Below are 144,179 nucleotides of genomic sequence, written 5' to 3'. Positions count from 1 at the left end.
TGCTATCATGCTCCATTCATTACTGGGGTTCACCTCCCAGTGCATCATGGAGACTGTCGCATGGTGCAGGCTGTTAGGTGATAATTGACTTCAGTTCGTTATCATTTGTATTTTTACTGCTGCTAATTATCACCTTCCTGGGCTGTGGAATCATCACCGATTGCTGCCAAATAATTGCCAAGAGCAGTTCTAAAGGAAAGGGTGGCAGGTTTAATCTCATGCATAATGATTAAGACCCCAATCCAATGCCGGCATCTCCACATAATGATTAAGTGCAAGCAGCTTCCACACTATCATCAACCTCTTGGTTCTTAGGATAGCACTGAGTTGTACCAAAATTATACCTTCATATAAAAGCAAAATACTATGGATGCCGGAAATCATAGAATCATAGAACCCTACAGTGCAGAAAAAGGCCCTTTGGCCCATTGAGTCTGCACTGACCACAATCCCACCCAGGCCCTACCCTCATATCCCTATGTATTTTACCCACTAATCCCTCTAACCTATGCATCTCAGGACACTAAGTGGCAATTTTTAGCATGGCCAATCAACCTAACCCGCACATCTTTGGACTGTGGGAGGAAACCGGAGCACCCGGAGGAAACCCACACAGACACGAGGAGAATGTGCAAACTCCATACAGACAGTGACCCGAGCTGGGAATTGAACCCAGGACCCTGGAGTTGTGAAGCAGCAGTGCTAACCAGTGTGCTGAAATCTGAAATAAAAAGGGAAAAAATGCCGGAAGTACTCAGCAGGTCAGGCAGCATCTGTGGAGAGAGAAATTGAATTTACACGGAATTTTACTGTTCTGATTCTAAGGGTGGAATTTTCCTGACCCACCAGCTATGGGAATTGTAGCGGGCAGGACATGGGCCTTGCAAAAGTCCATTGACCTCGGGTGGGATTTTCCGGTCTTGGGGTGAATGTGGCTGGAAAATCCCACCCTGATGGTCCCGCCAGTGGGAAAGTGAATTGGCAGTGCTGCTCAGAAGCCATCCAGCTTATTCAAATGGGCTAGCCTGGCCCCCCCATGCAAAATATGTGAATCCTCCAACTCCAGCAGAAGTTGCTGGAGCCGTGAATCAGCAACAAGCAGGAACAGTTTCAAAATGCTCTCTGCACACCCAACAGTCACATCACCAGGCAGGAGGGCAGAAAGACCAGCCCCGTGCTCCCCTGTTGTGGACGTGGATACGATGTTGGATGCCATTGAGGAGAGGAGGGCCACCCTGTTCCCCAGGGTAGGCAGGAGACTACTTGCATATGTTGGGGCAGAAGTCTGGGAGGTAGTGGCTGAGACGCAGTGGAAGAAAATGAACAACCTCCTCAAGGCTGCAAGGATGAGTACCCACTTGTCCTCCCTGGCATCATTACCAACCCCAACACAGCCACATTACAATCAACACTTCCAACCATAAACACCACCCCCACTCCCTCCTGGCCTACCAGCATCTCCCTCAAAACCCCCCCTTTTCCCCACCCCCAATGATCCCCATCATTATCACCCCCTTCTCCTTACACCATCAAGACTGTTAATCCAGAAACTCAGCTAATGTTCTGGGGACCCGGGTTCGAATCCTGCCACAGTAGACGGTGGAATTTAAATTCAATCAAAAAATCTGGAATTAAGAACCTACTGATGATCATGAAACTATTGTTAATTGTCAGGAAAATCCATCTGGTTCACTGATGTCCCTTAGGGAAGGAAATCTACTGTCCTTACCTGGTCTGGCCTACCTGTGACTCCAGAACCACAGCAATGTGGTTGACTCTCAACTGCCCTCCAAGGGCAACTAGGGATGGGCAATAAATGCTGGCCAGCCAGCGACACCCATATCCCACAAATTAATAAAAATAATAGTAAAAAAATCCCTTTCAGGATCACCATCTGATGTGACTGAGCCATCTGGGGTCACTCCCCTTTGTCCAAACCCTCAGAACACCCCAGACTGCAGCAGCAAATGTGACCCTGAATTCTCAGCACTGCACCATCCAATAGCATGGATACACTCACCTCAGGGGGGAAATGTTAGCGAGCAGGCTTCTGGCACCCTTCCCGGTGAGTAGCCCACAGCTGCTGCTGCACATTGGGTGGAGGTAGGAACTTCCAGGTGAGCTAACAGTTAGAGGCAAGATGGCTGACCCCCAGGAACCATCTGCCCCAAAGGTAGATATCAAATCTCTGGGGAAACTCATCCCTGCACTGTTACAAAAGGAGAAGAAAGACCATGCTTCTCAGAAAGGCTTCTCCAGAACTTTCCTGCAACTGCAAAGCCACCGGGAGGAGTCCAGCAGCCTTCTTTCACAGGGGCTGATGCCTACAATGCGCGCAACCCAGGCCAACACAGCAAGGGTGGTGGCCGTAGTGGAGAGCCTGGGGCAGGAGGCCCAGTCAGTGACCGATGACATCCAAGGCCTGGCTCACTCTGGGCTGCCCATTGTTGGGGTCCAAGACAGCATGTCCAGCATTCTCATGGGCATGTCAAAAGGCCAGGTGGACATTGCAGCAGTGATCCAGAGTTTGGCCCAGTCACACTGGACCATAGCTGAGGGCATCACCCACATTTCTTAGGTCTTTCAGAACTGGCATTGCCAGATGGTACTGAGGCATATGGGTATAACTCCAGCTGAATTTCCATCCCATTGATTGACCTGGGGGCCACTGATCCCAAGGCAGGAGGAAGCACTGGAGCACAGCCAAGAGCTTTCCACCTGCAAGCTCCTGGCCATCTGCAACCCTTCTAAATTCACCCTTTTGACACCAAGTGTATACAGGGATTCAGGAAGAACATGGTGATATGGCATCACCAGTGATAACTGGCTATGGGCCTGGTCACCCCAGGTTCAGGACCACCAGCCAAGGGCATCACAGACCACAGGGCATGGAATGCAACAGGCTGCCTCCTCTTCCAATGTGCACTCTGGGGGAACACCTAGAAAGAGTGGGAGGCCTCAAAAAGTTAAGAAGTTGCAAGAGCACTGAGTTGGCATGGGTGCAAAACAGAGAGGGGTTAGTCATGCAGAAGGGGGCACTGAACGTACACTTTCATCATTGTTCACCTTCAGCCCGAATACCTTTCATCTTGTGCCCTTGTCAGTGGGGAATGGCTGGATGGTGTGAGGGGGATGACAGCTCTTCTATCTCCAGCTCAGAACTCTTCGTCTCACAGGCCCTACAGATTTACCCTCAAGCAGACGGCTATGTGAGCCACAGTGAGACATGCCCGCTCCACTCACACTGAAGAAAATCCTCTCCCTTGCTGAACAACACCCGCCCCAACCCCCACCCAGACTAGCTGTGGGCCAGATGGAAGTGCCTCCATCGCATACTTAGGAAGAAGCAGGGACGTCAATGGAATGTCTTGAGGTAGTCGGGGGTCAGATGTTTTGTTAGCGAGAGGATTACCACAGCTTTCTTCACAACAAGTCATCATCAGCCTCCTGCCTTGCAATCAGGCTCACTGACAGTGCCAACCCAGACCCTGGTGTGAGGTTATATTGACCTATTAGAGAGCATGGGAAGTATACAAAGGTGGGGAGACAAGGATGGAGGACAAGAGATGGGGGGATGAGGTTGGAGGTCAAAGGTTTGGTGTTTCAGAGGAAGAGAAGGAGTGTAGAATCTATGACAGGCCTTAGGATAAGTGGGGTGGTGGGGATTGAACTGCCCGAGATGGCTCCCTTCAGGTAACGAATCTGGAGGCATTGAGAACCTCCCTGGTCCTCCAGCAATGCAGCACCATGGCTGCTGCCTGTCCACTGTCCTCCAGGTCCCCTTCAGGCTCCTTCTTGGCATCCTTCTGGTCCTCCTCCTCCTCATCCTCCTCCTACTCAGAGACAGCCTGTTCCTCCATCTTCATCATGTTGCCACCAACACCCCTCCCCACCCCCTCGGGCCAAATCATGGAGTACACAGCAAGCGACCTCAATCTTCGCGACCATCTCTGGGGGTACATTACAGATCCCCACTAGAGTGGACCAGGCATCTGAACTGTACCTTTAGAAGGCAAATGCCCCACTCGATAACATTGCTGGAGGCTGAGTGAGCTTCAGTGAAATGGGTCTCCACCTTGGTCTGGAGCCTCTGCACAGATACCATTCGCTATGACCTCAGTGGATAACCCTTGCCCCCTCCACTGACCAAACCCTCAGCCGGGAGTGACCTTTGAAGATGCCGGGTACCTCTGAGTTTACCAGGATGTTGATATCTTACACGCTCCCAGGGAGGTGTGCATAGATATGGATGACATCAGCTGGTGCTTTTATCAACTCTGGAGTATTATGGTGCTAATGAATACACATCAACCTTTCACAGCATTATAATACTGAAAAGTTATAAAGCACCAGACTGTGAAATCTGTACTGATTGAATAATGAAGCAATGCTGTTCGATCCTAAAGTTGAGGATGCAGTATAAACCTATTAGTTTAGATTATATTTGTTCATCAGCTTTAACTGCAACACGTCAAAACAAACAAAGCTTTTGTTAATAAAAGCACTTTAATTACATAATTATACACACTTTGTATGTACTGTGGATCTAAGTAGCAGAAATATTATAGCCTTACTTCCATATCACATCACTGTCAGACATTTGTTAGGTTGCAGTTTGACATAGCTGGAATAACCCATCTGGTTGGTTGGCTACTCGAAGTAATTTACATTAAATTCCCATTTTGCAGTAAGTTATACATTTGACTACCTCAATGTAGGATAATTTTGAGAAGTTGTTTGAAGTTATATTAGACCTGATCAAATATATCTGAGCAATATCGAATGGAGCAGAGAAACACACTGAAGGCTTCTTGGAGTCAATTTAAAGTTTATTTATTAGTGTCACAAGTAGGCTGGCATTCACACTGCAACAAAGTTACTGTGAAAATCCCCTAGTCGCCACACTCCAGCGCCTGTTCGGGCACAGTGAGGGAGATGTGTGCCCCTTATTCTGCGAATGTGCTCTCTGGTCCCACACTCTCCCATGAGTGGAAACATTCATCCTGTCTAACACCCTAATGTTTCAATCATATCACCTCTCACTGTTCTGGACTCCAATGAGTACAGACCCAACCTGTGTAATCTTTACTCAAATGGCACCTAATGCCATTTGGTGCCATATGCCATATGCACCTAATGGCATTAGGTGCCATATGAGTAAATGGCACCTCATATGTGGCACCTAACCACATATGAGTGGTTAGGTGCACTTAACCACTCATGGTTAGGTGCACCTAACCAGCACATCATTTGGACTGTGGGAGGAAACTGGAGCACCCGGAGGAAACCCACGCAGACACAGGGAGAAGGTTCTGACTCCACACAGACAATGACCCAATCTGGGAATCGAACCTGGATCCTTGGCACTGTGAGGCAGAAATGCTAATCATTGTGCTGCCTTGCTGCCCACGTGAAGGTGAAGAAGTTGTTGCTTTAGTTGTGACTCTCATTTTATGTTTAAGCGCATTCAGCTCTGTAAGCAGAGCTCATAAAACCCAGAAAGCTAGCGTACATGTGGAGATGGTAATAGGAAGTAAATGGAATGCTGGCTTTTATTTCAAGGGGTTTGGTTTATAAAAGTAAAGAAGTGTTGGTGCAAGTGTACATGATACTAGTGAGGCCACATTTAAAATACAGTGTACAGTTTTGGTCCCCTTATTAAAGAAAGATATATTATCACTGGAGGCGATACAGAGAAGGTTTACTGGGATGATCTCAGGTGTGGATTGCCATAAGAGTAAAGATTACACGGGTTGGGTCTGCACTCATTGGAGTCCAGAACAGTGAGAGGTGATACGATTGAAACATTAGGGTGTTAGACAGGGTAAATGTTTCCATTCATGGGAGAGTGTGGAACCAGAGGGCACAGTCGCAGAATAGGGGGGTGTTCATTTGAGACGGACATGAGGTAGAATTTCTTCTCTCAAAGAGTTTGGAATTCTTTACCCAGGAAGTTGTGGAGGGTGAGTCCTTGAACATTTTCAGGACTGAGAACGATAGTCTTTTAATCAGTGGAGGAATTCAGGGTTACGGAGATCAGGCAGGAAAGTGGACTGACTGAGTGTTAGATCTCCTATGATCTTATTAAATGGCAGAGCAAGTTCGAAGAGCTGAATGGCCTACCCCTGTTCCTATTTCTTATGGCCTGATGGTCTCAAATTATTAGATAATTTATAATGACTACAATTTGAAAACAATAGCTGAGAATCTAATGACAGTAGAGAACCTAAATAAACCAACCAATACATATAAACATTAATGTGTTTTATGTCTATACGTAATGCTCGTGTCAATTTTCTCTGTGAGAAATTCATTCACATTTAAATGGTATTGGCTTGTCAATTTGCCATACTGTAATTATACTGACTTGCAAATGGCAGTGTTTCAATTTTAATTTCGAGCATTTCCCAACTTTGCACCTGTTCTACAATTAGCTGCATGTATATGCTTTCCATATGACCATACATTTTGTCAAAATAATAAATAAAATTGAAGACAGAATGCATCACCTTATAATGGGGATTTAATACACTGCAAGTGCTATTATTACCAACCCCTTAGCCTCCTTTGTCCTGAGGCGACACTTGGTCTTCGCTCACCTTGTACAATGGGAGATATAACCCAGTGCTTGTACCGAATCATTCTCAGGGTGGCACGGTGGCACAGTGGTTAGCACTGCTGTCTCACAGCATGAGCGTCCTGGTTCGATTCCTGGCATGGATCACTGTGTGTGCAAAGTCTGCATGCTCTTCCCATGTGTCCATGGGTTTCCTTTGGGTGCTCTGGTTTCCTCCCACACTCTGAAAGACGTGCTGGTTAGGTGCATTGGCCATGCTAAATTCTCCCTCAGTGTACCCGAACAGACGCCAGAGTGTGGCAACTAGGGGATTTTCACAGGAACTTCATTGCTGTCTACTTGTGATGAATAAATGAACTTTAGCTTTGAATTTGACTGTACAATAGGCCCTGATTGCAATGCTTACACTAATTATGAATGTTAACACTGTGATTGTTCTGCTGACAATTTGACAAATGTAGATCTTTTTTTCTCAGATTTAAAATGGAAAATGAAAATAATGGAATACCAACCCTGCTTTCCCTAATACACATTGTAACTTATACATTCTGACTTGTTTCCTCGACTGTAAGCAGAGAATATAAACACAAAACTATTTGACACAGGATTTGGATCAGGAGCAGCCATTGTTTGGGTATTACTTGGGATCCACAAAATCCAAATCCCGGAATTCCCTCCCTAGCGGCGCTGCGGGAGTACCTCCACCACATGGGGCAGTTCAGGAAGGCAGCTCACCACCACCTTCTCTTAGGGATGGGAAATAAACACTAGCCTATTCTCTGAAGCCCGCATCCCTTGAATGAATGAAAAACAACATAATGGCATTCATAATGGCGGGCACATTTCTGGGGTGAGATAGGCCAAATGTCATTTGGTGAAGGTATCAGCATGGGTTCAGTAAACAGCTTCACAATAAGAGTCACAACACCAGGTTAAAGTCCAACAGGTTTATTTCGTATCATGAGCTTTCGGAGCGCGGCTCCTTCATCATCTGCAATTCTGATTTGAAGTCAAATGTATCTTTTTGGATTTCAATGTTTCAGCTGATATCTGCTTGTAACCTCACAGAACTGAGCATGAGTTCAACAGCAAGAAGGACCTCTCCCCTTTCCTCGACACATCCCACCACATCCCCTCAGCCATTGCTATTTACAGTATCATTATTCTCTTACAGGTCAGATATTGGCTGAGTTCTTTTAAAAGCTATTAAAGTTTATTGATTAGTATCACAAGCATGCTTACATTAGCACTGCAATGAAGTTACTGTGAAAATCCCTGAGTGGCCACACTCCAGCACCTGTTCAGACGCGCTGAGGGAGAATTTAGCGTGACCAATGCACCTAACCAGCACGCCTTTTGGACTGTGGGAGGAAACCAGAGCATCTGGAAGAAACCCACACAGATCTGGGGACAATGTGCACACTCTGCACAGATAGTAGCCCAAGCCGGAAATCGAACCTGGGTCCCTGGCACTGTGAGGCAGCAGTGCTAATCATTGTGCCATCATGGCTGTTGTTTTAATTCCGGAAGTGCTTAGCGGTTTCTATAGTGTTTTCAAGTTGCCCTGTAACAAGTGGTGCGCCAGGTCTTCATGCTCTGTTTGTTGATTTCAAGGTTTCTGCATGAATTAGTTATTCCTAACCACCAGAATACATTCTGCCTCCAAGTCTTAGGGAATGAAATGGGGGGTTTGTAGATCAGGACAAGGTGCTTGAAGAGGGAGGAGCAGGAGGGGGTGAAGAAGGTTCATAGTGGGAGAACATAGTCTCCCAAGGTGTCCATGAACAATTTTCTTTCCTTCAGCTCAGTGAGGAACAATGGGTGGAACACTGCAGCCTCGCTGCCTCAACCCAACCACACCCCGTGATGGGTTTTCCTGTGATGGAGGCGGCTCACCCTCAGCTTCCGGCAGGATCTTCCAGTCCCGCTGAAGTTGATGGAGGGAATGTCTTCAGAGGGACTGGAAGTTCCCACCGGCAGGCAGGGCTGGACAATTCTGTGCGTTGAGGGGCATGTCTGTGCATCAGTAAGGCTGTCCTTACAGAAATCTGCCACCTGCTGCAGCCTTAGAACAGCCACAGAAATGCATTGTGAATTGCTGTGAGAGTGACCATAAAACAAGCTTTCATGGGTTACATTATTTTTTTGTTTCCATTTGATTTATTATTGTCACACGTATTGGGATGCAATGAAAAGTATTGCTTCTTGCGCGCTATACAGACAAAGCATACCATTCATAGAGTACATAAGGGAGAAGGAAAGGAGAGAGTGCTGAATGAAGTGTTGCAGTGATAGCTAGGGTGCAAAGAAAGATCAGCTTAATGCAAAGTAGTCCATTCAAAAGGCTGATGGTGGCAGGGAAGAAGCTGGTCTTGAATCAATTGGCACGTGACCTCAGACTCTTGTATCTTTCTCCTGACAGAGGAAGGCGGAAGAGGGAAGGTCTGGGAATTGGTGCCAAAGAATATTTTTCGAAATTGAATAGCAGTAATTTTCAAAGAATAATATTTTCAAGGTAAATTATTTTAAATAAAATGCATTTAATGTAAAATAATGCAATGTAAAATCCTTTAATGTATTCCATTTTTCTCTCTCTAAAGGTAAGATTAGCTTAATAAGGATTCTATATACTACTTAGAGTTTTCCTCGTGACTCACTGAGCAACGATAGGACTGTAAAAATAAGCTGTACAAACAAAAAGGTTTTGTCTTTGATTTGAGCCTCGTGGGGTTGGAGAAGAAATAAGGGTGCTACAAGCGACCTCAGTGATCGTGCCTGGGGAAAGGGAAAATAATTCAGCTTTCCTGCTCCCGATTGCTAAAAGTGTGCATGTCTGACTGTCAGGTGTGAATAGGTTTAGCCGCAATGTGATTTTACTCTTATTAAACAGTCTGATAAAATTGTCAGGTTTATCACCAGAAGTGTGCATAAGGTGCTGAAGCCCATGGAGCTATGGGAGTCTTCCAAAGATTCTGTGTTCCTAGCTGAGAGCTTTCCTTGAAGGGTGTGGAATGGAACACGTTATCATGATTCTCCGACCCGCATTTTCTTTCTGAATATACCCTGTTTAATAGAGTTAAAGCCAATGGTGACTTAAATCCTTCACTCATGCTGCCTTCAAGATCCTGCAGCGGGGGTCAACTTTGGCTGGACGGGAAGATTGTGCCGTCGGGAAGGATTGGAGAATCCTACCCAATGTACGGGACGTAAGTTAGGATGTGCTCTTTTTAGCTCTGAAGGAGAATCATAAAGATTCCAAACGTTGAGTAGAATCTGACAGTCTCTCCCGCCAGCAGGATTTTCCAGTACTGCTAAATTCAATGTACTTGTAACGGTGCATCGTATTTTCCAAACCCACCCTCACTGTGATGTAAAATTTTATGTGCAATGTCCACAAATGCTGCCAGATCTGCTGTGTTTTTCCAGCATTTCCTGCTCTCTAAATGGCTGTTTACACCAATATGGTGTTACCATCACTGACTCCCCCACTGTCAATATCCTTGGGGTTACCATTGATCAGAAACTCACCACATAAACACTGTGGATACAAGAGCAGGTCAGAGGCTAGGAGTACTGCAACAAGTAACTCATTTCTTGACTCCCCAAATCTTGTCCACCATCTACAAGGCACAAGTCAGGAGTGTGATGGAATTCTCCTCACTTGTCTGGATGGATGCAGCTCCAACAACACTCAAGAAGCTTGACACCATCCAGAACAAAGCAGCCCGCTTGATTGACACCACATCCACAAACATCCACTTCCTCCATCACCGACGCTCAGTGACAGTAGTGGGTACTATCTACAAGATGCACTGCAGCAGTTCACCACAGATCCTTTGATAGCACCTTCCAAACCCACGACCACTTCTATCTCGAAAGATACACGCAGCAGATATATGGGAACACCACCACCCATAAGCTCCCCTCCAAGTCACTCACCATCCTGTCTTAGAAATATATCACCGTTCTTTCACAGTCGCTAGGTCAAAGTCTTGGAATTCCCACCCTAACGGCACTGGGGGGTCAACCCACAGAACATGGACTGCAGTGATTCAAGAAGGCAGCTCACCATCGCCTCCTCAAGGGCAGCTAGGAATGGGCAATAAATGCTGACCAGCCAGCAATGCCCATGTCCCACGAATGAATAAAATAAACTTATGAGTCACGATGCTTGTTCGAAGAGCTGATGCAGACACAAATGGGCTGAATGGCCTCTATCTGCACCACAACAATTCTGTGATTCTGTGACTTAAAGGTGCAAAACCTGCTGGGACACATGGAAAAGAGTGGCTGAGCGGGATTTACTGGATTGATCTTTGAAATGCGAGTTCAATGGCTTTGCAGTCTTCCTCGGCACCACACTATTCAAAGGTTCCAGAATGTGGGCCATAAACAACCATTTACGTTAACTGGGCACGTCCCCTTAAGTATGAGCTGTGAGTCACAGGTTCGAGATCCTCCATTAGGCTAGCTGTCAGTGCGAGGTTGAAGCTACCCTGGGACCTTCGCCCTGTGCTAATCATTGGAGTTAGGCAGCCCTACCCAATTAGAAGTGGGCCATGTTCATGTTAGCAGTCGGGCAGTCCCAATTTAGAAATTGTCAGGAGCACAAAATTAAAGCTGGGCTGTTAAATAAAAAATGTCAATAACATTCGACATGCCTGCTTTCTATTTTGATTGCAAACCGTGGTTATTTTAATCTCACTGCTATTGTTTTTGATGGGAGTGTGGTGGGAGGGGGGTGGGGGAGCAGGGATGGTAACGGGGTCTGCCAGTGATCCATTATTGTCAGAGGTCTTGACAGCTTAATGGCGATTACAGTTGTGCGGCATTCTCCTGTCATGTTGTCACTGAAGAATTGGTACCAATGGGCTTGCAATTATAGCGAAGCGTGGACTTCTGAAAATTAATCGCACACTTCAGAGCTCACATGCGTTTCTATTACATTTTCTTTAAACTTATGTCTTCTTAATTCAAAAAGTCTCTTGTACTATTTTGTCTGTAGCATGTAAGGTTTTATTACCTGTCATAGAATAAAGTGAAAACATTTTTTGTGTCACATTGAATCTGAGCGCCATATCGAGCACTTCCATTAACTGTCATGGAATTAAATTACATTTTTTTTCTGTGTGTCACTTTGGGTCTGTCTTACAGTGAGCATTGTTGACTGTTGCAATGGGAAGCTGACATGATCAGTGACCTTTCATCAGAGGTATTGCGTAGATGTCCTGGGGAGGAGCGTATGTGTGAAGTGTACGACTCAGTGGTGGTAATGAATGAAAAAGATGCTGAGTTATGATGTGGATCATTTACGGCGTGGGCTCTTTAGATTCTTAACTTCATTCTGAACAAAAAAAAACATTCTCAATTGTGGGCACATTCTCAATTGTTTCCGAGAATCACACCATTCTGCTGAATAAATTGATGAGGGAATTAACTGAACAAACTACTTAAAAAAAAAGCTAAATAACCCAATGAAAATAATTGTTTTAAAAATGTGCTTTATTGGCTGGTTAAAGCACATTGGGACATTTTGAAAGGCATTGTATCAATACAAGTTATTTTTTAATAACTTTTTTATGACCTCAGAAATATGGAGACCCCTTTACTATTGATTCCCATAACTGTTATTTACAATGGACGCTGATTATTACAATCACATTTTCCTACTGAACAATTGTCCTGTACAATAGGTTATCTGTTTCTCTCATTATTTTGTAACATCAGTGTTACGATCTCCACTTTCTTCGACAATCTTTCCTTGTGTAAATAGCTTGATGATAGCTTCTGTAAATAAACTAGATCTCATAGAGATGGAAACCTGAATCTTTTGGTTGTAGCATAGTCCACACCAGTAAATTGCTTGAGGGTGCATTATTGTTAAATTCCCATAGAGACTGTTGTTTTAAAGAGATCTCACAATAAAATTTCTCATTTTAAGACTTTTACTGCAACAAGAAACCTAAAATCAACACCAACAAAACATTAATTAGTAGGCAACCAACACATTAAACCATAGAAAAGGTTCTTTTGCCCGTTAAGTAATTAACACCACTGAACCCCACCCCCTGCCACTTTAATATGCTATGCTACACTCTCAGCAGCAGTGTGGCCTTGTAGATAAAGTCCCAAAATCCTCCCAGCTCTTCAGCATGTCCTCCTCTCGCCACACAGGATTAGTTTTCCAGTATTCCTTTGAAAGTCCCTTTACTCAATCTCCTGATTATCATCCAAGTGACTTGCAGCAGCAAGACAGCCTCTGGCGACTCCTCATCTTTCAAGCCTCTACCTTTCTAGTCTCTTAAATTGGGAAATCCATTGCCTCCAGAATTCTACTAGGTGCAAAATAGTTTATTCCCACTGTTAGGCACAGCAGCAGCTGTTTTCAGCCTTTCTCTCTAAGTCTGAGAGTTTGTGCCCAGAAAGCTGCCCACCTTTTATGCCAATTTGTTGAAAACTAGCACTTGAGCTTCTATGGTTTTCAGCTTCAGCCTCAGTCTCATTCCCCATGACAACCAAATCACATGGGACTGTTTTCTGACAGAGTTCAGTATGCTTTCACCATCCTCCATTTCTGGACATTCAGTTTTACCTTGAATTAAAGGAGACAGTTTAAAACATAGCCACCTTATAAAGTCTTGCATTCATAACAATATATAACTTACCCATTATTTCTCCTGTCAGTTCAGAGGGAGAAAAAGTTCATGCTTACCAAAAGTCTTTCTTCAGGATAAATTACTGTCCAGATTTTTTTGTTCGTGAAGGAAATGATTCGCAGAAGCAAAAGCATAAGCAAGTAACTCTGCGGTGCAGTTCATTTCTTACATCAAACACAACTGTGTTTGTCAACCCAATCCCTTTCAGCAAGCTCTTAGAGATCTGGCTGGAATTCTCTGATGTGGAGATGCTGGCGTTGGACTGGGGTAGACACAGTAAGAAGTCTGTAGTCCTTTCAGTATCTTGTCTGCTTTCTTGCATCTTTGTAGAAACTTGATATCTGTGTCGATATACACGATCTTCTTGGAGATCCTCTCCAGTTTGTGTTGTCGATGGTAGCCATGATTCTCTGGCCACACGCGCCTGTCATCACTGTCAGCGAGGATGGAGAATTTGGTGCTCAACCAAATATCCATTCATTGCAGCGAGATGGGAGAATTCCCGTAGCGAGTAAGGTTCGAGAATCCAGCCCTTCATGTTAATTGACTCAGGAATTGGCTACTGTAGCTCTGGTAGAAGATTGGGAGAAAATTTAATGTCTGGACAAGAACGCACCACTCACCAAGTTCTACTCATCTTGTACGATTTACAACAACGAGAAACAGAAACTGATGAGTATTAGAAGATTTCTTGAAAGAAGTTCCCCTATTTAATTTTGAATAATTTCTTTGAAGGTTGACTGCAAAGCAAAATCTCACAATGATGTCAATTCTGAACCATACGTGACGTATGTGACTGTTCAGGAAATTTGAGAATGAGTGGCCCCATGCTTCCACATGGTAATTCACAGATACAGGTTCACAGATTGTATAGCATGCCAGTGATACATAATCCAAAAGTATGAACGTCCACCCACCATAGAATGATGAGGTAATCTGATTAATTCACTTGCTGCATGATACAGAACTGTGAAACATCAAGAGTTCACTTTTAGAAGACTAGTTTCATACTGCACATCAGATTGAAACAAAATCCCTAACTGGGACACTGTTCAAATATAAGTTTTAATTTTATTATTTTTCACTCATCGATTTCTGAGCCATGATAAAAGAATTATCCTTAAACTGCTACTTCAGTTTTTAATGTTGCGCTGGGAAATCATTTCAGAACTATGTGGCACAGTGGCACATTGGTTCGCACTGCTGCCTCACAGTGCCAGGTAGCTGGGTTTGATTCTGGCCTGTCTGTATGGAGTTTGCATGTTCTCCCTGTCTCTGCATGGGTTTCGTCTGGGTGCTCTGGTTTCTTTCCCCAGTCCAAATATGTGCAGGTTAGGTGGATTGGCCATGTTAAATCGCTCCTTAGTGTCAGGGGGAGTAGCTAGGGTAAATATGTGGGATTATGGGGACAGGCCCTGGGGTCGGATTGTTGTTAGTGCAGACTCGATGGGCCTAATGGCCTCCTTCTACACTGTAGGGATTCCTTGATTCTATGGTCACGATCAGGTCACTGTGCATATCCTTGTGGTTGTTTGGAGACCCAGTGATTGGAAGCAGAGAAAATATATTGGGCAGAATCCTCTGACCTCACCTGCGGCTGCGATTCTCCAGTCTCGCTGCTGTGAATGGAATGCAAATTTTCCATTCTCGCTGGCAGTGGTCGTGTGGTGTATAATATTGGAGAATTCCGGCCAATATCTTTAAAAAGATCAACTTAATGGCTGTCCTTCAGCTAATATCAAAACATCCCCTGGGCCATTCACATTCTCAGTAAGAGATAGTGACTCCCAGCATCTTTAGTCATTAGTAAGATACATGCAGATAATAAGATGAGAAGGGGACATATTTTGGTGAAGGGACAGATCTTTAAGATATAAGGAAACGCCACTGGTTAAAATTATTTTGTGGCAAGGATATAACATATCAAAAAGCCACGATTGGTTTTAATTATCATCTTTCATTACAAAGGCCAGTTTTCTGTGCATAAATATTCCATGTTTATGTGTGGATTAAAGTTTTATCCAGAACGTTCAAACATAGCTGAGTCATCCCAGTGACCTGGAGGAATAAGCTTGGACGTTGTTCATATTTTTTCCCTCTGGGGTAACTGGCGACCACCCCATTGTATTTTGCTCAGTAGCTTTCCTTGTGGGCAGTTCTGTGTTGTATAACAATCCAAACAATGCTTGCTGGAAATAAATAATTGAGTTCAGTTCAGTTGCCAGAATCCTATAGTTCCGTCTGGATAGAAATCCAGAAAGAAAAATGAGGCAACTATCGGAAACTGAAGGAGCTTATTCAGTCAAAAGAGAAAGAAACACCCCTTTACTGTACAATACACAACATGTATTTTGTATTTATTTATTTTTCACAATGTCAGTGATTTGTACAACTTGTGCTTGCCCCATTATGTAGCAGCCGCAAGAGGTTTCTTGCTATTGTTCAAAAGCTTCAAGTTCTAATTACAACAATTCGATGACAGAACCTGCCTGTCAACTTTTAGTACCAGTTCACAACTCACAAGGGAACCTTGCTAGGCACATTGTGAAGTGCATGGTAAATGTAGTTGTTCTGTTTGGCTTTGCCACCAAAATCATAGAAGTCTGAGAGCAGAGGAAAAGGCCAAGGTACGTAGAATCATAGGAAAATAGGAATAGGAATAGGCCATTCAGCTCATCGATTCTGTATTCAGCTAGGTTAATTTCTACCTTGCACATGCTCAGTGATTAATCCATTGCCCTCTGGGATGGTAGCAGAGGCCAAAAACCTTTAAAATATATTTGGATGACCACTTGAAATATCATAACTTCCAAGGATATTTTCAAGGGCAGCACAATAGCACTGTTGCTTCACAGCTCCAGGGACATGGGTTCGATTCCTGGTTTGGGTCACTGTCTGTGTGGAGTACGCACTTTCTCCTCGTGACTGTGTGGGTTTCCTCCGGGTGCTCTGGTTTCCTCCCACAGTCCAAAGATGTGCGGGTTAGGTTGATTGGCCATGCTAAAATTGCCCCTTAGTGTCCTGAGATTCATAGGTTAGAGGGATTAGCGGGTAATATGTAGGGATATGGGGGTAGGGCCTGGTGGGATTGTGCTCAGTGCAGACTCGATGGGCCAAATGGCTTCTTTCTGTACTTTTACTTTGATTCTACGATTCTATATGGGACAATTGCAGGAAAATGGATTAGCATCCCTTTAATGGTAGTTATTCTCGGTGCAGACCCGATGGACTGAAGGGCCCTTTCTGTGCTGTATGACACTATAACTTAGAGATAGAGAATTCCAAAGATTCACCATCCATTGAGTGAAGGGATTTCTCCTCATCTCAGTCTTAAATGGTTTACCCTTTATTATGAGAGTATATGCCCCGGTCTAGATACGCCGTATGTTAATAGGAGGGAGGTGGTGCCCATCTGTCCGCTCTCCAGCCCTGAACTGAGCAACACTCTGCACCGACCGGAGTCGCATATCCCAGGCCAACCAATGATCCGTGGTGCTAGCTTGGCTCGAGGGATGACTTTCAATAAATTGCAGTGAGATAGCTACTCTGCTATATACGATTCTGAGCCAGAATCCAGATACACCAGCCAGAGAAACGTAGGGTGCGATCTTACCAGCCAGTCATGCCACGCTCCCACTGCAACAAAGTCGGAGAATCTCCATTCACTGCGGTGGAATGGGAATGGCCATAACTTCCCAGCGATATTGTTTACAACCATCCTGTCCTGCCCTGTAAGAATTTTATCAGTCTTCAATAAGATCACCTTTCATTCTTTGAAAATTCTATAGAATACAGGCCCGCCTTCCTCAATCTCTCCTCAGAAGATAAACATCCCATGGGTTAGTCTGGTGAACCTCTGTTGTGCTCTCTTTATCCTTCCTTCAATAATGGGACCATAACTGTACACAATACTCCAGGTGGGACCTCACCAAGGTTCGATACAATTGCAGCAAGATGTCCTCATTTCTGTGTTCCAATATCCTCACAATGAAGGGCAACATATGATTTGCCTACCTTAATGATTGTTGCCCCTGCATTCAGTCTTCAATGAACAAGGATACCTAGGTCCTTTTGGACACCAGAACTTCCCAATCTTGCACCGTTTAAGAAATAGTCTGGCTTTCTGCTCTTTCTATCAAAATGGATAACTTCACAGTTTACTCACGTTATATTCTATCTGTCTTGTTTGAGTCCATTCACTTAACCTGTCCAAATCTGTGTGAAAAAATGCCTGTGTGGAGCCTCCTCGCAATTCCCTCACAACTTGCATTCCCAACTTATTTTGTCATCAGCAAATTTAGAAACATTTGATCCCCAGATCCAAATAATTTATATAGATTGTGAACAGCTACGGCCCAAGCACTAATCAACTAGCAAGACTTTACCATCCTGAAAATGACCTGTTTATTCCCAATCTCAGTTCTACATCTGTTAATCAATGCTCAATCCATACCAATATGTTTCCCCTAATTCCATCTGCTCTATTTCCTGTTTACTAATCTCCTGTGTGGGTCCCTATCAAAAGCCTTCTGACAATCCAAATGAACCACATCCAGTGGTCCTCCTTTTATGTATGTTACAAGTAACATCCTCCAAAAACTGCATCCGGTTTATCAAACATGACTTCACTTTCATAAATCCATGTTGAATCTATCCAATTTTACTGTTATTTTAGTGTCCAGTTATAACGTCCTTTATGTGGGTGCTGACCTTTTCCTGACTACTAACATCAAATTTACATGTCTGGAGTTCTTCATCCTCCCTCTTCCTCCTTTCTTAAACAGTGGGGTTTACATTTACCACTTTTCAATCTCCAAGAGCCTTTCAAGAATTTATGGAATTTTGAAAGATGCGTCCACCATCTCTATGGCGACTTCCTTCAAGACTCTGGGGTGTAACTTATCTGGTCCAGGGAATTTATCAACTTTTAATCCCATTAATTTTTCAAGTACTATCCATTTGCTAATATTAATTTCTTTCAGGACCTCAGTTTCACAAGTCCCATGGTTGCCCAGTACTTTTGGGGTATATTCTGTATCTTCTTCTGTGAGGACTGACACAAAGATTAGTTTCCTTGTTCTCCATCATAAATTCTCCTGTTTCCGCTTGTAAAGGGCTCACATTTGTCTGAGCTAATCATCCCCATTTCACATAATTAAAGAAACTTTTAGGCCGGAGTTCTCCCATCCCGCTCGCCACTGGAATTCTAGTGGGTGGGGAGGTGGGGAGGTGGTGGGGTTGAGGGGGGGGGGTGGCGGTGGAAACCATGTAAAGGTCCATTGAAGTTGGGCGGGAATCTTTGGTTTTCAAGCAAACACAGCTGGAGAACCCTGCCCTTACAGTCTGTTTTTTGTTTGTCATGAGCTTCCATTCATACTCTTTTTCCCTGTGTTTATCAGTTTCTTGGTCCTCCTCTGCTGAATTCTAAATTGCTCCCAATCCTCCAGTTTACCACTTTCTCCTGCAACCTTATAAACCATTCCCTTTCATCTATTGCAATCTTTAACTTATTTTTTTGCCACAGTTGAGTCACCTTTCCCAATGGGTGTTTGTGACTTAGAGGGATGCATATCGCTTGTGCACCATGTAGTATTTCTTTAAATACCAGCCATTGCCTGTTCAGCATCAAAATTCTTCATATATTTCCTAATCCACCATAACTAGCTCATTCCTTACATCCTCATGATTTCCCTCATTCAGAGTGAAGGCCTTAATTTTACAATGAACTATCTCACATTCAAACATAATGTGATGTCATATCGTATCAGGGTCACTATTACCCAATGGCTCCTCAACAACAAGGTTATTAATTAACCCTGTCTCATTACATAATACTAAATCTAAAATACCCAGTCTATTGTTGGTTCTTCTACATATTGCTCCAGAAACCTATCTCGTACACGCTAGAGGAATTCATTCTCCTCACCATTAGTGCTAATTATGTTTCCCCGGTCTATATGTAAATTCAAGTTGCCCATTATTACTCTATCATCCACATTACATGCATCTCTAGCTCCTGATTTATACTGTGTCCAACATTACCACTATAGTTTGGTTCCCTATCAACAACTCCCACCAATTCCACCCCTCGTTGTTCCTTAGCTCCACTCAAACTGATTCTATGGACAGGATTTTACTGCCTCGCTTGTCCCAAAACCATAAAATTCTGCCTGAGGTCAATGGATTTTTCCATTGTCTGCCCCTCACTCACTCTGATTCTCATTATCTGCCCCTCCAACCTGAGCACACTCTTGAATTTCCATTCCCCGGCTAATCTAGTTTAAACCCTCTGTTGCCTATCATTTGCCAACTCAAGTGAAATAAATCTTTGTAATTCGCATGGAGTCTATACATGCAGTGGAAGTCGCACAGTCTGAAAATCTGTGGCATCTAGTAGAAGGAACTGGTAGCTAGAGTTAGTAAGAAGTCTCATAACACCAGGTTAAAGTCCAACAAGTTTATTTGGTAGTAAACACCACAAGCTTTCGGGGTTCTGCCCCTTCATCAGGTGAGTGGAGAGTTCTGTTCACAAACAGAGTTCTGAACATATAAAGGCACACATAGTTTACAGAATACTGATTAGAATGCAAGTCTTTACAGCTAGTCAAGTAATCGAATCTTAAAGATGCAGACAATGTGAGTGGAGATAGCATTAAGCATAGGTTAAAGAAATGTGTATTGTCTCCATGATCATGTCTTGGGTTCATGTCACACTATCTATAACCCCCATGACTTGCCTGGGCTTGCTACATCTCACTTACTGTCCTGTCTGGAGACAATACACATCTCTTTAACCTATGTTTAATGGTATCTCCACTCACCTTATAGAGGCATAGAGTCATAAAGGTTTACAGCATGGAAACAGGCTCTTTGGCCAACTTGTCCATTCCACCCTTTTTTTTTAAATCCCTAAGCTAATCCCAATTGCCTGCATTTGGCCCATATCCCTCTATACCCATCTTGCCATGTAACTATCTAAATGCTTTTTAAAAGCCACAATTGTACCTGCCTCTACTGCTACCTCTGGCAGCTCATTACAGACACACCAACCTCTGTGTGAAACAATTGCCCCTCTGGACACTTTTGTATCTCTCCCCTCTCACCTTAAACCTGTGCCCTCTAGTTTTAGACTCCCCTACCTTTGGGAAAAGATATTGACTATCTAGCTGATCTATGCCTCTCATTATCTTATAGACCTCCATAAGATCACCCCTCAGCCTCTTACACTCCAGAGAAAAAATTCCAGCCTCTCTTTATAACTCAATCCATCAAGTCCCAGTGGCATCCCAGTAAATCTTTTCTGCACTCTTATCCATGCTCTTCATGATTCATAAACATCTGTAAGGTGTTTACATTTTCCTATGCTCCAGGAAAGAAAAGTCCCAGCCTCTCCTTATAATTCAAACTCTCCAGTTCTGGTAGCATCCTTGTAAATCTTTTTTTCCCCAGTGGAAACAATCTCAGCCTGTCTAACCTTCCCTCATTACAGAACCAGCTCACTCCAGGTATCAATCTATTGAAGCTTCTCTGAACCACCTCCCACATATTTACATCCAACACATTGATCTATGCCGATCCTTCTTTGTTCAAAATGTTCTTTACTGTGGGAAAATGGTCATCAATTTGCTAGTTTCAGGCGAGAGCTTCCCATCGCACAGATCACCATTGGAACGGATGTGCTGTGTAAAAAGAATTATGTTGCATTTCCCATTCGGTGACACTCAGTTTTTTACACCTGGAAATCAAGGCTTGCTGATGGGGAAGTCCAGGCTTAGCAGATTGACAAAATGAAATCATTCTCAGGGAAGCTGTCAGCCTTGAGTGCCCCCAGTTCATAGAACACTAAACAGATGCAGAGTTTTATGGATGGGACCTGTGTAAGAGGATTAGAGTTCAAAGAGGAAGCATTTTTCATCCGGAAGGCATCTTATTCAAACCTATCTTAAACCTTGCTCGTATTTTACATGTTCTTCCTCTGCATGGCAGATGAGGTGAAGGAAAGAGGACAGGCTTCTTTCATCCTATTGTGGAGGGAATCAAGGCCAGTGTCAGCAGAACTCAGAGCAGAGACTGTGTGAAGAAGTGGCAGGCACGGGGGAAGTGGAGAGCTGAATGGTTACTGTGAGACGGAAGGGTATAATTATCTTTCTATTTAAAGACAGAATACTTTATTAACCTGAGGTTTCTGGAGGATGGGAGGTCCAGGTCATTGAGTCTCAGGTGGATGTGTAAGGTCCCAGGTCACTTTCCAAAAATGCATCGGAGTTTGAGGAATTCTCCCTGGCGTCCCGGCAATGGTCATCCTTCAGCAAACACATAAAAGAGATTATCTAGCCAATGTCACATTACTGATTTGTGGGATCTTGCTGTGTGAAACCTACCTGCTGCAACTGAAAAGTAATTTATTGGTTGCAAAATATTTGGGGAGTTCCCGAGGTCATAAAAAGCAACATATTTCTTCCTTCTGTACAATGGATGTTAACCTAGATTATTCTCAATAGACTGACCAGTTCTACTATATTTATTTATCCTTTAGATTGCACAGAGGAATTCATCATAATGTATTGTTCTTTCTAATCTCCTTACTGTAGGTGGAAAAGGAAGTGTTGTAGCGTTTGAGGGAGTCTTTCTTTGTTACACTATGATATTCCTTTCAAATTCCAACTTGATTGTTATATTGAGACTTTGATTTTCAGATTCTGGGGTATGTTTGTGTGTTATACTTCCAATCATAGAATCCCTGCATTGGAGAAGGAGGCTATTTGACCCATCGAGCCTGCACTGACAATAATCCCACTCAAACCCTATCACGAAACTCCATGCATTTACCTTGCTAATTCCCCTGACAATAAGGGGCAACTTAATCAACCTAACCCACACATTTTTGGAGTGTGGGATGAAACTGAGGCACCTGGAGGAAACCCACACAGACACGTGAGGAACATGCAGACTCTGCACAGATAGTGACCCCAGGTCCCTGAGCTGTGAGGCAGCGCTGCTAACCACTATGCCACTGTGCCATGACATGGTCTAGAATATACAATTAGCCAATGAGTGAACATTTCCAAATGCTAAAGGTAATGTCAATAAAATGAATGTATTGAAATATACTCCCAAACTAACTATTATTCTTGCTGGACCCTGTATCATTGTCAACCTCAGGGTTTGAGGGGGCTGGATGTACCCTGCTGGGCACAACAACCAACTACAATGCCTTTGTACTGTTAAGGTTCCAAAATACCCTATGAAGCCAGACTAAACCCCACAATTTTCCTATCTTGGCATCAATGTGAGGAAGGTATACTTTGTTCCAAGATTGATTCCACTGACAAATTAGGGACCTGTTATCAAAACAAGCTTTATTCATAACACAGTTTAAATATACTCCAGCAAAATGAAATACCATTTATTTTAACAGTTGAACAATAGTTTAAAAAATGAAATGAAACAACTCCAATTTCTAACTTATCACTTTTTCAGTTCCAAATGAGCAACAGTTCTCTTAGACTCAAATGCTACTTCAAATATAGTTAGCAAACTTGCTATAAGTTAGGTTAACACCTTTGAAGCTTTCAGAGGCTGCCATGACGTGGACTATGCTGCTTCTAGGAGACGCTGCCACATAACCTGTGTGACATGTATACTGGGTCCCTTGGATCCAGGGGAGCACCGCCAATCCCTCAGAAAAGAAGGGTACCCTCCTCTCACTAGACCCATGATTTGGGAGGAGGGATTAGTTGTCTTCCTCTGGACAAAGGGGCCCAGCATGTCATGTCCCCACTTGTGGGTAGCACATGTCACATAGGTTATGTGATAGGGTCTTCTTAGAGCAGCATAGCCCAGGTACAGTGACTGGTGATATTGATTCACCACAAGTAACAGTTCAGTACCAAGTGACGGTGTGATACCTATCGTTCTCAGGGGTGTCCTGATCTCCACCAGCAACCATAGCTTGTGCTGATGCTCTGTTGAATTCCATGGTTTGGTCTCCCTGCCTTGAGGGTTCTCACGCAGGACAGCTTCGATCTGGTTGCCCTATCTTTCCTGGCAGTCATGACTCTCTCTTCCCTTGCAATGAGGAAAGGCAGGGCGGAAGGATTATTGAGAATGGAGGGAAGATGTGTGAAAGATGTGACCGTGCAGAATAGGAGTGAGAGATTGCGACTACTATGGTCTGTCGATGGGGACTTGAGGACCAGTCTGGGAGAAAGGAATGCGCGAGTCATCAAGGCTGCCAACCAGGTGGGATATTGAAGCTGGCTAGCTGCCCAAAAACGCAGTACAATTTTGTCTTTTAAAAAGCGTTTAGACAGTTACATGCGTAAGATTGGTATAGAGGGATGTGGGCCAAATAAGGGCAATTGCGGCTAGCTTAGGGGCTTAAAAAAAAGGCGGCAGGGACAGATTGGGCTGGAGGGCCTGTTTCCATGCTGTAAACCTTTGATTCTAACTCCAACTGTTTTCTCCCCTTTCCTGTTCACACAGATTCACTCCACACAACAGTTATTATAGGTGTTGCCAGGGTCCCTTCAAAAAAACTTCCTTCATTTGATATCCTGCATGCATTGTCTATTTGGTCGGGGGGGTTGGGGGGGGCATGGCGGAGGGGGAAAAGGTGGTTTGTAAGTGGACTGTTCATTGGTTTACCCCAGGTAAGGGCAACCATGAAACTGGCACGTTGAAGAGCTGAATTCTAAATGCCAATATAGGATAGCATGGTGACACAGTGGCACTGCTGCCTCACAGCGCCAGGGACTCGGGTTCGATTCCCGACTTGAGTCACTGTTGGTGTGGAGTCTGCACATTCTCCTCGTGTCTGCATAGGTTCCCTCCGGGTGCTCAGGTTTCCTTGCACAGTCTGAAAGACGTGCTGGTTAGGTGCATTGGCCATGCTAAATTCTCCCTCAGTGTAACCGAACTCACGCCAGAGTGTGGCAACTAGGGGATTTTCACAGTAACTTCATTGCGGTGTTAATGTCAGCCTACTTGTGACATTAATAAATAATCTTTAAAACTTTAAAAAATATGCATCCCTCTGTGTCTCCAGGGATTAAGGCTGTAAGATTCAACCCTGTTTTGGGGCCAAGGGTCCTGCCAAAGCACACCTTGGGAATAATCGAACATCCTGGAGGTGTCCCCCTTATTGTTACTTGTCCAAAATCCCAGATTTTCCCTCGGGCAGCTTCAGTGCCACTCACACGACAGCGGGTTCAGGAGGAGAGCTCAGCGCCACCTTCCCGAGGGCAGCTAGGGAGGGGTGATACATGCTGGGTCTTGCCAACATCGCCCACATCCCTGTAACTAATAAAGAAAATTGATTGAGTTAAATTTAACACCCGAAAGGACACGGAGTACAAGTTTCACAGAGCATTTATTTAATAATCATATCCTTTCAAATAAAGTTCAGTTTTGGTACATTTCTGTGGAGGTGGAGGAGGTTGCTATGGATATGAGGAGATCTTAACTGAAGCTGAGTAATTAAGATGATTAAAAGTACGAAATCTTTGCATAAAATGCAATAACCTTGAAGTGTCTGTGTGCGTGTGTGCATGTGTGTGTGTGTGTGTATGTGGGGGGGGGGGTGGTGGGTGGGGGGAAGGCTGTGTGTTGCTGACACTTGGTGGAGGTCATTGGTATTACATCCATTGAATTTAAACAAGAAAACAGCTTTAGATTGCCACCTTGAGGGAATCTATTGCAATAGTTTCTGACAGTTGAAACTGAAAGAAGTTGGGGAGAATTGAGCAGCTGAGTGCAATTTATTCAATGCACATTATTAATTGTTGAGTTTTGATCTCCTCCAGTGGAAAGGGGTTGAAAGACTTACTCCAATCCCATGGTCCTGGGATGGCGGGAGGAGAGTTTGACTCGGTTAGAAACATAGAAACATAGAAGATAGGAGCAGGAGGAGGCCATTCGGCCCTCCAAGCCTGCTTCACCATTCATTACGGCCATGGCTCATCACCCAACCTAATAGCCTATTCCTACTTTTTCCCCATAACCTTTGATCCCATTCGCTCTAAGTGCTATATCCAGCTGCCTCTTGAATACATTCAATGTTTTGGCATCAACTACTTCCTGTGCTAATGAACTCCACAGAGTCACCACTCTTTGGGAGAAGAAATGTCTCCTCACCTCCCTCCTAAATGGTCTACACTGAATCCTCAGACTGTGACCCCTGGTTCTGGACTCCCCCTGCATCTACTTTGTCTAGTCCTTTAGAATTTTAAGTCTCTATGAGATCCCCCCCTCATTCCTCTGAACTCTAGCAAAAACAATCCTAACCTCGTTAATCTCTCCTCAAACATCAGTCCCGCCATCCCTGGAATCAGCTTGGGAAACCTTCGCTGCACTCCCTTGAGAGTAAGAACATCCTTCCTCAGAAAAGGAGATCAAAACTGCACACAATATTTAACATTTAAGAAAAACTTGGACAGGATCATGGATGAGAGGGGTGTGGAGGGATATGGTCCAATTCCAGGTCAGTGGGACTAGGCAAAAAAATGGTTCAGTGCAGACAAGAAGGGCCAAAAGGCCTGTTTCTGAGCTGTAATTTTCTATGGTTCTACAATACTCTAGATGTGGCCTCGCCAAGACCCTGTATAATTGCAACAACACATCCCTGCTCCTGCACTCAAAACCTCTCGTAATGAAGGCCAACTTGCCATTTGCCTTCTTTACGCCTACTGCACCCACATGCTTACCTTCAGTGACTGGTACACAAGGACACCCAGGTCCCTCGACACACTCCCCTCTCCCCATTTCTCAATTTACAGCCATTGTTACGATTGTATTTACTGGAGTTCTGAAGAATGAGGGGGCGGGGATCTTGCGGAAACCTATAAAATTCTAACAAGACTAGACAGAGTAGGTGCAAGAAGATGTTCCCGATAGTGGGATTGTCCTGCTTGGTGGAACAGGAGTGTTGCAATAAATTAAAGTACTGCCAATATGCTGCACAAAATTAATAAGGGACACCTACAGCACTCCACCCATTGCATGCTGGAGGATTCAATAAGTTAAGATCACAGGTTTAGAATGAAACACAGAGTTCACACAACTGGATCATTGCAACAACCTGTGAGAAATCTCATCACATGTGGGGAATATGAGAATGCGTTTAGATAAGGATCTCTATTCTAAGTCGAATGCAGCAAAGTCAAGCAACACCCTAAAATCAAAGCAAAATGCTGATTTGATTTGATTTATTCTTGTCACGTGTATTGGTGCACAGTGAAAAGTATTGTTTCTAGAGCGCTATACAGACAAAGCATACCGTTCAAAGAGAAAGAAAGAAGACAGTGTAGAATGTAGTGTTACAGTCTTAGTTAGGGTGTAGAGAAAGATCAACTTAATGCAAGGTGGGTCCATTCAGAAGAATCTGGAATAAAAACAAAAAAATGCCAGAAAAGCTTAGCAGGCCCAGTGACAGCTACAGGGAGAAAATCAGAAGTTAATGGGGTGGGACTTTCCGGCCGTGCTCTCCCCAAAGCCAGAAATCTGTGCCCGAGGTCAACGAACCTTTGCATGGTCCACCCCACCCCGCTTTGATTCCCATTACGGGCGGGGCTGGAAAATTCTGCCCAGCATTTCAAATCTGTGCGACCTCTGCAGACGGATGATTCGGGCTGTTTTTCTCTTTCCGTAGACGCTGCCAGACCGGCTGAGTTCTTCCAGCAATTTCGTTCTTTCGCTTCAAGCGATTCCCAACTCTTCGAATCCACAATGAGGACTGGTCAGGGTTTGTGTGTGTGTGTGTGTGTGTATATGTGTGTGTGGGTGTGGGTGTGTGTGTGTGTGATGTGTGTGTATGTGTGTGTGGGTGTGTGTGTGTGATGTGTGCGTGTGTGTGTGGATCTGGGCATTGGGCTGTAACAGGGTCAGCTATTAGTCGCTGTGATGATTGAATGGTGCCACAGCAGTGACTCTCTGAGTCCTCTCTGACGTGGTGTTTACCGCTTGATGTCACTTGTTAAAAGTGGATTGGCATTTAACATTACAGGTGGGATTTTCCAGCCTCGCTCGCCGTAAAACTGGAAAATCCCGCCTGAGGTCAATGGACGTTTGCATGTACCGTCCCCCTCCTGCCCGCTATGATTCCCACGGTGGGTGCACCACAAATACTTCCCCCCCCACTCCTGTACATTTTCAAAATAAATCTATTTGATAATTGAAACATGCCAAAACCTTGCTGTCATTTACGGGGGATTTTATTGGGATTTTATTCCCGTTAACAGTGCACCCCTGCCACGGGTTTCCTGGTGGCAAAGGATACGTTCAATGGGAAAACCTGTTGCCAACAGTGGGACTATAGAATCCCACCACCAGTGACCAGCACGCTTCCACCGGCCATAGTGAAACACATACTGCGGAAAGGAGGGAATATCCCACCCATTAAGTATGTTACATTGGATAGGTATGTTTGATATTAGCTAGGATAATGTGATATATGTATATAATGTATGTTTGGGTTTTGGGATGTGTACTGCCCCTTTAAGAGTGCAAGTCAGGTGACCCCTGGGGGTTTAGCTCCTCCCAGTGTAGAACCTGGTTAAGCAGTCTTACATCTGACTATGAAACAGTGCGTACCCGTACTGGAACTCCCCAGTGTACACGTTACCAAGCCTACTTTGTGATTCTTCATGCTCCAAGCATTAAAATGTGCATACATAATTTTGATTTTTGCTATTTTTTTTAAAAAAGAGGCCATTCAGCCCATCGAGACTGCACTGACAACAGTCCCACCCAGGCCCGATCTCTGTAACTCCACGTATTTACCCTACCATATTCTCTGATGCAAAGGGTCAATTGAGCATGGCCAATGAATCTAACTCGCACATCTTTGGAGTGCCTCACAGGAGCCAGAGACCTGGGTTCAATTCTGGCCTCGGGTGACTGTCTGTGCAGAGCCTGCATGTTCCCCCTGTGTCTGCATTTCCTCTGGGTGCTCCTGTTTCCTCCCACACTCCGAAGATATGCGGGTTAGGTTGATCGACCATGATAAATTGACCCTTCGTGTCAGTGGGGTGAGCAGGGGTAGTAAATAGGGTTACAGGAATATGGCCAGAGTGGGATTGTTGTCAGTGCAGACTTGATGGGCCAAATGGCCTCCATCTGCACTGTAGGGATTCTATGATGATTCTATTTCATGTTGAAAACAGATGGTTGTATTTGCATTTGGTCTTACATTCTGGCGATAAATGTGTTTGATAATTGATTGAGCACGTTAAACGTGGATTGCTATGTTTGTGTTTTGTTAAAGGTGGATTGATGTTTTATGTTACATGTTAAAGATAGCTAAATACATTCCCTTTGAAAGACTGATCCTGCTGCACTATTAATCATGTACAAAACGTCCAGTGTATAGAGTTCACTTGCTTTGTCAAACTTCCCGCAACACATTTTCTTGTCACACTTTGTTAATTTGACAGGGCAGAATTTGACATATTCAGTCACCATAAATCAGTTGCTCTGACATTGTTACAGGGCATTCCCCCCAACCCTTCCCTACTGAGATGAAATGGTGGATTTTATGCAACACTACGAGTAACATTACTGGATAGTTTTCAGTTATGAATCATAAATTGTCACGTTCATTGCAGTGTAATTCAGCCAGGATTTGTCCCTCTGTTTCCAATTGGGCAGCACTCAAATGATTGAGTTTACATTCCCGTGTAACGTTGTCTCATTATGCACAGGGATTCTTAGGCAGTGAGGCATTCACGTCCGTGAACTTGACCTTTAGTGTCTCTGACTATGTGTTGAGATTATTGCTCCATAGTAGCATAATGAGAGTTCTTTTGTATGGGTTTCCTTGCTGACAGTGGTCACTGGGTTCTTAACTGAGAGCTGATTGTTCGTTTGTTCCACACATCCTTAAAACCCCAATTTCAGCTGCTCTCATCCCAAAAGTGTTCCACATTTGCCGTAGCAGCTGGAAAAAGATCTCACACAGGAAAGAATTTTTTTTTAAAATCTGGTCAGCATGGATGAGTTGGGCTGAAGGGCCTGCTTCTGTGCTGTATATCTCCATAACTCGAAGAGGGGAGTGAGGCTAATGGGTGCAGATCTTAACTTGTCGTTGCTGGCACTGCAGCTAAAAGAATTCCAACGCCAATATTGAGTAGCAGTTCACGTTCCGTACTGCAGCTACAAATATAGGCAAAATTAAAAGTAAAAGATAAACTTTATTGATTAGTCACAAGTAAGGCTTACATTAACATTGCAATGAAGTTACTGTGAAATTCCCCTAGAGGTTGTGAGAAATTAAGATTGCTTTGACAATGCAAAGACAATTTCAATAAATTCTCCTTAACTTCACCACCCCCCCACTCACATTCTTCTTAACTTCACCTCCCCCACACCATCCCCTCCAGGACAGCACAGTGGCACAGTGATTGGCACTGCTCTTCACAGCTCCAAGGACCTGGGTTCAATTCCCAGCTTGGGTCACTGTCTGTGTTCAGTTTGCACATTCTCCTCATGTCTGCATGGGTTTCCTCCAGGTGCTCCAGTTTCCTCCCACAGTCCAAAGATGTGTGGGTTGGGTTGATTGGCCGTGCTAAAAATTGCCTCTTAGAGTCCTGAGATGCATAGGTTAGAGGGATTAGCGGGTTAATATGTAGGGATATGGTGCTGGGGTCTGGGTGGGCTTGTGGTCGGTGCAGACTCAATGGGCCAAATGGCCTTTTTCTGCACTGTAGGGTTTCTATGACTCCCACCGAACCCCCGACAGAAAATTTAAAATCAGACCACGGGTTATATTTGGATGTGAGTTATACTTTTTCATCTGCTGCTGTTGTTAAAGTCACACAAATCATTCCTCAGAATATTCCCCACAAAGGACTCAAATGTGACAACTCATTGAGGAAGATGAATTGATTCCAGCAAGTTTTGGATAACAACGTGAATATTTTAAAGTGTCAGTACAGCAGGTCAGTTGCAGGATGGGTTACAACCGAGATCAGTACTGAATGAACTGTTTCTCCACAGACCCCGGTTGAGTCAGCTGGTTTGATGTTCATTCTCCATTCACATGGGCCAAAAATATGGATCTTGTCTGGACTGCAATAATATTTTTGTTATGTCTGAAAAAATAGGGGGAGGGTGAAGAAAATTATGATTAATCATCTTAGATCATGCCGAGTAGATTTTTTTTTGATAAGGAAATAAAACATACACTCTGTTCAAACAGGCATGCCAAAATTCTGCTTCAGTCTTCATCGTTAAAGAGACTGCGATTTTCTACAAACTAAGAAGTACAAACTCACCATTTTGGCCGGAATTCTCAGCTCCCACCGGCAGCGCACCCCCACCCGTGGGTGTTCCACCGGTATGGGGTGATGGCAATGGGAATTCCCATTGATAGCAGCGGGATCAGAGAATCCTGTCGCTAGCGAACATCGTGCCACCTCCTGCCAGTGGGAAACACACAGCTAGGAGGCAGGACAATCTCACCCATTATATCCCAAAAAAGCTTAACACCGCAAAGAACTTACTGTGAAAATCCCCTAGTCGCCACACTCCGGCGCCTGTCTGGGTACACTAAGGGAGAATTTAGCATGGCTAATGCATCTAACCAGCACGTCTTTCTGACTTTGGGAGGAAACCAGAGCGCATGGGGGGCACCCATGTAGACAAGGGGAGAACGCACATATAGTGACCCAGGCTGGGAATTGAACACAGACCCCTGGTGTTGTGAGATAGCAATGCTAACCATTGTGCCAGCATGTCTAACAGGAAAACAGGAATCATAACTATGTAATTATTACATTAAAGGGAATATTAGGCTGCCTCCATAAGTTTTGCTGTGGATGTGTGATAATCTGACTGTTATGAAGAGGAGACATACCCCCTCACAAGGCTGGCCCCTTTCCCATTAGGTGAACATGTAGAGAACAAGGAGGAGAAACCTGGACATCTGTTGCTGCAGCCAGGAGGGAATAATCGCAGAGTAGCAGATGTCAACACCAGATTGGGGAATGGAGCTCAATTTTAGATAATTACAAAAGAGAGAGAGGGAGAAAAGACATCATAAAAACACATCTATCAAATAAAACATTTCCCAAGCCCAACTTTGACAGTTGATGTACTTCCAATAATGCTGATTCCGATTGTAGGGTGATACTTTGTATGAAAGTTTTCAATGGCTTTCTTTATGGGTGATGGGAGATTTAAATTCTTTGATAGTGATAATATTGCGATTGAATGAACGATTGAAGTCCCAGAACTTGTGATAGTGATGCCGACTCGGTGTCACACCAAATTGGGCACATAAAATACTCACAACAAAAATCTACACCTAAGATTTCAGGTTCTATTATTCACCAACTTCGCAAACATCCACTTGCACTCATCGCATAGCTAACAGTACACGCTTCTACGTACTCACAGAGAGAAGTGTTTTTTGACGTAAAGCAATGGCCTGTTTCAATAAAATTGTTTCTTGTTAGTGAAATTGAACATACACCACATTACTCATTTGCCTGAGAGGCAGAATGTTGTTTTGGCTTGATGGCAGCATCCTGTTAGTGGTGGGCACTAGTCGTGTTGCTACTACACAGTAGCAATGTGAAGCAGCTATACTCACATTTTTGAGATACCTTGCCCTTCCAGGGTAACCTGAGGTAGACTGGGTAATTATCAGGGTCAGAAGTGATAGTCTTTGTGAGTTTGTGAGATATATATTTTTCAGCAATACTTTAAACTGTCGCCCCGCCATGCCTCTTTGAGAGAATTCTCCAATTAGTCCTACTCACCATCCCTTTTTTTTCAAAGTCCAGCGATGTTTTCCTTTTCAATAATATATTCTTTTGAAAGTTACTATTGAATCTGCTTCCAAATGCTATATTACAGATCATAGTCTGCCACTATGTAAAATGATTCTCCTTATCTCGGACATTACATAGAGGACAGCACAATGGTTAGCACTGCTGTCTCACAGCGCCAGGAACCTGGGTTCGATCCCTGGCTTGGGTCATTGTCTTTGTGGAGTCTGCATGTTCTCCGGATGCTCTGGTTTCCTCCCACATTCTGAAAGACGTGCTGGTTAGGTGTGTTGGCCATGCTAAATTACCCCTCGGTGTACTCAAACAGGTGCCAGCGTGCAGCAACTAGGGGATTTTCACAGTAACTTCATTGTAGTGTTTAATGTAAGCCTACTCATGACTCTAATAAATAAACTTAAACTGTTTTGTCAAAGCCCTGGAAGTGGCTCATTAATAGGTCACTTTCTTGGTAAGTGGACAGTAATGGACTTATGTTTTCAGGCCATTTTTAAAACAAATTTATCATCATCAGTGAATAAAAATTGTGCTCCAAAAAAATATTGCAGCAATGCATAAATACCCAATTTTATGAATGGACAACGCATCACCAGCAGTGTACCCGTGATACTCTGAAATGCACAGTGAATGACACTCATTCATTCGCAAAATCATTCCTGCATTACCTTTTTATTAAATATGGAAAGGTGTATCTCTACAGCACTTTCTGTTATCGTTTTGCATTGTGAATCCCCATGCCCACATTTAGAATGTTAATTTCCCATGTCTATAAGTTACACCCTCTATCATTAGTGGCTCTAAATGCTTCAGTTTAGCATCTCCTATTTCTAATTCCACTTGTTTGCTTCTCATTTCATGTAAGTTTTGATATTTAAATCAGCAAGTTAAATACAAATCATGTGTGATTTTTAAAATGGGGACTGAATTGCATCTGCAAAACTCTGGCCCAAATGACCCCGGTCTTCCAACCCTGCTTCACCTGTAGGCTACACATGGCAGTGAATCCATCTGCACATCACCATAGAAGATTAATTAGTAAGTATTAAAAGATTAAAAAGATGTATATATATTTTCATATTCATTCATGGGGCATGGGCGTCACTGTCTGGCCAGCATTTATTGCCCATTCCTAGTTGCTCTTGTTCAGAAGGCAGTTGAGTGTCAACAACATTGCTGTGGCTCTGGAGTCACATGTAGGTCAGACCAGGTAAGGACGGCAGTTTTCCATCCCTAAAGAACTTTAGTGAACCAAATGGGGTTTTAATGACAACGATTTCATGTTTGCCAGTAGATTCTAAATTCCAGATTTTTTTCATTGAATTCAAATTCGAACAAATTGCAGGATTTGAACCCCAGTCCCCAGAACAATTGTTGAGTTTCTGGATTAATAGTCCAGCGATAATGCCACTAAGCCAGCGCCCCTCTGTCAACCACATTGCTGTGGCCCTGGAATTACCTGTAGGCCAGACCAGGTAAGGATGGCAGATTTCCTTCCCTAAAGGACATTAGTGAACTAGATGGGTTTTTCTGACAATTGACATTGCTTTCATGGTCATCAGTAGATTCTTAATTCCAGATAGTTTTTATTAAGCTCAAATTCCACCATCGGCTGTGGCGGGATTCCAACCTGGATCACCAGAACATTAGTTGAGTTTCTGGGTTTCTTGTCTAGTGATAATACACAATAAAGATCTGTGAATACTGTAACAGAGAAAAATACTGCATCCCTTTAAAAGATCCATGCTATCTTAAACTTCACTTTCAGATATATGCTTTTGTAGGGCAGCAGACTGGGAGAGTCAATCGGAGGCTGTTCCGCAGGCCCCCCACTGGGCTCCATGGTCTCCGTGAGTCTCCAGCAGCTGGATTTCCAACATTGTTAGCTCTGTGCCAGAAATCGGTGTGGAGCTGCATAGGTTATTTATCCCCCCCTGTCACCAATGGTTCACTCTAGCGGGGTTTACTATAGCTCCCCACTTGTGAGGAAGTGGCAGCCTGACCTCACTGGAGTGAAGGGAGGAATTGAGGCCCACCTAGAGGGTTGGGCGTAATGGGGAGTGCCCCCTGGGCATTGCCCACCTTGGCAGTGCTAACCTGATCCCTGGCACTGCCTAAGGGGCAAAGTGGCGATGCCCAAAAGGAGCAAAATGGCAATGCCCAAGGGGCAAAGCGGCACAACCCATCAGGCATTGGGGGTGGGGGGGAGGTGTGTGTCAAGACTGTTGGGGGGGGGAGTGGGGGTGGCGGGGTCAGGGCTACCATCGCAGGAGTGGGGGAGGGTAAGGGAGATCAGGACTGCCGGGCGGCGTCAGGGCTGCCTGTGGGGAGGGGGTGGATTGGGAGATCGGGGTTGCCAGGGTGGGGTGGAGGGTATCGAGGCAGGCTGGGAGCGGGTGGGGGGTGTCGACCTGGACATGTTCACAGAGCCAGCAATCAGGCCATGGGGGGCTCGGAGGGGTAGCGATGCAGGACTGGCCAATGACTGGGAGACCTGTGCCAACAGATCAGTGCATTTTGGGAGAATCGCCCACCCCCCCAACCCCCCCATTGATTTTAAATGGAAAAGCATCATCCGTGCTTATAAGCTGAAACTATTTGCCAGGTGTTCATCTGAATACGTATTAACCAGTACCAAGACTAGAACATAAAGGCTGGAATTCTCCAGCAGTTCACGCCTCGCCACCACCATTGCCAGCGAGGACAGAGAATTTGGCACTCAGCCAAATCCCCATTCTCTGCAGCGGGACTGGAAAATCCCACCTATGTAAACGGCTGAAAAATTCCAGCCCAATTCAAAACAACCGAAATACAACTACTCAGAAAAGAAAGAATCACTGCAAAAATTATTCTGTTTTGGCCAGATTCTGAATGTGTAGTTTTGTCAATGCGATGAATTACACCATATTCAAATTCTGGAGAGAAATCAGCCCTTTACATTGCAAGTGGTACCACTTCTAAGCAGGTAAAATCGCCAGCTCCAACACACCCCTCCCCAATGAGATCAACGCATTCTACACCTGTTTTGAGCAAGAGATCAGCAAGAGAACACCCTCTACGCCGGTAGTTTTGAACAAACCTGTATCCGAGGTCACCAGTGCATATGTCAGAGCAGCTTTCTCAAAAGTCAACCCACAGAAGGTGACTGGGCTGGGATGGGGTACTCAATGTGCACTCGGATCCTGGCAGGGTATTTGCAGACATCTTCAACCTCTCTTTACATCAATCTGAGGTCCCTCCCTGCTTCAAGAAGATGACAATCATCCCGTACCAAAGAAAAGCCAGGCAGATTGCCTTAATGACTATTGGCTGATGGCTCTGACATCCATCATTATGAAGTGCTTCAAAAGGTTAGTCATGGCACGAATCAATTCCAACCTTCCAGATTGCCTAGATATACAATAGTTCACCTACTGCTGCAACAGATCCACAGCTGATCCATCTCCCTGATCCTGCACTCAACCCTGGAACACCCAGATAACAAAGATACCTATGTCAGACTCCTATTTATTGAGTACAGCTCAGCCTTCGACACATTATTCCTACCAAACTCATCTCCAAACTCCGTGGGCTGGGGCTCGGCTCCTCCCTCTGCTACTGGATCTTAGACTTCCTAACCCACAAACAGCAAATCACTGAGGATAGGCAACAACATCTCATTCACGATTATCCTCAACACTGGTGCCCCAAAAGGCTGTGTCCTCAGCCCTTTAATATACCCTTTGTACATCTATGACTGTGTGGCCAAATTCCCCTCCAACGCAATTTTCAAGTTTGCTGACAACATCACCGTAGTGGGTTGGATCTCAAACAATGACGAGACACAGTATAGAAAAGAGATAGAGAATCTGGTGAACTGGTGCGACGACAATAATCTCTCCCTCAAAGTCAACAAGATGAAGTAGATAGTCATCAATTTCAGGAAACATAGTGGAAGCCATGCCCTGTCTACATCAATGGGGACAAAGTTTTCAGATCACCAACAACCTGTCCTAGCTCCCCCCATGCCAACAGTATAGACAAAAAAGCCCATCAAGCCTCTATTTTCTCAGAGGATTAAGGAAGTTTGGCATGTTAGCTTTGACTCTTACCAATTTTTACAGATGCACCACAGAAAACATTCTTTCTGGTTGTATCACAGCTTGGTATGACTCCTGCTCTGCTCAAGACCTCAGTAAACTACAAAAGGTCATAAATGTAGAAAAAGTCATGAGTGTAGCCCAATCCATCATGCAAATCTCCCATCCATTGACACTGTCTGCACTTCCCACTGCCTCAAAAAAACAGCCAGCATAATCAAGGACCCCACCTGCCCCGGACATTCTCTCTTCCCCTTCTTCCATCGGGAGAAAGATACAAAAGTCTGAGGTCACGTCCCAACCGACTCAAGAACAGCTTCTTCCCTGCTGCCATCAGGCTTTTGAAAGGACCTACCTCATACTAAGTTGATTTTTCTCTACATCCTTGCTTTGACTGGAACACTACATTCTGCACTCTCACCTTTTCTTCTCTATGAACGGTATGTTTTGTCTGTATAGCGCGCAAGAAACAATACTCTTCACTGTATACTAAAACATGTGACCATAATAAATCAAATCAAATTCTGCCAGCATTAGACCTTGGTGTAAAAAAAGAATGCTTACTCTGGAATGATGTGTACTGGATATGGGATTTTCCTGATTTTGGGTCCTGGGCAGAGAGGAATAGGATAATTTAAAGCTGGACTGATTGCTCCCCCAAGTTGGTCCCAGCCAGGGTGGGGAAAGGAAGGGATGAGGAGTGGAGTAGGCCAGGCTTCCCAATAATCTCTGGTCCAAGAGCAGGGAAGCAGTGTGCCACAACACAGAGAGCGGTGCCTGATGAAAATTTAAGTTTCTAAGGAAGGACCTGGTTTTTGGGTCCTGTCAGGTTTTGGGATGCCAGATAAGGTGTCTGCAACTTTTATATGTGGACATGAATGGTGCAGTGCCTATATAAACCCAATGATTGACAGAACATATCAAATATCATCCCTTCAGATTGTTCTGACTGTAATCAACCAGTGAAGTGGCTGACCTGACATGATCGAATTGAATGATGGAACAGGCTCGATGGGCTGAATGGCCTTCTCCTGCCCCATCTTCCTAAAAGCCTGGAGGACAATAGTTCCCCGGTGCAGTCTGCATGGCAACACCTCAACCAATCAGAGACAAGCATGTCAGATTTGTCAGTTTTATCTAGAGAGCAGCATTGTAAAAAGATAGCTGCTTTTGTTTTGAAGTTCTCACCTTATCTACCTATTTTTACTGAGTTCTGCACGCTTCCAAAATCTTTGAGGGAAAATCCTGGGAAACAATTCTCACACAGCAGTTCCAATTTGGGGAAGTTCTGCTGGCGGAGGAAAGGAAGGGATAGGAAAAGGAAGGAAAGATACTGTCTGTGTGGAGTTTGCACATACTCCCTGTGTCTGCGTGGGTTTCCTCTGGATGCTCCGGTTTCCTCCCACAGTCCAAAGATTTGCAGGTTAGGTGGATTAGCCATGTTAAATTACCCCTTAGAGTTCCAGGATGTGTGGGTTAGGGAGATTAGTGGGGTAAATATGTGGGGTTACAGGGATAGAGCCTGGGTGGGATACTCTGTTGGAGAGTCGGTGCGGATTCGATGGGCCAAATGGTCTCTTTCTGCACTGTAGGGATTCCATGAGGAGGCGAAGGGGAACCAGCAAAAAAATGTTTCTAGCCTTAGAGAAATAAATCACATTTAGTTTATGCTTCTTCAGTTTCCCTCCAAAGGTATTTATTTGTTTTAGGAAACGGTTCCTCAGGTTTCATCTTCCATGTTATTTGTGAACACTGGCAACCTATTCAGTCACAGGGGGCATCACAGCCCAGTCAAACCTATTCACACTCGACATCCAATTCTCATTCACTTTGCAGCAGGGTCACTGGATCATCCACAGTGGGAGTCCTGGCTGATTCCGAGCTGGGCCTGAGATTGGCTGTCCCACAGAATACTTGGGTGAAATGTGGCTTTCCCTTTGATGCTAACCAGTCTCTCAGAAAAGGCTTGTTTACAGAAGACGCTTAAAGTTCCATAGTTAAAACAGAGTTTTCTGCTTGCTGTTTTTTCATAGAATCCTGCAGAGACCATTCAGCCCATTGAGTCTGCACTGACTCTCTGATAGACCATCTTACCCAGGCCCTATTCTCATAACCTTACATACTTACCCCTAAACTACACATCTTGGGACACTAGCATCACCAATCAACCTAAGCCACACATCTTTGCAGCGTGGGGAGAAACTGGAGCACCTGGAGGAAACCCGCGCAGGCATAGGGTGAACATTCAGACTCTGCACAGACAATGACCCAAGTCAGGAATTGAACCAGGTCCTTGGCACTGTGAGGCAGCAGTGCTAACCACTGTACCACCATGCCTTCCTCCTCCACATCTTGAGACACTAAGAGGTAATTTAGCACGGGACCAATCCACCTAACCAGCCCACGCAGAGTTTTTAGACCTCCTGGGAGATGTGACAATGTCCTGTGTGTGATTTGCCTGTCCTTTCTACAGCGCTGGCTATAAAGTGTCAAGTTCTGAGCAGAGCTGATCTTTAAAGGGAGGGGGCAGCACAGAGCTTTCAATGCGAGAGCAGGAAGTTTAGGGGAGATCCCACTCGCTGCTGCTGCTGTTGCTACACAGTTACAAGTATCGGGAAGATGGGCTATTTCTAGGTGAACTTCTCTCGACATCATCATTCGCATCACTCGTGGATCTGCTGAACTCTTGATCGCAAGCCAGACTTTCAGCGGGGAGAAACAAAGAGATTATAGAGACAGAGAGAAAAAAAAGTTGTGTGACTTAGAGGAGGGAAAAAAGAGTTGCGAATAAAAGTGGAGCTGGTGTTTACATGGGTTTCTTGCTGGGGACTCAGGCTCTCCTGCGACTGGATAAAAGTGCAGTGAACTGGGAGCCAAGTGACCTGAACTTGATCAATGCATCGCCATCCAAACTCGATAGCTGTGTGGCTGCAGTTGGAATTATGTGTCCTTATTATCTTGTTCACCAAAGGCAAGTGCTCTGACTGTCTATAACATTGAAGTGTCTAATCTCTCCTGCCGAACAAACTTCAGCAAACAACCTTTCTCTAATTTAAAGTTGTAAAAAAAATGCATTTGTTCATTGAATGTTCATAGAATTTCATAACATTTTGTCAGCTTAAAGTTTGAATAATTCAATTTCTTCTGGGTTTGCACTTTTAATTTTTGTCTCGTATCGGACTTTCTTTAACTGAAATGAGAATGTATAGCAGAATACAGAGGTTCCGTTGCTTGAACGAATATTTGTCCACACTGTAAAGTGTAACTTGACAGTACACATCTGAACTGCCGGTGGCTGCATCAGACTTGCGGTGTTAGCTCCCTGTTCAGTGATTAGGGAGTGCAGGATGGGATGAATTGTGACAGGGACTCGCTGTGGAAACTCACTAATGAATGTTGAGTGAGTTTTCTGAAGTGTGGAACTAAAAAAAACCGACCACGATTAGATTATTGACCAGGAAGAGTTTGAACTCCACTAATTGCATGAGAATATTTGCCAAAGGTTCTTGGGGGGCAAATTAGAACAAAAGGACCCTTTTCAAACTACAGGCACAATTCCCTCCCCAACCCCCCAACCTCTTTTTTTTACTTGACGTGTTTTTATTTCTTCAACTTTTCCCCTCTCAAACTAGGAAACTGAAATCCAACTCTTTATAAATTTCATTCTTCAGTTTATTAACTGCGACTGCTTCTCCAAGGAAATCTGGAAAGGTTCTAATTTGTTACAGATGAAAGCCTCACTAATTCAAACTCTTTCCAATGACCCGCGTTAAGCCAGGCAGGCTGGCAATGATCTGATGAAAGGGGTTGTCCCGGGGTCAGTCATTGTTATAAACAAGTTTACAAAGCGTGCGGACAAAATTGGGTCAAAAACACGAACTATTAATGTTTCCTATTTCAGCTACTTATTCATCCTGTCCTCCTACTCCTTATCATCATTAATAGCTGCTCAGAAACTGCACGCTGTGATATTTGCACACTAATGTTGAACACATTTATGTGAAATTACCTGCAGCAGATTAATGAAAACATGCTTACTTTTAAACAGCTTTGTTACGCTATGGCATGGTGACACAGTGGTTAACGCTGCTGCCTCACAGTACCAAGGACCTGGGTTTGATTCCTGGCTCAGGTCGTTGAACTGTGTGGAGTTTGTGTCTAAGTGGGTTTTGTCCGGATGCCCCAGTTTCCTCCCACAATCCAAAAACATGCGGGTTAGGTTGATTGATCATGTTCAATTGTCCTTTAGTGTCAGGGGGACTAGTATGGTAAATATGTGGGTTAAGGAGGTACGGCCTGGGTGGGATTGTGGTTGGTGCAGACTCGATGGGCCGAATGGCCTCCTCCTGCACTGTAGGGATTCTATGAAAATAATAACTCTGTAGGAACAAGTTAACACTTTGAGATTCGTAGTGCTCACTACAACATCTCCATTAATTCTGAAGCAATTTGGCTCCTCATTGGCACTTGCTGTACCCCCCTCTCTTCCTCAAACTCAACTTTCAGACCAAACGTTTGGACCCCCCCTCCTCCCCGATCTTTACCCCACATCTCCTTCCTTGACTTGACACTTTTTAGTTTCTCATTGTACTCCTGTGAGTTGCTGTGCGTCATTTTTCTATAAAGGCAAAATTTAAGTGCATGCTAAAAACATTTCCTACACCTATGGTGTTGTATATTTGAAAATACATTGTTAGATCATAGGCACAGACACTTGTGGTGAGGGCAGGTTGGAACAAGAAGACAGATTCCCATTTTATTTGGGATAATGCATGTTCCCAATCTCTCCCCACTCTGAGGACTATAAATTCCCCATTGCCTTTTCCAATTTGTTCGTGGTGCCTTTGAACAAAACAATTTGAAAAGCTATATTTCATTTCAATTTATTTAAAAGCTGTACCTTTAGCCATGATGTCTAACTTTCCTTGTGAGTTGGTACAATACAGACTAATAATAAAGTTTCAAGTTACCCATTTGCAGAGCTGCGCAGTCCTTAAGTAATTATAAGTTTTTGTATCTAGTCTACTGATGATTTATCAAATGTTCCCTCTGTGAAACATGCAGGGTAAAGATATATAATCAAAAAGTTTCAGTAAATGAGATCCTTAACCTCCAATGAACTCAGAGACTGTGGAAAATTGATTGCAACATCGAGTTTGAGAGCATGTGATTTGATGCTGATGAGAATAAGAAAGTTTGTTTTCCTAAATAACTTGCATCATCTGGGGAAAATAAAATGAAACAACAATTCCAAGAGGTAGCTCAGTGATTTGCCTCCCAACCAGAAAGCTGCTGATCTTGACTCCCAAAGCTGTGGGGACTTCTCTGCGCTTGTGTGGTCTGGAAGTAACAAAAATAGGCTTTCCTCTCACTGACCATCTTTGTCCAGTTTCTGGAATTCACGCGCAACATCTGGCTGCATCGGGCAGCGCACAAGTTGAGAGCCCGCTTTACGGGATCAGAACAGTGAAAGGGGCTCTCACTTTTTGCAGCACAGTCAACCACGAGTTTGTGACTATGTTTTAATTTAAGCTGTGAAGTTGCACGGCAGGCAACAAGTGGGGTGCATTTCCAATGCTCTGTATTGTTTCACCAGGATCTAATGCAGAGCAAAAATGGCTCTGTCCGCTCATCTCCATTCTTATCACAAGACTGTTCACACACACGAGCTTCGCCCACTCTTTTATTTTCACACACAATTGCCCATTTCCAAGGTCCCAACAGTTAAAGTGTTCTACCCAGCATCTAATCTCTTTGACCTGCATTGATCCATATGACTTTTGCACCAGTTCTTAACTATTTTCTTCAAGAAGTTTCATAACTGCTGGAGCAGCATTCCAAAAGCTCATGATTCCAAATAAACCTGTTGGACCTTAACCTGGTGTTGTGAAACTTCTTACTGTGCCCACCCCAGTCCAACACCAGCATCTCCACATCATATTTTCTTCAATGTTTCAAAGGTACTAAACAATTTTTACTGCTTTTTTTTAGTCTTTATTCCAATTCAATCCAATTAAGTCCAATTCAGAGTCTCAATAAGTTGGGACATTCCCGATCCAAGCTGACAAGACAGGGCTCTCACCTCCTGCCTTGGGTTTGATCTACATGATCCCAGCTGATTGGAGTGGGCATAGCTCCTCCTCCAAACTTGATCTTATTTGCATCTTAGGCCGAGATGCCATTTAAAAAAAATTGCTTCAAATGAAGCTAAAATATAACCTAATGACTTCAACCAAGCACAGCATGTAGATAGATACTACACTTGATCTCAGCCAAAAGGCCGAGAAGGCTAATGGTATGGTCTACACACACACCCTGAAATTTAATGATTGAGTTATGCCCATATTGATATACTTCGTTATGAATCAAAGAGTTTTACAGCAGAGCAAGAGGCCATTTGGCCCATCGCGTCTGTGTTGTCCATCAAGTACCTATCAAACCTATAGCGTGCCAAATGCTCATTTTCTGAAATGCTTCTTAAATGTTGTGAGGGTTTCTGTCTCTGGCACCCTTTCAGGCAGTGAGTTTCAGATACCCACCACCCTCTGGGTGAAAGAGGTTTCTGTCAAATCCCTTCTAAATCTCCTGCCCCTGATCTTAAATCTATGCGCCCTGCTTATTTATCCCTCTACCAAGGGAAAATGTTTCTTCCTAGCTATCCTATCCTATCTGTGCCCTTCATAATATTGTATACTTCAATCATGTCCCCCCTCTGCTCTAAGCAAAACAACTCTGCCTCTCCTCGTAGCTGAAATTCTCCAGCCCAGGCAGCATCCTGGTGAATCTCCGCACCCTTTCTAGTGCATCACACCCTTCCTATAGTGTGGTGACCAGAGCTGTACACAGTACTCTGGCTGTGGCTTACTGAACATTTTACACAGCTCCATCCCAACTTCCCTGCTCTTATATTCTATGCTTCAACTAATAGAGGGAAGTATCCCGTATGTCTTCTTAACCACCTTATCTACCTGCCTTTAGGGATCTTTAGATCTTCAACCCAAGGTCCCTCTGGTCCTCTGTACTTCACAGCATCCAAAGTATCCAGGAGAAGAAAAGGATAAAACTGGAAGTAAAGGTCATATAAATGAAGTTGAGGCTCGGTGTGTGAGCGTGGCAGGTCATTGCCCAGTGGGTAATTAGGCCAGGGAATTGTACTCTTTATTTCCCCTCGCAGTGACTGAGCAGCTGTTCAACACGACCATTGAATGGAAGATCCAGCGTTTCTCCTTGGAGAGGGAGAACCAAAATAGCTGATCAACTTCCCACCCACAGATTGGAGAATGGTGTTGGCACACATCTGTGAGGTGATCATTGATCTGATTTATTTTTGTCACATGTATGGGGACACATTGAAAAGTATTTATTTCCTGTGCCCTATACAGGCAAAGCATACCATTCATAGGGTACATGGGGAGCAGGAAAGGAGAGGGTGCTGAATACACTGTTGTAGTTACAGATAGGGCACAGAGAAAGGTCTGCTTAATATATGATAGAACTACTCAACTACCTGATGGCAGCAGGGAAGAAGCTGTTTGTGAGTCGGTTGATACGTGTTCTCTGACTTTTGTATCTTTTTCCTGTTGGAATAAGGTGGAAAAGAGTCTGTCTGGGGTGCATGGGGTCCTTGATTATGCTGGCTGTTTTCCCGAGGCAGCAGGAAATATAGACGGAGTCAATGGATAAGAGGTTGGTTTGTGTGATGGACTGGGCTTCATTCACAACCCTTGGTCAGAGCAAGACCCACACCAAGCTGTGATACATTCAGAAAGGGTGCTTTTTGTGGTGCTTCTGTAGGAGTTGGTGAGAGTCATAGTGGACATGCTGATTTCCCTTAGCCTTCTGAGAAACTAGAGGCATTGGTGGGCTTTCTTAACTATAGTGTCGGTGTGGAAGGCTAAGGACAGATTGTTGGTGATCTGAACACCTAGAAACTTGAAAACTCTTCTGCCCTTTTCCGAACACAAAGATGGCAGCCAGAATTTTCAGTTTTTCTCCTTGCCAGCTCAAGATCTCCTGGACATTCAGTTTAATAGGTTGATGGAATTGGAATATGCCAGGCCTATGTCTGAAACAAGAAAGGACATGAGGGCAAAATGACAAAAAACCAGTTAAAATATTAATGGAAGTCAAGGTAATGCACCTTTTTGTTCCACTCAAGGGACTAATTATTGTTCACTCAGAGGTGGTTATCTGTATTTTGCCCAGTTGCCTTAGTCATGAGTCACTGGATAGTGATGCACAGCCACTATTGGTAAAATAGGACTAAAAATAACTAGGGGAAAAAGAAATAGGAAAACATTAACCAGAAAGAACATGGATGCCGTCCAGTTATTGTGGTGTAATCATTTTAGAAACTTCTGCGGAGCAAATAAAGGACCATTTTACTCATCAGTTCCATGAAAACATGGCTGATTCTCCTGCCATTGACTTCATTAACCCTTCGCTCCCCTCTCCCCTCTCACTCCCATTGACTTCATTAACCCCTCACTCCTCTCTCCACTACCACCACAGGATCTTCTTTTGTAAAGAACAGTAAGGGGCCTGAGCAACTTGGCATCCCTAAAATAAGCACAAATCCAGCAAAGCTTTAGAAGAGAAAGGTCCAATGATTGAAATAAATCTGTCATGGGGCTCAGCAGTATAAATAGGCAGATTACAGGTTGGCCCAGTCACCCCAGTGTATCTCGTCTCTTGGGACCGTACCAGTTTCACGCCACTCCAGGGCCAGGGGTAAATCTGGGAGGAGGTGGGGAAGGTGGAAGAGGTGGGATATATTGGTGGGCTCTCAGTGTCCTGATTCGATGTGGAGCCAGAAGGAGAACTCCTATGCAAGCCCGATACTGCAGTTTGTTTATTTTACTCATATTGACTACACTTTGTATTACTTTACTGCCTACAATCGTGGAATTCTGTGCCCATCGAGATTAAATATTTCACCGACTGGGAAACAAAAGCATTTTCATTACTTACATTAGTTGACACGAAGCACTTCCAAGTCAGGCATAGCGTGGGTCAGATATAAAGTTAAGCTGGCTGCCAATCACTGGGCTCTATGACAGCCTCTGAAGGTGCTTTCATTTACACTGAGCTCTGAGTCACAATCCAGATGTTCTCTGGGCCAACCGGACAGTTTTGGCAGTGAAGCTTATGCGATTGTGTAGAATATTCAACATGAGTAGACACTCCTGTTCTGCCCGCCATGGGAATCGGAGCATGGATCGATCCGTTGACCTCGGGTGGGATTTTCCGGTTTCGGAGTGAGTGTGGGCAGAAAATCCCGCCCAATGTAATTATTTTGCAACAAAGATATTGGTGTTCTTTCTTCGAATCTTTCCCAGCAGCAGATTGTATCAAAATGTACAGTTCGGTGGGCCTGGTGTCTGCTATCAATCGATGAGGCTGAAGTGAGGTGACTACTTGTCCCCAGTATACCCTACACTTTGGTTTCTTTTGATCCTATAAATATCTAATTCTATCTTTTACTCTCATTCTATGCTTTTAAAACTCTCTCATAATGTTACGCTATATTCTGCACCCTCCCCTTCTCCTCATGTACTCTATGAACGGTTTTTGTCTGTATATTGCGCAACGAACAATACATTTCACTGTATCCCAATACACGTGACAATAATAAATCAGATCAAATCAAATCCAAATCAATTCCCTATACACAGGTATTGGAACATTGCTGTTTGCTGAAGGAACTTTGTGTGACCCTAACCCAAATCAGAATGGAGAAACAGGTCAATGGTTTCACTGCACTGGGTTCCCTGCAACACAGGGGAAGACGGACCAAGAGTTGTCTGGATTCCATTCCAGTTTGCTCTTGGCAACCTCATAGCCTCTTTATTGCCAAGTTACTAGATTGAGCAGATAATTTGGAAAGCTCCCTTGTTCAGATGCCAGGAGAATCTGTAAAAATTGCTGACGTGGAGCCCACCATGACCTGGACTGAGACAACTCAAATTCATTTTACACAGGACCGTTATGGTCATCCGGAAGATGAGACTTTTACCCATCTGGGGAGGAATTGGGTCCTAGAGGCAATGATTACACTATAATTACACTATACCACCCAGTGCCCTTTGGAAACATGTTTGGAAAGCTATTCCAACAGATTTTACAGGCTAACATCAGAATTTTTAGTATATCATTGCTGAGTCGACTCAATGGGCCGAATGGTCTAATTCTGCTCCTATATCTTATGAACTTATGAACTTTAGGTGATTGGGATAGAGGTGTGCACATTTTTTTTGAAGGATTATACCAAATTATTATTCTAGCAATTAAAAAGTCCTTTGGAGTTGCTAAATTAGTCGTGTTTAGCCAATGCATAAATGAGCCTTAATTCACATGGATTAAATGCTTCCTTTAACATAATTGCCCATCCAATAAACAAAAGGGTTAAAGATACATTTGTTCTGCTATTTGTTCTGCTGTTGCCAGCAGTTTTCTGATTGAGTGGGTTCTGAATAACTGGTTCAAATGAGTGTAAATAACTCCATCATGACATGGCTGGCAGGGTCAATTATTGGGCAAAATGCATGTCCTGACATTCTCCTGCACACCTACTTGTGTGGCAGCATTTGGCCTGAGTTCTCCGACCTCACCAGTGGCTGGGATTCTCCAGTCCTGCTGCTGGGGACGGAGACTTGGCTGAGCGCCAAATTCTCCATTCGTGCTGGCAACAGCAATGGGGGAGGTGAGACCGGAGAATACCAGCCCTTGTTTCCACTGTGATTGAAGAACTGTTTTCCGACGCCACTTTGAATAACTGAGCTCCCATTTTAAAGGTTCCGTTCTCTTGTTCTGCATTCCCACATCAGAAGAAAGAGTGAGTCTTGTGCAATAACAAATTAAGAAAAACCGTAACCTGATCGCTCCTTAATAATTTATACTAAAGGAAAGAGAAGGCAAGTCCACAAAATCTGTTTCATAATTTAACTTTTTTAGCTCTGATATCATAAAGTCATAGTGCAGAAGGAAGTTATTCACTGTAGCTTAATTGCAGTGTTAATGTAAGTCTACTTGTGACTAATAAATAAACTTTAAAAAGTTTTTACACAGCACATTGAGTGTGCACTGACTCTCAAACTGAGCATCTTACCCAGATCTATCCCCAAAATCCCACATATTTACACCACTAATCCCCCTAATTTATATATTTTGGGACACTAAGGGGCAATTTAGCATGGTCAATCCACCTGACCTTTGGTAGAAAACTGAAGCACCCGGGGGAAACCCATGCAGACACGGGGAGAATGTACAAACTCTACACAGCTAATTACCCAAGACCGGAATTGAACCTGGGTCCTTGGTGCTGTAAAGCAACAGTGCTAATCACTGTACCACTGTGCTACCCTTTCACTGTGGTGATTCTGCAGTGAACCCATCTAAGGCCAATATATCCTTCTAAGGCACAGGAACCAAATGTGGCGTACCACAGATACTTTGGCTGGGATCTTCGCAGGCAAAACCTTTTCTTGGTTGAATGATTCATTTCCAGCTGCTGTGTTTACCAACCAAGGCAGGAGGGAACCTTGTTCAATGTTTTATCAGAACAGCGAGAGATAGCCCAGCCGCAGCTGAAGTCAACACAAAAATCTTGTGGAATTTTGGAGGATTCCTGCTGCTGTCACTTTCAGTTTCTGAAATAGACATGTAACAAGAAGCAGGAAATAACATTCCTGGGGCTTCTTTTCAATATCAAAGTGGTTTTCCTCCGAGATACAGTTAAGAGAAATTACTCGACAGGAACATCACTTCGCAGGAAGTTGGATAGTTTTTACAGTGACTTCTCCTCCACATCTTGTGGTCCCTTCATTATACTCGCTAATGAAGAGAGGCTGTGCGAGGAGTGCACTAATGATTAGAATGAAGTCATGCTGTGGGATATTGGGAACAGATGCATCAATGTATTCGTTCAAAATTCCACTATTTTAACAAAGGCATTTTCGAACCAGTTAACACTTCTATTAGGGAAGGTTGGGCAGAATTTTGTAGCAACTGTTTAACCCATTGGGCACCATTCTTCCCATAGCGACCCCGACATGGGCGACGCAGTTTCAGAAGATGGCTCACCACCACCTTCTCAGAGGTAATTAGGAGTGGGCAATTGGGCGGCACAGTGCATATTGGCTAACACTGCTGCCTCAGTGTGCCAGGGACCCTGGTTCAATTCAAGCCTTGGGTGATTATGTGAAGTTTGTACATTCACCCCGTGTCTGGGTGGGTTTCCTCCAGGTGCTTCAGTTTCCTCCCACGATGTGAAAGTTATATGGATTGGCCCTGCTAATTTGCCCCTTAGTGTCCCAAGATGTGTGGGTTAGGGGGATTAAATATGTGGGGTTATGGGGATAGGGCGGGGGTGGGCCTGGCTAAGATGCTCTGTTGGAGAGACTGTGCAGACTTGATGGGCCGAATGGCCTCTTTCTGCACTGTAGGGTTTCTATGACAATAAATGCTGGCCCATGAAAATATTCATATTCTATGAATAAGTTAAAAAAAGCTGATATCACTCAACTCAATTTCAACCAGAAAGTATGTAGAAAGTCAACAATAAATAGATATTTCACGCACAAATACCTCAGTGGACTTAGAAAGGAGGGACAGAAAGTTAAAGAGGTACATGCATTAATAGCACAATGTCAACTCCCATGGACTCATATTGTTGTCTGTGGTTTAGATCTCTGGAAGGAGTAAAAACATTTTGCTACCTTTAGGAGAGAGGGAGGAAAGTTGAGAGATAAAATAAATGTAATTTATAGGCTGCTTTCGATATTTATTTCATTCAGTTGATGTCAAAACATTGAATGCATTCAAGAGGCGGCTGGATATAGCACGTGGGATCAATGGTTATGGGGAGAAAGCAGGATTAGGTGATGTCCACCAACATTCCTGAGAAAATGCCATTCTAATCCCTCATTTCCAGTTCAGAAGTCACAGGGAATCTTTCTTCCCCTCATCTCTTCCCCCGTGTTTTATCACAACAGAAAAATCAAACGGAAGGAAGCTAGCGGAAGTATATTGGCTGGGCAGACTCAAACAATGTGAAAGGTTCTTCTTGTCTGATGTCTGTTATACAGTTCATTGGCAAAATGGAAATGATCCAGTTCAAAATGAGAAAGGCTTTTTCAAAATGGAACTTGCTCGGGTAGCCCTAAGATGAGTAGTTACTATTTACAAAATCTGTTTCTCCAGTCACGTCTTTTAAAGAATCCATGCAAAATATCAGCAAAGCTTTATTACGTGTGACAGCAACTTTATTTTTTTGATTTGTCCTCGCAGCATGGGTAACACTGGCAAACCAGTACCTATTGTCATTACTCTTAGGAATCAACAGCCCAACTGCATGATATTAGGATATCAGACCAGAAACCTCAAGGCATAATACAAAGATGGACTAGACCCCAACAAATGTTCTATTTTGGCATTAATATGAAGATAAGATGTTTCACTCCAGGTGTACTGACAAACTAGGGAACTTTTATCAAAACAAATTTTATTTAAGTTTAACTATAACAAATGAATTAGCTTAACTTTTAACAATTAAACAATACTTAAACATGTCAAGATACACTTCTTATTTTCTAATCTATCACTTTTAGTTCCAATATTTCTTTTATAGACTTAAATACCGCTTTAAAATTAGTTAGCAAAACAAAGGCATACTTGCTTGTGATTTAGGTTAGCAGTAATGGAACTTTCAGAAGGCCTCTAGAGAGGAGGAGGCACTTATTTTTTCTTCCAGCCAAGGCAGCAACTGCTCTTGATTAAAAAATGAAAATAGATCTGTTCTTTTCCGCAAGCTTAGCTCTTCCCATTAACCCCATAACTCTACATCCCTAGTCTAAAATCCCAGGAGAACTTAAATAAATAATAGGTCCATTAACTCTGCAAAGTAACACATTCCTAGCTAAAATCAGTTATTATCCTGCTTTCTTAGCATCTGCTGCATGTTTTCTCAGACAAATCGACTCTTGTGACAAAACACTACCTCTTAAAACAACCTCACCTGAACAAAAAATATAGCAAAAGAGCACAGTATCATCACAGTGGAGCTGGAGTAATGTAGGAGTGCATCAGTTAAGAGCTTGGATATGTTGCCTCTCATGCAGAGATGTGTTGTTGCAATTATACAGAACCTTGGTGAGGTCACACCTCGAATACTGTGTGCAGTTTTGGTTTCCTTTTCTGAGGGAGGATGTTCTTGCTCTTGAGGGAGTGCAGCAAAAGTTTACCACGCTGATTCCGGGGATGGCGGGACTGATGCATGAAGAGAGATTGACTAGGTTAGAATTGTTTTTGCTGGAGTTCAGACAAATGAGGGGGAAATCTCATAGAGGCTCATAAAATTCTCACAGGACTAGACAGTGTAAATGCTGGGAGGATGTTCCCGATGGTACGGGTGTCCAGAACCAGGGGTCACATTCTGAGGGTACAGAGTAGACCATTTAGGATGGAGATGAGGAAACATTTCTTCATGCAAAGAGTGGTGAGCCGGTGGAACTCATTACCACAGGAAGTAGTTGATGCCAAAACATTGAATATATTCAAGAGGCAGATGGATATAGTGTTTGGGGCGAATGGGATCAAAGGTTATGGGGAGAAAGCAGGATTAAGCTATTGAGTTAACGATCAGCCATGATCGTAATGAATGGCGGAGCAGGCTCAAAGGGCTGAATGGTCTCCTGCTACTCCTGCCTTCTATGTTTCTATGTTGCAGCATGCCGCTAATATTGTACAACTAACAGACTAGGCACTTGGACTAGGCACTGGAAGCCTCTGACACCCTTATGTAATTCAATGTTATGGTGCAAAGAGATTGCAGCAGAATAGGAGAAGGAAGGAGCTGCTCCTTCCACTGTGGAAGGAACTATCCAGCTCTTCCAAATAAAGGGATTTTGGAATATTATGAGGAATGACCTGACTACAAGAATAAAATCAATTCTGCACTATTCACATGAGAGATTAAATATAGGTTAAAGTATCTAAAATTACATCTTTCTGGCTATATATCTGCACATCATTTTAAAACAGCGTTTCAGTTCTCCAATTGTGAGAAATGCCACAAATCATTACAATCTGTCTTGACTTAATGGTGATACTTTCACCTTCCATCAGGAAATTGTGCATTCACACCCAACTCCAGGGATTTGACCACATAGTCTAGGCTGGCTGTTCAGTGCAGTGCTGAAAGGGTATTGCATTGGTGAAGATTCTGTCTTCAGGAGAGTTGTTAAACTGATGACCTAAAGACCTGCAAATTGGTTGTAATCACAATCTGGGTGTTCTGGACAATGTCCGTTCCTTTAAGTAACACCACAATAGCAGATTATTCAGTCAGTTATCTTTTTACTGTTTTGGGGAAGCTTGGAGTATGCCAATGTTCCAGTGTTAATAATTTGACAGTAATTCGATAGCTGTGCAGGAGCTTGGATTAGGCAGAAGCTGTGAAGGGTGCAATATTAAATGCAGCTTCTTTTGTTTATCCTTTGATACCAAATCAAGTTCATATCTGTCACGTTTCACACTTGGAAGTGACAGAAGATGTTAGAGAAGGAAAATCACTTCAACAAAAGAGAACAAAATGGAGACAGAAATGTTGGGAGAAACTCAGCAGATCGGGCAGCATCTGTGGAGAGAGAAAAACAGAGTTAATGTTTCGAGTCCAATATGATTCTTGTTTGGGTTCTGATTTTCTCCTGGCTGTCAAACTCCAAACTTTGGATAGACTCATCCTAGTTTATAGAGGACAGTCACTCTAGTTATTAAAAAAAAGAAAAAAAGAAAATGTAAATTGGAGTTTAGCTAGCTTCTTGTTTAATACGTAAGATGAAAATGTCAAATGAAGTTACTGTGAAAATTCCCTAGTCGCCACACTCCAGCACCTGTTCGGCTACACCGAGGGAGAATTTAGCATGGCCAATTCACCTAACCAGCACGTCTTTCGGACTGTGAGAGGAAACTGGAGCGTCCAGAGAAAACCCGTGCAGACACGGGGAGAATGTGCTGACTCACACAGACAGTGACCCAAGCTGGGAATCAAACCCGGGTCCCTAAAGCTTTCAGGCAGTAGTGCTAATTACTGTGCTATCATGCCACCTATGGTAAATTGCCTCTAGTCCCTGACTCGCGGACATAACCTGAAGGTAAATTTGCCACCATCTGCTCAGGCAATTGCCTGGGAAAACCCTTTCTTTAATTGGGACTCTGTGGTGTAGGGCACAACAGTTCTGGCAGGTGGCTGTACATGGCCCATCCATGGTGATTTGGAAGTATTAGAATATAAGCATTTATTTTGGTATTATTGAGGCTGAGGGTTTCTCTCTAAGCGAAAGGATCACTGATCACTCAACTTGTGCAGCTTCACCAGTTCAAAGAATGGCTGGTTTCAGGAAGTGGGTGTGACAGAACAAACCCAAAGGGGGTAGAATTATACTTCATCAAATAAACTAAAGTGAAAACAGTTATTTTCTTGTGTTGGAGCTCATCGCTCACTCAACATTTCCTGAGTTGGAAAACTGGCCAAAAGATAATCAGGAGCATAAGAGATAGTCAAGATCGTCAATTGGACTGATTTAATAAAAGGTATAGACAAATGGAATTAAAAAAGAAACAATTCTACTCTTTCATTAGCTCCAATAATAAAAAAATCCAATTTAAAACAAACTCCAAAAAGCACTTCTCTTCGCAATGAAAAGTTCAACAAATTTCAGTTGGATTAGATGGAATTACACAGATCTTACAACACAAAAACAGGCCATTTGACCCATTCTACCCCATTCCATTTAGCAATGTATCTTTCCATTCCTTTCTCCCTCATGTGTATTTAATTCCTCTTTAAATGCTAATATGCTATTGCTTGCTTAAAGTTTATTCATCAATGTCACAAGTAGGTTTATATTAACACTGCAATGAAGTTACTGTGGAAATCCCCTAGTCGCCACACTCCGGTGCCTGTTCAGGTACATTGAGGGAGAGTTTAGAATGGCCAATTCCCCTAACTTGCATGTCTTTGGACTGTGTGAGAAAATCAGAGCATCCGGCGGAAACCCATGCAGACACAGGGAGGACGTGCAGATTCCGCACAGACAGTGACCCAAGCCAGGAATTGAACCCTGGTGCCGTGAGGCAGAAATGCTAAACACTGTGCCACTGTGCTGCCAACTCCATGCTGTAACGAGTTCCATATTTTAGTTTCTCCAAACTCCTTATTCCTCCAGCTTTCAGTTTCACTGTTACATTCCAGTCGTTCACAAGTAAGTCTGCTCCCCACTTTACAGCCAAGTTAAAATGTTACCTTTGCATTCTCCCTCAGCATCTGCACACTTAGGCATTTTTTTTATATTACTTCATGGGACATGGGTGTAGCTGGCTGGTCAGCAGTTATTGCCCATCCCTCGTTGCCCTTGAGAAGGTGATGGTGAGCTGCATTCTTGAATCGCTGCAGTCCATGTGCTGTGGTTTTGATATTCTAACCATCTTTTTTTTATACCAAGAAATTAAAGGACCTATTCTTCTTCTTCACTCTTCTTTCCAGTTGGGAATGTGCTAATTGATCCCTGCCACATATTGAAGACAAAGAATGTTTGTGCCCTTCAAAGGACTTCTTGACTTGCTACTTTAGTACATCCCTGTCAGCATTTATTGTATGATTCCCTTCCTTCAACAGAGACATTGGGCTACATTTTTGCCAACTCAGGATTGGGAGTTCTTTTCAAAGGGCAGGAGGGTCCTGATTCCAGGACTCCTGACCACCCCATTCCTGGGGTTTCCAATTTTCAGGAGGGTCTTTTAAGAGTGGTTCGAGTCCTGACACCTTACCCTAGACTCCAGAACTAGCTAGCTCCATCTCAGGGTTTGACATGTTCTCGTCTCACCAATTTTCATGGACTCAGGACAACGCAAATTGTTCTGGTTTAAGTCGCCTCAGAGGTGTAATGAACCATAGTCTGCCCATGGGATCTTTATGGAATAAAGATAGAAATAAGCCACTTGGCCACACAAACCTGCCATGACATTCAATAAGATCATGGCTAATCTGTTTGTACTTTGAACTCTACATTTCCATTTACCCCGATAATCTTTGATTCCCTTACCTCACAAGAATCTATCTACCTCTGCCTTAAAAAGATTCAGTGAATCCTATGTCCTTCATGGCATGACATGCCCAGCACGGCAGAACAATGTTGCCTCACAGCGTCAGGGACCAGGTTCGATTCCCGGCTTGGGTCACTGTGCAGAGTTTGCACATTCTCCCCGTGTCTGCGTGAGTTTCCTCCCACAGTCCAAGAGACATGCTGGTTAAGTGCATCAGCCCATTCTAAATTCTCCCTCAGTGTACCCGAACAGGGGCTAGAGTGTGGCGACTAGAAGATCTTCATAGTAACTTCATTTCAGTGTTAATGTAAGCCTACTTGTGACGCTTATAAAAAACTTTAAACTTTGAAACTATGGCCCTTGATTCCATGAGGTGCATTGAGTGGCCATCCGGGTTGCTTGACAGAAGGAATTCAATTAGTGACTTCCGTCCTTTAACACTTTTTGTATTGACTTCTTCATTTTGAGCTATTTTCTATATTTGGGCCTTCACTTTTTTTTAATGCATTTGTGGGACATGGGCATCGCTGGCTGGCTAGTATTTATTACCCATCTCTAGTTGCCCAAGGGCAGTTGAGAGTCAACCACATTGCTGTGGCTCTGGTGTCTCATGCAATATGACCAGGTGAGGAAGACAGATTTCCTTCACTAATGGGTATTAGTGAACCAGATGGGTTTTTCCAACAATAGACAATGGTTTCATGGGCATCAGTAGATTCTTAATTCCAGATTTTTTTATTGAATTCAAATTCCACCATCTGCCATGATAGGATTCGAACCCGCTTCCCCAGGACATTAGCTGAGTTTCTGGATTAATAGTCTAGTGATAATACCACGAGGCCATCGCCTTCCCGTGGAGGTGGAAGTCCTTCACTTTGGTAGGTATTTTCCAGCCCGTCACGCTGGTGGGATCTTCAGGTTCTCGTTAATGTGAAAGGAAATTTCAACTGCTCTTCGGTCCTGCTGGAGTGGAACCTCCCACGGGTAGGGGTGGGACAGTTAGAATATTCTGGCCTTAAAGTTGTTTATCAATGAAATGTCTTTAATTGCTGCAATCTTCCTCCTCTATCTCCAGTTGAAATGAAGACCTGTTGCACTCCCTCCAACTCTGCTCTGTGTTCACCAGGACATCAATAATGTCAACTCACTTTTGCTACCCCTGTGCCCTCCTTTCCTGCAACAATTTTAAATGTCAGATTTTTAGTCATCTAATCTCTGATTTACAATTGTCCTTCTCCATCTTTCCTGAACCACAGAGAGACCCTGCTTTAGGTGATTTAGCTCATCGCATGGATTTTCCATTTGAAGAGGCAATCTTGTGAATTAATGTTTTGCTGAAAATGTTCCAGTTTATTTTGAGGGTTCAGATGGAAAGCATGGCATTCATCTTCCCCTCCACAGTAACAACAGTCTTGTGAGGATGGAAGATTCCAGAAAATTCCCCTCAGAGAGGGAGATTAGGTGAATTCCCCCCAGGATGAAATATTTGGGATCCCAAGGCGTCTCACCATAAATGATCTTGCGTTTACTGTTGAAATATAAATTCTAAGTTTAAGATACAGTAGCTAGGGTGGCATGGTGGTTAGCACTGCTGCCTTGCAGTGTCAAGGACCTGGGTTCGATTCCTGGCTTGGGTGACTGTGCAGAGTCTGCACGTCCTCCCTGTGTCTGCGTGGGTTTCTTCTGGGTGCACTGGTTTCCTCCAACCCTTATAAAGATGTGCTGGCTAGGTACATTGGCATTGCTAAACTCTCCCTCAGTGTACCTGAACAGACACCAGAGTGTGGCGACCAGGGAATTTTCACAGTAACTTCATCGCAGTGTTAATGCAAACCTACTAGTGACACTAATAAATACACTTCAAACATATCTTAATATTGTCCCTGACCTGACTCCCAAACTAATCAAAAATATACATGATGGCAAATTATAAAAGCAGAGGCAATGCCTTCAAACATGTGCATAAACTGGATGCTGCGCTCTTGTCTTAAATACTGGGCATCTTTCCATTTGAGGCACTCACAATGGTATTCTCCGCGGTGGTGTCAAGCTTGCCAGCAAGTGATGGTCGCCACCCTCAAGTCAACAGACCTGACTAACCACAGGTCTCAGAGGAAGTTCAAATGTTGGATAAGGAGAGGTCTAACTTTACATTGGAGTTCAAAGGAAGTACAGCACAGGAACAAGCCATTCAATGTTCTCATAATCTTCCCACCCTTTGGCATCTACCCTCACAGTTACTTTACTCTTTCACTTTTCGTCCATTCCCTCTCGTTTTTTTATTTAATGTAATGTGTAAGACCATCTGTGCTATTTACCTCAATACCCCCCCCAGAATAATGAATTAAACATTCCAACAAATCACTGGGTAAAGCCATCTCTCCGGAATTTTGGATTGATGCCCATTGCTGGGGAAGAAAGAGATTCAGCTGGATTCCCAACCAAGTTGAATGGATTTAGGAGCGTGCCATGTATTTGTTATATATGGGGAAAAATAACCGAGGTCTCTCAATATGTAATTGGGCAAGTATACTACCTGGTGATATGTCCACAGCCAGAAAGCACCAGGTTTGATCCTTGATTCTTGCTGAGTGAGGTGATCTGTGCTGGAGTGACGTTTGTTATGGGTTCAGGTTGGAAACTCCAAAGTGTTTTATGGAGCTTGCTTGAGTCATACATCAGACATTACAAATTTTGATGTTGCTCTGAGCATCTTAAACTGCACTCCTGATTCTGACTGCAATTCAGCAAGGACATCTAAGTTTAGTGGATGTTGTTGAGGGCAGCCTGAGACCCCTGACAGCCAATTCATGGAAAGCAGAAAGAGGCCATTTAGCATATCGGGTCTGCACCAATTCAGCAACTGATCCAGGGCCAACCCCTGGTTAACTTATCCCACTAGTTCTCCGAACCTACACATCTTGGGCTAAGAAGCAATTTAGCATGGCCAATCCACCTAAATTACACATCTTTGGATTGTGGGAGGAAACCAAAGCACTCAGATGAAACCCACACAGACATAAGAAGAATGTGCAAACTCCACACAGGCAGTCATCCAAGGCCAGAAATGAACCTGGGTCCCTGGCACTGCGAGGCAGCAGTGTTAACCACTGTGTCATCGTGGCATATGCTTTGCCAACATTTACAGTCTAGATGTGTGCACCGAAAGTCACCATTTGACTGAAATCCGGGAGGGTTAAGTTAAACCCAAACACGAATTTAGGAATGTAAGGAAAAGAAATGCTTGATATTCAATTCTTCTGGATTCAATTACAACATTGGTGGTTTATTTGTACTGTGGGGAGATGGCAGCATAGCGGTAATGTCGCTGAGTCAGTAACCAGCGACCCAGACTAATTCTCTGGGGACATGTGTTCAAATCCCATCATAGGAGCTAGTTGAACTTGAATTCAGTTAGTACATCTGGAATATAAAGCTAGCAACGGTGATCTCAAAACTATCACTGATTGTCACAAAAATCCATCTGGTTCACTAATGTATTTTAGGGAAGGAAATCTGGTGTCCTTCTCTGGTCTGGCCTACATGTGACTGCAGACCTACAGTGGTGTGATTGATTCTTAACTGCCCTCAGGAATGGCTGAGAAAATCTTCAGTTCATTGGTGGTGAGGGATGGGCAACAAGTGCTGGAATTGCCACTAATGCCCACATTCCATGAATTTAAAAAATTGCAATGTATATTCGTTGCCCAACTGATCAGCTTTGAGGGGAACTCAAATTGGGAATGTGCTCATATTGGCAGTGTGGTGGTGTATCTATTCTGGGACCTCACTCTTTCACGATACCTACCTATGTCTTGAGTGAAGGAATGGGGAGCTGGACATCTAAACATGTAATGGTACAAAGTTAGATAGATAACATAAATATGAACAGAAAAGTTGCAAAGGGACATTGAAAGATTAAGTGAATGGGCAGCGCTGTGCAGTTTGAACTCAATGTGGGAAAGAGTACTTTCTAAATAGTGAGAAGCCAGGAACAGTGGATGAGTGGAGAGATTTAGGGATCGCAATACAAAAGTCACTAAAGTCTGGGGGACAGGAACAAAGTTAATTGAAAAGAGAGATGGATTATTGGCTTTATCACAAAGTCCTGGGACACCAAGCACTGGAAGTTATGTTACTGTACAGTGAACCAGTTAGATCCCATCTGGAGTATTATTATTCGGGAAGAAGCTATCAGCCTTCGAGGGGACAGAGTGCAGATTATTCAAGTGAAACTCGGACGAGAAAGTTAAGTTATGTGGATAGCTTGTATGAACTCACTTTAATTCCTTTGAATGCAGAAGACTAAAAAGGAGGTGATCAAATTGAAGTGTTTCAGGTGAGGAAAGAATTTATGAAGGCTGATAGAGAGAAATCATTTCCTCTGGTAGGGAAGCCAGAATCATGGGATGTAACTTTCAAAATTTATTCAAGAGTGATGACGAGTAGCACCCTTGTGTAAGGGGAGAGGAGCAGCAATGGAAGCTGCATTGAAAGGTAAGTGGGGTGTAATGTTTGGGGCCAATCAAGCAGGTACAGGCAATGGGGTTGGTTGGGAGAGAAGGTTGTATGATCAGGAGGCCAGGGGATACAGGAGACAGTGACAATCATCACTGTGGAGGGTGGTGGTGGGAGGGTGCAGTGGGGTGGTGGTGGAGGGGTTATGTCCATTGGGCACAATATTCCAGGATAGGAAGGGACTTCTCCCAGAGTCAACAGTCCGACTACCACAGTTTACCTGGCAGCCTCATCATACAGCATGTGTACGTCTGCTGTTGGAGGTGGGTAGGCGAAGGCCCAGTGTTCCTGGCCATGCCATCAGATTTTATGTCTCCCTTCACCTGCCAAACGCCTTCCTCTGTTCCAATTGCAGCATTTTGATATTTCTGAAGTAGTAATAAATAACTTTTGCCACTTTTTCATATTGACAATTTTGCACTTGTTGCCTATGATAATGAAATCTCTCCTTCAGGCCAGAGATTTGAAGGCTTTCAGTGAGAATAGCTCCAATGCTACCAACACCATTCCTCCAAACCAGTTGATGGGGAGACAGCACCTTAACTCTATCAAACTCTCCCTCATCACTGCTTTCCTTCCCATGTCTCTCAGCTGGTGAACCCTGGGAATGAAGTGGGAGCTCAGCTAAAATGGGAGACCAATCCTGAATCTGTATTTCATTGTGTAGGAACTGTTAATATTTCACTGTCCTTTTGAAGATGAGAATAGCATTCCAAGTGATCTGAACACATTATTCAATGGTCCTGTTTTGAACCTTCAACTAATAAGATGGTGATGGTTCCAAGTTGTTTTGATTCCCCTCATCAAGTGCTCTCACTCATCAGAACTTCTTATCTTTTCCAGGTGAAATCAGATGCTATTGTGATGGGCCACAGTGCGTAGCGACGGGCTACATGTGCAAATCCCAGCTCTCTGCCTGCTTTACCAGACTACTGGACCCTCAGAATGCCAATTCCCCCTTACTGCATGGCTGCACGGACACTTTCTCCAACACCACAGAGATCTGCCATTCAGAAAGTCCCTACCACCATAAAGGACACTGGTCACTCTTAGAGTGCTGCTGGGAAGATATGTGCAATTATAAAGGGCTACAGGAGGTTTTGCTGCATTCTGGGAGTGGTGTGTCAGGTAATGAATCTTAAAGCACTCTTTGTGCCTGGTTCATTTGAGAATATCTTCAACGTGGTTTTGTCTCCTGATGCAAAATGTGAATGCGGGATCACATTCCACTGGTGTGTATCACAATGCACTGGGACACAGAATCTTCCCAATCAATTTTTTTCAAACGCTTTCTACTTTTCTGATTAACTTTCACGTAGTGCCTCACTTTTACTCAGCATATTTTATTGCAATTTTTTAAAAATGAATTGAAAAACTTCAATCATTGCACAGTTTGGCATTGAAGCGTAACAAGTAAAAGCAGGAGTAAGCCTTTCAGCCCTTTGAACCTACTCCACCATTCACTATTGTCATGGCTGATCATCCAACTCAATATTCTGATCCTCCACCCCCCGCCCCCCCCCCCCCCCCCCCCCCCACAACCCCTTATCCGCCCCTCCAAACCCTTTGATCCCCTTCACTCAAGAGCTATATCTAATTACTTCTCAAAAACATACAGGCCAGGATGTTATGGCCATTAACAGCAACACGATTTTCTCACCCTGCTACAGTGAACGTAGATTTGGCTGGGCACCAAATTCGCTGACGTGAACAGCCGGTAAGATTGCACCCAGAAACTTTTTGCCTCACCGACTTTCTGTGATAATGAATTCCACAGGTCAACCATCTCCTGGGTAAAGAAATTTCTCCTGATCTCAGTCCTCAAAAGTTTACCCCTTATTTTTAGACTGTGCCCCTGGTTCTGGACACCCTCATCATTGAGAACATCCTTCCTGCATCTTCGCACCTCTTAACCCTGTTAGAATTTTATAGGTTTCTATGAGATCCCCCCTTCAGTCTTCTGACCTCTAGTGAATATAATCCTAACCAACTCAATCCCTCCTCATATATCAGTCCTGCCGTCCCAGGAATCAGCCTGGTAAACCTTCGCTGTACTCCCTCTATAGCGAGGACATCTTTGTTTGGATAAGGAGGACAAAATTGCACACACTCTGAGTCAGAGTAAGGTTAGGAATTCTGGAATTGGTGTCCATTTACAGCCTAAGACAAATGTGGTGATGTAGGAATATGAGAAGAAGATTATGTTCATTTGACTCTTCCATCCCCAATGTTCAGTTCTTGATCCAATCAGGTCATTTGTTATCCCTTCCTCCACATTGCAATAGGAATTAATACAATTCCAGCTGATTATTTCCATCAAGTTAGCACACATTACTAGGAGACAATCTTAACATTATCAGTCAGACAAGTTGTAAAAAGGTTAGATTTTTGTTTACATTAGAAGATTGCCCGCTGGTTCTATTATTATTCTTGCAGAATCAGAGCTGCAATAATAATGTTCCCGGGAAGGGGAAAATGGGAGATTCTTCTTCCAAACATGTGGACATTGAATCATCGAATCATAGAAACCCTACAGTACAGAAAGAGGCCATTCAGCCCATCGAGTCTGCATCGACCACAATCCCACCCAGGCCCTACCCCCACATCCTTACATATTTTGCCCACGAATCCCTCTAACCTAAACATCTCAGGACACTAAAGGGCACTTTAAGCATGGCCAATCAACCTAACCCACACATCTTTGGACTGCTTATGCTTATGTCTCCCTCTCTCTCTCTTTCACTTGCCACAAATTAACCTTCATTTTCCCCTAACTAGTTCTTTCAATGTGCTGTACCTCTGTTCACATACTGCCTTTACGTTTGCATCATCAATATTTAGATAGGGTCACCAACCTTCAGGATTAGTCTGAAGTCAACAGGAATTGAAAATCCAAGTCCATGGAATCCTTAATGAAAGCTTGGAGAAAGAAAACATCATTGGGATATTATAAAAGATCTTTTCTTCATCGTTTTCTTTGAACATTTTGCTTCATCCACCGTAAAAATTTTAAAAATGGAGAAAAATAGGCTGTTTGGCTGGTAGTCAAGTGTCATCCAATTGGGTAATGAGTCTTTTTGCTGTCCAGTCGGAACAGGAAACCTTTTCATTACTGGGATGGATGTGTCGGCCAACTAATGGTTGGAAAATGCAGGGAAGTCATGTGATGAAACTTCCAGGAGTACGTTTGATGACAGTTGGCAAACATAATTACAGTCTAGGATTCTGCTTCCCACTAGATGAGAACAGATTTAATTTCTTCAGTTTATCTTCCTAGCTCAATGATGTAAAGCTAAGAATTATCCGTTTAATTTCTCCAAATCCTTTCCATTGCCTGTATATCCTTATTTAAGTACAGTGACCACAGTTGTACACAATACTCCATGTGTGGTCTTACAAATGCTTCATAACAACTCAAGTAGTGTACCCTGCTGCAGAGATAACATTCCATGGTTCCCACAGCTGAATGGGAATGGTTTATATAGTTATTATTTTCTGTTGTGCTCCCCAAAAAGATTTTCATGGAGGAAACAACTGTGCCTTTGTTAGATTCTATTTAGAAGTTGGAGACAAACCTCTCTCAACTTCCTGACACTATTTCTCCAAAGTGAGTTCTTCCTTATGAGGTGACATCCATGCTGTGGAGGATGTAAAATCACTTCATGAAGTTGTCTCTGGAGCCTTCAGAGGGAAATCAATGGCAAACGTGGCCATCTGTCTCCACCGGGGGGGGGGGCTGCCATTTTGCTTTCGTACTCCTGAACTATGTTAGCCTGGAAAAAAAGTCTTGCATTTATTTAACAAGTTTCGTGATCGCAGGACATCCAGAAATGAATTGTAGCCCATTCTTTTTCTTTTTAAGGGTAAGTAACATTGAAATGTAGGAAACTTGGCAGGTGATTAGCGCAAAGTGCCACAGACAGAAACAGGACAATGACCAGATTATTCATTTTTGTGATCTTGATCAAGGAATTGGAATTGGCCAGCACGCCAGGGTAACCTTCATACTCTGTTTTGAAATAGCAGCACAAAATCTCTTCAATCTATCTGAGGGCACAGTTTTACTGCCTCATCTGAAAATGGCACTGCAGCACTCCCACATTACTGGACCAGAGCAAACACTTGGGTTTTTGGCTCAAGGCAAGTGTGCTACCATACTGAGCCATGGCTAATAGTTGGAAAATATAGGCTTTTGCGATTTGCAACCTTTGAACAACTGTGTAACTTTGCACAATCTTGCACGTATGCATGACTGTTCCTGCCACTTCTTTGGATTCACTTCAGGAAATAAACATGGTAAATTCATAGAAACATAGATTCCCCAGAGTACAGAAGGAGGTCATTTGGCCTGTTGTGCCTGCACCGTCAACAATCCTACCTGTAACCCCGCATATTTACCCTACTAATTCCGCTTACACTATGGGGATATCTAGCATGGCCAATCCACCTAATCTGCACATCTTTGGAGTGTGGGAGGAAACCAGAGCACCCGGAGGAAACCCACACAGACATAGGAGGAACGTGCAAACTACACACAGTCACCCGAGGCCAAAATTGAACTCGGGTCTCTGGCGCTGTGAGGCAGCAATGCTATCGACTGTGCCACCTTGCTGCCTGTAGTTCCAGACACCCTTTGGTGAACATTTTCCATGAGAAACAATGAACATCTTTACCAATCATTGCTCCAACTAGTTGAACTTTGGTCCTGTTCCCATTGATATCATGAATCTATAGTTTAGACGCTGTCATTGCCAGCCAGAGTAACATTAGTGTATACCTTGTTTACACTACAGAATCAAAAACAGTTCATTGTTCAGATATTAAAGAGAGGTTGCTCTTTCTTTGTACTTAAGTCAGTGGTTTACCAACTTGTTTTGTTGAACGATCCCTTTCCAAATGGATTAATAGTCATGGACACTACTTAAAATATAATACCATCTAACATTCAATATGACCGTGCGGATTGCAATGAATGTTTTACTAATGCCTTTAAGAAAACAGGAAATTAGTTACAGTAGCAATTCAAGGACTGTTTCACTGAAGTCGACAGTGATGAGACAAACCAGAGATAAAGGATAAGTGTGATTCTATTAACATTGAAATGATTGCCAACAAAACTGCTTTCATGTTATTGATGATTGACATTGTCTGCCATGAATAGACAATCAGTTCACAGGTCTTATCCAATATCGACAGCTATTGGGCAAATCTATGTCAACACGAATCTTGGCCTATTTAATTGTTAAACTACTGCAAACTTCCATAAACTTCCCATAACATAAATTGGGGTGGCACTGCTGCCTCACAATGCAAGGGATCCAGGTTCGATTCCCACTTGGGTCACTGCCTGTGTGGAGTCTGCGTGGGTTTCCTCCGGGTGCTCCGGTTTCCTCCCACTGTCCAAAAGACGTGCTGGTTTGGTGCATTGGCCACGCTAAATTCTCCCTCAGTGTACCCAAACAGGTGCCAGAGTGTGGCAACCAGGGGATTTTCACAGTAACTTCATTACAGTATTAATGTAAGCCTACTTGTGACACTAATTAATAGACTTTAAACTTACAAATTTAATTTCTCCACCCTCCCAATTCTCAGGAATATTTTGCAAACCTAAGTATACCCAGCCCAGTTTCTCAGTGTTTTATAATAATGCAGAATTCCCATTATTGCATCATGGTGGAAGATTTACATAATTTGAGAACTTTTCTATGATTATAAGAATGAAACCGACAGCGGATTAAAATGAACAGAACATTCTGGAACTACGCAGTGGGCCAGGCAACATTGTAATGGCATTTGCTCTGTACATGGGCAGAATCTTGTGCAAATTTGGAATTTTGGTGGCTAGAGGGGGGCATTGAGTCAGGCAGGAAGGTGGCAGGTGGGTATCTCGGCTACCTGTCCAGCTCCAGCCTGATTGGGTCCATGCTGGGAATGCCTTCCCACCCTATCCCAGTTGAGACCCTTAAGTGGGCATTCAATATCCTCACCTGCCACTGCTGCCAGTAACCCAGCGGCAGGAAGGGCCGGGGTGTGGCGGGGGGGGGGGTGGGGGTGGAGGCGGGGTGGTGATGTTGGGTGATGCTCCCATGTGGGGAGAGTGACAGAGAAATCCGTGAGAGGTTGTTTGCAAGTTTCCTGGGCTGACTGGAGGGAGATAGGGAAAGGGTCCCTTGTTCAGGGGCCTGTCTGTCCCTGATTATGGGGGGACATTGTCAGGAAGGGGGCTTGCTGAAGGCTACCCAAATGTCCTTGCTTTCAATCCAATTCATCCCTGTAAACCTCACCTCTTCCTACCATCATTTAACTGTGCCCTCCTTGATGCATGTCTTTGGGAGAGTGTAGTACCAGCAGCGGCCACCAAGTACCCAATGGGGCTGCTGAGTACAGAAACCAAAAGAGAAAATGTTGGAAAATCTCAGCAGGTCTGGCAGCATCTGTAAGGAGAGAAAAGACCTGACGTTTCAAGTCCAGATGACCCTGTGTCAAAGCTTTTGGTTTCAGATTCCAGCATCTACAGTATTTTGCTTTTATGCTGAGTACCGAAGATTGGCCGCAAGTTCTTGGCAAGTGGGACTTCCATTCTCGGGGGCCTTCATCCCGAGCGAAGGCCTGGCTGCTGGTCTGCCATGTACCTGAGTGCCACAAGATATGGCAGGCCTTTCCTGAAGGGAGGTGACAGCTTGCGATGTCTCGCTGGTTCAGTAATCCCAGCAACCACTAGATTCCGTGCCATGATTCAAAATAAAATGTCCCCAAGTATTGAGGCAGAAGCCTTCTCCTCCCCTCTTAGTGAAAATAAATAAATTCACTAAGAAAGTAGAGACTCACTGCCAGAAATCCTGGCAACTCATGGTTGCCCATTACCCTTAAGAAGGGCAAGATTCGGAAGCTCTGGGATGGACATCTGGGCAGTAAAGCAGGTTTGGTGCCAGTGCTGTGACCGTCCCAGGTTGCGCTGCCAGTCCTGTTCAGGTTCCCTCCAATAGCTTAAATTTAAATATAATTAGAGGACTTGCAGCCTGAGTTAAAAAGCTGTCGTGATTCACCCACTCCCCAGCGGTGTCTGCGCAGGGCAGGCTTTAGCACAGGTCCTGACAAGTTCCTGGTTTCTTTTGAAGTCTTTAATTTCTGCATTTCCTCCGAGATGAATCCATTATGTTCTTAGTGGTCATATACATTTCACAATTGGGACCCTCATTTCTATTTGTCTTAAATTCTGTCAAACCCTTTTTGGCTTCACTGTTGGTCGGGTCTATTTCTGGCAAAGTTGATATGTTTCCATTCCGCAATTCATCCTGTTGTCCTTCATTTGGTGTTTTAGTGGCTTTTGATGCCCTGTTTCTGGGGTCTTTCATTGCTCTCTTTCTGGGAGTCTGAATTTTCTCCTCTGAGCTCTGATGTTTCTTCTTCCTTGAGGGCTTTCTTGCTTATCTTCCCAAATTCTAAACAGGTTGGGGATTTCTCTCTAAAACTTTGGAACTGGCTGCCTTCAGTCTCTCAGTACAGGGACCGCTACCTGGATACTCCTTAGGCTGTGCTTGGGTGGGGAGACGGACAGTCGCAGTCTCTTCACTTTCCTGCACTCTGGAGATTGAGCTACAGCTCCTTGGGGCATTTCATTACTTTTCACTCAGAGCACAACTCTGTGCTCTCTTTGCTTTTCTTTTAAGAAAAATAGAAGACTTGTAACAACTCTTTGTCTTTAACTTAAGTTCCACTTTTCCTTAGACATTAAATCACAGCTCTTGCTTCTGAGGGTTATTTTATCTCCATTTCTTCCCTATATATTTCTACTGGCCTAAACAGGTTTGCTCTGCTCTGTCCCTCAATATCCCAACATCTCATTAATCACCCATCTCGGGCCGTAGGCAATGTCCCCATAATCCATTCCATCCTCCTCGCCAGTGTAATGATGTCCATTCACAAACTTTGTCAAGAAAACAAAGGGCATTTATTAATAAAGAAAAATTGTACAGAGGCCAGCAGCACCCCCAAGCCACCACGCTTAGCTGCCCTAGAACAGCCCATCAGCTGTCCTAGTCCCTACTTGTCAACTACATGTCTTCAGACTGTCTTCTGCCTCAGAGAGGACTCTACCTCCTGAGTGATTACCTACTCTCTGTCCCAACTGGTCCTCCAAGCTAGCTGACCCTCTCCTCCTGTGTTATTCTTAAAGTAACAATCGTCAGAATAATGCTAAGATGTCAAATAATGAACCTTCATAACAAAAATAGAAGCAGTAGTTAGCAACGTATGGCACTGTGCCACTATGAGAAAGCAGTGCTAACCCTGTAGTTAGCACTGCTGCCTCTCAGTGCCAAGAACTCGGATTCAGTTCTGGCCTTGGATGACTGTGTGGAGTTTGCACGTTCTCTCTGCATCAATGTGGGTTTCCTCTGGATGCCCCAATTTCCTCCCACTGTCCCAAAATGTGTAGGTTAGGTGATTTGGCCATGATAAATGTGTAGGGCAAAGGGGATAGGGTGGGCAAAAAGACCTGGGTAAGGTACTCTGTCAGATAGAGTCACTGGGACAAATGGCCTCCTCCTGCACTGTAGGGATTCTATCATATGAATTCCATTAAAGGAAACTCGCCAATTTCTTTGCTGGCTTGTTTTTCAGACCTCTTCCGTTCTCCTTCCTTACTCTCTTCTCCTTTACAAAGTGCTATGTTGTTCATGTCAGAATGAGGATGTTATGCACCTCAATGTAGTGAACCATATAGACAAATCCTACCTCTATGTGATGCCCTTACATTAGATTTTAGAGAATTCGAGTCAGCACAGGGCCTGGTTTACATCACAACAAGCAGGGAAATTGGGGTTTATGCAGAATCCTTAGTTCCAGATTGTCACACATTGAAATCTTCTGCAAATTATTTGTAAGAATTGTTTATAGAAGCAGAAAATGCCGGAAAATCACATGTAACACATCACCAGAAGCCTGACTTAATTGATTGCGTTCTGCTATTATAAAATTCAAGTCATCCAGAATACTATGGTTTGTGTCTTCAATCTTCAGTCTGACCTTGTCTGTCAACCCCTTTCACATCACCCCTTTTCATCAACTTCCACATGCTTCCCGAACCCCAGAGCAGAGACTTTAACATTCTCATTCACAACTTCAATACTTTTCGTCACTAAGTTTCTCCCAATCTTCATGATGTCCTTCACTCCCCTGCTCCTGAACATATGTGTTTTAGTGTTTCAATACTTCTGTTTCCTCTATCTTTCTGTTCTTATATTTGTGGCCTATCCTCTAACGACCTTACTCTTCCCTTCTGAATCTCTTACCCCAATGGGTGGCACAGTGGTTAGCACTGCTGCCTCACAGCGCCAGCGACCCGGATTCAATTCCTGCCCTGGGTCACTGTCTGTGTTGAGTTTGCACATTCTGCCCCTGTCTGCGTGGGTTTCCTCTGGTGCTCCGGTTTCCTTCCACAGTTCAAAGATGTGTGGTTTAGGCTGATTGGCTGTGCAAAATTTCTCCTTCGTGTCAAGTAGGGTAAATAGTCAGGGTCATGGGGATAGGGCCTGGGTAGGATTGTTGTTGGTGCAGACTTGATGGGTTGAATGGCCTCCTTCTGTCGGGATTCTATTCTATTACTCCACCTCATCAAATGGGCAATTTTCATTCAACCCTGGAAACTTATTGTTCCGTGGCACAAATGCTGAAATGGGTTGGGCATGTTCCTAAAGGTTGCATTAGCTTCCCAAAGGAGGCAGTGGCCTAGTGGTATTATCACTAGACTAGCAATTCAGAGACCCAGGTTAATGATCTGGGATCCAGGTTCAAATCCCACCATGGCAGATGGTGAAATTTGAATTCAATTAAAATCTGGAATTAAGAATCTACTGATGACGATGACACCATTGCCAATTGTCGGAAACAACCATCTGGTTCGCTAATGCCCTTTGGGGAAGATAATCTGCCATCCTTACCTGGTCTGGCCCACATGTGGCTCCAGAGCCACAGCAATGTGTTTGACTTTCAACTGCTCTCTGAAATGGAGGACAGTTCAGAATGGGCAATAAATGCTGGACCAGCCAGTGACGCCCACACTCTGTAAAAATGAATTAAACAAAAAATCACGAGATCTCCTGCCACTAACCATTTCTCCCCATCTTTCGCATTCCTACCATTCGTTGCCCAACATGTTGGTTCTTGCAGTGCCCTACTTTCCAATGACCAGTCAGGAAGCCAATGGACTCCTTATTATCCAATTGGCAAACTCTTTGCTGTCAGTCAAAAGTTCTTTATTGCCATCTATTAGGTAGAAATAATCAGACAAAATATGATCATAGAATTCCTACAGTACAGAAGGAGGCCATCAGGCCCTTTGAGTCTGCACTGACAACAATCACACCTAAACCTTATGCCGGCTACCCCACACATTTATCTTGTTAATCCCTCAAGCCTACACATCCCAGGACACTAACGGTCAATTTTGCATGGCCAATCAGCTCAACCTGCACATCTTTGGAGTGTGGGAGGAAACTGGAGCACCTGGAGGAAACCCAAGCAGACATGGGGAGAATGTGCAAACTCCACACAGACAGTGACCCAAGGCGGGAATTGAACCCAGATCCTTGGAGCTGTGAGGCAGCAGTGCTAACCACTATGCCACCATGCTGCCCACCTGTTAATGACCCTGGGGTTTTCCTGAGTTCCTCACACCGTGGTCCTGGAGAATAATCTTTAAGTCCTAAAGACACCTGGTCAATCCTAGTGGATTGGCAATGTTGTTCTCTGATTTTCATTTCTATTCATTTGAGTTGAAAGAGTTAAATAACAAACGAATGGATTGGTATCGCCTTTTTAAGTTATCACCCAAAGTGAATGGCTGGAATTCTCAGGCTATTCACGCCCCTCCAACACTGCCAGACAATTTGACCTTCAGCCAAATCTCCGTTCACTGCGGAGGGAGGGGAGAATCCCGCTGGCATGAATGATTGGCCAGCACTTTCAGTGCAAATGGTGTATTGGCATTCATCACAAGGGGATTTGAGTACAGGAGTGAAGATGTCTTGGTTAGAATGCATCTGGAGCATTGTGCACAATTTTGGCCTCTTGACCTAAGACAGGCATTGACCTGAGGCCAGAATCGAACCCAGGACCCTAGCACTGTGAGGCAGCAGTGCTAACCACCATGCCAATGATGCACTTGCCATAGAAGGCATGCAGTGGATGGCAGGGTTGTCTTCTGAGGGGAGACTGAGAGAACTGAGCCTGTATTCTTTAGAATTGGTTAATCTGAAGCGAGATTGTGGGCTGAGACTGGAAGAGTGAGAGGAGATCTCATTGATACTTACAAAATTTTTACAGGGTGTGACAGAGATGCAGATTGGATGTTTCCCCTGACGGGTGAGTCTAGAATCAGAAGACACTGTCTTAGAATGTGGGGTAGGCCACTTAAGACAGAGGTGAGGAGGAGCTTCTTCACTCAGAGGGTAATGAATTTTTGGAATTCTCTACCCCAGAGAGGTGTGAAAGCTTAATCATTGAGCACATTCAAGACAGATATTGATAGGTTTCCAGATACTAATGACATCAAGGGACAGGAGGATAATTAGGGAAAAATGGTGTAAAGGTAGGAGATCAGCCACAATCTGTTTGAATGGTAGAACAGGCTTGATGGGCTAAATGGTCAATCCCTGCTCCGATGTCTCTATGTTCCTAAAATTATGGCGGAATTTTCCCATCCCGCCTGCCACGGGAATCACAGCGGGTGGGACAGGCACCATTGAAAGGTCCATTGACCTTGAGCGGGATTTCCTGGTCTTGGGGTGAGCAAGGCAGGAAAATCCTATCGAGGACAAGGTACCTTTCACAATAAAAACCAAACAGCTCACTCTTGCAACAATAAGAAAAGGACTAATTTCTGTATAATATGACATATAGCAGCTGGCTGGTGGCAGATGATGGCAATAATTGAACCTCATGGCCTCGGCCTTGAGCTCTGACATGAGGAATCTCTTTGAAGACCCTACACTTTGGGTAGACATCCTGTTATTTGAGTGAGTGAGCACCGATGGAAAGGTGATAATTGGGCCTCGATTTGAACACTGAGTGCTATGATGTCAAGCCATCCCATGTTGTTTTAAAGTTGCACTCCTGTCTGGCATGTGGGACCCTCTGTGTGTGGGCAGTGGGCAGAAAGTGAACCGGTACCAGCCACAACCCACAATCTAACTTCAGACTTGCCAATTGTTTCTTTTACTCTTGGGCTTGGGTCCCTGACTTGGGTCCCTGACTTGGGTCACTATTGGTGCGGAGCCTGCACGTTGTCTGCGTGGGTTTCCTCCTGTGCTCCGGTTTCTTCCCACAGTCGGAAAGGTGTGCGGGTTAGGTGCATCGGCCATGCTAAATTCTCCCTCAGTGTACCTGAACAGGCGCCTGAGTGTGGCAGCTAGGGGATTTTCACAGTACCTTTATTGCAGTGTTAATGTAAGCCTACTTGTGACACTAGTAAATAAACATAAACTTAGTGTAGCACACGTACAGCCATAGATAGACAAAAGTGATGGACCTTGAGTTCAACTCTAAGAGGATGAAAGAGGAACACACAAGATTTTCTAAGCAGAGTATGTGTATACATGCACATGTTGCATGTACATGCGATTTATATACATTTATATAAACATGTGCACGTGTGTGCCCCACATCCATAACATTCCAATTTTGAAATTTATATAATAAGACTGTGTAATCTTAAACATCTTCGGGTTTGAAAGATTAACAGACATGATTCAATAAGGAGAGGGTTAATGTGTTACAAACTGCAATAGTCTAAAGATGGGTCGCTGAACACAAACATCCTGTCATTTTTATTTTAAATAGGAAGCTTTATGTAGTTTTTCTGAAGGAATACCATTTTACAAATATAAATCTTTACAAACGGAGTCTGTTTAAAGTAATGAATAGCAGCAATTTGAATGTTAACCATCAGCTCAAACTGCAGCAGTTAGAAACCACTGATTTATAGGCCATGGTGAACCAATTATACAGACTTAATTACTTCACTCTGATCCACCTTCTGTTTGAAAGGCTGATGCAAAAAAATCTTTTTAACCAGTGCTTCTGCTGAAGAACTTGCCTTGCTTAAACTGTTCAGTCACTGGACCGAGTCTCTTTTATGGAGGTTCAGACTGTGGGCTAGCTGCCTCCACATTCGATAACTATAGCCGAAAGCCAAGGACCTCAGCGGTACGGTGGCACAGTGGTTAGCACTGCTGCCTCACAGCTCCAAGGACCTGAGTTCAATTCCTGGCTTGGGTCGCTGTCAGTGTGGAGTTTGCACATTGCACGGGTTTCCTCTGGGTGCTCTGGTTTCCTACCACAGTCCAAAGATGTGCGAGTTAGGTTGATTGGCCATGCTAAATTGCCCTTTAGTGTCCTGGGATATGTAGGTTGGTGGGGTGGTAGGGGTAAGCCCAAGGTGGGATTGTTATCGGTGCAGACTCGATGGACTAAATGGCCTCCTTCTGCACCGTAGGGGTTTCTATGATTCTATGAAGTAAGCAAGTTAGAGGCTGAGACCCCTGTCAAGCGGTGGCATGCCTGATTGTATTCCCATGAATCAAGGGGAGGTGATGGCCTACTGGTATTATCATCACTAGACTATTGAACAGCTGATGTTTTCGGGACCTGGGTTCAAATCCCACCACTGCAGATAGTGGAATTTGAATTTTTAAAAAATTCTAGAATTAAAATCTACTGATGACTGTGAAACCATTGTCAATTGTCAGAAAAGCCTATCTCGTTCATTCATGTCCTTTCGGGAAGGAAATCTGCCGTCCTTATCTGGTTTGGCCTACATATGACTCCAGAGCCACAGCAACGTGGTTGACTCTCAGCTGCTCTTCAAGGGCAACTAGGGATGGGCAATAAATGCTGACCAGCCACTGAAGCCCATGTCCCACAAATGAATTAAAAAAAAATGTTGCAGTGTTGAACCTCACTGAAGCTCCAATAAACTAAACACAATGGGGATAATGGGGAAACTTGGCATAGAGGTTGATGAACAGTCTGAATGGTGAAACAGGCTTGATGGGCTGAATGGTCTATTCCTGTTCCTATGGTCTACTTCCTGTTCCTGTCCATAGTGTGTGGTGAAGCTCTGATTCCCTTATGCTGAGTTCCTGATCCTTAGCTGTGCTGCATTTGGGGCAAGGACTGAGTAGAACTGAGATACTTACAAAAAGATAGAGAGAGCAATAATTGGAGACCTTTTCATTCCAGGTTATCAGCATTCAGTCACAGCGGCAGTGATAGAAACTTTCATGGTAGTCTTAGGGTGGAACGTCCCCCCCCACCGCCGCGGGAATCGTAGAGGGTGGGACGCAGACCATGTCTTGGGGCGAGTGCGGCCTGAAAATTCCGTTCTAATCTTCACCTTCCCTCTCACTGATCCCTGCAGAGACCTAAAGAAGGAGAAAGAGAGAAGGAGATAAAAATAACAAATCCCAGCTTTGTAAAAACCTGGGATAGATTTTAACTGGAAGCAGGCTACTTGATGTCTTGCAACCACTGGCTGGCTGGTAGGCCTGACTACACCAATTTGTATTTATAAGGAATTTTAACGCAACACAATGCTTCAAGTCACTTCATTGGAGTGTTGGAGGATGTTATTAGGACTGATGGCCAAAAGCTTGTTCAAAGTTTTAAGGAATATCTTAAAGAGGAGGGAAATGTCGAAAGGCTTAACTCAGGAATTTAGGAGCTTAGCACCCAGGTGGCTGAAGACAAGGCCACCAATGGTGGAGTAATTAAAATTGGAGACATTCCAAAGGTCAGAACTGGAGGAGCGCAGATATCACAAAGGATTGGGGGTGCTGGAGAAGATTACAATGACAGGGTGAGATGAAGCCGTGGAGGGATTCGAAAACAGGGACAAGAATTTAAAGAATGGATGTGTTAGTTAACCATTTCATGTCAGTAAGTTCAGGGGTGATGAGAGAACAGGACTTGGTGCAAATAAAACAATGGGCAGCAGAGTTTGGATGACCTTAAGTCTATAGAGGGTAGAAGATGACTTGGAATACATTGAAGTGAAGGTAAGAAAGGCATGAATAAGGGTTTCAGCTGCAGAAGAACTGAGGCAGAAACAGAGGCAACATTACTGAAGCTATCATATGTGGTCAGAAGCTCAACTCTAGGTCAAGTAGGACACCAAGATGGTCTACAGTTCAGCTGCAGAGAAATGCTAGGGAAGGAATGGTGTGGTGGCTAGGAATCTGAGTTTCTTTTGCAGGGACGGAAGATAAAACCAGAGATGGTTTTGATCTTCTCAGAAAGGAACATGAGAACACCACCACCAGCATGGTCCCCTCCAAGCCACCTCACCATCCTGACTTGGAAATATATCGCCGTTCCTTCACAGTCACTGGGTCAAAATGCTGAAATTCTCTCCCTAATGGCATTGTAGGTTAACCTGCAGCACACAGACTGCAGCAATTCAAGAAGGCAGCTCACTACCACCTTCTCAAGGGCATCTAGGGATGGGCAATAAATGCTGGCCAGCATGTCCCACAAATGAATTTTTTTAAAAAAGTTTGATTGGAGGAAATTTCGGCTCATCCGGCACAGGATGTCGGATAGGCAGTCCGGTCATTTTAGAGAAATGGTGGTGAAGTGGAGGTGTGTGTATCAATACCTGAAAACTGACAGCGTGTTTGGAGATGTTGTTGTTGAGTGGCAGCATTACAAGAGAAAGAGAAAGGGACCAAGGATAGATCTTTGTGGGCTACCAGATGTAATGGTGCAGGAGCAGGAGGCAAAGCCAGAGTTGATACTCTGAATACAGTTAAATAGACAAGAGTGGAGTCAAGTGAAGAACAGTTGGAGCTGGACACTGGGAGTGAGGCCTTAATTGGAGAACACTGATGTGGTCAACCATATTGAAACCTACTCACAGGCTAAGGATAAGGAGAGATAGTTTACTGTTGTCACAGTCACATAGGTTGACATCTGTGACTTCAATAAGAGTCATGTGGTAGAGATGCCGGCGTTGGACTGGGATGGGCATGGTAAGAAGTCTCACAATACCAGATTAAAGTCCAACAGGTTTATTTGGAATCACGAGCTTTTGGAGCACTGGTCCTTCATCAGGTGATGAATAAGAGTCGGTTCAGTACTGTGGGAAGATGAACGAAGAGCCACAAGCTAAAACTTTGGAATTTTAAAAGCGCAGTTGCCAGTGAATTGATGGAAAGTTTTATTTCCCCAAATGCGGATACTGATAGAAGCAGGATTGGGCTGGGAAACTGGGATATAGGTGAGAGTGATGCAAGGGAGTGACCAGAGATGGCCTTAACTGTGCTTGGTGCAAAGTCACCTGAGATGGCAAGGTCAATATGGAATCAAGAATATGAATTAGGGAGAATAAGAGGGCAGCCGCCTCAGAGGGGAGATGAGTTGAGATGGCCGCTGAACCCACTGAGGATGAGAAGTTGCTCAGTGAGAGGCTGAAGCAGGAAAACAGTCGTGGGTGGACTCATCTACTTTGAGGGCAAGTCCTCATTCGCGTAGGGTTGGCCTGTTGACTCCAGTGGAAAATGAGCATCCTGAGGTAGTAACCATTGGCTGTGACCTCCAATATCAGAAATGCTGGAAGACCAGCTGGGGCCTGTTCCCCAAGGGCAGGGGGAGGACTGGGAGAACCCTGTGAGCACTTCCAATGTGGCATTTTGATTTTCTTTGGATCCTGGGGGAGTTTCTGGCCTCCCTTTCACCTAGATGGACAGCTTGTGGTGGGTATTGTTGTTACACCTTGACTTGCATTTAGAAGGGCCTATAGTTTGACTCAAATAAATGTTCTGACTATGAGAAAGCAGGCTCTGAGGTGAAAAGGTCAAGCCACACTGTCATAAGAACATAAGAACATAAGAAATAGGAGCATGAGTAGGCCATCTAGCCCTTCGAGCCTGCCCCGCCATTCAATAAGATCATGGCTGATCTGAAGTGGATCAGTTCCACTTTCCCGCTTTCTCCCCATAACCCTTAATTCCCTTGTCTATCAGAAACCTATCTACCCGTGACTTAAATATATTTAGCGAGGCAGCCTCCACCGCTTCAACGGGCAGAGAATTCCAAAGATTCACCACCCTTTGAGTGAAGAAGTTCCTCCTCAACTCCGTTCTAAACTGCCCCCCTCTTATCTTGAGGCTGTGCCCTCTAGTCCTGCTATCCTTTCTGAGCAGGAAGAATCTCTCTACCTCTACCCTATCCATCCCTTTCATTATCTTATACATCCCTATAAGATCCCCCCTCATCCTGTCAGCAGGAACAAGGCAGTAATTCATCCCCACCATTTTCAGAGCACTCCACCCTCCATGTTGCCTGAAAATCTGCCCCACAGTTTGCAACTTTCTTTGCATTTCCTTCCATAATTTTCTCTTGTGAGGGTGGGACTCTTGTGGTTTGGTTCACTGAGTGCTGGCAGCCATCTGGTCCCTGGTTCATTGCCTGGAAAGCCTGTCTTCGTTTGTGAGTCTGCACAATTCATAGTGGCAGGCAAATCGACTGGTGGGCGGTGGGGAGCAAACTCACAGCCAAGTCCAATCCTGTCCTGATCCAATGCCCACAAAAACTCAGTTTCCGAGGGATCAGGGGCAGGAATTTTGGCTCATTTTTCCTCTCTGGAACTAATTAAGAAGGTCAATTGTAACATCCGCATTTGCGACTAAGGTGGAGAATGGCCAATTTCACAGTTCAGGATCAAACGAGGGTTTTTCAGAGTTAGTTCCACACTCTGCAGCACTTGGCCATTAGAAAGAAACATACATTTGGCTAAGGACTTTCCCTCGTTCAGACCCATTGGGTAGGATTCTCCGGCTGTACTCGCCCCAAGACTGGAAAATCCCGCCCGGGATCTGTGTGATCCGTGTACTGCCCACTATGATTCCTCTGGTGGAAGGGACTGGAATATTCCGCTCATTCTCACTGGGAGACTTGAGGTAGCAAGAATGGAGAATTTTGCACTCAGCCAAATCCCTATTTTCAAGGCAGCGGGACTGGAGAATTCCAGGAAAGAGAGATCTGAGAATTTGGGCCTAAATTTTCACTCCTCTCTGCCTTTTACTCTCATCAATGGAGTGAAAATAAAACTCACAACATTGCACTGGAAGGAAACTTCCAGTGTACTGCAATATGCTGTAAGTCGCAGAGCTCCCTGTTAACTTGGAGTGACTATATTGGAGACATGTACATATGGTCAAATAAAATTGAGGAAAATCACTTCTGCAGAGCAACGTAACAACCCATGTTTGCCTTAGGAACCAGGAGAATTTCAGTTAACCTGGAAGTTTGGATCCTTTAAACTTAATGGCCAGGATTTCATGGCTACACTGCAGTGTGTCTCTCCCTTTCTGGATGTGAAATCTTCATTGAGTTCAGTGAGACCATAGTGATTAGCACTGCTACTCTCAGCTCCAGGGACCTGGGTTCGATTCCCTACTTGGGTCACTGTCTGTGTGGAGTTTTCACGTTCTCTCCGTGGGTTTCCTCCGGGTGCTCCAGTTTTCTCCCATAGTCCAAAGATGTGCAAGTTAAGTGGATTGGCCATGCTAAATTGCACTATAGTGTCAGGGGGACTAGCTAGGCTAAATGCATGGGGATAATGCCTGGTGGGCATTATGGTTGGTGCAGACTCGATGGGCCAAATGGCCTCCTTCTGCATTGTGGGAATTCAAAAATTCTATAATCCCATCGGGAGGGAGGGGCTGCAAAATCCTGACTGATAACTCATGACAATGATCAACAAAGGAGCAGTGAAGGTCCCCTAGTCGCCACATTCTGGAATCGTTTCAGATACACTGAGGGAGAATTTTAGTATGGCCAATGTGCCTAACCAGCACACCTTTAGACCGTGGGAGGAAACTGGAGCACCCGAAGGAAACCCATGCAGAAACAGAGACAATGTGCAGACCATACCAATGATGATGCCCTAACCAAACTAAAAAGAACCTTACTTGATCATAGTATCCCTACAGTGCAGAAGGAGACCATTCGGCCCATTGAGAATGCACCAACCACAACCCCATTCCCTATCACCATAACCCTATGTATCTACCCTTGCTAGTCCTCCTGACACTAAGGGGCAATTTAGCATGGCCAATCCAACTAACCCGCACATCTTTGGATGAGGGAGGAAACAGGAAACCCAGGCAGGCACGGGAAGAACGTGCAGAGTCCACATAGACAGTCACCCAATCCAGGAACCAAACCGAGGGTTTCTAATGCTGTGAAGCAGCAGTGCCAACCGCTGTGCTGCCATGCCATGCCCACTGTGATGAAGAACCCAAAGATCAAGAAAGAGCCAGAGTTTTTAAAAAATAGGGGGGTTGGGTACTGTGGTAAGCTCAGATGGAACCTTTTCATCCTAAAGTACAGCTGTTCTGTGGTCAGACCAAAGCCACTGAAGAACAAATGTCTTCATGAGACAACTGGATGTATGTTTGAAGAGAGTAGGAATCGAGAGCGGTGATGTGAGAAACATGAGTGAGGTTGATTTATTGACGAATGACGGCCCTGTTCTATGTAATGGCTTTTTCTTGTGTCTAATGATTGTTAGGTTGAGTTCAGTCAATTAGCTCTAGTGACTGGATTTTGGTAGCATATTGGCAGCAGAAAAGTAAAGAAGCAGAGAATGAGTTAAGTGATGTTGTGTGAGTGCGAGTTGATCCCTTGCCCCGAGTGCTCAGTTTTTGTTTATAAGTGTGTCCGATTATGAAGCAGTTGCATAACTAGATGCTACTCTCTGCTTGGAGTATTGCAATGAGAACTGGTGGGAAAATAACTGTTTATGAATAAAAGAGAAAGGGAATACCTCCCAAATGTAAGAAAAATACACATTTCCTCATCAGATACCATCTAAATACTGCCCTTAGCAGAAATATTAGTCATGTCAGTAGCTCATTGAATAATAAATATTTTGACAGTAATTTCATGATTTATCACATTGCTGTTTAGAATATGTAGCATTTTAGTATAGCTTCACAGAATGCATGATACAAGGATCCAGGACAGGAGTTCCACAATATCAAATTTCTCCACGAATGGAAAGTAGTTCGAATAATCATCCTTAGGAAGCCTATTTGATTTGAAGGAATTTTTTTTTATTCATTTATGGGACTTGGGTGTTGCTCGCTGGACCAGCATTTATTGGCCACCTCTAGTTGCTCGTGGGCAGTTGAGAGTCAACCACATTGCTGTGAATCTGGAGTCACATGTAGGCCAGATTGGGTAAGGAGAGCAGATTTCCTTCCTTGAAGGGCATTATTGGGTGCCATGGTGGCACAGTGGTTGGCACTGCTGCCTCACAGCGCCAGAGACCCGGGTTCAATTCCCAACTTGGGTCACTGCGGAGTCTGCACATTCTCCCTGAGTCTGTTTGGCTTTCTACCGGGTCCTCCAGTTTCCTCCCACAGTTTGAAAGACATGCTGATTAGGTGCATTGGCCATGCTAAATTCTCCCTCAGTGTATGTGAACGAGCGCTGGAGTGTGGCGACTCGGGATTTTCATAGTAACTTGATTGCAGTGTTAATGTAAGCCTACTTGTGACACTAATAAATAAACTTAAAACTTAGAGAACCAGATGGATTTTTGCAACAATTGGCAATAGTTTCATGGTCACCAATCTTAACTTCATAGTCTTAATTCCAGATATTTTTTAAACTTCATGGCCAGAATTCCTTGGCTGCACCGCAGTGTGTCTCTTCCTTGGAGGATGGCAGTTAGTTAACCTCCATTCAGTTCAGTGATATGGTGGCACAGTGATTAGCACTGCTGCCACATAGTGACAGGGACCTGGGTTCAATTCCAGCCTTGGGTGGCTGTTTGTGTGGAGTCTGCACATCCTCCCCAATTCTGCATGGGCTTCCTCCGGGGGCCCTTGTTTCCTTCCATAGTCCAAAGATTTGTGAGTTAGGTAGGTGGCCATGCAAAATTGCCCCTTATTGTCAGGGGGACTAGCAGGATAAATACATGGGGTCCGTGTGATGGCACCTGGGGGGGATTGTTGTCGGTGCAGGTTTGAAATGCAAACTGGCCTTCTTCTACAATGTAGGTATTTTACGACTCTATTAACATAACCAATCATCTTTCACTGATCTCAGTGCATTGCTGTTGGAAGATACAGCTTGGAGGATGTACACTGACCTGGCCACCTGACTTAGAATCGTAAAATAAAATCCTTACAGTGTAGAAGGAGACTATTCAGCTTATTGGGTCTGCACCAACTCTTTGACGGAGGATCCCACCTAGACCCTTTCCTGAAACCCATGAATTTACCCTATCAAACCCCCTAATCCACACACCTTGGGACACTCTGATGCAATTTAGCATGATGTGGGTATGCCGGCGTTGGACTGGCGTAAACACAGTAAAAAGTCTGACAACACCAGGTTAATAAATAGGTTGGACTAAAACCTGGTGTTGTCAGACTTTTTGCAATTTAGCATGGCCAGGCCACCTAAGCTACACATCTTTAGGGTGTAGGAGGAAACCGAAGCACATGGAGGAAATCCACGCAAACACAATCCTGGAGGATTGGCAACCCTCCCTAAGACTAGGGAAGCACATGCTGAAATTGGGGAAACAGAAATTTAAGACTGATGCCAAGCATTTCTGAACACGGAGAGAATGAACAACATTTGTAACGGACAATTACATAGTGAAAGCAAACACTTGAAATTATTTAACCAAAATGGTATGAAAATTCCAGAGTCTCTATAAAGGGAACTAATTTGATTTGATTTATTATTGTCACATGATGGGTATACAGTTAAAAAGTATTGTTTCTTGCATACTATACAGACAAAACATGCCGTTCATAGAGTACATAGGGGAGAAGGAGAGGAGAAGGTGCAGAATGTAGTGCTGCAGTCATAGCTATGGTGTAGAGAAAAATCAGCTCAATATATGGTAGGTCCATTCAAAAGTCAGCACGGTACAAGTTGTTCTTGAATCAGTTGATATGTATTCTCAGACTTCTGTATATTTTTCCCGATGGAAGAAGATAGAAAAGAGTACGCCTAGGATACAGCAGGTCCTTGGCTATGCTGGCTGCTTTCTGATGCAACGGGAAGTGTAGATGGAGTCAATGAATGGGAGGCTGGTTTTTGTGATGGACTGGGCTACATTCACGATCCTTTGTAGTTTCTTGCAGTCTTGGGCGTAGCAGGAGCCATACCAAGCTGTGATATAACCAGCCCTCTCTTCTACCTTCTTCAGGCAGGAAAAAGATACAGAAGTCCGAGGACATGTACCCGATTCAAGAACAGTTCTTCCATGCAGCCATCAGACTTTTGAAAAGACCTATCTCACATTTAGTTGTTTTTCTACACCTTAGCTATGACTATGACACTACATTCTGCAATCTCCTTTCCTTCTCTATGTACGGTATGCTTTGTCTGTATAGCACACAAGAAACAATCTTTTTCACTAATACATGTGACAATAATAAATCATATCAAATCAAAGATCATGCCCAATGTGTCTAAGGGTGCAGCACTAGTCTCCCACTGTACCAGGATGTCAGATTGCATTTTATTCTCAAACCCTTGAATAGAATATTAAGCCAGAACTTTCTGATTCAGAAATGAGTGCACTACTTACTGAGCCATTGTTGGACACATTGAGAAACGTAAAAGTAAGTATGAAAATTCGTTAGTTGCCACAGTCCAGCGCCTGCTCAGGTACACTGAGGAAGAATTTAGCATGGCTAATCCACCTAACCTGCACATCTTTAGCCTGTGGGAGGAAAGCGGAGCACTTGGAGGAAACCCACGCAGACACAGGGAGAACATGCAGACTCCACATGGATAGTGAACCAAGCCAGGAATGGAACCCAGATCCCTGGCACTGTGAGGCAACACTGCTAACCACTGTGCCACCGTGCTGCCCATGGGGTGCGATTCATGGCGATACATCAGAGCTGAGGCTAAACCTCTCTTCATTCTGACATCCTTCCAACATGGATTGCTACATAAAATTCAGGAGTCAATATGCAGAAACCAACGTCACAAACCCGAATGCTTAAATTGCCTTGGTGCACAGATCTTTGCTGTTCCTGCTCTGTGCAATTCATCCCACAGAACAGGAGAGGATGGGACGACTGGTCTCCTACAGTACCCTCCCGCACGGTGGGATTTTAGATTTCCGCCAAAGTAAACTAAAATTTAAATAGAACGTAGAACATTACAGCGCAGTACAGGCCCTTCGGCCCTCGATGTTGTGCCGACCAGTGGAACCAATCTAATGACCCTCTAACCTAAACTATTCCAATATTATCTATATGCCTATCCAATGACCATTTGAATGCCCTTAAAGTTGGCGAGTCCACAACTGCTGCAGGCAGGGCATTCCACGCCCTTATTACCCTCTGAGTAAAGAATATAGCCTGCTGCATTTGCTGGCAGGAGAAGCACAGGGACAGGACAGTAAAATCCTGGCCTACGGTCTTAAGGAATTTAGCAGCACCACACTATGTTAGTGCTGCCCAGGGACGGGTACAGAGTGGTATGTGTTTTCATCTTGGCATAGTCCAAGCATCCTCATTGATTGGAAATAAACCTGAGTTGCAGTAAAATGCTAATATGGTCTTTTGATCTGCTTTCAGATCGACAAGCCAAGAAACCCCGGACCACCGGGAACAGGAACCTGGCCCACCAGCAAGAGGCCAACGCCAAAGAGATCTGGTTCCGTGCTGCCGTGATAGCTGTGTGCATCGCGGGCGCCTTCATCTTGGTGCTGCTGGTCATGTTAGCCCTGCGGATGCTGCGAAGCGAGAACAGGCGCCTGCAGCGGCAGCACGAGCAGATGATCTCACGGCTGCACTACAGTTTCCAGAAGCCCCCCGCAGAAAAATTCCTGATGGGAAACTTGGAACTCGAAGCCACGGTGTCGGCTGCCAGAGACCATGAAATCTACTGCATCCTGCATAATAAACAACAGCACTTGGACCCTTACAGCGAAAAGCTGGGCTCATTTTTTCCCTGGGATGTCCACAAGAAGCCGACCTTGGTGTGATCAGGGGTGCTTCTGCTTAATCATTAACTTGCCCGGTAAACAACAAGGTCCGCAGTTAGCCATATGTATGTTTAAAATTGGCCTCTCTTTATTTTCTGTGAAAACACAGTCATGATTAATATTGAAACAATTGGCAGTGCTGTTTTGTAGTTTATGACTTGGGTTGATGCCAGTTTCTGACTTGCTGTTTTTGATACCCTGGCACAGTTTCTCTTGCCAGTGCCCAACTCCTGTGATCCCTCGCAGTGGGGACGGAGAGGGGGATGTAGAGTCCAATGTTTTTCTCTGATGTATTTGCCAGACTGTAAGCCCCAGCGAGGCCCTGCAGAATATGAGTTTCATATACTGGCGGATGATGCATGTCAGGCTTCTTTACAGATACACACTCTCTGAATGATAACTGTATCATAATGTACATTATAATTACAAATTTTGTAAACACGGTAATCTTTTTGGGTTTCTTTATCTGATTTCATTGCATGCTGCCTGCCTGTGGGAGAACCTTCACCTTGTTCTCTGATCCTGTCAATTTGATTATGCAAAACTGTCGATGGTGGCGTCTCATGTTTTACTCACCTTCTGGGCACAAGCTTTCTGGGCCACAATGGCACAGGAAAGCAGAGGGTGGTGTGCCCCAACCTGCAACCATGCCATTTTGCCAGCTGTAGGAAAGGTGACAATTGACACACACATTTGGAGTTCAATTGAGCCAATTCAGTGGCCAATTAAAGGTCTCTTCCTGCCATTATTAGCATTTTACCACTGGTTAGGAGGGAGTGTGTGATGAGATTTTTAAAAAATTCTTTCATGGGACATAGGTGTCGCTGGCTGGCCAGTGTTTATTGCCCATCCCTAGTTGCCCTAGTTGAGAGTCTACCATATTGCTATGGATTTGGAGTTACATGTAGGCCAAGCAGGTAAGGATGGCAGATTTCCTTCCCTAAAGGACATTGCTGAACCAGATGGGTTTTTCTGATAATAGATAATGGTTTCACGGTCATCAGTAGATTCTTAATTCCGGATTTTTTTTATTGAGTTTAAGTTCTGTCATCTGCCGTGGCGGGATTCGAACCTGGGTCCCCAGATTATTGCCTGAGCTTCTAGATTAATAGTCCAGTGATAATACTATTAGGCCATCGCCTCCATACCATATAAACCCTGGCAACCTCCCAGAGGGTTCAATTTGGGGAAGGAGGGTATGTGCTTTGTTTTCTTGCAGAGAGGGGCTTCTTGACAAAAACTTCTGTCTCCAATGGAAGTGCACTGCTTCTCCTGAGTGATAACCCTCCCCTGCTTCACCACAACCCTCACTGGCATCCGTCTGACAGACCTCAGCACCCTTATGATCCCACTTGCCTGAGGGCGTACAATCATCAATGCACCCTCATCCTGCAGGCACAGCCCCAGTAGTAGCCTTTGCTAGGATTGTGGAGATTGGGAAAGAGGGTGGTGTAATGGTAGTGTCGGTGGACAATGGTAATGCAGAGGCTGGGCTAACACTTCAGGGATGCAGGTTTCATACAGCAGTTGGTGTCATTTTATTTCAACGAATAAGAAAAAGCCTTTAATTGAAAACTCATAGAATCATTGAACCATAGAATCATAGTGCAGAAAGAGGCCCATCGAGTCTGCACCAAACACAATCTCACCCAGGTCCTACCCCCATATCCCTACATATTATACCCACTAATCCCTCTAACCTACACATCCCTGGACACTAAGGGGCAATTTCTATAGCATGACCAATCATCCTAATCCGCACATCTTTGGACTGTAGGAGGAAACCAAAGCACCCGGAGGAAACACATGCAGACACGAGGAGAATGTGCAAACTCCACACAGACAGTGACCCCAGCCAGGAATCGAACCCAGGACCCTAGAGCTGTGAAGCAGCAGTGCTAACCACTGTACTGCCGTGCTCAGTAATAACTTTTCATTGATTGATGTAAAAACCTATCTGGTCCACTAATAGCCTGCAAGTGACTCCAGATCTACTGCAATCCACATAGTGGTTGTGGTTGGGAAAACAATGTCTTAACTGACCTCTGAAATGACCGAATGAGTCACTCAGTTAGAGGATGGTTAGGGATGAGTAACAAACATTCTTGCCATCGATGGCCATATTTATGAAACAATAAAAACAAAAGCCAGCAGCTTTTGGGGATGAACCACTGATGTCAGTAGGGGTGGCAGGCGCTTAATTGGATATTGCTAAAAACAGTGACCTTGGGTCCCAGTGCCCCTCAAAGCAGGGTTGCACCCCCTCCCCCCACCAACATTCAGCTTTGGCAGCAGGACCCCAACATCAGTCCTCAGCAACAAAACCTGGGCGGGAACAGAGCAGGCGGAGAATGCATAGCCAACAGAGGAAGCACCGTGGTGAAATACAAAACTGGGCGTGAGCTGCAGGAATTGCTGCACTAAAAAAATGGACCAAGGTCCCTCCAGCTCACCCTCTGCGGTCCTGGCAGCTACATGATGCAATGATTGTGGAGTTGATACAGAGCTAAGCCCTCTGTGCTCTGACTAAACCATTTGCCTGGGAGCTCATCTCAAATGATTGCCTCTGTAGCACATATGCAACTTGTTTTTTTCCAGCCACTGTGAAGAGTTCTTGGGCTGCTCCCTGGGAGTTTGCCAGCTTAGTGCCACATTCGGGGTGGTGTTCTGCAGTTGACTCATGCCCACAGCAAAATTGGTGGCGACTGCCTGGATTATCTTCTTGCTTTCCACGAGCAGAGAATTGAGGTTATATCCTTTCCTGCAACGTTGTATTCCAGCTAAGATTTCTGGTGAAAAGATGTTGTGGAAGCCCACCATACTATTCCAACCACTTGCCTATGAACGAAAAGGACTGTGCATATCTGAGCTTCACCGTGATTCATGTAGAGCATGAGGAAAAGCCAGGAGAATTTCACATTCATTTTATTCATTGTTACTGTGGCACAGGCGTTAGACTTCTGCCTCACAACGACAGGGAATTGGGTTCAATTCTGACCTTGGGTGACTGTCTGTGTGGAGCTTGCACTTTCTCCTTGTCTGCATGGGTTTCCTCCGGGTGTTCCAGTTTCCTCCCACAGTCCAAAGATGTGCGGGTTAGGTTGATTGGCCATGGCTAAATTGACCCTAGTGTCAGGAGTATTAGCAAGGTAAAATGTGGGGTACGGGGATAGGGCCTGGGTGGGATTGTTGTCAGTGCAGGCTCGATAGGCCAAATGGCCTCCTTCTGCACCATAGGGATTCTGTGAAATGATCCTGCCTAGTGTTTAAACAAAGCTGGAAAAACCAGGAATGTTCACTGAGATTACCAAGGAATATTACGAAGCTTTCAGTTAACCACAGAAAGGCTGTCAGCATAATCAATGACAACACATCCAGATTCTTTTTCCCTCCACGGACAGAAATACCAGTTAGAAGAGTCAGTCCACGAACAAATGAAAGCCTTTTCATTCTGAATCAAATTATATTATCCAGCACTTTTTAAAAAAATCACAAGCTTCTTTAAAAGGGATTTATTGAGTAGTTTTTGTTGAAGATTGTTGAGTTTTAGTTGACAGGTAATTGTAACTGAGCTTGTGTGCTCATTGGTGTATTCGGATTGCAGACAGTTTATCAGGAATAGGTAGGGTGGAAGCTGAATGTGTACAGATACCTAGTTAGAGAGAACCCAGAGTATGGATGTACACAGCATCTCAAGAAGGATATAGAATTCTGTAGTGCAGAAGGAGGCCATTTGGCCCATCGAGTCTGCACCGATCACAATTCCACCCAGGCTCTATCTCCATAACCCCATGCGTTTACACGAGCTAGTCCCCCTGGTACTAAGGGGCAATTTAGCATGGCCAATCAACCTAACCCTTTGGACATCTTTGGACCGTAGGAAGAAACCGGAGCACCAAAGGTAACCCACACCGACACGGAGAGAATGTGCAGACTCTGCACAGACAGGGACCCAGGCTGGGAATTGAACCTGAGTCCCTGGCACTGTGAGGCAGCAGTGCTTGCCATCGTACTGCCCAATGTGTTAGCCCTGAAGGGAATGCAGTACAGACTCAATAGAAAGCTACCAGTATTGTAAGGGTTACATTATGGGGACAGCTTTTGCAGATTAATTTTGCATTTTCCTGGGTATAGAAGATTAAGAGCAGAATTTACTGCCATCCCCCATGGTAAGATTGGTGGCACAGATGGCATTGTATCAGGTACGAGGTTGGAACGTAGGGATTCGCCACTTTCCTGCCTGCACCCTGATTAAGTCTATGGTGGGAAGGCACATGAATAATCGTCCCACCCTGCCATCAATTGAAGCTCTTAAGTGAGCATTTAATGCCCACTTATGGCCTCATCTTACAAGCTACTCGCATTAGACCTGTGGCCAAGAGGATCGCCATTCAGGGAATACAGGTGAACTCTGGCATGTTTGGCTGTTGACTCCCGGAGTGGCCCGTATTTGTAGACACTCAATCTTGAAGGATTTGATATTAGGAAGGGGGATGGGGAAGTGGGGGATTGGTGCGTGGACCCATTGGGAGTATTTGATTGCATTTGATATCAACTCTGCCCCACCTCACCTTGCGGCCCCCCACCTCTGGCTATGAACCCACTCCCTGTCATCACTCACCTGTAGTCTGGATCATAGAATCATAGAATCCCTACAGTACAAAAGGAGGTCATTTGGCCCATCGAGTTTGTACCGACCACAAGCCCCCCCCAGGCTTTATTCCCATAACCCCACACTTACCCTGCTAATCCCCTGACACCAGGGTCAATTTAGCATGGTCAATCAACCTAACCCGCCCTTATTTTTAACTATGGGACGAAACCAGAGTACCCGGAGGAAACCCACGCAGAACAGGGGAGAACGTGTACACTCCACACAGACAGTGACCCGAGGCCGGAACTGAACCTGGGTGTCTGGTGCTGTGAGGCAGTACTGCTAACCACCGTCTCCCGGCGGCACTGCAATTTAGGCCTCTGATTGACTGGTATCTCTCGATGGGTGGAACTTCTGCTGCCAGGGTCCTTGATCTCAGGGAGATCCCTGTCGTTGGCGTCTCGAGTACCCAAATGGCATTTAATCCAGAGAGTTTTCCTTAAAAGAGGCAATACAAAGCTCTTTTCAGTCCAACACCCCAGTCACTTCCATTTACTACCACCCGAAGCGGTGATCTAATTGAGATGTTTAAGATGATCCAACAAGTTGATGGGGATAGAAGATTGAGAAAAAATATTTTCTCAGGTGGGTGAGTTCGGAATGGGGACATAAATATAAAATGAGAGCTGGTTTGTTCTGCTGTTAACACCAGATAGAACTTCTCCAAAATCAATTTCTGAAACAGTGTCTACAAAAAAAATTGGTGATAACAGGCAAAATTTTTCCAAATTGAGACTAATAGATGGTAGTTATGCAGTTTTAAGGATTAAAAAAACCAAGGAGAGTGGATAGAATTTAAACTACAAATCAGCCATGAGCTAACTGAATGGTGGGACAGACTCAAGGGGCTGAATGGCCTATACATTTTCCTATGTTCTTGAAAGGTGCCCAAGCTCTGAGACTGTGTCACAGCCTTAGCTTTGTCTATAAATAAAAAAAAATGCACAAAGTCTTAAAGAAACTGACCTCCCACGTCTGCTCTCACCCTCAGCAAAAGAAGTGTGAAGTGTGTGAAGTTTGCACGTTCTCCCCGTGTCTGCGTGGGTTTCCTCCGGGTGCTCCGGTTTCCTCCAACAGTTCAAAGATATGCAGGTTAGGCTGATCAGCCATGCTAAACTGCCCCTTATGCATCGGGGGATTAAGGGGGTAAATGTATGGGGTTATGGGGATATGTTGTCAGTGTTGGCTCGATGGGCTGAATGGCCTCCTTCTGCACTGTAGGGATTCTACGATTCTATGAAAATCTCCCACTCTTCAAAAAGTCGCTGCTAAATAGTTAAATTATTGCCGCAACTCCCTCCCAGCTGCTGGTGTGTTTTGTCCCTGTCATTTGGACCCTGCCTCTGTCAAGAACACTCAGAGGTGGAAATGTATCTGGGAGTCAATCTGACACATGACTTTCCAATTTTGCTCCCAGGCCTGGGAAGATCCCGCCCTATGGACCTGGAACCAAGTTACACAACCAGAAACAAGTAGTGGAGATTGGATAGCTCACTGGTTGTTACATTAAGTATGCGCTCTTCCATTGAGTTTTATTCACAGCTATGAATAGATCTGTGCAGTTTGTGTGGTACTGAATCTTTAATGTGTTAAACACAGTGGGGGCGATCTTGAGCCCGTGCTCTCAGCTGCGGGAAAGGTGACGGGGGCTCGAGATCCGACGAAACCCAGAAGTAGCAAATCTCACTGGTGAGATTGCGATTTCTGATTTTTGCCATCCTTCGGCGGAGATGTAATCAGCTTCCTATCCACAACAGGCGTGAAGCTGATTCTAACACATTGAAATGCATTAACACATTTTTAACCACTCCCCTCACCATATACTCCCCCCCACTAAGTGTGCTCCCAAACCTTGCGTCATATCGGGGCAGTTTACAACAGCTTCACCCAGGTGTGAACCTGTTGTGAGAATCCTCCCGGGGGTGTAAAGGTGAGTATAGCCTCTGGGGAGAGGGACCTGAGCAGGCAGTGCCAACCTGTGCCCAGGACTGTGCCAGGGGCAGACCTGAGTGGGACTTCATGGAGAAGGGCCAGGGATTTGGTGTTTGGGGGCTTGGGAGGGAGTGGGGTGGACGTGGGAACTGGGAATGCCGACGATGGCTATTTGGGTGGGCTTGGGGGAGGGGAAAGGATCCGATGTTAGCAAGAGGAGGGGTGGGTGCCGGCCTTGATTGTTTGGTGGGGGTGATGTTGGGGGGATAATGGGATGCTTCGGCATTGACTGGCGGGAAGGATGGTGAGTTGCTGGAGTTCGCTGTTTGACAAGGGGTAGCGGCATTGACTGTTTGGCAGAGGGTGAGGGGTGGTGGGGTTCTCTGGCATTGACTGGCAGGAGGTGGTGGAGGGAAGCACTGATTCTTATTGTGGGGGGGGCGGTAACAGATGTTGGCTCTGATCTAGAGAGGGGGGTGTTGGGTGGAGCCCCTAAGACTGCTTTGGTGAGGGTTGGGTATTTTTTCCTCTGATTGGGGTGTTATATGGCAATGGTTGGAGGCAGCATGCCACTCGCTGGCAGTGACATCTTATGGTCCTGCCATTGTCAGGGGGGTTTCCCATTGAACATACCCCTTCTCTCCGAGAAACCCGCAGCAGTGGTGCGCCGTCGGCAGGACTGTAAAATCTCGCTGGCGTAAAAGGCAGCAAGATCTTAGCGCATGAGTTAATGTCCCTCACTTCCCAGTGCATGTACTACATGCTGGAACTCCAGGTGTACATTTCAGATGGACTGTAATGGTTCAAGGTGATTTCTCACCAGCTTCTTCTCAGAGGCATTTAGCGATGGGCAGCAAATATCGATCCTGCCAACGACATGTCCCACAAAATAAAGGCTGATCTTTAGCTCTGTGAATTATATAAATCAGTCAGCCTTGCAGTACAGAATGGATTTACAACGCTAACAGATCTCACCTGCTCTGTGGCCCTGGCCCAAATGATGCTGGAAAATTGGCTAAGTTAAAAAAGAGACATCAAAGGCTGATAGGAAATGTGGTAAAGTTACAGAAACAATACAAGGAACCACATAGGCAGATCTGCCACTGGATACAACACAGTAGGAGGTCTGGACTTCAAAAGATGATAGTTACCAACTTGATGTGCCAGAGATGTGAAATGAACAAATGGTTGTAAACAATTACCCATTAGACAAGAAGTAGGAGATAATGACTGTGAAGGACAGATAGCCATTAACATGGTCTTCTGTGGTAATCTGTCAGGAATGGAGAAACACAAGCAGACACACAACTCTAAGGAAGATAAAAATATTGTCACAAACTTAGCTAAATTAGCAATAATTGATAGAAAGCACCATTGTGGAAGGGAGCCTCAAGCTTTTGGCTTGAAGATGGAGTTGAATCCCCATTCATGCCCGGCCAGTACGATTAGGTGGTTACATCTCCGCAACTTCATTAGAAATCATTAGATAAGTATTGTTTACTTAAAACCTATGCTAAGGAATTTGTAGGTGCATCAGAAGAAGGTAGAATTATTTGTGTGTTTTAAACAGAGTATAGTAGTGATCAGCATTGGGATTTTATATTCTGTTTAATAAAGAAGTGATTTGATTCAAGAATAATGGTGTTGTGTCTGTCAATCGCTTGGAGTGAGGGTCTCAGTCAACCGTTCAATACTATTGACAATTACAACATAAAATGTGTAAGAAATGTGGCTGCAAATTTTATTAAAAAAAAGCTCATAGAGAAACTGAGAAACTGGGCTCAGTGGTGTCTTTTTTTTGGTCTTATGAAAGTCATTGGAGATTCAAAGTGGCTTCCCAATGTGGGTGCACATGTTTGGGCTGGGATTCTCTGGCTGTGCTCACTCCAAAACCGGAGAATCCCATCTGAGGTCAATAGACTATTGCATGGTCCACCCTCCCCGCCCACTACAATTTCCATGGCGGGCGGGATAGGAGAATTCCCCTCCAGATGTGTAATCCTCCAGATAACATCTGTTGGAAGGTTGAAGCAGGAAGATCATGACATCGGTCAGCATTCAACTCTGATATAATGTGGGCACTGCCACCCTGAAGCTCCACACTTTGGCTAATGCCATTAACCTCTCATAACGTGTACTAAGCAATGCATTAAGGCGGAGCCCCCAGCTGTGAAATTTGAAGATAGCACAATTATTTGCAGGTTAGCTGCTGGGTGATTTCTTCTGGATATTGCGAAAATTCGAAATGTGTTTGGTGCTCTTCACAGCTGTTTCAAGTTTCCAAAGTCTACGGAGTAGCGTGGCAAGTGCTGATTTCAAGGTTTTACTGATTTACTGATTTCAAGGTTTCTTCACAAACAAGTTGTGCCCAGACATGAGAACCTCTTAGACCTTCCTTTTGTGATCACGCAGAACTGGGAGTATGAGCAGAGGCTATGCAAAGCAGGTTAAGCAGCTAGAAGAAGGAGGAAAAAGAGAGGGAGAAGCCCTCTAAGCAGGGGACACATCCATCCAGTGAGTTCAGAAAGCAAGTCTATTTTTATATTCACTTATGGAATGCTGGTGTCATTGGCCAGACCAGCATTTATTGCCCATCCCTATTTACCTTTCAGATGTGGGCTGCATTCTTGATCTACTGCACCTCCTGAGGTTTAGGTACACCCACAGTGTCTATAGGACAGGAATTCCAGGATTTTGACCATGTGACAGTGAAGGAACAATGATATATTTCCAAGTCAGGATGGTGAGGGACTTGGAGGAGAACCTCCAGGTGGTGGTGTTCCCAGGTACTTGCTGCTTTTCTCCTTAAAGGTGCAGCCTTAGGAACCTTGGTGAATTCCTGCAGTGTATCTTGTAGATGGTACACATGGCTGCCACTGTTCGTCAGCGGTAGAAGGATTGAATGTTAGTGGAAGGGATAGTAATCAAGCAGGCTCCTTTATCCTGGATAGTGTCAAGCTTCTTGAGTGTTGTTGGAGTTGCGTTCATCCAGGCAAATGATGAGTATTGCATTATACACCTAACTTTTACCTTATAGATGGTTTTGGGGAACCAGGAGATGAATTACACACTGCAGGACTCTGAGCCTCTGACCTGCTCAGGTAGTCACAGTATTAATATAGCTAGTTCAGTTCAGTTTTTGGTCAATGGTAACTCTCAAGATATTGATAGTGGGGATTCAGCAATAGTAATGCCATTGAATGAAATGTTTACTTGAAGTTCAGAGATGACCAATGCATGAGACATCTGCACCTCACTGAGGAGGCCCTTAATGAAATTAAGGGTGACACGGTAGCACAGTGGTTAGCACTGCTGCTTCACAGCTCCAGGGACCTGGGTTCGATTCCCAGCTGGACAATTTCACACTATGGGTTACTGCCTGTGTGGAGTTTACACATTCTCTTTGTGTCTGCGTGGGTTTCCTCTGGGTGCTCTGGTTTCCTCCCACAGTAAAGATGTGCGGGCTAGGTTGATTGGCTATGCTAAAATTGCCCCTTAGTGTCCTGAAATGCATAGGTTAGAGGGATTAGTGGGTAAAATATGTAGGGATATGGGGGTAGGGCCTGGGTGGGATTGTGCTCAGTGCAGACTCGATGGGCCAAAGGGCCTCTTTCTGCACTAAAGGGTTCTATGATTCTATGAAATCTGCCAACTGCTATAGACACAAATTGAATTTCATAACCAAGCAAGGATAGGAAAAGTGGCCAGGTCAATGAAATTTTAAGTGTCAGGCTCCTCCAGGATGTTGCTGGAGATGTTCGCAACATCTTGCAGTTTATAGCCCACTGCTGCATGATGGAGAGCACTGAGGCTTTCTAGTCAAAGACAGAGAATTCATTTCATTACCTAGTGTCAGGGAGAGTAAGCTTGATGGATTATGTTGTTTACACGTTTCCCTGTGAGGCAAAGATTTGTGACAGGCACATTACTTTGTGGACACAACATGTCAGCTCCCTCTGTGTGTAGCTGATGTGTGACCATAGGCAGTGCATCATGCAGGTCTTTGCCCTGGCAACAGTAATGATGCATTCACTGTGTAACAATTGGCAGAGCCAACGACCAGGACAAACCAAAGAGTGGCTGTTGGGTGACAAAGGTTATCCACTGACAATATGGCTGATGATTTTGTTTCACTATCTATGCACAATGTGCATACAATGAGAGCCATGCTGCCACAAGAAAGATGACAGAGCAGACCATTGGCATGATGAATCAATGATTTTGCTGTCTGGGCTGCCCTGCTGCAGTCCTGCTACACTCAGCTGGACAATTTCACACTATGTGTTGCTAGCCTTCATGTTGTTCAACTTTGCCAACATGCTTGAACAGCCTTTGCCACCATCTCCCAGTGAGAAGCTGAGGAATAGGAGCATGAGGAAGAGTTGGGAAAAGAGGATGAAGAAGGGAGACTGCAATTCTGCCCAACTGAAACAAAACACGGATTCAATTGCAGCAAGAGGAACCTCAGCCCCAATTCCACATTCACCAACAGTCCCTCACTCCTGACCTTCATTCTGCCATTGACCATCACTTTGTTCCCCCACCACCCACCACCACCTCCACCCCCCCGCTACCACCCCGCCCCCCCACCCCACTACCGCGCCCCCCACCTCCCCTGCCCGGCCACAGCGAAAATAAAATCCATTACAAAATATGTATTCCAGACTGAATTTATAAATTGAACCATGTCATATTTGTACATTATATAACTAATGTGCTGTTAGTGTACCTTTAAGAGTTTTATTTTAAATTCAAGCTCAAAACCTTAGGTGAAGTCATTGTTGGGAAGAGAAAATACTGTGGGCTGATCAGGTGACAAGGGTTTCATTTTGAACTTCAGATTTAAGTTGTAGAAGGATCAGTAAACTAAAAAGACATGTTTTCCCTCTCTCCCTTTTGTTTTGAATATTCTGTTAATTGGCTGGAAACAAGATCTTGTTTTCCTGAAAGGTGAAAAACTGTTGTGGTTGGGATTGGACTTCAAGCTTGTCTTCAAACTGTTCGGAATCTCAAGAGCATTTGACTGCAGAATTCAACTAATTGCCTCAATCCCAGTATTACATGAGCGTTAGTTGGTGCTATGTTAAATCTGTGTAAAGAGTCTTTTGTCTTTGGTTTTGATTGGGACAGCTTAAATATATTCATTAAGGTTTATACATTATCGTAATTGTTTGTTTCTTATTTGTAATTGATAAATGTTCTTGCTAATTTTCTTACTATACATGTTAACTATATTTTTAAATAAGTTTTGTTTGATAAAAGCTCCCTAGTAGGTTACTCGAATCATACCTAAGTGAAACATATCATGTTTATCCTAGCCAATTTCAAGGTGCAAAGCTTATGATCCAGGCGGGTTTCATAAAATACCTTGGAATTTCTAACTTGAACCATAACACTAATTATCTTTTGCATTTCCTTAGTGCCCTGTCTTCCATGTGCCTTTGCCTGTCCTAGACTAGCTAGAAAGTGTTACCCCAGTGGCTGGTGCAAAGCTGCAACATGTAGGCCTTGCAGATGACCTTTGGAGAGCTGAGGCCAGAAGACCTTTCTGTGAATTGCTCCACCTCTGCAAGGACAGCAGGAATCTGGACTGGATTTCTGACTGAGAACAGCAAGGGCAGCATGGCAGGATAGAATCAAGAACACTGGTATGGTGAGAGTGGAAAGGAGATTTATGTTCCAAAGTGCCACTCCCCTTGCCAGCATTTTAGCAAACCCAGCGATTGGTTAGAATACTAATTGTTGGTCTGTTGTGACTTCCTGCAAGCCCCTTTCACATCCATGATGACATGTTGGAAAGCTGACCCTTGAATAAAAATGATTTGACCATCCACTGTAGTGCCGAGGTTTCTGGTGACTGCTGTTGTGTTGTAATGGAAGCTAAGGTATTGTCCAGAAGATGTTGTAGATGTAGATCCAGCAGATGTTGGGTCCATTGTGTATTGATGGAGTTAGGCATTAGCTCCTTGCTGCAAAAGATGGGAACCAAGGTTTGGACACAGTCTTCTGCCAACTGGGTGTCATACTCTTTGAGATTAAAACACAAGATTTCTGGCAGAATTCCCATTGTACCAAGCATTTTTTTTGTGCAGATCCATTGGCCTTCTTTCTTTAACGTCGCCCAATAAAGTCCTCATCTGAGTCCTCTGCAGGATGTATGCGTGACTTCTCCCAATAGCAAGCTGGCACATTGCCCCCTGTTCCAGCCACCTCTAGCCTGATATCTCACCAGGTGTTGATCTCACCTCTTTGAAATTCTCTAACTTAGGTGCAGTTCCAATACCTGAGATGATGACTGAGAGTGTGAAATCCAAGTCAATGCTGTTCCATCATCATCACTGTCTTCTTGGTCTTCCTTCACTTTCTGGTCAAGCTACAGCTCTTGAGTGTCTGGAAGGACAAAGGATAAGGTGGTGGTGAGGTCAGAGGGGTGAATAAGAAATGAGAAGCAAAAGCATTATGCCATCTACAGCTTGTAATTCAGAAGAGATGGTGAAATTGGAAGAAGTGGGATTTGAGAAGAAAATTTGGGTCTGAGGACTCTGTCATCTTCAAGGGACTCAGTCTCTTTGCTGGCCGTGGCCTCAGCAATGATCATTTTGACAATCCCCTCCTCAGCTTGGGTTGTAGGTGCGCTTGTTCCCTGCTGATTAATTCCTGCTGTCTCTGATTGTGAGCACCCTGTCCTGCAACACAGGTACAAGCGCATCAGAGAATGTTCTTCAATGTGTTTGGGTGAGGTGTCTGCCGTGGTGAAGAGCTGATAGCGTGTGTAAGATGTGAACTGCGGCTTACAACAGTTAGAATGTGTGAGGGTGAGGTGAATGTTAGGTATGAGTTCCGATTGACAAGAATCATGTAAATTTGATCTATTGTTGTCACATATATTGGGAGGCAGTGAAAAGTATTGCTTCTCATGTGCTATATAGGAAAAGCATACTGTTCATAGAACACATAGGGAAGGAAAGGAGAAGGTGCAGAATTTAGTGTTGCCGTTGCAGATAGTGAGGAGAAAGATCAGCTTGATATATAAGTCTACTCAAGAGTCTGATGGCAGCAATGAACCATTCCATTGACTGCCCTCCACCCCCACCTGCTCCAATTCCTGTGGCGTGCGGGGTGGTAAAATTCTAGCCCAGGATTGTTTTCACTGGAAAGACGGAGGCTAAGGGGAGATCTGATGGAGCTCTAAACAATTATGAGATCCCAGACAGGATGGATAGTCAGAGACTTTTCCCCAGGGTAAGAATGTCAATTACAAGGGGGCACAGGTTCACAGTGAGAGGGGGAAAGTTTAAGGGAGGTGCGTGGGGAAGTTTTTCATATAGAGAGTGGTGAGTGCCTGGCTTGCATAGCCAGAGGAGCTGGAGGAAGCAGACACATTAGCAACATTTAAAAGGTATCTGGATGGGTACATGAATAGGGAGGGAATGGAGTGATATGGACAGAGTAAGGAGAAAAGGTTTTTTTTGTTTAGTGAGAGCATCATGATCGACACGGGCTTGGAGGGCCAAAAGACCTGTGCTCTACTTTCCTTTGCCTTTTGTTCTGTGTTTATCCCCCTTTTCATTCCCCCTCCCTCACATTCCCACCATTGTCACCAAATGCATCCATGTTTGAGGCCTCCCACCTTACCATGGCCAATCTGAAAGTGGATGGATTCCTCTTGAAACACTGGCTCTCAGTCAAGCAGTCTTATTTTCTCCGTGTTTCACGGCGAACAAAGTGTTTAAAGATTTTCTTTGAAATGCTCCCTATCATTTATCTCCCTGACGTCTCTCGCAGCAATGTCCTGGAGATTAATCTTCTATCTCTGGAGGCTCCAGGGCAGATCTGGAGTGTTGATGATCCTCACATGAGACAGAATGTCAGTCGTGGCGCTATGCTCAGAAAATAAAGTGAGAAATTTGGTGACAGGATTATTATCTCAGACCTCTTCCTCTTGTCAGCCAGGCAGGACACAATTGGCGATGGAATCACAATTACCTTGTCTTGGATTCCCAAACTAATTCCACAGCACTTCACAGACAGAGGATTATATGGAATCTTATCTGGACAGTTGAGAAAATACCCCCAAGTGATTATAATTAATCTGTTTCTTTTTCACTGACTGAACTCACTGCTCTGCTCCAACAAGTGCCATTGAATTTTTAACATTGTCCTGAGCCATGGTTAAATATCTTATCCAAATTATAGCAGCTCCAACAAGCTCACTATTACACTATAGGATCCATTGAATCCCTACAGTGCAGAAGGAGGCCATTTGGCCCAATTGAGTCTGCACTGACCACAATCCCACCCAGGTCCTATTCCCGTAACCCTACATATCCCCTGACACTAAGAGTCAATTTAGTGTTGTCAATCAATCTAACACGCACATCTTTGAACCGTGAGAGGAACTGGGAGCACCTGAAGGAAACCCACGCAGTTACAGGAAGAATGTGGAAACTCCACACAGACAGTGACCCAAGCTGGGAATTGAACCCTGCTCCCTGGCGCAGTGAGGCAGCAGTACTAACCACAGTGCCACCATGCTAGAATCAGCCTTGATCAGGATTCAACAGCTTAAGAGCCTCATGCAGCTCATTAATAGTTTGTGGAACTCTCCACCTTAAGTATGTTTTATTACATGTTCTCCCCGTGTCTGCATGGGTTTCCTCCGGGTACTCCAGTTTCCTCCCACAATCCAAAGATGTATAGGTTAGGTGGATTGGTTATTCTAAATTGCCCCTTAGTGTCTCAAAATGTGCAGGTTAGGGCGATTGGTATGGTAAATATGTGGGGTTATGGGAATAGGCTCTGGGTGGAATGATCTGCCACAGAGTTGGTGCAGACCCAATGGGCCAAGTGGCCTCATTCTGACTGTAGGGATTCTATGGCTTAGGTGGAACCCATTTTTATGATAATTAAATGACTTGTTTCGCTTTTTTTAAACACCTGGACGGCACAGTGGTTACCACTGCAGCTCCACGGCTCCAGGGTCCCAGGTTTGATTCCAGCTTTGGGTCACTGCCTGCGTGGAGTTTGTATATTCTGCCCCATATCTGCATGGGTTTCTTCCGGGTGCTCCAGTTTCCTCCCACAGTTGAGAGTCAACCACATTGCTGTGGATCTGGAGTCACATGTAGACCAGACCAGACAAGGACAGCAAATTTCCATCTCTAAAGCACATTAGTGAACAGATAGGCTTTCCTGAAAATTGATAATGGTTTCATGGTCATCAGTAGCTTCTTAATTCCAGATATTTTTTATTGAATTCAAATTCCATCTGCCATGGCAGAATTCGAACTTGGGTCCCCAGAATGTTAGCCGAGTTTCTGGATTAATATTCTTGCAATAATACTACTAGACCAGATATGGCGTCCCCATATCTAGTTCACTAACGACTGTTAGGGAAGGTGTGGTCATGTGCCCCTTTAAGGGACCAGCTCTTGGAGACTCATGTGACCTGTTCGGCCATTTGGGCCGGAGTGCACAAATCCTGTGCAGGTTTTCCTCGCCAGCTAGGAATCTGAAGCCTTTATATAACTCTCTGTATATAGTTTCTTACTTTAATAAGCCCTTCATTTATTAATCTACTTGGTTGTCAGCCATCTTTGCAAGCTATTACAGAAGGAAATCTGCCACCTTCACCTGATCTGGCCCAGGCCCAGAGCAAAGTGAGTAACTTTTAACTGCCCTCTGAAATGGCAGGGCAAACCGCTCAGTTGAAGGGCATATCAAGATGTGGGTTGCAAATGCTGGCCTCGCCAGCGACAGCCACATCCTATCCTTTATTTGAACCCCGGCACAAAGATTAGTGAATATAGAACAAAATCATAGAATCCTTATAGGGTAGAAGAAAGCCATTTGGCCCATCGAGTCTGCACTGAATCTCTGACAGGGTACTTTATCCAGCCCTTCCACCATCCCATCCCCATAACCCCAAACATTTACCATGGCTAACCTATACATCTTGGGGCACCAAGGGACAATTTAGCATGGCCAATCCACCTAATCTGCGCATCTTTGGACTTTGGAAAGGAACTGGAGCACCCAGAAGAAAGCTATGCAGACACAGGGAGAACGTGCAGACTCCATACAGACAGTGACCCGAGGCCAGAATTGAACTGGGGTCCCTGGTGCTGTGAGGCAGCAGTGCTAACTATAGTACACATTCTGGGAATGCTAAGTAGCAAACCTAACTCATGAATTTTCCATTTCAGCCTTAAAAAGACACTTCCAGTGTGTAGAAACCCACAGACAAAAGAAAAGATTCTATACTCCAAAGCTTTTTAAAATATGGTATTTTGATTGCAATAATGAATATTTTATTTGATCATTCTCAAGTAATGGGCACAGTATCCTCACAAAGGACTGAAAGGAAAGTGCAATGGAAATCACTAAGACCAGACTGACAGACCGTGGAGAAGGGAATAAATGGGGGGAGGGGGGATCCCAAATTAGACAGATCTGTGGGGTGGGTGGGGGAATCCAGAGGGTGGTGGGGAGTCGGCGAGGGACCCTCCATGGCCTCAGTAGCCAATTCATGTGCATTCTTCCCCTCACATCTACTTGCCCACCACCAGCCCACACAGTGAATGTTGCTGTGCTGGATGATTGGTATAGGCCTCTCCCGTTGCTGGTTGTATCCTAGTGACAGTGGGATAAGGGCCCTAAGCGAGCATTAATTAGCCATTAAAGGCTCTGATTGGCCAACAGGCAGGCCAGCCAACATCTCCCCACCAGACCTGCCCTGCCACCCACTGGTGAAATCATGGCAGGGGCCAGGATGGATGGGTAAGCAATGGGCAGGGTACCCAAAGCGTTTTAAAAACCCTGTCCAGCTGCAAACCCATTGCTGGTGGCGATGAAATCCAGCCCCAATTTATTTTTTAATCTTTGTGTGGATATGGTGCTTTGCAGATCATTACCACTTCTCTGGAAGATGTCCCAGTATCTTTATTTATTATAAGAGAGTTTTACAGCACAGAAAGAGGCCCTTCAGCCCATCATGCCTGCGTCAGCTATCAAGTATCTATCTGTTCTAACCCCGTTTTCCAGCACGTGGTCCATGGCCATGTATCCTCTCAACACTTGTTCCAAAACAAAATGGAGATTGCCCAGATGGCTTCTGGGAGAGAAGGTTTGCCACGTAAAACACTGTAGATATTGGGAACACCGGGAGACTCCTAGGCGGCCAACAGGATGCTGTTTCCACTGCCAGAAAAAATGCCACGCGGGGGCGGACTGGAATTTCCCACCCAAAATCCATTAATATGAGCTAATTAAAAGAAGGAAAAGGATGAAAATATCAAAAGATAAGAAAAATGAGGGAGAAGGGGAAAAACACTGGAGACACGTAAAACGTGCAAACATTTTTGTAATCAGAAATCTATTTCTGCTTCAAAGCCTACGCTGAGTTTGGTAGAACTGTTCTTGAGGGGAAATCGTTACTCTTCATAGAGTGGAATAGACTACTTTGAACAATCTACCAAACTACCCTCAGGACAAAGGTGCTGACATGGGCTGCTGTGCACTTTAAAAAAAATATTCTTTGAAATGCTTGTTGAGGAAAACTTGTGTCGTGGCAAACTTGTCAAACACAGAACCGTGTAATTATAGCCCAACCCATCAGCGCTAAGTAAATGTTTGATTCTATGAACACCTATGATTTGTTGTCGATTCCATCTTGTCTGAACACTTTCTGGAATGCTTCTTGCAATGTAAAAGAAAAATAAAACTTGGCCTGTCATGTTTTATTGCCCTCAGACCACACTGCGACATACATCTTTGTAATTGATTTTAAAACGTGGCAGGAATCAGGTAATGAAAAGGAACATGTCCCAGTCCACCCTGGAGCTTTGTCTAAGATCACTGACAGGGGTGGGGTGGGGAGGGATTGTTGATTTTGCTTCTAATGTTTGTTAAAACAAACCTTTGAAATCCTGGACAGGAATTCTTCCACCTCACCCGCCGTTGGGATTATCCGGTCCCATTGCTGTGAACGGAGATTTGGCTGAGTGCCAAATTCTCGCTGGAAGTGGTAGCAGGGCTCGCAAGACTAGAGAGTTCTGGCCCCTGTGTTTTTGTGGCAAGATCTGACCTTTTTGAGGTCACTACTACTCCTACTTTTAAGAGTGTGCTACTGTTATTGGAAACTCTAATGCAAAACACTTGAATGGAATGATATTTGAGCGGTGGGGGGGTGGTGGAGGATCCCATTGAATTTTGACAGGGGAGCAAAAGCCGGAAACTAATGGCCAATGATGGATTGACCACTCATCATCCATCCAGCCCAAGCCCCCAATCCATTAACTTCAATGGAAAAGAGACCACGGATGGGTCTAAAGTGGAAGGCCCAATCAACAAGGCAAGGCTTCGTAACATCATGCAAGTTGATTTTCAGCCCCCTGACACCTTGCTAAGGAGTGACGCTGCGTGCTACAACATGAGATTATACCTGGGTTGCAAAGGGAGGATTGGGAAAGATTTCCCACTCTCATCACCAGTCTGCTTGAACTTTGTGTGTGTGGGTATTCTGTGAGGACCTTATTGTCTTGGCATGCGATACTAACCACAGCTGGGTATCAGCTGGCACTTAACTGCCAGGGTAGACCAATGAAAACCAGATGCTTGAGAAAGGATTATTTGTGGTTACTTTTATTATTATAGAGGGTGTAGCCCCTTTAAGAGGAGGGTGAGGGTATGGGGTGACCTGCCCAAGAAAATGCTGCTACAGCCACTCGAAGGCTGGAGTGTGAGGAGTACTGTTCATCAATAAACTCTATTATTCCTGTGGCTTGTCTTTGGTGTGACTTCTTTGGAGCTACCTCCCCAGTAATCTCAGACTTCACAGCTTTCAAATGTTTGGGGAAATCTTTAACTACTTTAAGCATGTTCAAAAAAGACTTTTAAGAGTTTGTATCACTTATAAAGTGATTGGTTATAATTTTGGGGAAATGCTGGTCCATGTGATCTCGTGACCCCTGGCCTGGAAAATATACCAGTAAATAAAAATACAGAAACTGCGTAGGAGGCAGAAAATAAAGAGCGGAGGTGACGAGAGGAGAGGAGGTCAACAAGACAAGTAGAAGGATTAGATTCCTGAGCAATTGGAAAGCAAGAGTAAAACTTCTACTGCTTTCTACTGACTAGAATCAGCCATAATGTGCAAAAGTAAAGACATGATATGGAGATACCGGCTTTGGACTGGGGTGGGCACAGTAAGAAGTCTCATAACACCAGGTTGAAGTCCAATGGGTTTATTTGGAATCACAAGCTTTCAGAGTGCTGCTCCTTCATCAGATCCCTTCATCACTCACCTAATAAAGGAACAGCACTCTGAAAGCTCATGATTCCAAATAAACCTGTTGGACTTTAACCTAGTGTTAAAAGTAAAGACAGTTCTGGGAGACCCATGCTAATCAGATTTGCAGGATTGAAAGTTGAGAACATTCCAGGGAACAGGTATCGTATAGGGAATATTGCATGGAATGAACACTATTGACACAGAGCCGCTGTATATGAAGAATTGACTAAGTCCCTGAAAGAAAAGTACTAGAATTCTGCTTGGAAGAATTGCATAGTTGAAACTGGGCTGTACAGCTGGAGTGGATTCCTGCTAACTCCGTGAGAATGTTTTTGCTGTATCTATGACTCTATGTGAAATTTATAGTCAGTACTGACCATGATTTGCCCATTAATTTATGCTGATTCTGATTCATGTTAAAGTAGAAGACAGAAAAACCGATCTGATACTTTCTCCATTCTTGGGGTCATCTGGTAAATGTGTTTATTTTGGCTTATAAATCCCCACTTGGATAGTAATAACTTTCAATGGGTATTATAAATGACACTTTCCCACCAGCTTCACCTTAATAATGGTAAACCATTCAGATGTTAAACCTGAATCTGAAAATCTAAACTTCCGTATTTATTGATTAACGGTAAAAGCAAAAACCTAATCCCAGAACATTGTTACAAATCTGGGAATCCCATGTACTAAAATAAATCTGACTCGTTCGCTGGTTCCGATTATTACTCAGCGTTCTACAACATATAATGTACAGCAGTAGTGGATAATCTGCAGCTTGGGGGCTATAGGTGGAATGTTCTCAGAAATATTCTAAGTGTTGGACAGGTGAGAAAACATCCTGTTTTCTTGTCTGTTTTTTCACTAAGGTAGGTGATGATAATTTACGGCTCTCTGAGCAGTAGAGGCCGTAATGTGAATCTTGCCAGTAGGGGGGAGCCTATTTTCAACAGGAAGCCGGCTACTGGGTTCTAGGGGCACCATTGCACAGGCGCCCTGATCTCATAGTATACTGTGTCCTTTCATATCTCACAGTAATTTCGCCAGCAGAATGAGGCCAACAAAATCTTGAGAGGTGAAAAATCGGGTTCGCACCCATCTTACCAATTTCATTCTGGCCATCGATTGGTGTGAGGGCTTGTAAGATCCCACTCTACATGTGGCCCACCTGGTTCTGAGTGTGGCCACAAGACATTTTGTTGACCATTGTCCATGCACAGGGTTGCTACATTCCACTGGTTTCCAACAGTGTAGCTTTTTTGCTACCGATGTGACTGAAGTGAGAACACACGTAAAGCAAGGGCAAGTAAAGTGACGTGCGTGCTGATTGCTCACAACATTGACTGTGAGAGTCACGCACTCCCCCTGCATCCAGCCAAGTGTAAATATTTATTTTGTTGTACCACCTCATTGATTAAGCACATCCTATAACTTGTTATAAAATAGATGGTGTGTGTTAAATGTATTCAACCTTAGAATCCCTACAGTGCAGGAGGAGGCCATTCAGCCCATTGAGTCTGCTCTGACCACAATCCCACACAGGTCCTATTCCCGTAACTGCACACATTTACTCTGCTAATCTCCTTGACACTAAGGTCAAGTTATCAGGGCCAATCAACCTAACCCACAGATCTTTGGATCGTGGGAGGAAAGTGGAGCACCCGGCCGAAACCCACGCAGACACGAAGAGGTCATGCAGGCTCCACACAAACAGTGACCCAAGACTGGAATTGAACTTGTCTCTTTGGCACTGTGAGGCAGCAGCGCTAACCACTGTGCCACCGTGCCGCCCCTGAACCTTATTTGAGGGTCATCGTTAGTGAACAAGGCCAACTTCGACCTTGGGGCGCGCTAAGTTGACGGATGGCCACTCGCGTGGTTCATTCAGCAGCCTAAGTTGCCCCAAGATTGAAGTACAGTCTGAAATAAGACTGGTTACACATACCTGCACAGTTCACTGACAGTCCCTCTCTCGCTGATGCCTGCTTCTCTAATTGAAGCTGCGATCCAGTTAACCTTTAACTGGATTAAACTCGTGGTTAGAAAGAAACTTCAGAAGGAGACGCTGAAATATCTGATCATCTCACTGATGGCAGTGAGCTAAATGCTATTAGTTGCGACATTTTCTTTTGTTCTCAAACATAAGAGTACACATATAGCTTAAAACTAGGTGTGTAAGCAGAGTACGGGAATAGCAGGCTTTTTGAGATAGTCTCTCATTTGATGGCAGCTTACCAGGATGTTAAGGAATTTGACTGACTGGACAAACACTTGTTAAATGCAGACAGCTGCAAACTCATTCCTTGCAAAGTTTTGAGAGTTGAAATACTGTACATAAAAATTCGATTTGGAAATCCTGCAGATAACTAGGAAAGAGTCAGGAAGGACATTTCTTCATAAATCACGCTGACGTGCTGCTCCCTTTTCTACGCATTCCACAATAATCAAGAAAACAGCACATGCCCTGTTGGAGGGAGAGAGGGAATTTAATTGAAAGGTTGTTAGGTTTAGTCTGAAGTTCAATGTAAGTTTCTAAGAACGAGAGGGGATCTCATCAGACAGTTAGATGGGGTAGATTCAAGTTTCTGACAGTGAGGGGAGTCCAGAACTCGGGATCATAGTTTGAGGATAAAGGTAAACCTTGTTGGACACAGATGAGGCGAAATTTCTTCACCCAGGGGGTGGTGAATGTGTGGAATTCACTGCCACTGAAAGTAGTTGAGACTAAAGCATTGTCTGATTTCAAGAAGAAATTAGACATTGCTCTTGGGGCTAAAGGAATCAAGGCACACGGGAGGAGGGAAAGGGGGATCAAGATATTGAATTTAATGATCAGCCATGATCATAATGAATGCTGGAAGGATGTTTGAAGGGCCAAATGGCCTCCTCCTGTGTCTTGTTTCTATGTTACAGAGACTGAAGTAAGCAATAATAATTATATGTGCGACTCAGGACCTGGATCTTCTATAGTTTAGATCAATTATCTTTCAATTGTGTGAATTGGATTTGAACCTCTCTCCTCTGATGATTCTAAAGTTTGATTCCAATTTAACTAGGATATCTCGAAGTTGGGTTGCCCCTTGACTCTCCGTTTTCTGTCAATTAGAGTAGCTGGAATGCCAGTCATTCCTGCCGTAGATGCAACATCCTTTGATTTGCCAGGTGTTTGTGTCAAAAATGTCAAAGTGCAGGTGAGGCTTCTTCGGTCAAGCACTGCACACTTCCTCAAAAACTTGTTCATAATCATAACACGTTATTGCCTCTTGAACGACTGCAGACTTTTGACTTCATCTCCCCAACCCAGAAGACCACTTCAGTGGCTAAGAGCGGCTGCCTCACAGTGCCAGTGACCCGGGTTCAATTCCGGCCTTGGGTGACTTTGTACGGTTTGCATGTTCTCCCTGTGTCTGTATGGATTTCCTCCAGGGGCTCCGGTTTCCTCCCACAACCCAAAGATGTGCAGGTTAGGTTGACTGGCCGTGCTAAATTGACCCTCCACATCAAGGGGATTAGTAGGGTAAGTAGCTGGGGTTATGGGGATGGGGCCTGGGTGGGATTGTTATCAGTGCAGGCTCGATGGGGAATTAGTAGGATAAATGCGGGGGAATCACAGGGATAGAGTTGGAGGGTGGGCCTAGGAAGATGCTCTGTCAGAGAGTCAGTGCAGACTTGATGGACTGAATGGCTTCCTTCTGCACTTATGGATTCTATGATTCTATTATCTTTTATTGACTCTGTGCAAAGAAATTCTTCTCTTGAACTCACTTTTCCAGTTTCTACCCATGACCTCTCGCCCTGTGGTCATGATGTAATTTGAAGTGGTGTACAGGATGAACATTTTCCACTTGTGTTTTCCTCACCTTGCCTGGACCCCTCCCAAGGAGCTTGGATTTTTCCACAGAAATCCCTTGAGATCCTGATCCATCTCACTGCCCGTTGTCTGCACTGCTAGCTGAAAGGAAATGCCATTAAATGGATGTTTGCCTTCTTGATTGTACTTCTTGGGTGGCACAGTGGCACCGTGGTTAGCACGGTTGCCTCACAGCGCCAGGGGCCCGAGTTCAACTCTGGCTTTGGGTCACTGTCTGTGCGGAGTTTGCATATTCTCCCCGTGTCTGCGTGGGTTTCCTCCATGTGCTCTGGTTTCCTTCCACATTCCAAAGATGTGCAGGTTCGGTCGATTGGCCATGCTAACTTGACTGTAGTGTCAGGGAGATATGGCAGGGTAAATATATGGGGTTACGGGAATAGATCCTGGGTGGGACTGTGTTCAGTGCAGACTCAATGGGCCAAATAGCCTCCTTCTGCACTGTAGGGATTGTTTGATTTTATGGGGTTCTATAATTGTGCAGGATGTTGCTTCCTACAGTGTAGGGAGACTTAGATGTTGGCACTGCACAAATAAAATATTTGCTAGGCCTTAAGTGTCCTCTGACGTGGGAATCTTTGCATCTGTCATTTGGACGTCACTGACCGACTGCTTCTGCAACAGGCCGGGCCTAATCAAACTATCTCCCCCCTCCACCTCCGAGTACAGTCCTAAAAGACACTGAGGAACTGACCTGTCACAACAAGCAAACCTTAAAAAACACAACAGATTTGCTGATTCTACAAAACAAAACTGCCCTCCCGATTCAAGCGATGACCCAAGAATGACCTCTCAGCGTACTGTAGGCTGAGAAATATCAAGCCAGCTGAATGCAGTATCTAGTAGGCCTGAGAATAGGAGAGGCTGCGGTCTGTTAATTAAAAGAAAATATGATAAATTACCCGGAGACAGGGCCAGTAAGTTGTGTCAGCAGTTGGTGGGTAGGGGGGAGATTCTTCAGTTGAAGATTTGTTGTTCCTACTTATTTGATGGCTTCCAAATTGCAAACCTTCCTTAAAGCTTGTTTACCACTTTGCTAAGAGAAAATTGTTAGTTTTATTCAGCATGAATAACCACTATTAGAATCTGACTGCATATAAGGAGCCGGAAGGATTTTTACTCCCTATTCTCAGTACTCAACTTTGCAAGTCTGCTACTCATAACAGATTGAAGAAATCTTTCCCTAATAATACATCCTTTTCTCCCCGATTCCAGTTCTTCCATAATCCATGAACCTGTCAGGCATTTAGTGGGCGACACGGTGGCACAGTGGTTAGCATTGCTGCCTCACGGCGCCAAGACCCAGGTTCAATTCTGGCCTCGGGTGACTGCCTGTGTGGAGTTTGCACATTCTCCCCATGTCTGTGTGGGTTTCCTCCGGACAGTCCGGTTTCTTCCCACAGTCCAAAGATATGCACATTAGATGGACTGGCCATGCTAAATTGCCCCTTAGTATTAGCAGGATAAATATGTGGGGTTATGGGGATAGGGCCTGGGTGGGATTGTTATTGGGCAGGCTCGAAGAACCAAATGGCCTCCTTCTGCACTGTAGGGATTCCATGATTCTCTGATGTTTTGTGCTGAACCTCTAGAGAACTCTGCATCAAGTGATAAAATCTTTGCAGTGTTCAAATCATAGTGTCATAGAATTCTTACAGTGTAGAAGAGGCCATTCGGCCCATTGAGCATGCACTGACTCTCTGACAGAGTACCTTACTCAGACCCTATCCTGTAACCCCATGCATTTCCCATGGCTAATCCATTGAACCTATGCATCTTGGGACACTGAAGGGCAATTTAGCCATGGCCAATCCACCTCACCTTGTGTGTTAGCTCTCCATCTCTTAAGGCCAGTTTGCATTGTCATATTTGCAAGCAGCTTGAAGTAACAATGATATGCACTGATTAAAATTACTGAAGAGATACTCCATTCACTACCTGGAAATAATTCTCAGCGCTGATTTAAATTTACCTTCTAATTCACCTTAAAGGTGGCTTTAGTCCAGTTAAACTAAATCTGTTGGTGCCTCTTCACAGGCTGAAAAGGGGGTTAATGGTTTCTTAATAATCATTCGTTCTTGGATGACACTGGCCATATTAATTATCCATTTCAGTCTCATGAGGTGGTGGTGGGGTTGCTACTTGCAGACGAGTTGCTTCGTAGCTGAGTGGCTGGCAGGACTGTTTCGAGGGTGGCATGCTAGCACAGTGGTTAGCATTGCTACCTCATATCACCAGGGACCCAGGTTCGATTCCTGGCTTGGGTCACTGTCTTTGTGGAGTCTGCACATTCTCTCTGAATTTGCTTGGATTTTCTCTGGGTGCTCCAGTTTCATCTCACACTCTGAAAGACATGCTGGTTAGATACATTGGCCATGCTAAATTCTTCCTCAATGTGCCTGAACAGGCACTGGAGTGTGGCGACAAGGGGATTTTCACAGTAACTTCACTGTAGTGTTAATGCAAGCCTACTTGTGACACTAATAAATAAACTAAACTAAACTTCTGAGGGGCATTGAGAGTTAATCACAATTCAGAGTGGGACACATCACATTTAGTGGCAGATATATTTTCCTGTCTAATCGTACCTTCCTGCCCTGCTGGTCACGGCATTTCAAATAAATATCTAAGGACGCTTTTAAATGTGCCGACGTTTTCTGTCTCCACCACTCTTTCAGGTAGTGAGTTCCAGGTCTCAACCACCCTTTGAGTGAAAAACAATCTTTCTTCCTCTCCCCCCTGATCTTTCTACCAATTACTGTACTTCAAAATCTATGCCACTTGTTTTGACCCCTTTGCTAGGGTAAATAGATCTTCCCTATTCACTCTATCTAGGCCCCTCATAATTTTATTCACCTTAATTTAGTCATCCATCAACGCCAAGGAAAACAACCATAGCTTATCCAATCTTTCTTCATGTTCAAATTTTCCAATCCTGGCAACAGTCTTATAAATCTCCTTGTACCCTCTTTAATACAATCACATCTTTCTTGTAAAGTGGTCACCAGAACTGGATGTAAAACTCAAGCTGTAGTCTAACTAGTGATGTATTTGTTCTTGTATAAACTTCCGTAGACTCATAGAATCCCTACAGTGCAGAAAGAGGCCATCTGGCCCATCAAGTCTGCACCAACTCTGCCAAAGAACATCCTACCAAGGTGCACCCCACCCCCAGCGTCCTCTCCTTGTAACCCTGCTCATTTACCCTCCTAATTCTCCTGACCAACACATTTTTTGTATCTTAAGGGACAATTTAGCATAGCCAATCCACCTAACCCCCACATCTTTGGACTGTGGGAGGAAACTGGACTAGCCGGAGGAAACCCACGCAGACACAGGGAAAATGTGCAGACTCTGCACAAACAGTGACGCAAGCCGAGAATTGAACCTGGGTCCCTGGCACTGTGAGGTAACAGTGCTAACCACTGTGCCACCGTCTGTGGCCATGCAGTATAAGGCCACTGTGTTTCTCTACAATCACAATGATGTTAAGGAGAACATGCCCCTGTCTACATCAACGGGGATGAAGTAGAAAAGGTCGAGAGCTTGAAGTTTTTATGTGTCCAGGTCACCAACAACCTGTCCTGGTCTCCCCATGCTGACACTATGGTTAAGAAAGCCCACCAACACCTCAACTTTCTCAAAACACTAAGGAAATTTGGCACGTCATCTGTGACTCTCACCAACTCCAAAGATGCATCATAAAAAGCATTCTTTCTGTTTGTATCACAGCTTGGTATGACTCCTGCCCTACACTGCACGAAACTACAAAAAGTCGTGAATGTAGCCCAATCCATCAGGCAAACTAGCCTCCCATCCGTTGACTCTGTCTACACTTCCTGCTGCCTCAGTAAAGCAGCCAGCATAATTAAGGACCCCACGCACCCCCAACATTCTCTCTTCCACCTTCTTCCATCAGGAAAAAGATATAAGATCTGAGGTCACGTACCAATCGACTCAAGAACAGCTTCTTCCCTGCTGCTATCAGACTTTTGAATGGACTTACCTTGCATTAAATTGACCTTTCTCTACACCCTAGCTATGACTGTAACACTACATTCTGCACTCTCTCATTTCCTTCTCTATGAATGGTATGCTTTGTCTGTATAACACGCAAGAAACAATTCTTTTCACTGTGGGTTAATACATGTGACACTAATAAACCAAATCAAACTTCATGTTCTTCCATTCATCGTGCAATCCCTGGAAGACAAATTAAATGCTCATAACTGGAGGCATGCAGAGTTATGATTGATGGAAATGAGAAGGTTGTCAACCCTCCTAGATTGTCCTGGAGTCTCCTGAATTGAAGGTCAATCTCTGGTACACTCCATGCAACCCTGGAGAAAAAAGCATCAGGGGAGTCAAATATTCTATTTTTTTTCTCATTTCCTTTGAACATTCCCTTCATCAGATAGAAAAGGTATTGAACGTGGTAGGTGGGGGTGGTTGTTTGGCTGATAGTCAAGTATCATCCAATTGGGTAACGGGTCTTTTTGCTTTCCACTTGGCGTAGGAAGACAGTTAGTCACAAGGATGGATGCGTCGGCTGACTAATGGCTGGAGCATGAAGAAACCTCCAGGAAAACACCTAATCACAGTTGGAAACCCAAATAAAGAGAGGTAGGGAAGCAATGGGAAAGATGCAGAGAAGATACACTGGGATGTTGCCAAAGATGCTCTGTTATATTATGAAGAAAGATTTGCGCAATAGAGCATCTGTTTCATTAAAGCATAGAGTTTTAAGGAGTAAACCAAGAGAAGCCTTCAAGATCACAAAGGGCTCTGATGAGGTAAACACGATAGATTGTTTCCACTGGTCGAGTTAGCAAACTTCAGATAATTACAAAAGGAAATGCAGTGGAGGTTTGCGAAACATCCTTACAAAGGTTAAAACGTGGGATTTTGTTTTAGCACAAACTGTTGTTGGAACAGAGTCCATCCATTATTTTTAAAGGGTATTAGAGGGTTATAGAATCATTAAATCATAGAAACCCTACAGTACAGAAAAAGGCCATTCAGCCCATCGAGTCTGCACCGACCACAATCCCACCCAGGCCCTACCCCCATATCCCTACATATTTTACCCACTAATCCCTCCGACCTAAGCATCACAGAACAATTAAGGGCAATTTTAGCATGGTCAATCAACCTGACCTGCACATCTTTAGACAGTGAGAAAAAGTATTAAAGAGACAGGGGAGTGAGCAAAACCAATGGAATGAGATGAAATGGTTCATGTGGAGATATACCTTACCCTTGAGAACAAAGAACAAAGAACAATACAGCACAGGAAACAGGCCCTTCAGTCCTGCATGGCTGAGCCGCTCATGAGTCCAACTAGACCATTTGTTTGTATCCCTTCATTCCCAATGTGGCTATCCAGATAAGTCTTAAACAATCCCAGCATGTCTGCCTCTACCACCTTGCTTGGCAGCGCATTCCAGGCCCCCACCATCCTCTGTGTGAAATACACCTCTCTGACATCTGTGTTAAACTTTGCCCCCCTCACCTTGAACCTGTGACCCCTTGTGTTCATCACCTCTGTCCTGGGAAAATGTTTCCCACTGTTCACCCTATCTATGCCTTTCATAATTTTATGCACCTCTATTAGGTCGCCCCTCATCCTCCGTCTTTCCAGGGAGAGAACAACCTCAAATACCCAATTTCTCCTCATAGCTAAGACTAGGCAATATCCTGGTAAACTTTTTCTGTACTCTCTTCAAAGCCTCCACACCCTTCTGGTAGTGTGGAAACCAGAACTGGACACAGTATTCCAAATGTGGCCTAACCAACGTTCTGTAAGTCCAACATCATATGCTAATACTTATACTCTATGCCCTGTCCTATAAAGGCAAGCATGCCATATGCCTTCTTCACCACCTTTTCCACCTGTGCTGCCACCTTTAAGGATCTGTGGACTTGCACACCCAGGTCCCTCTGTGTGTCTATACTCCTGATGGTTCTGCCCTTTATCGTATAGGTCTCCCTTACATTAGTTCACCAAAATGCACCACTTCGCATTTATCTGGATTAAATTCCATCTGCTATTTCTCTGCCCAATTTTCCAGCCTATCTATATCCTGCTGTATTCCCTGACAATGTTCATCGCTATCCAGAAGTCCAGCCATCTTTGTGTCGTCTGCAAAATTACTGATCACACCAGTTACACCTTCTTCCAAATCATTTATATATATCACAAACAGCAGAGATCCCAGTACAGATCCCTGCGGAACACCACTAGTCATAGACCTCCAGCCAGAAAAAGACCCTTCCATTGCTACCCTCTGTCTTCTATGGCCAAGCCAGTTCTCCACCCATCTAGCTAGCTCTCCTTTTATCCTGTGAGATTTAACCTTTTGCACCAACCTGCCATGAGGGACTTTGTCAAACGCTTTACTAAAGTGTTTGAGAGCGGAAAGCACTGGCAAAAGCGGCTGCTGGTGAAAAATAAATGCCAAGATAGTAACTCAGGGTTAAGCACCAGTAATGGAGGGATTTTCCAGCACCACCAGCATTGATGCCCATCGCTGGCAGGACTGGAAGATTCTGCCAATGACCCATAGAGCCTGCCTATAGGCAGAGAGAACACATGAATGAATAATTTCATAACAAAGTTTCATTTCATTTACATTCAAATCTCTTCCTCTAAATCCAGACCTTTCCTCCCCCTATTGCTCCCCCTGAACAGCATGGTGGCTCAGTTGTTAGCACTGCTGCCTCACTGTGCCAGGGACCTGGGTTTGATTCCTGGCTTGACTCACAGTCTGTGCGGAGTCTGCACATTCTCTACATGTTCACGTGGATTTTCTCCAGTGCTCTAGTTTCCTTCCACAGTCCAAAAGATGTGCTGGTTAGGAGCATTGGCCATGCTAAATTCTTCCTCAGTGCACCCGAACAGGCGCCAGCATGTGGCGACTAGAGAATTTTCATAGTAACATCACTGCAATGATAAGATAAGTGTATTTGTGACACTAATAAATAAATGTTAAAAAACTGACATGAACATATAGACCTTGTTCCTCCACCTCTTTGGAGTTCTTACTGCTCTCCCTCCCTAATCCCTTCTATCTCTCTCTCCCGCACAAAGATTGTTTAAATTTAATTAAGAATTTCCTCACTCGCTGTGCCATTCCTTCTCTATGTTTCAGCTCCAACTGAAGCTTGGTTTCCAGCCCAGTCTGGTTCCGGTCTCCCATTCAGCCACTGGGAAAGGGGAAAGCAGGGCTGCAGCAGGCACTATTTCTTGGGATTTTTCCTCCTGAAGGCATCAGCAAGTTTAAGGCACACTTCCAGGAAAACCATTTTCCCTTCACAGTGAGCACTCATTTGTCCAAAAATATTTTAAGCCTCTTCCTGTCATCCTGTAGATGTTTGCAGGTAATCATTTTCACACAATAATGAAAGCTGACTGATTTTATCCTTTTCTGTGCATAAGTTTAAGGCAAATTATAATATCCCATTCTCCATCTCGGCTGTGGAAATCAACATATTTTAAAGGATTCAACTGAGGGCACTGCTATTGATAATGTAGCAATTTAATTGAGTGGCTGAACTGTTTTTCAGGCAGTGGATATATTAAGCAGCCCCTCTAATTGAAGACAAAATCTTCACCCCTTTTCACTTTCCTCTAATCCCTTTAAGAATTCTGGCCTTTTGAAAAAAAGAAGCAAGAATAATTATCCCTTAAGTGATTTCTTCAGAGGAAAACCCAATCCGCATCTGCCAAATTGGCTTGGTTTTTCTTCATTGCCACGCTGTTATTGCACACACCGGGAGCTCCTAATTGAAGATATAGATCAGGAAGCCTTCAAACAACACATGATGAAGACTTGGTGAGTTTGTGTAGAGAAACATTGAGGAATCATAGAGTAGAGTCCCGACAGTGCAGAAGGCGCCCAACTGGCCCACCGAGTCTGCGCCAACAACAATCCCACCCCTATCCCCGTACCACCATGCTTTTATCCCGTTAATCTCCCTGACACTAAGGGACAATTTATCATAGCCAATCCACCTTATCTCGGACATCTTTGGAGTGTGGGAGGAAACTGGAGCACCCTGAGGAAACCCATGCAGACACAGGGAGAATGTGCAGATTCTGCACAGACAGTGACCTGAGGCTGGAATTGAACCCAGGTCCCTGGCACTGTGAAGCAGCAGTCCTAACCATTGTGTCATTGTGCCACCCCTACCAAGCGCAGGAAGAAAGATTTGCATTTGCATAGCACCTTTCATGATGTCAGGACATCCCAGAGTGCTTACAGCCAATTGAATTGTATGCATCATGTGACGAAGGAAATATGCAGGGTTGAATTAGGATGTACTATTGAACTCTTACCTAACAAGGTACAAAGGATAGCGCTGTGATGGTGGCCAAGTAAACTTTTTCTTCAGTTATGTTGGTCAAGGGATAAACTCATGGTGAGGACACTCGAGGGGAGAACTCCCACAGTTTTTCTTTAAAATAAGTCCACAGATTCTATTAAAAACAGCTGAGAAGGTTGCTAACATCATGACATTAATAATGTGGATCTGTTAGCATATGAGCTCCCTGATTAAGGCAGTAATGGTTTGCCCAGTCGAGAAGCCCTGCCTGTGTATATAATATAGAGTGTCAAGTTACTGGCACTCTAGGTTTATACTCTGTACGAGGAAGTACCTGAGTATCTAAATTTGGCAAAGGGGCACCAGCCTTAGATGGGTTGTTTCATAATGTAGAGATGACGGCGTTGAACTGGGGTAAACACAGTAAGAAGTCTCACAACATTAGGAAAAAGTCTGACATTGGTAGCAAAAGCCACTAGCTTTCGGAGTGCTGCTCCTTCATCAGATGAGTGGGAGTTCTATTCACAAACAGGGCATATAAAGACACAAACTCAATTTACAAAATAATGGTTGGAATGAGAGTCTTTACAGGAAATCAAGTCTTAAAGGTACAGACAATGTGAGTGAAGAGAGGGTTAAGCACAGGTTAAAGAGATATGTATTGTCTCCAGCTAGGACAGTTACTGAGATTTTGCAAGTCCAGGCAAGTTGTGGGGCTTACAGATAGTGTGACATGAACCCAAGATCCCGGTTGAGGCCGTCCTCATGTGTGCGGAACTTAGCTGTCAATCTCTGTTGTTCAGCCAGGACCTCAATTTCACGCTTCATTCCAAAGGCAGCAGCTGCAATTCTGCGGCACTCCTCAGTACTGCACTGGAGTATCACCTAGTTTATTCACTTCACTCTCTGAACCTGAGCCCACAACCAGCAGGTTCAGAGGTAAGACTGCTACCCATGGAGCCAAGGCTGATAACCAGTGCTTCAAACATAAAATACTGCCATGATATATGTAACAATTTTAGACTTGCAACAGGGCCTCCCACTGAAAAGCAATTAGTGGAGGAAACAGTCTTCAGCAGAGGCCAGGGGAAGAATGATAGTCCATGGATTAAGCAGATAATTCATCAGTCCACCTGGTTCTCATATTTAAACATCATTGGTTGCAGTGTTACACATTGTAGAATTATTGGCTGGAACTCTACCATGTTGTCCACTGTGGAATTTAGCGCGGGCGAGAGTCCAACAATGGAAATCTCCATTGATCCTGGGCGGGAATTTCTGATCCCGCCCATAGTGAATGGATACAATTTTCACTTACAGCACAGAACTCACTGTCAGACAAGCAGGCCTGCTGTCTTGATTGGGATGTGTAATATAAGAGTTTGGCAAATATAGCATTTACATGGGACTGAGAATAGTATTGCCTAAACAGCGATGTAAGAAAACACATGAGCCCTGTACCTGGGGGTCAGCATGGTCTGTTGTTCAGAGCACGTGCAGATCTGAGCATGGAGATGGCACCTAGCTTGTACCCTTCACTATGGCTGGAATTTTACTGGCCCTCCTGCCCCGGGAATTGGAGTGGGCGAGGGGTGGACGATGGAAAGGTCTGTTGACCCCGGACAGGTTTTGAAACAAGCAAGGCTTCATAATCGCATGATATATACTTCTAAATAGTTCAAGGATTTAATGAAGTCTTAGCATGAAACTGCTAAAGACTACAAAGACTTCACCAAACTGACTGAGATTTAACCAGCACCCTATAACAGTGTGTAAGGCTAAAGGGTTTGTATAATATAGCCAAGGAACACTCTGCTGCTTACAGAACAGTCACTGACTGAAGAGTAAAGGCTCCAAAACTGGTTGTTCACTTTTCCAGGCAGCCACTCAATCAGTGTAATGACTTCAATAGGGTCCATGATTTGGGATATGAGCTCCCTAATTGAGGCCTATTAAGACTGCCCAATTAGGAAGCTCTACAGAGACATAAAATGCGGGGTGTCCGGCTCACTGACACTTGGGGTGAATACTCTGTATGGGAAAGGATGTACTTGAGCATTGTAATGAACTCAGTTTTATGAAGGGACACTGTCCTTTCAGAAGTTTTTTCCCCCAATCAGCAGTCAGGGACAGTTGTTGTTGTGGTGCCTCTGCAGGGAGGGGGCATGTGTGCAAAAAAAAAGTAGGCTTCTCTTCCATCTTGAATCTACATTCAAGATTAATTCTATTTAGGTTTGTTGTTGGGTGTATTTTAGACAGTTTGGGGGTGATTCTCCCAGCCTGCTACATTGCTGGAGCTGTAAGACACCAGCTGAGGGCATTTTGTGGATTTCCTGTTGGATGGCTAGGCCTGTGTCTCCCAGCTGAAGATTTCTGATGTAATCAGCTCCATGCCTGAATTAAGTGCAAGCTTATTATAACTGGAAATATTCATTTCCATATTGGCTGCAGGTCTGGGCCAAGTAACACCTCCCCCTCCCACTCAGGGGTGGTTCACTCCAGCAGGGTTTGCAACTGCTCCCCACTGATGGGGAACAAATGGCTGGCCATGCTGGGGTGAACTGAGGCCCCCTCAGGAGGTCAGGGCTAAGTGAAGGATGTGCCTCTTGGGCAGTGTCTAAGGGACAAACTAGCACTGGCTTAGGGGGCATCTTGGCACTGCCTGTTGGGACAGTGCCAAGGGGTGGGGCCAGAGGGAGTGGGACTCATTAGAGTGGGGGTCTATTAGTTGGTGGGGGTGGACCTGCAGCCACTCTGCATCTGGGATCGGTAGCAGAGGGAGAGAGGATGGCGATCGAGGCTGGCCATCTGAGTTGGGGGATGATGTTAGGGCTGTGGGAGGTTGCGGGTAAAGTGGAAGATCAGGGCTAGCCAGCTGGGGCCTCGGAGAATAGACCATGCATAGATTTTGAGGGAATCCTGCTAGGGCATTCTGTGATGCAGAGTGTTGCAGATTCATTCTGAAAATCATGCTTGAAAAAAAGTAATGGGATTTACTCCCATTTTCACCCAAATTGGAGACTTCAACCTAGCTTTGTTTTTTTTCTCTCTGAAAGAACCAGGATTCAGGATTCTGAATCTTGGCTGCCTAATAATCTAATACATATCATGGGGATTTTTTTCTGTGGTATGTGCCTAAAAACCAGTGGTAATGTGTATTCTGAAATGTTGGCTACAACTCTACCAGTTTTTACAGCTGCAGCGTAGAAAGCATCCTTTCTGGATGTATCACAGCTTGGTATGGCTCCTGCTCTGACCAAGACTGCAAGAAGCCACAAAGGGTTGTGAACGTAGCTCAGTCCATCAGGCAAACCAGCCTCCCATCCAGTGATTCCATCTACACTTACTGCTGCCTTGGAAAAGCAGCCAGCATAATCATAGAATCCCTGTAATGCAGAAGGAGGCCATTTAGCCCATCAAGTCTGCATTGACAACAATCCCATCCATGTAATCCCCCTGACACTCAGGGATAATTCCACCCAGACCTGGTTCCTGCAACCTTGAGTATTTACACTGCTAATCCCCCCAGCCTACAAATCCTGGGACAATAAGGGGCAATTTAGTATAGTCAATCCACATCTTTGATTTCCTCCAGGCGCTCTGGCTTCCTCCCACATTCCAAAGACCGCATGCATCCTGGACATACTCGCTTCCACCTTCTTCCATTGGGAGAAAGATACAAGAGTCTGAGATCACGTACCACCTGACTCAAGAATAGCTCCTCCTCTGCTGCATCAGACTTTTGAATAGACCTGTCATGCCTTAAGCTGATCTTTTTCCTTACTGTTCAGTAACTGCAACACTATATTCCACACCCTCTTCTTTCCTTCACCCCTATGTACTCTATGAACAGTATGGTTTGTATAGCTGGCAGGAAACAATAGTTCTCACTGTATGCCAATACCATAAGATGTAGGAACAGAATTAGGCTGTTTGGCCCATCTATTCTGCCATTCAATCATGGCTGATATGATTCTCATCCCCATTCTCCTGCCTTCTCCCTGTAAGCCTTGATCCCCTTATCGATCAAGAACCTACCTCTGCCTTAAAGACAATAATAAATCAAATCAAAAACAGGAAATGCTACAAGTGCGTAGCAGAACAGTCAGCATCTGTAGGGGGATGAATGTAATCTTTCATCAGAATGGTAACTTTTGCATTTGTACAAGATTTTTATGACTGCAGGAATACAATATTCATTGAACAAGCTTGAGCGATGACAGCTTCCATGGAGAAGAGTGAGTTTTGATTTGATTTATTATTGTCACATGGGTATACAGTGAGAAGTGTGATTGAGTAGAACTGGAAGAATAAGCAGATGCCATGTAAAGCAAGTTAAGCAGCTTTTTGATTTGATTTGATTTATTATTGTTACATGTATTAGTGTGCAGGGAAAAGTATTGTTTCTTGCACACTGTACAGCCAAAACACACCATTCAAAGAGAAGGAAATGAGAGAGTGCAGAATGTAGTGTCATGGTCATAGCTAGGGTTTTGAGAAAGATCAACTTAATGCAAAGTAGGTCCATCCAAAAGTTGATAGCAGCAGGGAAGAAGCTGTTCTTGAATCAGTTGGTACGTGACCTCAGACTTTTGTATTCTTTTTCCGACAGAACAAGGCGGAAGAGAGTACATCTGGGGTGTGTGGGGTCCTTAATTATGCTGGCTGCTTTGCTGAGGCACAGGGAAGTATAGACAGAGTCAGTGGATGAGAGGCTGGTTTGCGTGATGGATTGGGCTTCATTCACAACCCTTTGTAGTTTCTTGTGGTCTTGGGCAGAGCAGGAGCCATTCCAAGCTGTGATACAACCAGAAAGAATACTTTCTATGGTGCACCTGTAAAAGTTGGTAAGAGTCGTAGCCGACATGCCAAATTTCCTTAGTCTTCTGAGAAAATAGAAGTATTGGTGGGCTTTTTTAGTTCGGTGTGTTACAGATCATGATATTTTGGTGGAACAGTCCTTTCATTTCTTTTCCTCACCGAATTGAAGCTAAAGTTACAGTGGTAGTAAAGTTACGTGGGACACACAAACTCTCTTAGCTGGGAGATAGTTTTCTTTCAGAGCCATTATGTAGAGTTGAACTCATTTCACGTGGAGGTCTTTATCAGTTCCCTTGGCATTCTTCCAGGAATGCTTAACAGTGAATCAGGCTGGAGTCCCGAGAGAGGGAGGCTTAGCTTGCTGGGTCAGCCCGGCATTCTTTCCACACTTGTCTAATCAGAAGGGAGGGACAGTTTAGTCTAAGACTGCTAAGCAGATTAAAATGTGACTGGACAGAGATAAATAATTGAAAGAACAAGTAGTCAAAATACCATTAACATTTGCTGTACTTCAATGCAGCATAAGAGCCAACTGTAAAGATATCAGTAAGATTAACTTCAAAGGTAAACGTACTTCAACATGAGTGCTGTGACCCATTAAATACTCAGTGTATGACACCGACAAGCACAACACATTCTCTATCTAACCTTGGTATTATTATACACAATACATTAAAGTTCTTTTTAAAATATTATTTCTAATTTCAGATTCTGCATCTCCCACGCCACACTCCTGATCACTCTCCAAAAGTCTTGTTGTTTGTCCTTTGTATTGACAACTTCATGGGTGCTATCACTTCTAATGCAGACATCAGTGCTATGGAAAGGTCGCCTTCAGCTTAAAAGTGTCTCTACTTCCTTCTGTGGTCACGTGGTGTTTGCAACACTTTGCCCTCACCATCTGTCATTGTTCATTTGCGGGACTGACTTTGATTGGCTAGCTGGATGGGATGGCTCAGAACAGCTCAAAAGCAAATTACCTTGAATATGGAATGCTTAAAACAAAATGTTCAGTCACTCGAGCAATTCCAGGAGGCAGGAGCTGCCTGCCTGACACCATTGGCTAATATAGTGGTAGCTATGTTGGGCCTGCTCCTGTTGCCTTGCTGAACAGAGCCTGCAGCTTGTTAGAGGGTCAGTAGCATTGGCCAGCCTGGAAGGGGTCACTCTTTGCTCGATTCAACCAGTATACACAAAAAAAAACCTGCATACTGTACTCTCAATCCTTACAGTGCAGAAGGAGGCCATTCAGCCCATCAAACCTGCACCACCAACAACCCCACCCAGGCCCTAACTCCACACCCCATGTATTTGCCTTGCTATTCATCCTGATATTAAGGGGCAATTTTTCAAGACCAGCCCACCTAACCTGCATATCTTTGGACTGTGGGAGGAAACCTGAGCACCCAAAGGAAACCCATACAGAGATGGGGAAAATGTGCAAATTCCACACAGACAGTGACCCAAGGCTGGAATTGAACACAAGTCCCTAGCACTGTGAGGCAGCAGTGCTAACTAATGTGCCACCGTGGAAAAAATAAATGGAAATTAATCACTAAAATATGTTTTCTGGAAATATGTTTGAGAATAAAACACATTGCAATTCTTTAATCCAATGCCAATTTGAAATTTTGAGGAGGATCTGGTGCCAGTTAAACCAGCCCCACAGGGGTGCTCCCCACTGCTCCAATGTAAGCACCTCAATCTGAAATAAATTGGAACAGCCTAAACTCATTTCACTTGCGTTTTATGGAGTTTCAAAAGAAGGGCTTTGAGAGGAGATTCTGTTCCCTATTCAAACTTGGGTTCCAACCTCTGCTCAACCATTTCCTAACTGCTAAAAGGGTAGCTGGCAATTGAACATTGGGGAATTGACAGCTATCAAGGTATTGAATATGTGCTTGATATGAAATAATGATTTTAATTCCACCCACTGGAAACCTGAACTGAAATTTTAGAAGCAAACACTTTTTTAAAAAAAAAACACAGAATCAACTGAACTCAGAGCCCAAGATGCCTAACCTAATTTTCATTACACTACTTTCCAATTCATTGGTGAGGAGTTAGCCTGCAAAACCTGTCAAAGACAATGGGCAAAATCTTCTGGCCATTCATGCCTGTGAGACTTTTCTGGTCCCACTACAGTAAATGGAGATTGGGTTGAGTGCCAAATTCTCTGTCCTTGCAATGCCAATGGGGGCATGAACAGCCAGCAAGATTCAGGGGGGTGAGGAGGATTCACATCTCCTGCCTCATGAGCAAGTCATCTATGGCGTTGATTTGAGATGTTCAGCTGTTTGAGACTGGCCATTAAGAGTAATCATTTGGACAATAGTATGGTGTACTGGCCTTCATTAATCGAGGGATTGAGTTTAGAAGTCGGGAGGTAATGCTGCAACTTTATAAGACCCTTGTCAGGCCTCATTTGGAGTACTGTGCGCAGTTCTGGTTGCCTCACTATAGGAAAGACGTAGAAGCTATTGAAAGGGTACAGAGGAGATTTACAAGGATGTTGCCTGGACTGGGAGGCATGCCTTATGAAGTTAGGTTGAGGGAGCTGGGACTCTTTTCCCTGGAGAGACGAAGGTTGAGAGGCGACCTGATAGAAGTTTATAAAATGTTGAGAGGAATAGACAGGGTGGATTCTCAGAGGCTATTTCCCCGGGTTGAAATGGTCGCTACGAGAGGACACAGATTTAAGGTGCGGGGAGGAAAGTACAGAAGTGATGTTAGGGGTAAGTTTTTCACTCAGAGGGTGGTGAGTGAATGGAATCGGCTGCCGTCAGTGGTGGTGGAGGCGAACTCGCTGGGTTCTTTTAAAAGACTTCTGGATGAGTATATGGGGTTTAATGGAATTGGGGGTTATAGATAGGTCTATAGATTGGCAGGTGTTAATGTGATCGGCGCAACTTGTGGGCCGAAGGGCCTGTTTGTGCTGTAGTGTTCTATGTTCTATGTTCTAATAGGACTCTGGTTTGGTTAGCTTCCAGACATGACCTAATAAAATCACCTTCGGAACACACAGGCAATATTCTGTGATGCCATTGACAGTTTTGGTAGTTGGGGAAGGAAGACTAAACCACCAAGCCAACTCTTTGTCAATCTTAACCACATTTTTCCACAATGGATCTGAGTGCAGTGTAATTACACTTTGGACATAGAAGCCCCTTCACCAAAATCCCTTTATTTACAAACTCTAACAGCAGTACACAGAGTGCTAGCAGTTAGCAGTCTACTCCAGGGGGTGTCAGAGGAACTGGCACTCTCCAGTAAGTACAAGGAAAAGACTCCCTGATTGGTCCACCAATTGGATCCTCAATCAGGAAGTTCATATTCCAATAGGCCAACCCCAAAGGCCTGATTGAACTCATTACAGGCAGGCAGCTTAGGAAAAACACCTAAACCTTAGGAAAAACCTACACCTCTGCAATTTTCAGTTACAAATTATGGCATATAAACGGCAGTGAGTTGTTAAGGTAGCTTCTTTCTTCCTCTCTTTTTCAATTCAGCTACTGAGCTTCAAGCCCTGTTTGCTGTCTATGGTCACCCAGGAATGGTCTGCTGCAGGTAGAGGTTCCTTGAAAGAATCCAACCCAACAGTACTATTACCTAAAGAATGATCAATTCAGTCATTTAGATCTTTAAATCGGAAACATCAAGATCAGTGAACTGAGCCTGAAGTCAAATAAGTCACCAAACTACAAATATCATTTTTTAAACTTTTTATCCCCAATCTAATCCTCCACACTGTGTTGTGTGTGTGTGTGTGTGTGTGTGTGTGTGTGTGTGTGTGTGTGTGTGTGTGTGTGTGTGTGTGTGTGTGTGTGTGTGTGTGTGTGTGAATTCTGAGTGTGCGTGTATGAAAGTTGGTGAATGTTTCATTATTTTACTTAGTTCAGCTTAAGGATAATAAAGGTAGGTCCTTTACACGGCGGCACAGTGGTTAGCACTGCTGCCTCACGGTGCTAGGGACTCAGGCTGATTCCTGGTTCGGCTCACTGTTTGTTTGTGTGGTGCTCTGCTTTCCTTCCACAGTAGTCATGATGTGGAGATGCTGGCGTTGGACTGGGGCAAACACAGTAAGAAGTCTCACAACATTAGCTTAAAGTCTTGTTGGACTTTAACCTAGTGTTGTGAGACTTTGTACTGTGTTCCTTCCAGAGTCCAAAGATGTGCGGGTTAGGTGGATTGGCCACACTAAATTGCCCCTGACTGTGAGGGAGACTAGCTAGGGTAAATGCCTGGGTAATGAGGAAAAGGGCCTGGGTGGGATTGTGTCGGTGCAGACTTGATGGGCTGAATGGCCTCTTCTGCATTGTAAGGATTCTATGATTCTTTCTTTGTTAAACTCATAAAAATTTGTCCAATTGGTTCTTTTCTGATCACAGTGTGCAAATAATTAAATACTCACTGAATTGGCAAGTATATCCCTTACAAACAGCCTTGCAACCCCCTCACCTGGGCATATTTCAGGGATTGGATTACATGTGTACATCATTGCCACCAAGACCCATCTGATGTAATCCTTAGGCAGCTTTGTAACTTGTGCTTCAGAGGGAAAGCTGCCTCTATATGCAAGTCAGGACCCTATACCTCTGTGTAATTTTCAGGTACAAATTATGGCATGTAAACAGCAGTGAGTTATTAAGGCAGCTGCTGTTTAAAGGATCTGTTCACAAATTGGACCAAAGATCTTTAGCAGAATACTTGTTAAATCAGAGAAAGTATTTTGAATGCAGAACTCTCTACCACAAAGAGTAGTTGAGCTGAGTACCAGAGCTGCATTTGAAAGGAAGTGAGACAAACACATGAGGGATTAAGACATCAAAGATAGGGTTAAAAGAAGAGTGTTGGCTATGGGCTCTAGTGGATCATGAACACTGGCCAGGACCAGTTGGGCTGAATGGCCTAGAATCATAAAATCGTACAGAGCAGAAGAAGGCCATTTGGCCCATGAAATCTGCATCGACCACAATCCCACCCAGACCCTATCCCCATAACCCCATGTATTTACCCTAGCTAGTCTCCCTGACACTTAAGAGCAATTTAGCATGGCCAATCAACCTAACTCGCACAGCTTTGGAGAGTGGGATGAAACTGAAGCCCCCGGAGGAAACCCACACTGACTCAGGAAGAACATTCAAACTCTCACAGACAGTGAATTGAATCTGGTTCCTTGGTGTTAATCACTGTGCCATTGCGCTGGCCTGGTTTTGTTAGTATATTTTATGCGCATAATTCCATGTAGGAGTGTTCCTGGAGTTTGACATCACTCTGCAGGCTACTGCTCACACATCCTCAGCCCCTTCTTTGATTAGATTCGCCTTCCCTCCCATCCTAGATCGAGTTGTCTCAACATAGGATGCTGTTGTAATATATATAAATGATTTGAGGAAAATGTAACTTGTTTGATTAGTAAGTTTGCAGATGACACAAAGGTTGGTGGATTCACGGACAGCGATGAGGACAATCAGAGGATACAGCAGGATATAGATTAGCTGGAGGCTTGGGTGGAGAGATGGCAGATGAAGTTTAATTTGGACAAATGTGAAGGTAATGCATTTTGGAAGGTCTAATACAGATGGGAAATATACAGTAAATGGCAGAACTCTTAGAGTATTGATAAGCAGCGAGATCTGGATGTACAAGTACACAGGTCACTGAAAGTGGCAATGGAGGTGGAGAAGGAGTCAAGAAGACATGCAGCATGCTTGCCTTCATCAGCCAGGGCTTTGAGGTTAAAAATTGGCAAGTCATGTTGCAGCTTTATAGTACCCTGGCTAATCCGCACTTCATGCGGTGACCAGAATTGAACACTATATTCTATCAGAAGGATGTAGAGGCTTTGAAGAGGGTACAGAAAAGATTCACCAGAATGTTGCCTGGTATGGAGGGCATTACCTATGAGGAGAGGTTGGAGAAACTTTGTTCTCATTGGAACAATGGAGGTTGAGGGGAGATCTAATAGAAGTCTACAAAATTATGAAAGGCATGGGCAGAGTGGATAGTCAAAAGCTTTTCCCCAGGGTGGAAGAGTCAATTACTAGGAGCAATAGATTTAAGGTGCAAGAGGCAAGGTTTAAAGGGGATATGCGAGGCAAGATTTTTACACAGAGGGTGGTGGGAGCCTGGAACTTGCTGCCGAGGGAGGTAATGGAAGCAGATACGATAGTGACATTTAAGGGGCATCTTGACAAATACATGAATAGGATGGGAATGGAGGGATATGGTTCCCGGAAGGGTAGGGGGTTTTAGTTAAGTCAGACAGCATGGACAGTGCTGGCTTGGAGGGCCAAAGGGCCTGTTCCTGTGCTGTAATTTTCTTTTGATCTTTATTCTTTGAACCTGAGTTCAATTCCAATCTTGGTGACTGTCTATGTGGAGTTTACAAGTTCTCCCCATGTCTGCATGGGTTTCCTGTGGGTGCTCCAGTTTCCTCCTACACTTTGGAGTATAGATGTGCGAGTCAGGTTGATTGGCCATACTAAATTGCCCCTTAGTGTAAGGGGGATTAGCAGGGTAAATACGTGGAGGTTATTGGGATAGGGTCTGGGTGGGATTGTTGTTGGTGCAGGCTCCTTCTGCACTGTAGAAATTCTATGGTTCTATGAATGACTGATTCAGGAGGTGGCCAATTTTCCATCCTGTCTGAAGCAGCAAGTGGAGTCCCATTTGGTGCCCTCAACTTGCTGGGTAACCTCACTTTAATTCTATTCTTCCTATGGTGGCTTCAACAGGGAAATACTGTTTTGGAGGGAAATGAAAGAAAATGGCCCTGTTGCATGTGTCCCAATTGAGTGGGTCCATAATAGTACCCAGGCTGCCTTAGAGTCATTATGGCGTGGAAGGAGGCCATTTGGATCCATCAAATCCATGCCTTCTCACCAGTATAGATAAAGCTGATGTGATGAAGAACTTGCAGTTAAACATCACCTTTCATGACCTGCCAAGGTTGCAGAGAGATTTGCCGCTATTGAAGTAGTTTTTGAAGTGTTCTCACTGTTATACTCAAACCAGGCAGTCTGCACGCAACAATCTCCCATAAACAGCAATATGATCATGACCAGTTACATTTGTTGTTAGGGATATATTTAACTGGGGCTTTGGGGAGTCCGCCCACACTTATCTTCAAGTAGTGCTACTGGGTCTTGTACATTCACCTGCAAGGGTCAGGCAGAAGCAGTGGGTGGGATTTTATGGAATCGCTTGATCCAAAACCATAAAATCCAGCCTGAGGTCAATGGACCTTCAGATCCTCCGCCCCTTGCCCACTCCAATTCCCGTGACAGGCGGGCCGGTAAAATTTTATCCAATATCCTGTTTGAAAAGATGGCACTTCGTCCCCACTGAACTGAAGTGTTGGCCTCGATTCTATACCCAGGTCTCTGGAGTGGGATTTGAACTGAGAACTTTCCGATTCAGAGGCAAAAGTGTATCACTGAGCCATTACTTGTAGACATAAACCTTGACACAAACAGTAATGTCCAGCAATATGTCAATACTGCCTTAGAGAGAGGGGAAATTTTCTGTCTGTTTCACAACGGTGGGATTCTCCAGTCCCGCTGCAACGAATGGAGGGTTGGCTGAGTGCCAAGTTCTCCAGCCTTGTTTGCGGCAGCAGACATACATGAATGGCCAGAAGATTCCAGCCACGCGTCCTTTTTAACTCATGGTAATTCTTGTTACTGGCTCCAGTGTTGTAAAAAGAAAACACATTGGTAAAATCTCTGCCTTATTATACAACATGCTATTGTGAGGCAGCTATAAATTTGGGGTATTGACCTTTCTAAGTGCCTCCAGTAAGTATTTTAACCACACTCACATGCTCCAAGATTAAGCTGTTTAGAACGCTTAGATTATGATTTTTGGACATATATAATGGTGGCTTTTATTTTTATTTTGCAATTCTATGCGTACAGAATCAGTTTAAAAGCTGTGTGTAAGCTGATGGCTTAACCTCCTGATACATGGGTTGCTGTCTTTAGAACAATATTTTGCTCAGGCTTGTGCTCCATATCCAGCTATGGAATTTTTAAACAAGTATACAGAAAAGTTGCACATGTATACAACAGGTACGCTCTGAATAAAGTCAAAACATGCCAACACTATTCACATGTCAATTGATTTATGGATTTCTGGAAACTTTACATGCAGGTATTTCAGATAGACAGAATATTAATCTTGGCTGTAGTGTCTGCTGTGGCTGGGAGAGGCTGGTTGCCAATTACAATAAGTTGAAAGTAAATTGGCAATCTTTTCTGGGATGGGGATTTTGGAATGTAATCTTGGGTGCCGCGCTTCCAGCTTTCCTGGAACTTGCCAGTGAAAACAAGGAGAGAGGATAGGGTGAATCAAGGGGCTGGGAAAATGGTCGGCAAAAATACTCCTGGAAATACTCCAACTCCAACCTCGCACCTGCTTCCTTTCCGAAGTGAAAAGGGTTTTGCTGACGGGGCCTGTCCTGAGACTGTGTTTCCACCAGCGTGGAGGTGATTCCTAATACTTTGTCACTCCTCCCAGTTCGGATTTCTGCAGGTCTGATCTACACTTGCCTTCTGTCAAGCATAGAAACATGGAAACTAGAAGCAGGAGGAGGCCATTTGGCCCTTTGAGCCTGCTCTGCCATTTTAATCGAGGTTGATCATCAATTTCTGATCATGGCTTCCCAACCCCACTCCCTGATCCCTTTAGCCCCAAGAGCTATGTCTAATTTGTCCTTGAAATCACACAATGTTGCGGCCTCAACTACTGTTCACAGATTAGCCATTCTCTGGGTGGAGAAATTTCTCCTCCTCACCTCAGTTTCCTCAAACTATGACCTCCAAAGACCTTGGGTCTCAGATGGAGAACAGGATGGCTGGCAGCACTTTTCTCCTCATCCAACAGGACAGAGGTGATGAGCGCAAGAAGTGCCATTCAGAGGAGGTTAAACTCCTACAGGCAGAGGATCAGTTTCCTGGACATGTCCAAGAAAGATTCCGCTATCGTGCCAGGTACGTCTGCAATCTTCTGGAACAACATTTTCTGCTAATGCCACGCGGTGGGCACACATTTCCCCTGGCAGTCAAAGTCACCCACTGCCCATCATCTCTATGTCTCTGACTCCTACCAAGCATTTGATGGATAAGTTTGGAGAATTTCATAATTTACGCAGAAAGTGATAAGTAAGTGGATTTGGAACGTACTGCCTACGAGGGTGATGGAAGCAATTGATGTTACTACTGGACAGGAAGGTCTCAGAATGGAACCCTAGTTCAAAAGACTGTGGGCGTAATCTTATTGGCTGTTCACATCATGCCCCCTTTGCAGTGAGGTCAGAAAATTTGGCGCCCAGCCAAATCTCTGTTCACTGCAGCGGGATGGGAAAACCCCGTTAGCATGAACATCCATAAACACTCTGGGCTGTAACTTTTACTTTTTTATTTAGAAAATATGAACAAACAGAGTCACCAAATGCTCCATTTTAAAGTATGCAAGATCAGTTTGGACCAGTATTCTTATTTCCCCATTTTTACTGTATATTCCTTCTGGGACACCATTATTGTGCAGATGATCATATTTCAGTAACTGCTAACATCACACCAACATGAGTGCGTGTTGTATGCTCTGTGACTGGGTGATATGTAATTCAGTCACCAGGTAATTGGGATATGCCCATTTCTCTATCTGCAATGATCAAACATGCTGAAACTCGGCTTACTTCCCATGTCTCCTACCCTACAGCTGTCAGGAAGTTACTTTTACAGATGTTTTTACAACTTTTATAACTTTTACAGATACATCATAGAAAACACTCTTTCTGGTTGTATCACAACTTGGTAAGGCTCTTGCTCTGCCCAAAACCACAAGAAACTACAAAAGGTCATGAATGTAGCCCAGTCCACCATGCAAACCAGTCTCCCATTCATTGACTTTGCCTACACTTTCTGCTGCCTTGGCAAAGCAGCCAGCATAATCAAGGACCTCACGTATCCTGGACATTCTCTTCCACCTTCTTCCTTTGGGAAAAAGATACAAAAGTCTGAGGTCACATACCAACCAACTCAAGAACAGCTTCTTCCCTACTGCCATCAGAGCTTTAAATGGACCTACCTTGCATTAAGTTGATCTAGCTATGACTGTAACACTACATTCTGCATTCTCTCCTTTCCTTCCCTATGAACGGTATGCTTTGTCTGTATAGTGCACAAGAAACAGTATACTCATATATGTGACAGTAATAAATCAAATCAACTCAAACTTCCAATTCTCTGCCTCTCCTGGTGGTCTGTGCTTTCTTCTCCTGCAAGGAGACAGAGAGACGGGGTCTGTGAATGGGAGTCATGGAATGTGGTGAGTAGATGGGAGGGATGACATATATGGATGATCATGGTGAATAATTGGTGTGACGGTACATTAGATGAGAATGAGTCATGATGTCAGCCATAGTTCACGTGCTTGTACTCAGAGCCTCAGCTCCGCATTTAACTTTTGCTCCAAACCTGCAGACAATAACCCAGACCAGCACTCCATTGCATTCTGAGGGAGTGCTGCATGTCTTCTTGTCAGACACCAATGCGATCCAAAATCAGAAAATGCTGGAAATCTCGGCAGGTCTGACAGCATCTGTGGGGAGAGAATACATCCAAGATTTTGAGTCTTGATGACCCTTTGTCAGAGTTGATGCCCCTTCTGTTCCCCCGGGTAGATATTAACGAACCCAGAGCACCATATTGAAGCTGAGCAGGGTAGTTATTTCAGATTTCCTGGCCAATATTTATTCCTCAGTCAGCTGAGAGACAGATTATCTGGTCATTATCACATTACTGTTTGTGGGAGTTTACTACCACTGCATTTTCTGACTGTATTTCATGTTCTATATTAAAGTGGTCAGCACACTTGTACAGCAAGATAAAAGGATGAAAAGATTGCCACATGCAGTTTAATTAACCAGTTAGTTGAGTTTTATTAGATAGGTGTTGCTTGCTTCCAATTCAGGATGGATGAAAGGAAAAACCCCACACATGTCTCCAATGACATCACTACACACCACATAACTAATCAAACAGAGTTGCATTAATTTATAATGCATAACATCCCTCTCCCTTTACTTCAATAGTACAACAATGGACTTTAAACATTAAACAATACCACTTACCCACTATGGACATAGTGTACATTTTGGTGGACATCGATTTCTTTTTGGTGAGATACAGCATTCTGAAGTCTCATCTTCAGTATCTTTGGTAGTCTGTTCTTCACTAATATCAAGTACTTCAGCTTGTGAAGTTGCTTCCTTGTGAGCTTCCATAGATGTGTGTTGCCCTACTGTGATAGAATCTGAACTTGGTCCTGAAATAATCTTTTGATCATTAATTTTGCAAACTTGGATGTCTAATGTCAACCTTTATAATACAGACTCCACTAACTTTGAAGTGAGGATTTGATCTGTGTCTCCTCCAAATTCTCTCATCGATATAGGAAATTAGGCCTGTCTTAGAATGGTTGCAGGTACTCACATCTCCCTGTAGAGCAGTTAAAGCTCCTTCTGCTTTATTCAACCTCCTCTGTTTCAATGTTTGTCCACAACTTGCCTGGGCTTGCAAAATCTCACTAACTGTCCTGGCTGGAGACAACAAATATCTCTTTAACCTTGCTTAACCCTCTCCCCACACATTGTCTGTACCTTTAAGACTTAATCCAACCATTATTTTGTAAAGTGAGTTTGTGTTTTTATATGCCCTGTTTGTGAGCAGAACTCCCACTTACCTGATGAACGGGCAGAGCTCCGAAAGCTTGTGGCTTTTGCTACCAAATAAACCTATTGGATTTTAACCTGGTGTTGTGAGACATCTTACTGTGTTTTCACCAGTCCAACGCCGGCATCTTTTGTTTGTTCACAGGGAGTGACTTGCTTTCGTTGTTGTGGCTCTATTATTGTAGCAGTGTCTGGTGGTATGAGTAAATTGAAGTTGGTTCTCATGTTTCTTCTCAAGAACAACATTGCTGGTGAATGTCGTGTTGTTGCATCAAGTGTTCTACTAATACATCAGAAAGCTGTTTCCTCACCTAGATAACAAACGTTCCCTTTTGGTATTTTAACCCTCTCCGCCAATCCATTAGTGGACGGATGATATGGTGCAGTCCTTATGTGCTCAATATCATCGCTCTTCAGGTCATCCATAAGTGCCTCAGATGTAAATTATGCTTCATTATCACTGACTTGTTGTTCAGGATAGCCTGAACAACCTTGCGAATAAATCTTCTAACTTCTCTACAGTTCTTTCTGTCGTGGCAAATTTTGTCATCATGTCTTCAAGTTGCATTGAGTGTGCATCAACTAGGTCAAGGAGCATGTATCCTTCAATCGGTCCCGCAACGTGTATGGGGGTGATCTTACCAGAATTTATCAAGGTGTCAGGTTCAGTCAGAAAACTGGTGTGTAATTCTCTATTTGAACTGATCAGTTTTCTCTCCATATGTTGAACCTCTTTAAAGAAAAAATATGAGTGGGCATCATCACATTGGTAGGGCAATGACCCCTTGACACAGGCTCTACAGAGATCAGGGCGCAATCCTTAAAAGGTGCTCCACTGGAAGTAAAAATAAACTATGTTCCCCACAATCATTGCTGGCACTTCCCCTAAACGCCCCTCCCCAACCTCCTGACAATCATTGCTGGCACTTCAACCCCTTAGTGATGTGCTCCCATTCCCCTCCCCCTTGTAAACCAAGCAGATATGACCTCACATAGTGAGGTATGAATATTTAATGAAGGGTTCATGTGGCAAGGGAGCTAGATAATACGATTCAGATTTATTGAAATGTATTAAAATCAGGCTTGAAGTGCCAAACGGCCTCCTACTACTTCTATTTTCTGTTTCTATGGTAACATGTTGCTCTGATATCCAAACTTATAACAGTCTAACAGGATCAGACACGGTAGATTCAGAAAGAATGTTCCCGATGGTGGGGGAGTTCAGAATGAAGGGTCAAAGTTTGAGGATAAAGGTTAAACCTTTTAGAACTGAGGTGAGGAGAAATTTCTTCATCCAGAGAGTGGTGAATCTGTGGAATTCACTACCATAGAATGTAGTTGAGGCCAGAGCGTTGTGTGATTCCAAGAAAAACTTAGATATAGTTCTTTGGGCTAAAGGGAGCAAGAGGTATTGGGGGGGGAAAGTGGGATCAGATTATTGATTTTGATGGTCAGCCATGATTGAAATGAATAGCAGAACAGGCTTGAAGGGCCAAATTGCTTCTGCCTGCTTCTATTTTCTATGTTCTATATTTCTATACTTGATATCATAACTATTGGCTGATAGTATTAAAGACAATCTTTGTAGATGACCTGTAGATAATGATGGAACTCCCTGGTATGGACTAAACATTGTTGTCAACGGCCTGTGGTCAGTCAACAAAATGAAGTGTCTTCCATACAGATACTTGTGAACACATCTGATTCCAAAAATTATGCTCAGGGCTTCTTTCTGAAGTTGAACATAATTCTGTTCAGTGCTTGATAAAGTTCAAGATGTGAATGGTATTGGTCATTCTTCCCCTGCTGGCATGATCTGTGAGACAATCGCACCTACCCCATAGAACAATGATTTACATATGCTGGTTTAATTGCCAATTTTGGGTTAAAGTGGACTAGATTTCTTTTGAATGTCTTTAACTTCTTTGTTCACACTTTCACACTCTTTCGTTCAATTCCATTTTTGGTTAGTACACAATAAGATATGAAGTAGTTTCATCAGTGTTACAAGATTTGGAATTAATTTTCCATAATACTTTATTAGCCCTAAAAATGATTGCAGCTGTGACACATTCCTTTAGGCTCATTGTCATTTTCTTTGATTCTTTATGGAGGCCATCTTTATCAATTTTGTGAGTTAATGGATTGACAATGTGAAAAATTCACATTTTTCTTTCTCCATATGAGGATGGTGCTTCATTTGATGTTTCAATGTTTTGTCCAAGTTTTGCAAATGTTCTTGTTCATTTTTGCCTGTGATTAGAATGTTACCCAGACAACACTGGACACCGTTGAGGCCACTTAGGATTCGATCCATGGATTTTCGGAATAAGGCTGATGCTGACGTTATTCCGAATGATAAGCATTTATTCTGGAACAACAAGTAACAATCATTAGCATTGTTGCGACGCATGAATGCCACCTTCATTTGGAGATATTCTTGAGACAAGTCTATCTTATTGAACTGCTGACCCCAAGAAAATCCAGCAAATAAGTCCACAAGTAACAATGAGTTACTGGTCATCAGAAGCACTGGATTTATCATCATCTTGAAGTCACCCCAAATTCTTACAGAACTATTTGGTTTACTGACGGGGACAATTGGAGTTGCCCAATCACTCGTACTTACAGGTTCAATTACTCCATCATTTATTAGTTTCTCTAGTTCTACTTCTACCTTCAGTTTAATTGTATATGGTGCAGTTCTTGCCTTCTTGCATCTAGGGGTACAATCAAGTTTGATTTTGAGTCTTGCTTTGACTCCAGTCATGGACCCTAAAGTGTTCTCAAACACTTTCCCATGCTTTTCTAGAAGTTTTTATAGCATGTTCTTGTCATCAACCAATTGGTTAACTGCTCCCGAGTTAAGCCTGATTTTGTTTAACCATTATCTTCCAAAATGTGCAGGACAATGTCCTTTTACTATGTACAGTGGTACGGTAGCACAGTGGTTAACACTGCTGCTTCACAGCACCAGGGACCTGGGTTCGATTCCCGGCTTGGGTCACTGTCTGTGTGGAGATTGTACATTCTCTTCGTATCTGTGTGGGTTTCCTCCCACAGTCCAAAGATGTGCGGGTTAAGTGGATTTTAGTATGCTAAAATTGCCCCTTGGAGTCCTGCAATACATAGGTTAGAGGAATTGGCAGGTAAATATGTAGGGATATGGGGGTAGGACCTGGGTGGGATTGTAGTCAGTGCAGATCTGATGGGCCAAATGGCCTCTTTCTGCACTGTAGGTTTCTATGATTCTGCTGATTGGCCATTCACTTGAACTATGATATGCCCCTTCAGTGGAACAATTTTCTCAGTATAAGTTCACAGGATTACATTTGATGGTTTTAATGTAGATGCTTGAGCTTCTAATATATTTTTCTGAGATGAGGCGAGTGATACAGCTGTGCTCATACCTACTTCCATTTTCACGTTTTTCCCATTTAACTTTGGATAAACACAGAAACTTTGCAATTCCCCTGGCACAGGTACAATGCTTAGTTTAAGTTCTTGGTTAGTTTAAGTTCTTCTCTAATATGGCACTGTCTTGGGAATTTTCTTCTGCATCAGATCATTTGTAGACCTCTTTGTAGCTCTTCATATGTTCTTGCATTTGCATATCCTTGGTGTTTGAGATGTCGGTCGGGTCAAACATGCCTTTCTTGTGTAGCCTTTCTTGCCAGAGTCTCCACATGTATTTTCTCTGCTCCAACATTCATGTGGAGAGTGCCCCACCTGAACAGACCTAAGGCATGTTTGCATCTTAAGAGATTTCTTTCTGTCAGTTCCCAGCTTGTGTATTTTAGCTCCAACCAAATACTTTCACAGCCAATTGTATGGGTACCACAATCTCAACAGCAAGTTTTAGTGTTAAAGAACTTTTAGTGAGCAATCATCTTCGAATTCATTACAAAGTCCGTAAACAAGTCTGTCTCACAAAGTGTCTTCAAGGGTTTGGCCAATCTCTCAGCTAGCCTCATTGTTGCTATAAATGGCAATATATCTTGCCCTAGTCCTGGGTCCATCGATGGAATCTGAATCTCTCAGCAATTATTAGTGGTTGAGGCGAAATTTGATTTTCAAGAATTCTGGTGAGTTCACTGTAGTTTTCTTTTGGGATGGACAGAACTCTATAGTAGTATAAATGTTTTACAACTTATTATGCTAATACTAATAAATTAATATTAATTTAAACTACTTAAAGCAACCACATTTAAGTTCATCCAGTATCCTATTTGCTGCAAGATAATATTGAAATTTTGCTTTGTAAATGTAGGGAAAACTCATGGTATGGAAAACTCTCCCCAGGTATACCAGTAAGTAAACTCATTTTTTTAACGAAACAGTCTACTCACTCATTCTAAGAGTGGGATTTTCTGGCCATGCTTGACCCGAAAGCAAAGGATCGCACCCGGGGTCAGCAGGCCTTTCCATGATCTGCCCCCTGTCCGCTACAATTACCGTAATGGGCGGAATGGGAGGATTAACTCCTTAGTGTTTCTTCAATTTCTGAAAGTTTTTTTTTTGTCCTTCTTGCTGCTTCCACTGATTTACTTCAACTTCTTTTGCAGTTGATTCATTGGCACCCAGAGGAAACACACACAGACACAGAGAGAGCATGCAGACTCCACGCACACAGTGACCCAAGCCCAGAATCGAATCAAACCTGGGTCCCTGATGTTGTGTTTAAGTTTAGGTTTATTTATTAGTGTCATAAGTATGCTTACATTAACAGTGCAATGAAGTCACTGTTAACCACTGTGACACGCGATGATGGTGAAGGCTATAAGAGGAAATGGGATCAAATGTCCCTGAGACTGGTCTAACCAGTGCTGAGGAGCAGCATTTCCAGTGGAGACGTACTCTCCTGGGCAGCGGGGGTACAGGAGCGAGGAAGGAGGGGCAGGAAGGCTCTGGACTCTGCACCTTACAAATCTTCCCCAGCTCCCTCTGTCATTCTTTCAACCTTCTCCTCCCAGGCTCTGGAGTGTAGTCAGCATTAAATGGTGACACACAGGTCCGCCTTTGTATACAATTTTCCCAATACTTTACAGCTTCACTGTTAATGAACAGATCATAAACGAGTGACCCACATAGTGACAATACTGACGCAGTGATCTCTGCAGGTGGCCACTCTTCTGACATGTTCCTCCTGAGAATGAAATGGAGACAGTGAAGTGACTGCCTAGTGGTATTATCACTAATCTATTAACCCAGAAACTCAGCTAATGTTCTGGGGACCTGGGTTCGAATCCTTCCACAGCAAGTGCTGGAATTTGAATTCAATAAAAATATCTGGAATTAAAACTTGACAGATGACCATGAAACCATTGTCAATTGTCAGAAAAACCCATCTGGTTCACTAATGTCCTTTAGGGACCTTATCTGGTCTGGCCTACATGTGAGTCCAGAGCCATCACATTGCTGCCACAGTGAGTCGCCTTTGAAGTTATTACACTGGCGACAAGGAAATCCTTCATTAGTCATTGGGGAATACAGTGTGCTACCAGAGGGGGAGGAGAGTGAGTGTCAAAACTACAAAGAAACAACGTACATACACCATATTAAAATGGCCATTGGTAAGACTACGCATAGACTTTGCCAAGCTGTTCATGGGACACCTGATACTCATCTTGGTTGATGTACATTCTAAATGGTTGGATATCTAATTGATGAAATCTACAATGGCCACAGTCACCATTGGCAAGTTGAAGCAGGTTAACTCTCAACTGACCTCTGAAATAGCCTAGCAAGCCATTCAGTTCAGGGGCAACTAGGCATGGGTAATAAATGCCAGCCAGCCAGTGACATCCCATGTCCCATGAATGAATAAAACTGATAATGTATCTGACTAAGATACATTGTGCCTGTCTATACTTGAGAAATCAACCTCATTATTGGGGGTGAGTGGCAACTCCAATGGCACTGGTATCACTGTGAAAACAGCCTCAGTCACAAAGTGTAACTGTCCTAAAGCTTTGTCCATCTGGAGGGTAATGGGGAAGGATGATGATAGAACCAGGTGGAGGATGTCCCCATCTGTCACTACCCCAGCTCTTTCATGACACTCTTCTCTGGTTGGTTAGTTAAACAAGGATCACTAGAAGGTACCATCATCTAGGCCACAGGTAGCAACCCCTCCATGCCTCTCTGTGTGTGTCAGCATGGTGGTTCACACTGTTGCCTCACAGCATCAGGGACCTGGCTTCAATTCTGGCCTTGGTCACTGTCTGTGTGGAGTTTGCACATTCTCCCTGTGTCTGCGCGGGTTTCCTCTGGGTGCTCTGGTTTCCTCCCACACTCCAAAGATGGATTGGCCATGCTAAATTATCCTTTAGTGTCAGGGGGATTAACAAAGTAATATGTGAGGTTACAGGGATAGGGCCTGCCTGGAATTGTTTTCGGTGCAGGTTCGATGAGCCGAATGGTCTCCGTCTGTACTGGAGGAAGTCTATGATACTACAGTTCTGTGCCATTTGCATCGCTGATTCATCATTGTTGTGGAGTCTGTCATACACCCTGCACGTCTTAGTGTGCTGTCCCTGCATCCACTCATTCTCTCCAAAAGATTGGCCACTCTCTCAAAGCACTGTGTTATTTGATAAAAGTTACCCAGTGGGTCACTTGAATCATATCTGAGTGAAACATCTTATGCTCACCAATGCCAAAATCAAATGTAAAAATGTAGGGTTTCTGGCCTGGATCTTAACAGGAGAGAAACCTCCTGCAGCACTTCACACAGAGAACCCTCCATTTCAACAGAAAAACTGATGCAGAGCAAAGGAAGATATGATAAGAGATGACTAAATTTGTTTAAAAATGTGGATTTAAGGAATGGTTTAGGATGGAATTCCAGAGTGATGAAGGTTGATCATCAAGGGATAAGTTGAAGAGATGGAGGTTTGTGGCTATGGCCCTGCTGAGAGCTGCAGATGGTTCCGATTAGAATTTGAGGCTGGAGGAGGTTATAAAGATAAGGGGTAAGGTTATGGATGGATTTAAACATAGACAGGAATTTTAAATTGAAGATTTTTTTGAGACTATGGTAGCGTGACCCCTATAAGGGGGCAATTCCTGATGACCATGTGATCGGGTTAGGCCCTGTGGAGAGGCAGAATGAGAAACAGAGCCAACTGTGTGTAAGGGCAAAAGTTGCAGATCAGAGAGGAACCTTAGATAGAGTCAGGGAGGAGATGAGAGTTGGACATGTATTACAGTTCTGTCAGGTCCTTGTTTGTGTATATATATATATATATATATATATAAATATTGGTAATAAACTCTTTTTAACTTGCAGCCGCAAGTTATTACACTGGCAATGAGGAAAAACCTTCATTAGTCATTAGGGAATCTAGTGTGCTGCTAAAGGGTGAGGAGAGTGAGTGCCAAAACTACAAAGAAGCAAGGGACAAATGCCATATTAAAATGGCCATTGGTAAGACCACATATAGACTTTGCCAAGCTGTTCATGGGACACCTGTTCCTCATTCTGGTTGATGTACATTCTAAATGGTTGGATATCCAACTGATGAAGTCTACAATGGCCACAGTCACCATTAACATGTTGAGGCAGATTTTGCCATCCCTGGCATCCCAGAGATCCTATCGCACATCATTTAAAGTGGAGGAGTTTGGGAAATTTGCTTGGTCAAATGGTGTTCACCATTTAAGGTCAGCATCCTATCACCCTGCCTCCAATGTGTTGGCAGAATGAGCTGCACAAATGTTCAAACCATTGCTGAAAGAAACAAGTTAATAGACCATTACATTTACGTTTGGCAAGATTCTTGTTGACGTACAATATCACGCCAAATGCAACCACCAGTATCAAGCCAGCTGAATTATTAATGGGACATAACATATGGACATAGATATCATATTCTCAGATTTGGCTGGGAAGATGAAGGCTAGACAAGCCTCCCAGAAGGAACATCATGACTCAAGAAAGAAGACAGGGAGTGGAATCTTACTAAAAAATGGCCAAGGGAGAAATGTTGAGCCCATTCTCTCCACCTATGGAAATGGCAGTGCATGCTCAAAGTCCGGAGAGTGCGATTCACACCGGCGAGTTTCCGAGTTCTGATCTTCCCGGCCCGCTTACCGGTGTTGTGGCGCAAAACACACTGTGATTATGGGGAAAGGGCCAAAGGGCTTCTGGAGAGAAACACACCGGTTTTCTCACCAGAAATAATACTATGCCAATTTTTGGTAAGATTCCACTCCCAAAGTCTCTGAAAGTGCATCATTACAATTGGGTTGGTGTTGCAGATTGCTGACCTGTCTTTAGAAGGCTCTCCATCCCTCAGTAATCTCCAGGAGGTCTTTTGAGTCAGCAAGCAGTAGAACCTTCTTTGGTAAACATGGCCTTGGGTTCAACAATTGTGACTTTGTAGATCCTTTGCCAGTCCCTGGGTTAGCCCCACACCAATAAAACAACTGTGATCCTGAATCTTCTCATTTTGGTCACCGCAAAATAATCTTTCCAAAGAATATAAAATAGTAGGGAGAACATCTCACTGTTACTGCTGGGTGGGAAGCCCATTGCATCAGGTGGAGCACTGGTTGTACCTCCCGATCTACATTAGTTTCCGTTCAGTTCAATGGGGTGTGAAAAAAGGCAGTATTTAACTCCAGTCTTTACTCAATTCGATCAATTTATAGATGGACAGCCGCTTGTCACTTGAAGACCCCCCCCCCCCAACCCTCCCAATACTTTAAAAATGTGAACCACAGTAATGTTATTTAGAGTCATAGAGCTTCACGGCATGGAAACAAGCCCTTCAGCCACACTTGCCCATGCTGTCCAGTTTTTACTGTGAAGCTAGTCCCAATTGCCCGCATTTGGCCCTCTATGCCCATGTAACTATCTAAATGCTTTTTAGAAGACAGAATTGTACCCGCCTCTATGACTGCCCCAGACAACTCATTCCAGACACTCACCACCCTCTGTGTGAAAAAATTGCCCCTTTTGGATCCTGTTGTATCTTTTCCCCCTCACCTTCAACCTATCCCCTCTATTTTAGACTCCCCTACCTTTGGTAAAAGATGTCGACTATCTAGCTGATCTGTGCCTCTCATTATTATGTAGACTTCTGTAAGATCACCCCTACACCTCATACGCTCCAGAGAAAAAAGTTCCAGTTTATTCAGCTTTGACAAGGGGTCATCTGGACTTGAAACATCAGCTCTTTTCTCTCCTTGCAGTTGCTGCCAGACCTGTTGAGATTTTCCAGCATTTTCTCTTTTGATCCCAGTCTATCCAGTCTCTCCTTATACTCAAAACATCAAAGCATCCTATTTGTTGGAATGTCTGTGGTTCTTGGCCATTGAATTGAAATCTAGCATGCACAAATAGAAAGGTTTAAACTATCAGTGCGTACACTCCAAGCATTTCCCACTCTTTACTGAGTAGGATCTAATTAGTCTTTCATTTGGAATCTCACACTCCATTGTTCACTGCGGAGCACTTCCAGTGACAAAATTAAACCATGGTTCACTTTGTGTGAATTAATTCAGGGAGATTTAATTCATATCCATCCTCTGGCAATATCGTCATTCTGCTCTTGGCTCCCACATCACAGCGAGGAATAAAATCAGATAATATTCCAATAAATTTAGACAGTTGAACTCACACTTCATTAATCTTGTTACTGGAGTTTAAAGTTTTAAAGTTTTAGAGTTTATTTATTGGTGTCACTGCAATGAAGACTGTGAAAATCCCCTAGTTGCCATAGTCCGGCGCCTGTTTGGGTACGTGGAGGGAGAATTTAGCTTCCAACCTTATATTCTCCCAACCCTGGACAGCCTGCTTATACCCCCTTCCCAAAATCCACAAACAGGATGACCCAGTATGTCCATGGTGTCAGCCTATCCCAGCCCCACCAAACTAATTTCCTCTTATCTTGACTCTGTTCTCTCTCCTCTTGAGTTCTGATGAAGACTCATCCAGACTTGAAATGTTAGTTCTATTCTCCACAGATGCTGTCAGACATGCTGAGACTTTCCAGCATTTCTCTGTTTTCAATACCTTGAACTGGATTCAATTGTGTTTTGAACATGCTTTTGGGACTAAGCTAAGCGTGTGTTTGAATTTGCCCGGTCCATTCTGAAACTTCAAAACTTTAAAGGTGGAGTAAAATATTTTTTTAAAAAATTGCCAAATGCACTACAATAGTTCAAGGATCGTGCCTACCACACTGTCCTCAGTATACCCAGTGATGGGCAATAAGTGCAGTCATAGAATCTCTACAGTGCAGAAGAGGGCCATTTGGCCCATCAAGTCTGCACAGATCACAATCCCACTTTGGCCCTATCCCCGTAACCCCACATATTTACCCTTCTAATCCCCTGACACTATTTAGCATGGCCAATCCACAAAACCTGCGCATCTCTAGACTGTGGGAGGAAAACGGAGCACAAGGAGGAAACACGCACAGACACAGGGAGAAAGTGCAAACTCCACAAGGCACCAGAGGCAGGAAGTGAACCCGGGTCCCTGGCGCAGCAGTGTTAACCACTATGCCACCCAAGTCTTGCCAAGGACAAATCTGTTTAAAAAATCCAAGCTAAGCCCTGGAGTTTCTTTGTGAATAAGGAGACGGGTATTTAAAATCTGACAATCTGAAATACAAAGCTGTCTGCTTCTTGTTTAAGGAATCTGACAGAGTTGCTGTGCATCAGAGGGCTCATCAGAGTTAATTTCTGTTTTATTCTTTTTTTGAGGTTTTTATTTCAGCCCCTTTTAAGGTTACTCGCCTGTAAAGAACTATTCAGCTTTGCAGACCACTGCCGTTGAACTTTCATTTTATAGCTGCTTGGTCTGTTTAGATGCAGAATAACAATTTTTATTGCCTTCATTAGCTATTGCAGAAACTACAGTAGTTATAAAGCTCTCGGCGGAATGTAATTTGGGTGGTGGGGGCGGTGGGAGTGCAGGGAGGCAAAGCAAATCTGTTATGGATTGTGAATTTTTTTTTGTGCTTGATGGTATCAATAATGTTGAGGTAAAATATGAAGGAAAACATGTCTGCACAACACATACACATGGCAGAATCAAGGAATTGAAAGATTCCACGGACCCTTGCAACTGATAGAAGAGTTAGCGCACGCTGGCCAGCTCAGACACAGCCACTTCATGTGGGCTGAAGAAAGAACTCTTTGTTGAGTTTTTTTTTGATAAGTGCACTTTGGGGACATGGCATTCCACTCTTGAAGTTAAGTGTAAAACTCAGGAAGCAGATAACCCAGTGTTTAATCTTATTGGAGGAACAGGCCCAGAATACTCCATTTGCGTCTGAATTCATTTAACCTCTTCCTTAAAGGATTGCCCTAGCCATATCCATGCCCCACTTAAAAGTATCCCTTTATTTCCTGATTTCTATGAACCCTCTGCAGCAACCGAGGTCAAAACAGGATGCCTGATAACACAAAAGCTTGTCAACGTAGATCAATTCATCTATTTTTTTTTTATTCATTCATGAGATATGGGCGTCGCTGGCTGGGCAGCATTTATTGTCCATCCCTAGTTGCCCGAGGGGAGTTGAGAGACAACCACGTTGCTGTGGCTCTGGAGTCACATGTAGGCCAGACCAGATAAAGACAGCAGATTTCCTTCCCTAAAAGGCATTAATGAACCAGATGGATTTTCCTGTCAATGGCTTCGTAGTCATCAGTAGATTTTTAATTCCAGCTATTTTTATTCAGTTCAAATTCCACCATCTGCCATGGTGAAATTTGAACCATGGACCCCAAAAAACATAAGCTGAGTTTCTGGATTAACAGTCTAATGATAACACCACCAAGCCATCACTCCCACTGAACGGCGGAGGCTGAGGGGCGACCCGATAGAGTTTTAGAAAATTATGAGAGGAATGGTAGTCAGAGACTTTTTCCCAGGGTAGAAATGTCAAGTACAATGGGACCTAGGTTTAAGGTAAAAGGGAGAAAGTTTAAAGGAGATGTGAGAGGCAAGTTTTTTACACAGAGGGTGGAAAGTGTGGGCAATGCATTGCCAGAGGAGGTGGTAGAAGCTGATACAATAGCATTTTTTAAGAGACATCTTGAGAGATGAATAGGCAAGGATTAGAAGGATGCAAACTGCATTGAGGCAAAAGGTCTTTAATTTAAAAATGTGTCATGTGTCAGTGCGGGTTTGGTGGGCCAAAGGGCATGTTCCTGTGCGTACTGTTGTTCGTTCTTTCTTCTTTGAGTAAATTAAGGTATTTCTCCAGCACATATTGAATATGCCATGCCAGCTTGACTAAAATGAGGAAAACATTTTATTTTAAGCAAAATAATGAATAGCAGCTTTTTTATCGGAGGAATTTTTCTGAAAAGAGAGACCTGTTGGTGAAGCTTTTCATCTTGCATTCATTAGGACAAACACAAGAATGCCAAATTTTAAATAATCGCAACTGTGTACTCAACAGGAAAAAAGGATGCTGACTGGTTAGTACATCAGCTCTGGCTGAGGCATTGCCATGGAGAAAGCAACAGGGAAACCAAATCTCTCCAAGCTCCTGGGTAAATTATAAAGGAAGGGTTCCAAGAGTTGGACATATTTCCTTTGATTGCAGAGAGTGGGTCACTGCGTATGAATTACATTTCTTCTAGCAAGCTTAAATGAGACACGCAGGACCTGATTTTACCACTGCATCATGCATTTTTGGGCGTGAAAACTTGGTAAAGTCAGCCATGAGGCCATTAGTGCGATCCGCGCCCATGTCCACGCAGATGCTCACTTTACCAAGGCCCGAAAATGGTTGCAATCCGAATCGCGCCCGAAACAGGTGCAAGATCACTTTAAATGC

The 144,179-nt window shown here is 44.0% G+C and overlaps 1 protein-coding gene and 1 pseudogene across 1 annotated transcript; one reads left to right on the top strand and one right to left on the bottom strand.

Annotated features, from left to right (window-relative positions):
* Positions 1–38,658: 38,658 nt before the first annotated feature.
* On the top strand, positions 38,659–83,230 carry LOC145359107 (BMP and activin membrane-bound inhibitor homolog). The gene is made up of 3 exons (XM_080213501.1): positions 38,659–39,065; positions 59,558–59,842; positions 82,336–83,230. Exons 1-3 carry the CDS (start codon positions 38,990–38,992, stop codon positions 82,743–82,745), a joined length of 771 nt encoding a protein of 256 aa, XP_080069627.1. The 5' UTR covers positions 38,659–38,989; the 3' UTR covers positions 82,746–83,230.
* On the bottom strand, positions 42,248–42,387 carry LOC145359360 (U2 spliceosomal RNA; annotated as a pseudogene).
* Positions 83,231–144,179: the final 60,949 nt, after the last annotated feature.

This window comes from Carcharhinus amblyrhynchos, chromosome 27 (genome assembly GCF_965287045.1).
Source record: "Carcharhinus amblyrhynchos chromosome 27, sCarAmb.v2.hapA, whole genome shotgun sequence".
In the NCBI taxonomy this organism is placed as follows: Eukaryota; Metazoa; Chordata; class Chondrichthyes; order Carcharhiniformes; family Carcharhinidae; genus Carcharhinus; species Carcharhinus amblyrhynchos.
The sequence above is the reverse complement of the archived record's forward strand: the minus strand, read 5'-3'. Positions and strand labels throughout refer to the sequence as shown.

Excerpts from the sequence above, each read along its gene's own strand:
- LOC145359107 (XM_080213501.1), top strand. The coding sequence starts at position 38,990 with ATGCATCGCCATCCAAACTCGATAGCTGTGTGGCTGCAGTTGGAATTA. Across the intron at positions 39,066-59,557 it reads TATTATCTTGTTCACCAAAG|GTGAAATCAGATGCTATTGT; the intron begins GCAAGTGCTCTG and ends TATCTTTTCCAG. Across the intron at positions 59,843-82,335 it reads TTCTGGGAGTGGTGTGTCAG|ATCGACAAGCCAAGAAACCC; the intron begins GTAATGAATCTT and ends ATCTGCTTTCAG.